The following is a 144,179-nucleotide window of genomic DNA, read 5'->3' on the forward strand; positions in this document are numbered from 1 at the left end:
ATGAAACACAGAATGTTTTGATAAAGGAGCTATTCTGACATTGTTACAAGCTTTCTGAATTTTCATGGTGAAAGCTGAAATGCATATTTGCGGGAGAGAGAGCTCTCTGAACAAGAATCTTCTTTTCTGCTGTTCAAAGTGTGTCCAGAAACTGTAGTAAATGTAGTGGTAATATTATCTGTTATAAAATAGTGTTTCAGTTTGTTTTACTTATCAAGATCCCATTTTATTGGGTTCCCCCAGACATAATAAAGTATTTTCGTAAATTAAGTAACTGCATCATCCAATACATTCCCCGTCTTCTTTTACTTCAATTAATCTATATCTCTCTTTTTAGCTCAGGAAGTTTCCTCAGAAAATTTGATTCTCAGGGGTGTCAGGAATCTGCATCTCCTCCCAGCTTCAGTGGGAGTGTACTTAACAGTGTTAGCAGTAGCTCTCAAGAAGGTAAGTTAAGATTTTCAAAATATGAGGCCTAAAGTTAGCATCTTGCATTTTGAAAATGCTAAAACAAATGTCACAGCAATTAGAAAGATAATTTTTTCATGCATAAGACTTTTCACAATTTTATCATAATTTTCATCTCAACAAATATGAGATACTAAAGACTCTCAAAATGCCAGAAAAAAGGTTTTTCAACTTCTTCCTCTGTGTTTTGCTATTAAAAAGAGGGAGGAAATAAAAGGAGAATAAGATAGAAAGAAAAAAAAAGCCAAACTCTATTTTTCATAAGTAAAAAGTAGAAACATTACAAAAATACTTTGTTGTTTTTTTTTTAAAATGAGTAAAACAAAAGCTTCTCAAACCAAAATTCCAACCAGCTCTACTAGTCACGAATTTCCTGTCCAGTGGTATTGGAACAGCTTAATTAAACCTGGGCTGGGTGGTGAGGGTTAGGCAGCGTACCAATCTGAGAAACTTTACAACACGGCTGCTCCACAATGGACCTGCTCATCTTTATCCTTCCTGAAAGTGACCAGATTCCTCTCTCTGTTTTCCTTGGATTTCACCTTTTGAGTTACTTTAACCAAATATCCAGTTCAAGTGAAGCCACCTTGTCCTACAAGAGGGTGTGCTCAATGAAGGTAAGAAGGATGCACATCTGTATTTTTCTTCAAAGACGCAAATGTTCCTGGAGACATCCTCAAAAGCATCTCTTCCTTTCTCTTGCCCTGGCTTTCTCTCACAGTTTCTTTCTCTGTTCTGTGGAATAACACAAATCAGAATATCATTATCTACTTTTTCCACCAACGTAGTATTGCCATAGCAACAGATAAAGGGAGTTTGGGTGGGTTTTTTTTACTCTAAATAAAAGAATGCACATGCACATCAGACACAATACAACGTATGAAATGCGTATTGGACAAACCGCATTCGGATTTCATAAATTCATATATCCATCTAGGATTTTCTGAAGAGGGAAATGGGAGTTTGACCTCCTGAAGATATCATTTCATCTGTTTAGACATAACATGTCATATGTATGTGATTCTTATCACTAGTGGCTGTTGCCTTATCTTTCAAATCTAAAGCCAATTATACTCGACTACTCTCAGGCATCCCTCAGCCACATTCTAGCAGTTAGTTGCTGCATGTTGGCTCACAGAATCTGGCTCACTGTAGATAAAAACCCACCCTTTAGTTTGAAACATCTGCTGGATGATGATGCATCTACAGACCAGATTTGGATCTGAGTTGTACAGCTGGAGTGATAAGCAACACATTACTTAACATATAACACACTCGTGCACATATGCGAGCTTGGTCTTCCTGTCCCTGAGATAGCTGGGAGAAGGGATAAATTAGTTCATCAGAATAGCTGTACGCAGGAACACGTGCAGTCAATTTACATACCAATTCACAAACTGAAAATTTGGATAGAGTGATTCTGGTCATATTTGTTCGATGATCTCCAGATTGCCTCAGCATGTCAGCGTTTCATATGCAAAGTTACAAAAGAATCAGTTGGTCCATTTGAAATGAGATAGTGCTCCCTATCAAGCCCATGGCTGCTACAGGGACGAGATATAAAACAGAGAAAGAACACTGATGAAAGTCTGTTTAATTCCCTTTTACATTTCTCAGACCATTTGCTTTATTACAGTAGATAGAATGTAAATCTCCCTTAAATCATATTAATAAATCTTATATTTTTCTGCCAAGAGTCTGCCTTGAAGCATTATACACTTCAGGGTGGTGTTTTACTGCTACTGTTCTACAGGAACTGCTATTTTCACCCCCAAAGACTCTTATATTTTCTATAATTTTGTACCATATGGTATTATCTTGTTGCTGTCTTGGAACCGGACCAATTTGTGTAGTAACAATTTGTCCCACTTTTTCTTTACTTATATTAAAACCCTTTGACCATGCTATCAAACTGTTGTCACAGGCTCATGATGAAGTATTATAGAAGTACCTTAGATATATCCTACTGAGGAGCTTCAGAAAGTGTTTTGGGAGAGCCTGTGGGGGCACCATTCCTTGTGACATAATGTCTCTGCAGTGTGCTTATTGCTGGATAATTTAGGAAGTTTTTACTTGTTTTCATTAATGGGCTTTTGTGTCTTCTGCTAAGACATTGCCTTCCACTGCTGTGCCATTGACATGTCATGCTGTAAAGAAGTGGTTATTTGAAATTAATCCTTTTGACTAACTTTTATTTGAGATTTTAATCCATATAAGCATGGGATTTAATAAAGTTCTGTGTGCCGTAAGATGGACTTTAGACTTACATTACCGTTTCCTGATTTCCAGGACGGGTCACAGATGACATCAGCGAGAAGAGAATAAGAAAAGATCAGAGATCCAGGGCATCAGTATTTAGTACCCACTAAATACAGAGGTAGCTAATAATGCAAAGAACACGGCAGTGCATATTAAAGCCTCAATTACTACACTTGTACTGCAGCAGTTAAAATACCCAGATGACATATATTATTAACCGAAATACAACATAAAGCGTGACCACAATGATTTTAAATATATTCGGGATTTGCCTTTTTTATTAAAGTAAATTCTAATAGAAGTTCTTTTTTTTTTTGTTCCTGGAAACCTGAACAGAGACTTTGTTAAAAAGCTTCCAGCTTTGGGATATGCAACTTCAGAGACTGGAGTATGAGGATTTTGATAAAAGGCAGATGTGGGACCCTTTACAGTTGAATGTTTTTTTGAAAAGCAAGGCAACTGCCCTACATATCTTGCCTGAAAAAGAAGATATGGATCTTCTTAAGGATTGAATGCATCCTCTTATGGTAGAGGCCTTTTGAAACATATATTATATATGGTGCAAATAACAACAAAAAAAAGCAGCTGTATTTTGTATACAGTGGATGTCAGGTTTCAGGGTTAGTATAGGCAAATGAACTTAATCTTTTGCTGTAAAAGAGATTTCTTGTAGTTTTGATGATTCATCTTTCCTTATGGTATACATTTATCTCAGCATAGAAAAAGCAGTGCTAAAGCATGACAGCTTCTGGAATTACAATCAGAGACGGTAAGGGATGTGGGAGAAGGACTGTGTGGGTTCTACCAGGTCTAATAAAAGTGCTGGGGATGACTTCTACAAGACACTTGTCATGATTATTACCCTTTTATCGTATTCTCTTGCTGTACGCAATGAAGTATATACATGCAAAGATATTTCAGGCTGAACATTTATTTCCATACCTCAAAGAAGAAGAAAAGAACAAGATACAGGGTAAAATTTTCAAAAGTGCTCCAGTGATTTAGGTTCATTTCCAAATGTAGCACAGCATGAGCAGCAGCAGGAGTCCACTTCCCTAATTCTACCTGCGTGAGAGTTACTTAAGCCTGTAACAATCATGTAGACTCTCTCCTTTTCTATGGGGTGAGACAGTCATAACCAGAGGTGAGTGAGTTCCCACTACCTTATGTACCTGTTTTGGGATGAAAAGAATTGTCACCTGAAAATGCGTTTTTCTCTCCAAATGCCATATAGAGAGTGTAGGCAATGGGCAGAGACATAACCGATCAAATATCTGCCATCTAACCTTGGGTGCGGCAAGTTCTGTGTTTAGTATCTAACTCCTCTTTCAGGCATTCACACTGAAATTAGACACCTAAACATCTTTTTCTCTCTGACTACTATGTAACTAAAAGCCAAAATTTGTAAATGGGACTAAACAATGTAGGTGCCTTGGTGAGTTCAGTGGGAGAAAACGAACCTGTTCCTAGTTTAGTCCTGTCTTGTTTGCAGAGAGGATAAAATCCAACTGGTAGGTTTGCTGATTTAGAAATAAGCAAAGATTTTCTGGGCAACACACAAAAATAGTCCAAATTGTCCAGTATCAGCCTAGTAGGCACAAATTCAATAAAGCGCAGATAAAAACAAAGACAACCCTCTCTTCCAACTCCACACACAGAGACACATATGCAAAATCCACAATATCATTGTAATTTGTAATACAAGTGGGTCTATGGGTTTGGTAGAATTTAAATTATAGTACAAAAAGTCTCCTTAATGATATTTAGGATGAAACTCCTCTACCCTTAGGGGATATGAAAATCTTACATTGTTCTTGACAACTCTGAAAAGCCCTCCAATACCAAAAGAATAGCTCTCAGGTTTTGTGGGGTTTTTGAAGAAAAAAAAAAGAGCGTAATACAAACCATATGTATTTTGGTTGCCAATGTGAATGGTATTATTTTTTTTTTTAAATCAAAAACAACCTTTATCAAACAGAACAAATAAAAACGGAGATCTGAGAAGTCATATTGTGTGTAGCATCTAAGCTGCAACTTAGCATGCAGATTCAGCCAAGATTAAGAGCTACCAAGACAAATTGTAGCATTGCGTTCGGTGCCTCTGACTCTACCATTGCGCCACTAATGCGCGGTTGTCCATCAAAGATCAGAAGGTTTGTAAATCCCTGTTCAAGTCCTGGAGCTTTACACACCTTTTATAGTGATGAACTCTTGAGGTCTGGGCTTTTCTTGTAGTTCTCCATATAGAGTTCTTCTCTGCTTAGGTCACTCTGTTGAACTTTTGCTGTATATATTTTCCAAAACAGTTTTCCCCATAGAAACCAGGAATAATAACTTTAAAAAAAGCTGTGGAAAATATTTCAAATAGTGCTAAGCTTCTACTGCTTCCCCCCTCCAAGCTTAATCACAGTGAATATTTAAAAGGGACAGAGAAGTTATCCAAAGACCAGGCTGCATTTTCCATTACATTAAAAAAAATAAAATAGAAAATGGAGTCTTTGCTACTTCATTAACATTTTCTTGGTAGATCCTTTTTTTTTTTTTAGATAAAATGAGCAATGTGTAATTAAAACAAATAGAGCGAACATTTATTTTTTTTTAAATAGGATTGTAAGCGTAAATAAAATCAGTCTTGAAGCTGTGTCAATCTGATCTTTTTATATCATGGTACGAGTTTTATGACACAGCACTGTGGGGATTCTGTCACTGTGACAACTTTTTAGAAGTAAAATAAAGACTTGATAGACCACAACATATGAGTTACTCCAAACATTTGCTGTATCTTGCTATATTAGCATAAAGCCCTGGTATAAATGATATATGTAGGTTTAAAGTAAGTCAAGGAATTTATCCCCACTTGCTCAGCAAAATATCCAAGAGAGATTTTCTCTGAAACATCTACTTTAAGTGTCAAGACCACACAGGGGTGAAATGATGGGTGATTTCAGCTCTTCACTTAAAAAATGGGAGAGACTAGGAGACTGCATGCAATTACCCGAGTTCAGCTAATGAGTGGTAGCGGCTAGTGTTAATTGTGACTTGATTGCTAGTGTTGGTGTGCCATAAATGTACACATAGAGGGAGACCTATGGACTGCTCTGCACTATGGAAAATGGCAGAGAGAGCTGTTGTCAGCTGAAAACCAGAGTAGCTTGTTATGCGAAGACTGCCCAGCGTACAGATACCCTTCCCTTCCCGTGTAGTGGGGTAAATAAACCAAGACAGTTTGAGTGGAGAGTGCTCAGCTGGGAGCTATGGCAAATGAGCCCATATCCACAGCGGCTGTTGGGTCATTTTCCTCACATTGGTGAGTCCTGATTTATTAAAACCTTTTTTTTTTTTTTTTTTTTTTTTCCCCGCTCCCCCTATTCCTCCACCATTTGGGTTCCTTTGGGTTTAGCCGGTCAAGCCGACAGAAGCCCACCCCAGCGTGGAAATCACTGCCAGCTGGGCCGTGGATTTCGACCTGCCTCGGAGCGAGGAGCCAAACCCCAGCGGGTTCCTTAAGATGCGCTTGGAATTTTTTGCACTCCCCCCCTTTCTCCCTCCCGCCCCCCCCGCCACAAGCCATGAGGTAAAGCAGCTTCTGTCCTTAAGCTGCCCATCCGCCACGCTCACGTACGCTCGCTCCCCTGTCCCCGGGGGGGGAGGGCAGGCGGACCGGTCGGTCCCCCCCCGCGGGGGTGCCCCCTCCGCGCCGCCCTGATCCTCCCGGGCCGCCGAGGGAGCCCCGCCGCCGCGCAGTGAGTGGGCGCCCGGCGGGGGGGGAGCGGCGGGGGCCGGGGCCGGAGCGGGCGGCGGGAGGGGGGGCGGCGCATCCCTCCCCTCGCCCCGCCGCCGGGAGGGCCGTGTGGCCGAGCGTCGCTTCCCGGTGCAGCCGCCTCCGCGCCGGGGTCGCCGCCCCGTTGCCGACGGCGGTGGTGGTGGTGGTGGCCGGTTCGGTTCCGCAGCGCTGGCGCCTCAACCTGCGCCCCCGGAGCGGCTGCGGCTTCGGGAGGTGGCGGTGGCAGAGCGCTCCTCTGCTGGAAACGGGGTGACATATTGTACGTGGGGCATACCTGAGAATCGGCCTGTGGTTTTTTTTCCCATTCGCTTTTTCCATTCACTTACAGGCCCAAACGGACCCTGAAACGTTTTGAATTCTCGTTATTGCTTTTTTTTTTTCTTTTTTTCCTCTCCCCCCTAGCAAATTGAAAAGCCCAGATTGAAAAAAAAAAAAAAAATCGTTTCAGAGCAGGGCAGAATGTGTTCTGGCATTATTTAAAAGCCTTTCGTTTTTCTTAATCCCTTTAAAAACGCATTTCAAAACATTTTAGCTTGTCATGTAGTGGAATGAAAGCACGTTTAGAAACAGCAAAATGAAACATGATGGTTGCTTCCACATTCATTTTACCTTCTTTTTTTCCTTCCCCATTCATTTTACCTTCTTTTTTTCCTTCCCGTTTAAACAGTTTGGTAGAAATGACAGAGCTGAACGACAATGAACAAATTCTCCTGCTTTGGTAAAAAAGAAATTGTGACCACAAATGCTACTCACTTCTGTCTGAAATCATACATATTTTCAGAAGCATCACATGACAGTGCTATTTTAGATGATGATTAGATGGGTTAAAGATTTCATTTTATCTTCTTTAATGAAACATAGATATATGGCAGAACGCAGAAGCTTTCAATCCACCATCTTTTTTCTAAAGCATTGAGCATTAATACATGAAAGGGAAGGGGGAAAAAAGCAAAAAAATGTAAATGCAAGTGAAAAATTTGAAGCGCCGTAGAGGGCTGTTGAGGACTGTCTCGGTTGCTCGGTGTAATGCGATGTTGATGTTTCAAGTCAATGGGAGATAACAGAAGGTGCTAATTTTCTCTAGATCTGAGGTTTCCACTTTTTTTGTCCCACAAGGTAAGAAATACCAGAGAAAAAGGAACGAGCCGGGTTTGCCAAGACCTTGATGAGTCCTGCCAGTGTTTGGCCTCAGCCATCCAACTACGTTCTCAGCTCAGAGCTCACTGTAATCCCTTTCGTGGCGTGAAAACATCTGTGACCGCAATCCATTGGAAGCTATTTGCTCGCCAGTGATCGAGGTGCAACCCCAGGATTCTGCAAGGTCTAAGCAAATTCTGTCCCAGGGGCCTCCAGCTCTGCTACCTAATGACTGAACAGCTGTGCTTAAAACCGCCCTGCGCTACCGTTTGTCCCGTGAAGCACCACCAAGTGTCGGATCTTTGCTATTTGTGGCTCAAGTGAAACTCTCCTGATGGAAAATCTGAACCTTGGTATATCTTGGTTCAATGGCACTGCAAGAAAATGAGCAAACCAACCAACTGACTCCATGTAGGCTCTCTCAGTACTTCTTTCTCTCTAAGTAAACATAGACAATATATTCTGCAGCTAAAAAATATTATCCCTTATAAATAAGGGCTATTCTATCGAAAACAATATTCCTGCTATGAGCATCAAATTAATTTTGAGTTTTATTTCAAGTTTTAAAAAGTCTGTTTCAAAAGAAGCAGATCTGTGAGATCAAAGAGTGGGATTTGGTCTGTATTTTGAGCAGAAGAGTCTGGAGGGATCTAGGGTGAAGTAAAATATCTGAGTAGACTTCTCTTTTCTCTTCTGCTCAAGATGATGGAAGACGTGCAAAATTATGTTGTCAAATTCAAATTATCCAAGATTAATATGGAAGAATTCAAAAGCTGAATCTCTGCAAGCCTGCCAAAAGTTAGACTACCTTGTCTAAATCAATTACTTCAGAATAACCATCTGCTAATAGTCTGTGCGCTGTAACTCAGCCTCTTGGCATCTTACTACTCCAGTGAGGGAAAAATGAAAATAAAAGCAAGCAGAAGAAATCCCAGGGGACTGTAGCTTCAGGAGGCGAAAAATTGGTGCTTTTTGCTTGCCTGTCTCTTCCCAGTTTCCTGCCCCCTTCAGCGTATGAGAAAGACAAGAAGAGTTTGTGCACTTTGGAAACTCGATAGGAGGCAGCAGCTGATCTTCCCATCACCAGCCTAAAAATAATCCACTCCAGGGTTTGGAGCGGCTTCACTAAGTGGAGGAAAATCCTGCCATCGGGATGATATTGATCACATAGCACAACCGAGTGACAATTTGGGTTGGTATTTTGTGTTTGTGTTTACAAAGGTAAGCTGCAGAGTTTGATCTAACATTCAGCAACCAAACGGGGCATGCGATGACCCTCCCCCATTATCTCCCACTAACCACCTCCTCCTCCTTCCCTTTATATCTGTGGGACAGGGCTGCTCCTTGTTCTTTCCTGGGATTACAACTCCAATCTCTTTTTTTCCTTTTCCTTTGCCATTCGCAGGCATTCTCAGCCTTTACCGTCCCCTCCTGCTGATGTTTTCTTTGCTGCTGTTCACAGGGTTACGTTTCTTTTTTTAAACTGTCCTGTCTTGGCATGTGAAGTCGAAGGTTTTACAGCAGGCAGTGTAGCACGCTGATGTTGGAAATCGCATTGTGTTAAGAAGCTTACCAAAAAGGAAAAAAGCAATGCATTAGATGCGTGTGAGACTGCTGCAGATGTTTGTGTGAAATGCTTTTCAGCGCCAGCAGCCTGTTTAGCACCACTGCCGTTGTGATTCTCTCGGTGTTCGGAGCCTGATCCAAAAACCTACCGAAGTCAATGGGATTCTTTGCATTGACTTCAGTAGCATTTGGATCAGGCTGCTGGTATATGCCAGTTAGTAGTGCGGATGCTGACAAGTCTCAGAGGTAGTTCATCACCTTAAGGCCCGAGGTAACTGGGACAGCCAGGAAGCAGGGGCTATCTAGAATAGGTGGTCACAGCTTAAATAGGAATAAAAAGGAAAGCGATTGTTTTGTACAGGATCATTTTTGATAAAATAGATTTTAAAGGGGCAGCACTTTTTGCCATTACCTTAGTGGAACTCTTTGCAAATAATGCATAGACTGTAGATCACATAGACTGTATGATGTCCAGGGCTTTTAGGAAGGTAAGAAGAACAAACTAGTGGGTTTATAGCTGGAAAGAAAAATGATTCAGAGCACTAACCTCAAATCTGTGGCAAAACTGAGTTAGGCCTTCCATTGTGCTTATCCGAACCTATAAATTCGTAATTTGACCTTCGTTAAAATTTTCTCTGTGAAATTCGAGGAAAGACAAATCCTTGCTTTTGTAATGACTTAATTATTCAGAAGATAAGAACTAAGTAGTTTTGTAAAACCATGTACTTTCTCCATTCTGCGTCTGTATGCATACACATGTCTATATATATGTGTATAGATATACATGTATATGTGCATATATGGGCATATAATGCACATTATATGTAAGACCCAAAAAAAAAAAAGAATCTGAACCGAGACCCAGGTATGCTTTATAAAATTATATATTTTAATTAGGAAGTGCAGCTATTGACTTTATTTTATTTTTTTTAAATATAGCAAGAGAACTACTGAAATAAATGTTTTTCAAAATGTCCTTATTTCCCCCAAACAAGGTCCACCTGAGGAGTGTATTTATACTCTTTTGTTTATAGTCATAAGTATCTTGCAGAGCATGCTGAACAGAATGATAATTCAGGTAAGATGAAACTCTTGAATATGAAGACTTTTAAGTGCACTTTAAAAGACCCTAAGGTAATTAAAATGTCTTTCATAAGAATTCTTACAGTTTTGCACTTGGGGAGGATGTTCTCATCGTTTTCATGGAAATTTAAATTATCTGCTATTTTCCCATTGTCTTCTTCACAACTGCTTATGGAAAATATATCTCAGGAACTGGCTTGGTGCCCTGAGAATCCCCATTTATGCTTGTTAAAATGAGATTTGTAAGTGTTGGGTTCAATGCTACATCATATTAATGTTTACAACTTTGGCCTTTTTTTTTTTCTTCCAAAAACCATTTTCTTATTCAGAGTGAATATTTTTTTCTGGAACCTCTTTTGTACTGATTTCTGTTTATTATATTATGACAATGTCAGTACACCTTAACCCAAAATCAGAAAGTCGCAACTTGCCAGTGATGGGGGTTTTAGGGTGAACATTTAAATGGTTAAAGGACGTAAGTTTTTTTAGCTGTTTCATTACAGGATGATATACTGTTCAGATAGTTCACATCCTCATTAAAGTAAGCCAACAGGGAATTGGATTCCCAAGTGATGTAAAGGACAACTGAAACTTGCCTTCCACTGGCACCATCATGGGCCCGTCCTCCTGATTGTTCTTTCCATTCCCCTCCTCTGTGAAGTTTTGCTTGTGCCTTTAGCCTGTAGCTGCCTGTTCAGCAAAGGCTATTTTCAAAGGGAGAAAGAAAAAATACGTCTGAAAATTTCTGTCCAGTTCTAGAGTTTGTAAAGACTGAAGTTAAAGTGAGAAATTTGTCAATAACTTTGAAGGACAAAGGCCTTCCAGCCTACAAGTGTTAAAATGAAAAACTACCTGGTATTTGGCAGCCCTGTTAGGGTGCTGAATGTGGCTGGTACCTTCCGATACCATGTCCTTTTTATTGGAAGATCTTGATCATGTCACTGCATTTGCTCTGACTGAAATGCTAGGTTAAACCTAGTATCCTTGGCAACCTTATTATAAAGTTTAAAATTCCTGCTGTAATAAGTAGTGACGCAAATATATTATGATGTACTCACTTTGGTGTAATCACCCCACTATAATTTCTTGTCCTACTATTCAACAGGAAGGGAAATTATCTCTGGGAAATACATTTTTTTGTAGTGACTACGAATGGCATTGTCTTCTTAAATGAGTGTATGACGATCTCAACACTTGTTCTGAAAGACTGCTACTACCTGCTGAGAAATAGTGGTCAATAACTTCAGATGACCAACAAATTTCAAAACAACTTGCTACCCTTTCATCTGTTCTCTCCTGAATATTCATGTTTAGGTTATGAATTTGTGGGGGCAGTCAGACTGCTCCCATTTTTTGCAGACATTGCTGTTCACTAGACAAAGCCATCTGCCTGTAAAGAAGCCTTCAGCTCCAGAGACTACAGCCTGAACATGAGCTTAGAGAAAGCGTCTTGGCAATCCATATGAGAAGAAGAAGCCTTTGCTTTCCAGTGAATATCCCTTTCACATAGATAAAGATTAGCTAAGAAGCTAGTGGGCATTTCTGAGCTGTTACACCCCATGGCTCATGGGTCCCGCATGAGCTAACTTTGAAATTGAAGTATGGCAGCTGCAACAACTCAGCACCTACCTCAAGCTTGCTGTGAGCAGGGCTTCTTATCTTGGGAACAGCACCCTGGTGATACAAGACCATTAACTCTAAGACTGAGCTAACTCTAAGACTGAGCCTACACGTGGCTCCCCATTAGCCAGTGTAGGCTATGGCAAAGCAGGCAGCTGCCTCCAGCAGGGGACTGCTGAAGATGATAAAACCACCTGGCTTTGCTGCTTAATTCGCCTATGTACAGTTTCAGGAAGCCCAGCTTTGTGCTGCTGCTGGTGTTACTGAGGAAGGGCCCTTGGCAGGTGTAAGAGGGCAACTGCTGCTAAGGAATGTGATAACCTCTCGGAGTCGCAGCAATCACTGCTTTTCTTCAGCCCTCGACAACAGAAGTCTCGTCAACTCCCCTTGTGTGGCTCTGCAGCCCAGTTTTTCCTCTTTGATCTCTCCTTGCGTACTTACTGTGGCCTAAAAAGTCTGCCTCCTCCTCTTTGGTAAAGAGAAAATCACCTTTGGCTACACTGTGGGAAACCTTGAGTCAGCTCTCGAGGTTTCCAGCTTGCTTGTATTCCAGCTTGCTTAAGGCTAATTCAAAGGTCTTCAGCACGGCTGTTCGCTATAGGGTTAGACTGTTGTCCAGTGTGGTCAGCATTCTGTCTTTGGCCATGATCAACAGCTGGTGCTCGGGAAAAACAGAAAAAGTCTTCAGCGTATTTAATTATGTACTTGTACAATGCTCAGTGCTGAGTGAAACAAACAGCATTTCCTCGCATAGGCAAGATACCTCTCTACAGACCTAGTTCTGACTGAAGCCCCAGACTGGCTTACTAGAAGAATTAAAGCAATGGAAGAAGAGTTTAGTTATTGCTAACGGAACCGAATTTGTTCAGTGATCAGTCATAAAAGTCTTCCATCTTCCTTTCTAAATCCAGTTGCAGTTTTGATGAGTTACAACAGTAAGCACAACTGCAATTCTTCATGGTTTCTCTAAATGTGTTGCTCTTCCATTTCATGTTTTCATGAAATGAAATCTTCTGGCTTTACAGAAGAAGAGGGAATAGTGCCTTTTCACTCTGCCTTTCATTGGTTATTTGCAGTCAAGATCTTTGCTAGCATGGGATCTGAGTGTGAGCGCCAGAAATTTTGCCGTTATATTGTCAAATTTTCCTTCGAAGAAGACTGAAAGTTACAGTTTCCGTGGATGAGAAATTTAATCTGGAAACCTGTCATGGTCCAACCCCTGTTAACTTTGGTGGAGGTGCGCAAGCATTGTTGTGAAACGCCCCATACTGTCTAGAGAAATCAAGGACTTGTTCTTCTGCCTTAGGGGCTTTTCTTTCTATCCTTCTTTGGAAATGAACGCAGCTTGTTAAACCTTGAGGCCAATGAAAATGAGCTGCTGGAGGCATGCCCTGATGCAGCAGAAAGTAATGGCTAATTTCAGCTTCGAACCAAGTGGGAGTCTCACTCTCATTGACTGTAAATGCAAAGCGTCCTCCCTTACATGTCACTAAAGTTTCATCCAATATATTTTCCCTATCTGTGAAAACTAGAGCAAAGAAGTAGAAAATACATGACATGCTTTACGCCTGAGGTCACGGGCCTGTGCATCAGTGCATCTCCAGAGCCTCCTATGTATGTAAGTTTTCTGAAAAACAGAGCGAGGTCCAGTGGTTTGATTCACATGGGCAGAACTGCGGATGGTCTATCGGATCTACCTTCTGCACCAGAAACGGATGGGAGGGGAATGATGAGGTGGTTTCTTGCTCCCTGTGAGGCACGCCGGAAATAAAATTATTTCTTAGAGCTCAAATGTACTGCAGTGTGTATTTTCATATGCCACTCTTGAAGATGCAGAGAACTACCAGCAGCCTGTCTGTCTAAACACCAGAAAGTGTCTATGAAAGTTGGCTTACATCAACAGGTGCAGAGCATGAGTCCTCCACTTCCAGTCACAGTTCATTTCTAGCACACCGGTGATGGACAAATGGATGGAAGAAAGGAAACAAGGGAGGAAGGAAGGATCACTGGACTATTAATGCTTCCACAGTTCTTACCTCTTCTATTCCCTATCGGTGCCATACTGCACTAGACGTGTGTCCTGAAGTGGGTGCTGCTAAAAAGGGAAGTTCTATCTGGTGAGCATTTTATGAGACCAAATCATAAGCTGCATTGGGTCAACACAGCATCATGACACTGATCAGAATGATAGATTTGAAGCCTGTGGAGGGTTAATGAAAATGGTCACCGGATGTGCTGATTAATGATGAATTGTTTTCTGGTTTAAAATCTTGGGAGTTTATTGTCAATTACCCTATCTTATTTCATTAGCAATGCAATCTTTTTTATTTTCTGGGTTTTTTTTTTTTTTACTAACTAACCAACCTAGGCTCATTGATTTTCTCTCTCATTTTAAGAGAAGACAATTAAATTCTACCTCTTTTTTGAAACTGACCTGTAACAAAAATATTGTGAATAGACTGCTTATACCTACACTTCGAAATTATCATCAGTATGATGGGCACTGCTCTTTACATCACTATTAACCAGATTCTTTCCTTGGCCCTGCCAACATGCTAAGGACAGTTGGTTTCAAGAGTGTGTTATTGGACATACTGCATCACAAAACTAGGCACAGCACAGATTCTTGTGAAGATTCAGATGTGATTCTTGAAAGATTCGTCTTTTTCGAGAGCTTTTAGAGACTATTGTTTGAAGCGCACTATGAAACCTCTGCAAACTGATGGCACGTCCTAGCTAGCGGATAGCACTCTCCATGCAGTTAATAATCCTTTCTTCCACAGGACCGTCTACTGCCTATATTCCATTTCCCTTCTGGAAAACTGGAAAAACAACAGTTCCCTTAGCTTCTCTTGGACATGATTTTAATCCTTTCTCCCAGATTTATTTTTGAGTAGAAGCCAAAAGCTACACTGGAAGTCAGTGGTTCAGTGTTCATTTGAACCCAGGATCCTCCTGCCTTTCGGTACCAATCCAACCACTAGACCACAACAGCATCTTACGCTGTCTCAGAAAAAAGTCCTCTTTGTGGGAAAGGGAGGAAAATTCCCAGCAGAACTCCCTTGGACTTCTGACCTTCGATAAAAATGAGGAAACAACAGTTTTGATTTTCAAGAGATTATCATTACTATTACGTTTCTCTTAAAGGAGACATGTCAAGCTTTTACGAACTAAAAACAAACATTCTCTGTGTAGTTTTTTGAAAAGTTCCATATTTGTTTTGCTAATAACTCCTCAGTCTATTCAGACAGAATTCATATTAACATAATGTTTCTTTTGTGTTACTAGTCATACGCATTCAGTAATATACTTTTACATAAATATAAAATGATAGAATGATAGTGGTCATATCACTCTATTCATTATAGAGAATGGGCCAAACTGTCCATCAAATTGTGTTCTACTGAAGATTGAGCGGGTTGCCTGTCAACTTTTTCACCCCAGTAAGTACACGCATGCATTTTTGCAGGGTGTGACCCACCGTATGACTCTGAGTTATGCTTAAATCCTGGCAAACCTCAGCCCATACATTGCTGATATGTTTGGAAAAGGGACTGGATTTATCGCATTCTTTTCAATGAAACTCTGTTACAAATGTCACCGATGTATTTCAGTATGGGTTGTGCTTTTCAGGTCCAGCAAAAAGTTAGTTAAAAGAAAAACGGGGGTTTAGCAGAGGTTCAAAGTGCCTCTTTGAACTCTGTATTCTTTTGAAGGTCTGTGTTTCTGCTCTGTGTAAGGGAGTACTTCAGTGGTTTATGCTTACCTTGTTACGCTTACCTTGTTTAAACAACTACGCTCATAGAACTCAGCTAAACTATTTGAGACAAGAAGGAAAGCCTTTTTATCCCCATTCAACTAACTTTTTTTAAACTCTCTTCATGCATTTTTTGCATGTCTATATTGTTCTGATTCTGCCAAAGTCATTAATGCCAATGTTGTTGCAGAAAGATGCATTCAGCAAAGTATACATATCCTTTGCTGAATCAAAGATGGTTTTTTTCCAGTTTAGTATGTAAAATTTAGAAAACATATGTGAGCAAATGAGTTTACACAACCTATTCTACAGCTCTATGTTGCTGTGTACAAGCCTTGGGCGAAGAAATCCACAAGGAAACATTTTGGTTGCAATCCTCTTTCATCTTCTTATAAAGACGAATGAATAAATAAACAATGTACAGGTTGATGAAAACCAGAAGCTGGCCATGACTCTGGGTCGTACTACGGCCCACACTCTGCAAGCACGAACGCATGAGCTTATCTTGGCACACAAAGATAATCTCATAAGAAATCATGGAGGTCAGAGAACTGCTTAGTTGAGGCTAAGCACGTGCATAAGGATTTGCAGGATCAAGCAAAAATGCTGATTTACTGCCTTCAATACAGCCTACTTAGAATGAGAGTTTGGCAATTATCTGTAATGACTATTGTATATGACCATTCTTCTATGGAACAATGAAGAAATATGAAATATCAGTGAATGTAAAGCTGGCAAATCACAAATATCAAAGGTTCAGAGATTGCACTGAGAATGTAGTGCAAAAAATCATATGAACGGGGATATTGGCTCATCAAAGAAGCAGTAATACACGGGAATCAGCTTATGTGCATTTGAGTTTTCTTCTGAGAAATGGAAATAATTTTTTTTCAAAACTTTCCAGTTCTTTCTCTATATTCTCATAGAGCATTTGCAGCATAACATCTGTGCACATAGTGAACACTGGAAGACATAGCATAGTGTAGTTAATAAATAGTATTTATAATAAATAGTAAATATAAATAAATAAAAATAATATTAACTAAATATAAATAATATTTATTTAATATAAACACAGCCTTCATTCTCATGTGCTTATATGTGACGGAGCCCAAAAGAATTTTCAGAATACAACTGAATTATTCTCTGTGGGTTGTTCAAAGAGGTCCTTCAGACCTCTCTCTGTATCTCTTTATTTAATTTGTTTTGTGTTTGGCTAAAAGGAACGCTAGCAGTCCTGGTCATCAACTGTGCTCTCTTTTTAGTCGTAGTCAGACCTTCTGGAGGCGATGAGGCTCGCATTTTGTGGTAACGACAATGCTTCAGCCTATAACATCAGTGCTGGTGTCCTAAGAAATGTCTGCTTTGTGGATGCCCTCAACTTGGTTCCCCATGTCTTCTTGCTATTTATCACCTTCCCAATTTTGTTCATCGGTGAGTTATTCAATGGAGCCGCGCAATCCTACAAACACTTAAGCATGTATTTATACTCAGTCATGTTTATATGTGCTTGGAGGCCTGTGGTGCAAACTACTGGATGCTTTGCATTTATTAATTTTTAAATAGCAGAGACAGAATGGCTTGACCCAGAGGACATGACGCCAACCCACTTGAAATGTTGGGTATTTTAGATATAAATCTGAACTAAACAGCATGAAAAATGGATGAGAACCAGAGAAATCATATCCAAATGCTTTGAAACTTCTCTCTGGAGAAGTTTTCTTCAGATTTGAAATTGGCAACTTGCAACCTTTGCTATAATTAGATATTAGAAGACTTAGGGCAGTGGGTCTGAATTCCCTTCAAGTCACGTGTATTTCAGAGAATGTCCAAAATGTGCAACATGGATCTAAGGCTAGGAGAAGACTACTTTCAAAACAGAATAATTACTTTTTTTGCCAAAAGAGCTGTCAAACTGTGGCATTCTAACTGGTCGTAGAAGATAAAGACACTGAAGAACCATCAAAAGGCAGTAAGTATTAATAAAAATAAATATTCTCCTGACAACAGCAGGAGAAATGGCATGCCAGTTCTTCCATGTTGCCTTCCTGGTGTCATGTGTATACATAGTAATACATTTCTTCCACGAGGAAGATTTGAATTTGGGACCACATCCGAACTGGAGTTTTAAGAACTTCCATTGTGCAAAAAAACTCTCAAGTGACTGACCAAGTAACAGGCTACAGGAAGCTGTAGGCTAAGACACCTCGGTACCTACAATCAAAGGTATAACAAGATCCAGTGACTGAAAACTAATTAAGCAAGGGAATAAAAAACAGGTTCTAACAAAAGAATAACTAAAGACTGGGAAAACCCCAAGGGTTATGGAGAACCCTCTCCAACAGCGCTGGATCTTTACATCAGTGCTGGCTCTTTCTTTGAGATGAGATGCAAGTCATCCGTGAACTAGAGGGCTTTCTGCAGAAGAGTTTGATGGAAACTCAATGCAAGGTCTGAGGGCAGAGAAAATATTTTACAACATTCTGTGTTATGCATCAAGTGGTAGCAGGCTGCTTTAATTTTTTTACAGGTATTAGCCGATTGATTTTGAAATAGTATTGCAGCCACTGAAAATTCCCTCTATTTTTTTAACAATGTTAGGAAAAAAACATAATAGCTGAAATTATATGGTATGTATATACGTATGTATGTATGTAATTCTTGTGTTTTCTATTTTCTACCTTGATTATCAGGACAAATAGTTTTTGAGCAGAGCATTAAAAGCCAACTGGAGTCCACAGTATTGACTGACTCCAGAAAACGAAAATTGATGATGAACCGTGTTTGTGCAGATGTGTGGGCAAAGAGGAAATAAAAAGGAAAAGCAGCTTGGGAGAGACAAAGATAGGAGCGAGGTCAAAGAAAGCCACATTAGATCAGGAAAATCTCAGGAAACTATAGAAAATGCTGGAGACAGATATGGGGAAGAGAGAATATTTTGTTCCTGCAGTACTTTGCATATTAAACAAGGATGAAATGGTGAAATCCTGACAGTTTCCAAGAAAGGATCAACCCGGACACTGGCTTATGTGTTTCTAAGTCACCTCTAGTCACGATGAGATGCTGCATCCTTTTGTGTCAAAAGCATATCCTGCATTTTAAACTCAGTTGGTTTTGTTTTCTTTTGTTTTGTTTCTTTACTTCCCTGAAATGCGCTGTTCTTGGGATTCTCTACGGGTCAGGAAGTCTGGTCAGGGAATTTCAGGTGTTGTCTTACAGTAAGAGGGACGCGTACAACCATTTGGGCTGACTGACTCAGGACAGCCCTGTACCGGGGTGGGAAGGGACAGAAGGCAAAGCAACACGCCAGGACAAGAGTCGCCATCCTGGTCAGTCCCCAGCTCCCCCCAGCACTCTCTCATCCCTCAGGTCCTTGGTGTCCCGCTTCTGGCCAGGTTGCTGGCCTCAGAGACAATCTTGCCTGAAAAGGATAGGAGCCATCTGAGGTGATGACATGGAAATAGGCTCCAAGATGAATTTGTTGATTAAATCAGCCGAGTCCTGGTGCTGTGCTGGAAGCTTTAATGTGCCAGGAATGTACAGGGCAAGGAGGCTGGGCTGTGCCTGCCTGAGGAGCGGAGACTGGGAAATTGTCGCTCAGTATCCCCTGAGACAGCGCTCCCCACTAGGCCTGAGACAGAGAAAATAAATTTTATTGGTTTGAAGTAAATATGTCTCTTTGAGGCCTCATTGGAGGATTTAACTTTTATATCAGTTGAAAACTTTGCCCACTCTTGTCTGTGACTGGGAAAGACACAACGATGCCATCACTTAAGATCTGTTAGTCTCTGTTGTGTGAGGGTGAGACTGAGATGTTTCGTTTGGTTTTGTCATCTTCATTCTTGGCCAGGGACCTCTTCTCTTTGTGATTGTGGGAAATCTGCTGTCCTGTTGTCTACAGGGTTAGATCAAAATTAGGGGGGGCCTACATGGCAGCTCAGATACTCCTGGGTCATTTTATTAGTAACAACAGCCCCCATAGTCTCGCGGGGGTTTTGTGTTGATTCTATATTATTAAGTGTGACATATGGATTAGAATAAGGAATTGATAATGAGATCATTCACTGGCTGGCTCTATGATAACCTTCCTCTTTCGTTACTATTATTTCCCAGGCTGGGGAAGCCAAAGCTCCAAAGTCCAAATTCACCACAATACCTGGCTGCACTTCCCTGGACACAACCTGCGGTGGATCCTGACATTCACCCTCCTGTTTGTACATGTGTGTGAAATAGCAGAGGGCATAGTTTCTGATACGTAAGTGATGGCGTTTGGTGGATAACCAAGCTAATTGCATTCGTCATTGTATAGTGTTAATGTGTGATGGGCTGGCTAGTAAGGAGTTTTTCCCCAAAAAAGGGGGGGAACTGTCTGCAGTTTTCACGAACTGTCTGCATTTTAATGGGATGAAGGTGAAATGCTCGTTCTTAGAACTTTGTTATTCTCCTCTCAAGCTATAACAGCAAGTAAATATTGACAAAAGTTAAAGCATTCACATAAGAAAAAATATTTTTCTGTCTCTAGGAAAGTCGTATTTGTCCTCTTAAGCAGATTTGCAGAACAGTTAGGAATGTAACAATGGTGAAATAAGACACCAAAGTCACTAATTTATACCTTACTGATTTTCAGACAAATGAAATCTCGCCATCTGCATCTCTTTCTACCAGCTATAATGGGATTTGTGGCTGCCACTGTATCCATAGTCTATTACCATAATATTGAAACATCTAACTTCCCAAAGTTACTGTTGGGTAAGTCTAAGTCTGATATTTATGTACTCTTACAAGACCCAGTAGTTTAGCCAAAGTCAGCTTGCGTAGATTGAAGAGGATGGTGAAATGTGTGAGAATATTAAAAGAGAGAGGAACGATTCTCTGCTTTTAGAACTAGCATTATTGTTGGAGTTATTGCGCCTTTTGTAAGGTACACACCGAAAAATACTTTTTTAAAATGATCACAAAATAAGTTGTATTTCTCGCATGAGCTTGCAGGTATTTTTTAACACTGCTCATTATCTTGAGGCAAAAACCTGTCTTCATTCAAAAGGGTTATTTTAAAAGGCCGCTTTTAATACTAATCAGATCACAAACTGTCCGTTGCAGTTGATTCTGAGATTACACAGCCTACTGTCTCAGTCAGGAAATGGTCAGAAGAATTTGACTAGACATTGCAGGATAATGTTTCATACAAGCATACTGTCCAACTTACCTATAACTCAACAACCTGAACGAGCTATTAATAGATACAAGCCAGGATGCATGATGTAATTAAACTGTGTGAACTCTTTTTCGAACTGAACACGTTTCCATATGCTCACCTGGGATGCACCCTGCTTTTTCAAAGAGGCAATATGATATTTGTCAAGTTAAGTGGCTTTTACTTCATTTTAGTAACAAAATTGGCCTGCAGATGACCTTCAGTGGACTTGTGTAATTCTGTGAAGACCCACCATTGTGGATCTCTTTGAAGGGTGATGGCCCAGGAAAGAAAACAGCGACTTTGGGAAAGGGAGTACAAAGCGATTCTCTTGAACCTGAGTTTCTGACTTTGCCTGACATCACGCATGACCAGCCTGCAGGCTGGTGATATAGAGGATCATCGTGCTGCATTGCACTGCATTGCCTGCACTGCCATCAAATATTTCTGTTTGAAAGAACTAAAACTTCTGCACCACTGGTGTGATTAATTTTTTTATATTTTTTATTTTTTTAATTATGCATGTGCACCTGTTTTACAGCTCTCTTTCTTTACTGGATAATGGCCTTTGTCACCAAAACGATCAAGCTTGTCAGATACTGCCAGGATGGTGTGCCTTTTTCTCAGCTGCGTTTCTGCATTACTGGAATTATGGTCATTCTCTATGGGCTGCTGATGGCTGTGGAGATCAACGTCATTCGAGTTAGGGTACGTGGTTTCTTTATCAGGATCTCTAAAAAATATGAACAGTATCTTGGGGATGAAGATGGGATTTTAGTCCCAGTAACTCTGGCTTGTGTCAAGTTCAGGCTCAAGTTTAGCGTAGCCGTAAATGCCTGGTTAATTCTATAGAAATCAGTGGGACCTGGCACCTCCTTAAAATGTATGTCCTTGATGGGTCCCCTGGACTTGGTGTGTATGTGCGCCTGCATATATGTATACACACAGAGGGCACATACGTATTTGTATAGATAGATATACATGCGTATTTGTGCATGTAAGGGTGTATGTGTGTGCATATGTAATCCATGCTGTATATGCTATGTTAATGCACATAAGCTATACGTGTAGTGAATGTAGAAGTTAGCATACATTCTTACCCATGATAATTTAAAATCTAATTATATCCTAAGAATTCTTTTTTGTTGGTGGTCAGGTAGAGGTAGGTGGTACTGATAGGCTATAGAGCTGTGTCCTTATCCTGTATTGCTCGATTTCTCACCAGTTACACTGTCAAAATGGAAATGCTCCTATTTCCATACAAATTTATATTTAAATTCAATGTATAATTACCTTTAAATGCAGATTTGACACTGTAGTTGTGTTATACATAACTTCTACTAAAAATTACCATTAATAAGATAATTCCTGAGCACATTCTATCTCTTTTCTCCTCTCCAGAGGTATGTATTTTTCATGAACCCTCAGAAAGTAAAGCCACCAGAGGATCTACAGGACCTGGGGGTGAGGTTCCTGCAGCCATTTGTGAATTTGCTCTCAAAGGCGACTTACTGGTGGATGAATACTCTTATTATATCTGCTCACAAGAAACCTGTGGACCTGAAGGCGATCGGAAAGCTCCCGATTGCAATGAGAGCACTGACAAATTACGTTTGTCTCAAGGAAGCATATGAGGAACAAAAGGTAACCAAAGATGCTCATGTCACTCTTTGGCCTTAGAAACTATAGCATCAGTTTGAATGGTTCCTGCTTATATGATATCCTAGTTTTATAAATTTTTAACTTAGGACTGTTTGTTCCAAGGTGAAACTTGGCTTAGAAAGTTCCAATCCAATGGTTATTGTTTGGTTTTAAGTGAATTTACAGCCGGGGAGAGTTGCCAGATTGAGAGCAACTGGAAACTAAAACCATAACAGACTGATCACTTGCTAGATTTCATTTTAAAAGTGAAAGCTTTGTTTAAGTCTTAGCTACTCATAACAGCATCTTAAATTAGAAGGCATTCTGTCCATAGTTTCAGCTGGAAACACTCATCTTCATTTTTTTTTCTCCAGAAAGAGAAATAGCCAAAAACACACGTCAAGAATAGCCAAAACACTGGTGTCTTGACAGTGTTTTACTCACCAATCCAAAACAGCAGCCCAAAACAGGCTGCTATGAAGAAAATTAACTTCATCCCAGCCAAACACACTACAAAAACCACGGTTAGGCAAACTCACTGGGTAGGGCAGGAGTTTCTGCATGCATTTAGGCAAAACTGTGATGTTTCATTTGTGCTTGAAGATGGCGATTTCTGACAAAAGAAGAAAGGTTCTGTTTTGCAGAAAGGAGGAAGGATTTGAGAGACTGCCTCCCTGGGTTGTACATACGTATCAAATCTCAAGTATAAGCAGAGAGAATACAGGCATTCAGAGGCCGCTTATGGAAAATGTAGCACGTAGTACAAAAATCATATAAATCCTGCTCCTGCACACACCAGGTAAACGTGTTGCCACACGGTGTATGGGTGAGAACTTCAACGCGAGGGGAAGCCGGGAGGAGCAGCGATCTGCTCCCAGCAGCTGCAGGAGCTGCAGGCTCCTTTCTGTGCCTTCTGAAATGAAACCATAATCCGTACAATTGTTTCTATTTGAATAGTTGCTTCTCTTTCCTTCTGTAGTCGATGCTTGCAGACACTAAGGGACCAAGACCCTTCTGCTGCTTTAAGCAGAAAACTACTGAGTCATTGGAACTGAGCTTTTCACAGCAAAGGAGAAGTGCATCCCCTAGGCCAGCTCCTTAAAGAAGCATTCAGAGCCTAAATCCTACTTAAAGAGACCAAAGAGTCTTAGGCACCTACATGCCCCAAGGGTCTGTGTCTCGGTGCCATTCTTAACGCCAGGCGTGATGACTGGGTGCAAGCATTTGTCTGTCTCTCATTTACATCTGCAGATACTGTGTGTGCCTGCACAAATATGCTGTTCAGATGCCAAAAGGCACGTTCAGAGTGCTGTTGCCCATGTGTGTGAATGCAAACTTTCAGCGGGTAGCTTCTCTCGGTGGGCATCATGCACGAATGAAGACTTGCATAATGTACCCATGCAGCTACACGCGCCTACGTTTATAAACCTGGCTTACACCAGATATTTCGGTTTCCGTAGCTGTTTAAAGCCTTGAGATTACCACAGCCTCTAGTGCGCTTGTGCTAATATTCGAAAACAGGCTGTAACCCTAAAGTAAACTGATACTTTGTAGATAAAGTTAAAGTAAACCAAAGGGCTAAAGCCAGTCCAAAGAGCCAGGCAGTGGAACTTTTCTGCGGTTCACTCCCACGGAAAAATGCATTGCCTTGTGCGTGGTTGGGCCAGAAAACAGAATTAGGAAAATTCTTCAGGCTGGAGCGTGGTCTGCGATCTGGGAGAGATGATATGTCACTGTCTCTGCTACCAGGGTGTCTTTGACGCTAATCTTGCGCAGCTGGTGAGGGGAGACCCCCCAGCATCCTCTGAATTAAGTGGGGTTACCCCTGCCTGTGCCTGGAGATAGCTGATCTCAGCTGTGCTCCATGGCCCTGCAGAAAGCAAGTTTCTCTTCCTTTCCAAACCCTTCTTATTGCTCCTTGATGAAAGATGCTGAACATGACCGTGAATATTCTGTATTGTAAAATTCCATTGAGACAGCTCATGTGACGTTGTCTTGCTATCCCTTCTACGTGCTATGAACATTTAAATCAGCTGAGGTTCTCTACCAGATAATAGCATGCGGGAATTGAGTCACGTTAAATTTTGATGACTGTTTTCTCAGAATGACTGTTTTCCACACGTGTGTCCCAAGCATACAGGAGTGTAAACTAGAGGGTCTGAGATTAACTTTTTATGGCTGCTATGTTCTGCTAAAATAGCATATTGCCAGTTGTGTAACTATGAAGTCTGTGAACATGGGGTTCAACCTTTTCTTGTTTTCTTTGATGTCAGCGGACAACTCCTGAAATCCATATTCAGCTATGTAGACAGAATTCTTCTGGCTCCTAGCATATAAAGGTTTGCTCACTGACACATGAGACCTAAGCTAACACTTCTCAGTGACAAATCTGAATTCGCTGTTCTGTTCTAGGTAATTTTACATTTTCAAATGTTCACCAAGCCGTTCTTAGCATTATGAATACATTCGCTACTCGAAATTCTGTAGTTATAAGTAATTTTTTCAAAGCATCAAGTAATTTAATTTTCATTTCACTTTCATGCTACGTGTTATTTTACAGAATTTTGAAGCCAGTTACCAATAATTCTATTACAATATCAAGTAATATAAACCAACACGATACAAGGCTAAACAACTGGTGATCGACATTCTAATTGGCTATTAGTCTGGTCGTCGTTACTGCAAAAGACATTCCAACTCTTACAGTAAGACATAGGTCACTTGTTACTGGTTTTATAGGTTGTTTGTGTTTGGCAACACAGCGTAACACAGCATAGCATAAGAAAACAACACAGCATATGTTCTTTCAAATTAGAATACACTATAAAACTACACGTAAAACAAGCTTTTTTGATAATTAAGCTTACTTATATATGCTGTTTGATTTTTCTTCCGAAACAAAGTATTGCCAAAACCCCATATTCCAATTGGCTTTCCTCATCTCATTGTTTCCTGCCATCAGTAAATATTCTAAAAGATAGGACATGCTATATTTGCTTGCTTTTCTGAACAGTCTCCTATAGAAACAGAAATACCTCATCTTACAGTATTTTTATTGTACCTTTCTAAGAATCCTGAGGAAATTCTAACTGTGGATAGGAAGGTTGCTTCTGCAGAATAACCAGTGATGCACATCATGCACATAGGGTTAGACCCATGACCTTAAATTCAGATATTCTCTTTAATATACATTCACAGTTCCTACTATATTAATGGACATTTTGGCTGAAGATAAAGAATTCTCTAATAAGTTTAAGAAGATAAAGAAGTCCTTAATGATATGCAATGAAGCTCTCACAGCCAAATTTTTGGACCAATGTACTATGTGTGGGTAGTAATTGTCATATAATCCCCCCTGCCCTCCAAATTTGATCCTTTTTCTGTTATTGCTTGGCTTTTGTTTTGGTTTCTACACAAGGAGTCTAGATGTTTTAAACACATACTAATGCATTATACATCTTGTATCCCAAAATAGATTTAGCACATTGATACTACATTTGGTTTACCCCATCAATCAAAATCTGGTGTAATTTGCCCTAACAGTAATAGAAAGTTTTACTTTTTGGATGGTGCAACAGAAAATGCAATTTTTAAAGTCAAGGACCATCAGAATTTCCTATACCTGCTATTCATGTGCCACTGTGGCTCTTACCTGTTATGGAAAAAAAGAAATGGAAAGAAAGTATGTTAGATAGCTAGAAATTACAGGGACAGAGCATTGCCCTTCAGCATCAGGCTGACACTATAAGTTACAGCACTAAGGGAACAGTCAGTTTTCCGTATTGGCTGAGGAGTACCCTACAGGTGGCTTGATTTATCAGCAAGTGCTGTCTCACTGCCCTTATTTCAACCGTTGAGTGCACAAGGTAGAGAAAACTACAGTGATTTAAAAGGGAGATGGCAAAGACAAGGAAAACCTAAGCAAGTGCCAGAGATGAGAACAGCAGTCCAGCCTGCTAATTCACACAACAAGAAATACTGCCAACCATGCCAACAAAAATGATCCTTGCAAATTTAAATAAGGTACTGAGGTGCATGGATGTGTGCATCTCCAGTTAAGCTGACATTTGTGCTGCTGCAACTCTTCCCTGTCTTTAGTACTGTGCCCAGACAGAGTTTTGTATTTAATTCTTATGACGTTGGCCACACTTTCAACTGTGCAGTTACTGAAACATGCCAGTGGTCTTCAGTAATGAGTGGTGATTGACAGATCATCCTTCAGCACCTAAATATAGGGTAGGGTTGGCACATACAACATACTACACTGCAAGCCCATAACATTCTGTAATAGAGTTTAAGATTAGAAAAAAATCCACTCTTCTTTCTCCCCCCTCCCCATTAGATGCTTAAGCTAATTTGAAGTCTTGATTAAAAAAGAAGGAACAGCAATAAAGGTTATTAGATAGTTTAATTTAATTAGCATTTTTTCCAATGAAAAGTAAATAGATTTCTTGTCGTGATGACAATTATGTGAATTGTGTAGCAGTAGTGAAAATGACTATCGAAATAGCAAAATCTTATTAAAGAAATAAGGATTTACCATTGCCATTTGCCAAATTTACCATTAACTGAATGCCCAGAACAGCATGTACATTTTTTGCCAAAAGACGGCAGATGTGTTTTCCTAATAAGTTAGCTTAGCTCCTATCAAGCTGTTAAAGTGCGGATGGTTTATTTAAGGAGGATGACAGTAGCCCCTGTAGAGCAGTTTAGCCCCTTTTGGCTGGGAGACTCACACGAGGCCCTTGTGCTCTTTCCCTCATCAGAAGAAGCAGTTTCATTCTTACCACTTCCTGAAATGTTAGCTCTTATTTGTCCCCGTGCTGCTCATTTCTCTGTACTAAGCTCCTTGGCATTGGGTATGACCAGCCTGGTGTAATCTCTAGAAGCCAGTAAGCACCTACCTGGCCCTTCTGTACACTCGTACATTTTTGGCACCGTGGACATATTCTATCTCACCGTTGAAGTGGCGTAAAAGGAAAAACAGAGAAAAGCGGAAAAAAAGACATGAGGCAGCCAGGCGGGGTACAGACATAACTTGCTTTTCTTTGGTTAATTTGCTGGGGCAGGGGGTTGTTATTACAGGGCTATACTTAAAATGTCTCTGTGAACACTCAAGAGGGCTTGGCTTGCGTTACAACTTGCAGGCATCTGCGCTACTTGAAAAATGACAGATGTTTTTTTCAAGTGTCAAAAGCTGTTGCCTGAAGCGCAAGGAAGCACTCTGCAGACCATGGATCTGTTAAGTAAAGCACCGCCTCTTCTTCCGATTCAAAGGACCTCAGAAATATCAGAACTCCTTTGACTAGATAGAGAGAGATCTGCTGGTTGGTGCTTTAGGGCAAGAGTTGTGATACTGCATAGATTCACAGAACTGAAAGTCAGAAAGGACCCTTAGTTGATTTAATCTTACCTCCCAACATAGCCTCTTACTTTCACCTTTTTGCGCCCAGTAATTAGTGATCGACTGAAGTGTGTCTTCCTGGAAGGCATCCAAGACGGAAAAAAATCCAGATACATTAAAGTAAACTATATTGGTTTTGGTGTCTGTCCACATTTTTCCCTTCAATCCCTTTCTCACATCAGAAGCCTTTACTGGATCAAGTGGTTTCACAGCTACTGTGAAAGCCAAGATTACCCAAATGAGTAAGGGCTTGAAAGGTCAGACCTTTTCCTAAGTCCACATGCGACAAGGAGCAATGGCTGCATGCCAGTACGGTTGATCTGTGTTTGCATTCCTGTGTTCACACGTTCGGAAAAGTGGTAGGATTTAGAGGCGAGGAACCACAGTTACCAAGAGGAGGCAGAATTTGGATTTTGTGTGAAGAACGTCTGAAGTCTGTTGATACATGTACATGTTTGCTCCCTCACCCTTCAGGAACCTTTTGGGCATCCAGACAGGACCAAAATGGAAGTTGCTCTGTACAGCCAGGAGACGTCTTCTTGGTGCATTGATACTTGTTTCTCTGTTTTCCAGAAAAAGGTAGCAGACCAGCCCAATCGGAGTCCCTCCATATGGTTAGCCATGTATAGTGCTTTTGGACGACCAATTCTTCTCAGCAGCACGTTCCGTTACTTGGCTGACTTGCTGGGTTTTGCTGGGCCATTATGCATTTCTGGCATTGTCCAGGGCTTCCAGAATACAACCAATAATACAAACACAACAGAAAAGGTAACCTGACAGCACGGATTGAAAAGCTTTATTTGGTATTAGTTTTAGGTTCATATCAAGTATTTAATACATCCGGCTGCACGCTTTTATATGGCTATGATCATCATTGTATTATTTCTTTGTTTCTTTCAAGCAAATTGTGTATTTTTTTTTTTGGTGAGAGACTGTCAAATTATAAACCTGAGCAGTTGAAACCTTTGGTGTAAAAGCAACACAGGTAGTGGACGCTTCCCCCAGTTGCCCAGCTTTCTGCTCCTTGGTGGAGTCATCCCTGCAGTTCTGGGGTGAAGGAACAGCTTTTCTGCTCCTCTTCAACTGTGCCTCCTCGTTTCAGGCAGGGCACTCGCTGGTGGTGCCTCAGTGATGCATCCAGCAAGGATGAGTCTGGGAATTTTGCTTAATTTCTGTCCATCTGTCCGTTTGTAGTTCATTGGCAGGTTTGAGCTCTCTGAAATCTGTTTTCCACTGGGAAGCTGAGCGTAGTCACTCCCTGTTTGCGACTAATTATGCTGCTTGTTGGTGTGATGAAATGCATTGGCACATGTGAGAAGTTGAAAAGCATCCACTTTGCTCAGTGGCATCCTTGATACTAGAGATGCACAAAAGATGCTAGTTCACAGCTGATTTCCATTTTTACGGAGACTGAACTTTTCAGAGATCACCTCTAAGCACCGAGCAAGTCTCTGATACAGAATATTTTCTATCATATGAAAAAGAATTTATTAGTAACTAGTGAAAAGATACAGGTAAAATTATTTTACTAGCTGACAGCAGAGACAATACGATGAAGAAATTTTCCTATATCTTTCTTCTGATATGGAAACATCTCCATAAACTTTATGCAGTGACTATTTTGTATTTGAATGAGCAGATAGGTATGTAATGGAATAACGTTTTCCCCTCCAGATAAAGCACTTGACTGTCATCACTATCCAAACATCTTCTCTTTGGCTGCCCACTCCTGACATTAATTTTCTTGATTGATGGTCTGAATTTGGCTTTAGACTCTCATTCAACCATTGCACTGAAGGAGAGTTTAATTGTGCAGCTTATCAAATAAAGTCCTTTATCATCCTTGAACCTCCATGTGTTGGATTTGAGCCACAGAGTTAAAAGGAAAAATGCATATTTTGCCTTCAGAAATGCAGGGGGGGTGGGGTGTGTTTGCATGTTGTACAAATAAGATGTTTTATCTTTAAAATGATCATTTCTGGATCTCAGATTTAGGAATCTGTACCTTGTCTGCTTCCTTTATCTTTTGTATTCTTCAGTGTAGTGGTTTTAATTGTGGGTTTTTTTAAGTTTTAATCAACACTGGCTAAAGGGAAGATTAAAATAATTGGAGAACTTGAAACCACTCCAAGGGCCTGGCCTGGTGACAGTCACTATTTCTCTTGGATACATTTCAGAATACATTTGCTTTTGATTTATGGATTTTGATAAACTTTCTCTTGGTTCTTCATGCTGTTACGTATTTCTCCTTTAAATTTTTTCTAGTTTCAATGAATATGTACTGATTGAATTTTATGCTTATTCCCCCTTAATTCCTGAGAACTTTATATCCATTTGTAAAGGTATCACAAAGTTATTTTATTATTGATATCCGCACTAAACATGGTGAAATTAGATGCATCAGAACATTAAGAGAAGAGCTTTCAAATATATTTATCTAACCAATTGTACATTTAAGCAACCCTTGTTTCAAGGAGTCTCGGGACGGTTGAGCCACCTAGTCCTATTATTTCAGTGGGATTTGGGTGTCTTACAGACACTGGACCTTTTGAAAACACTGCTAGGTGCTTATTGGGTGCCTTTTGGGTGTCAGCTGCCTGTGGCAGAGGGTGGAGTGTGTGGTGCGGAGAGCCTGGGGTCACTGCAGTGAGGTGAACCTGGACGGCTCGGGGCACCTCTCTCCTGCCTGCAGTCTCATGGTGGATGACAGTACTCCACAGCAATGAAGGAATTATCAAGAGGGTAGGTGTGTGGCTTACTTTCCAATATTTCCAAAAACTTTAATCTCAGAACCAGGCTGGGTATTCCAGTTGAACACGCATTTTCCTTCTTCTTTTTCTTTTTTTTTTTTTTTTTTTTGGTGTGTGTGTGTGTGTAAGAATTCCAGTACATCCTGCTTCCAGCTGGATCGGAAATACCAAAGGAACAGCCTTCCTTGCAGTATTTTTGTACATTTGTTTCCCTTTCTGCCTGAAACAGAGCATCACTGTGAACATAAAAACTAGAAAATGAAAACAAATAAAGTGATTTAAATAAGATTTTTTTTTCCGCTGGTGAGGCATTTAAACCTCTTTTGGTGGGGCATACTGGCATATATATTCTTATTTTATTCGGAACTCACAGGTATTGTAGACTATATTTCTAGAAGGAATTGTTTCCATAATATGCAAATGCAACAGAAGTAGCTAATGCCATAAAATAAAAAATATTTTCTTGCAACTTCTTTGTGATGCGTATGGAATTAGCTTTATTTTCTATTGAGTAGCATTCTATCCTACCAATCACTGGAATCCAATGGAAAAACTAAAGATAAGGCAGACATGGTGATCTCATTGTCCCTTTCCCGCTAAAACCAATTCATTTTAGAACTGCTGAAAGTTAAGATCCTAAGTCTTTGGAACATGAGCAGAGCATCCAATTTGTATCCAAATTATTTTGATTCATAGGACAATAAGAAATCTGATTTCCATAACTTTCCTATAATACCACCAGTATTTTTTATTCTAATGCAATGACTGAATTTCCTTGTTTCCAGTGTCTCAAGAATACGCAATCCCTCCTACGCCACTTTCATTATTTTTTCCTTTCTTTTCAGGTGAAGGATCCATCAAACTCATATCTTTCCTCAGAGGAATTCCTCAGGAATGTTTATGTTTTGGCAGTTCTTCTCTTCCTGGCCCTTATCTTACAGAGGACATTCCTGCAGGCATCCTACTATGTGACTACAGAAACTGGCATCAACCTACGAGGTGCTTTACTGGTGAGCAAAGATGTTCCCATGATCTGCCAAGAAATTCACTAATAACAGCTCCAGCCTTGTACTTTCATTTGCCTTGTTCTTTATCTGAAGACTCAGTTAACAATTGTTTGAGGGAAGATATGCACTGTATTTTCATCCAGAAAACTGGAAAAAGTAATATCACTGACATAGCCAAATTCCTTTTGCCAAAATCTAAACCCATCATACTAACATGTAGAAGTTTAACACTTACTCCCTGCATGTAAGAACGCATCTTTCCAGATGACGTTAGGTATATGAAGAGAAGCAGTGTTGTTCTGGCTCTGCATCTGCTTCGTTCATTTGCTTATGAGGTTACTTCTGCTGACTGTGAACGGAGTCATCTGCAGAGTACCTTTGGCTGAGCCGTGATGGGAACATTGTCCATGTGTCATGAGTGGTGGTTCTGAATATTTATGCCCCTTTGCACAGCGCCCCGTGGGATGGGACAGGAGTGATTCATCTGCAAAACTGTGTCTCTAAAACCGGCATCCATTAACCCCCTGCGAAAGTCATGTTTATGAACTGGGGCCAGCAGTCCAGCTGAGCACGTGGGTGGGTTGTAGCAGGGATCTCCACAGACCAGACTCCATGGACAACAGTAGCAGTGTGTGCAAAACAGAAGCTGGAACTGATGTTTCGCCTGATGTAACTCATCATAGGAATATCATCTCAGCGTGGAAGCTCCTTTTTTTTGTGCACACTGTGATTGTGGTTTCAAACATTGCCTGCCTTCTCCCATGATAGGCCGTATAAACTTGGTGAAGAAAGAGTACCTGATTATTTCCTTGTGCTTTTGTGACTCCCACTTGACAAAATAGGGACTTTTAGGACCATATGCAGCTGCTGTAATTCACCATGGTCTGTAGGCATTTCTGATTAATTCATAGAATCATAAAATTGCCTAGGTTGGAAGGGACCTTGCAGATCATCGAGTCCAACCATCAACCTAACTCTGACAAAACCATCACTAAACCATATCTCTGAGCACTATGTCTACCCATCTTTTAAAAACCTCCAGGTTTTTAAACCTCAATTCTACAGGATCTACCTTGCTCATGGACAAAACAGGGCAAAGAGCACAAATTATTTAAAGAAATTCCTTGAAGCTGCAGTGTTTGATATTTGGTCATAACTGTGAACTGGACTCACAATATTTGTCTTTAAAATTCTGGTAGATATAAGCCCTGGTTAATTTTAAACCCTCTTAAGCTGCTACAGATGTTATGAAAATAGATGGCCAGGTAAAGGAGAGAAACCCAAAGAAACACATACCCACCCTGACCAAAACTTCATAACATGAGCTTGACTATCTTACCAGAAACAAGGATCTCTCTGACAAACAGTGTCATAGAAAAGCAGGCTCGCCAAGTGTTTGTTAAAAAAGATCTTCGCCCAGTCTCCTAAATTTTGATGTTTTGTTGTCATTTTGTTCTATTTTAGGTCTGCGTTAAGCAACAAACCTTTAAAGAGGAATTGGAGTTTTTTTAAGTCAGTTCTTTCTCTTGTGCTTTCTCTCACTCTGTCTCCACCTCTCTCTCTGTCTCAGGTGAGAGACTGGGAGAAGGGCTGTCTTAGGTAAAGACTGATACCGCAGTTTGAAACGTCCTGCTGCTACTGTTGTTTTATAATTATATCATTTTCTTACCTTCCGTTTTATTCCTTTCCCACAGGCAATGATATATAATAAGATCCTGAGGCTTTCCACATCCAACCTGTCCATGGGAGAGATGACGCTGGGACAAATCAATAACTTGGTTGCCATAGAAACAAATCAATTAATGTGGTTCCTGTTCCTGTGCCCCAATCTGTGGGCAATGCCTGTTCAGGTAGAGCATCAAAGTAAGGGCCTGATTTCAGAGATCCTCCAACCTGGTTGACAAGAGTATATGTCTGTGAGGCTACTACAAAATCCAGAGGGGAACCTGGACTTCACACTCATTTGCCAGGAGGACTAACAAGCAGAAACGTGGCCCATCATCTCCTTCAAAGGCTGGGAGGCTGTCTCTCCACGGGGCGGTAAAGAGAGAGGATTACTTTGGAGTAGGGTTTCCATGTCATGGCTGTGATCTGTGACTTTAGAAATGATGACCTGTCATCCTTTCCCTGCTCATATTTCTTCTACTACTGACACAAATCATTGCTCTCATTTCTGCCACTTGGCAGCAGCACAAGCGTCTGACCAGCGCTAAGTATTGCATTTGCAGTTTCCACTTGTAACTACGTTTTGTGGCAGGAGCGAAAATCAATTGAATCCTGTTTAGCGACAGACAGCAGCACCGACAGTGCGCTGCACGAAATGCTCAGAGAAGCTCTCATCTAAACAAGCTTAGTTCCTGTAAACATCTGGTTCTTAACAAGACTGAGAAAGTTCTGTAGGCAGATCTGTAGGAAGTAAAGGTAAAAATGATTAGCCTGAAAGGAATCTTCAAAAGTGCAAGATGACTTAATGACCCAAGCCATGCTGATTTTCCATAAAGCTTGGCCTCCCGTAGCACCTTCAGAATTTTAGCTTGAGATGGGATTGTCATGATCCTTACCTGTAGGTGATCCCACTGACATTAAACAAGTTTAAAAAGGAACAGAAGCCACTCTTATAGTGAATCTGTTTTGCTGAGATTCCTGGAACTATATCGGTAATCAATTATATTAGTCAGCAATATTACTACTACTAATGGAAACAAGTATTGGGTTTATGTGTCTATTTTGGGATCGAGTAGGGTTTAGAGACTCACAAAATAATTTATGGAGAAAAAGACAAAAAAGTTTGCATGGTAACTGAACTTAGAAATAACACAGAGGGTTTCAATTTTAAGTCACTAGTTCGTATCCTGGTTTATTTGGAAGTGTTGCTGTTAATACTTTGAATGTTATTAAATTAACAGGTAGTCTGATTCCTGTGGCTAGTGAATAATAATATGTAGCCTAAATTCACCACTCATTTGTCTCTTTAATAAAGTCTCTGTCTCAGCCACTGTGGAAATGTAACGGCCTTCCTCACCGCTACTGTAAAAGGCTGGTTTGAGGAAGTTGTGTTGATTTTGCTGGTTCCTATAGTTCACCTTCAAGCATTCAGGAGGCAGGGAAGACAGGGTAGCTTGACCGTAGATTTTTCCAGGAACGAGCATAGCATCACGCATGAATTTGCACATTCTGAAGAACTCGGTGAGTTAGCATCTGTGGCCTAGACTATAGAAGGCTCTTTCTGCTCTTAAGCTCTATCAATCACAGTGATTACCTTACACTTTGGCTTCAACGATAAAACTGAAAGGGAATACTTACTTGGGAATACTTACTTAATATTTCATTCTCAAAGTATTATGCAGCTGACACTAATGACACTGGCGGTGCAGTAATATGTCTTTCTGCTTGATTAGCTCAATTGGCTGCCTTTTGGAAAAAAGAGGGAAGAAACCAACTATTGGTAACCATAGACTGGATTGTAACAATACCACTCTGGAAAAGGTGGTGGGACTATCCTGTCTTGCCTTGTGCAAAGGGCTTGAGCTTCAAGGGATGTCCCAAGAAACAGCAATTGTCACGGCTGCTCCCTCCTCAGTAGAAGAGCTTGTAGCAAATACTGAACTGACATCCTTCCAGTGTGAGCCAATATAGCCATAGCGTGCCGAAGATTGTGGTGAATCTTAGAAAATACATGGTATATCTACCAATTATGGCCTGTTACCAAGAACAAAAACTCATTGCAATACCAGGCCCCCAGGAAGCACTTCAGTTTACCCCAAGTACAAATTGCTACCTGCAACCTTGTATTATTCTGCTAAGAAAATGGCGTGTAGGTATGCTAATTGACATTACAGAAGCCTGAAAAGCTAAATAACGCTTTCAAAACATTGAACTCCGCTGATTCTTATTGCTGATACTGTATAATAAAGAAGGCAAATTTAAGGACAGAAGTGACTCGCTGAAGAGGTAGCAAAAATACAAACTAGGGAACTAGTCCTGTATGTCCTGTTACTGAGGACATCTCTGTACCATAAAGTGGAGCTTTTAATAAAAATATTTATTTAGTAGAGCTTGTATTTACACGGGAACCGGAATCACGGTATTTGTATCAGAGCCATTCCCAGGTAAACCTCTGTGGGAAGCGTTCCCAAACTCTTTGTAAAGCTAAGGTAGCGTCTTGGTATTTTCCTATAGAGACACATGGTATTGATGCACAAGCTCAGGAAGCTCAGGTTTGTGTCACTCCCAGCACATCTGCATCCTGCTTCAGTGCCTGCCTTAGATGTGCCTCTGTCTGCAGTTGCAAGAGGACCACTACAACAGAATGCAACTGTGATTCATGACCATCCTAAGACCTTTGAATACTTCCAGGGTGATGTAAGGAGCTCTAGCGTAAATAAGACTTGAGGCCAGTGATTCTGTAAAATGCCTCAGGGCAAGCACCATAATTTTAGTGCTCCTTTATTTCTGGGGAAATCTGGTCTGGAATTAGGACTACCAGGCAGGAACACAAACTATGCAGTTAATGTCAAAAATAAAGGCTTCTGGGTTCATTTCCCACACTTTCTAAACGTGACCTTCTGAAGTATGGGCTCAGTCGGTTCCTACGAACCATTTAACTGTTTATTAGAAAAACAAATATTTTTTTTATTGCTATCATTCTGGCATATTGAAATGTACTTTTTTTTTATGTGTTGCTTTTTTCTTCGTAGATAATAATGGGGGTGATCCTACTCTATAATTTACTTGGAGTGAGTGCCTTGGTTGGTGCCGCTGTCATTGTACTGTTAGCTCCAATACAGTACTTCATAGCTACGAAGTTGGCTGAGGCTCAGAAGAGCACTCTTGTAAGTAAATTATTTCAGTGCTTTTGTGATCCAGAAATGAGAACAGGGAACCAGGCATTCTGGATTCTCTTCTTGCTATTCGTGAACATTCATGGCGGAGGTTTGGGCAAGCCAGCACTTAATTCCATGTTCCCTCCCTTTCTGTTTTCTGTGGCTCAGTATCTCCTCCTTCCTAACGTTTGTCAGAGAAGAATCTGATAAAAGTACGTGGGCCTTGACCTGCCTTCTCCACGGAGAGTATTTTTAACCCAACGAGCACAGTTTCATGTGAATTCAGTTACATGAAAGGGTGTTATTCTTACATTCAGATTTTGTATTTCATGGGATGTTAGCAAACAGTACAAATGAGTGATAAATTATAAGGGGACAGTATTAAAGAACGTGTACAACCCCCCTCTGAAATGGCTAGAGACTTTATGCTCTCACCCCAAGCTTTGATATTCTCAAAAAATCAGCTGACATTGCTGGATAATAATCCTAAATTCTTCAGTGCTATAAATTTATTTTGCTGTTTAATTTAGTTCACCAATTAGAAATGTTTTCTGATACTTTGTTTAATTTTTAACTTTATTCTCATGATCCTTGATGATCCTTGAACTTTTCTAATCCACCTTTGATGTTTGAGACGTCAAATATTTAAAGATCTTTGTTATCTTGCTGTTCAGTAAGCAAGTTATACATACATGGATCTAATTTGCCGCACACTTCAATCCCGTTGAATTGTGCTAATTTATACCAACAGAGGATCTATCTTTGCATAATTTCAGAAATAGTCTGAATCTTTCTTTTTGATCTTTTCTGAATTCTTCTGACTCATAACATCTTTTGGGGTTATGATTTTACCAAAATGATTATTACTGCTTTCTGGTGGGGGGCAATTGGCTAAATATATCAATAAACATGTCATGAATTTTCATGACCAGTCTGTATAAATCCCAGAATGAATCTTGTATCAGCGATTACACACCCGTAGTCTTCTGTCTATTGTCACAGACACCATTGACCTACTAATCCACCTCACTGGGTTTCACCTTCTGTTTGAAGGATTTGGATGTTTTGGTTTATTTTTCTTCTCAGAACAGGATCGCTTAATTTCCCCTCATGGTTGTAAGCATTTTAATATCTTCAAAGAATATGGAATTTTATATTGTTTTACTCAGTATGGCAACTGAAAGCCTGTACAAAATCACAGACAAACAAAATTAGAAATCTTTAATGAATTTTGCAACAGAAGTGAAGGGAAAAGAGCATTCTCATTAAAACTACAAACCGATGTCAATTTCTTATCCTTGCTGTTTTTTTTTTTTAAATGAAGGACTATTCTACTGAGAGATTAAAGAAAACCAATGAGATACTAAAAGGCATTAAGTTATTAAAGCTGTATGCCTGGGAGCACATATTTTGTACTAGTGTGGAAGAAACGAGAATGAAGGAACTCACCAGTCTCAAAACCTTTGCGCTTCATACATCTCTTTCCAGTAAGTCACTATGTTTTTAGTGCTCGGAAATGGATCCTGTTCTTCATGTCAACATTCCCTCTGACTTCAAGTAAAGCAAGATACAGCTGTGCCTATGACACTTTTTTTCTGTGTGCATGTGGTATGTGATTAAAATACAAAGGCATAACAAATATATAACACAAAATCTTGAAAATATAGAGCATATCTTGTTGATCTTCTTTTTATGCAGTAAGTTTTCTGTCACCTTCATTATGACATGACATTTATGAATTGTTTTACAGTAAGGAAGTTCCAGATAATATTAGCAGCTCTGATAACACCAAAGATAAATTTGTGTCTGAAAGAAATAGTATTTTCTGTAATATAGAAGAGCCAAGAGGGTAATGTTTTCATTGTGTTGCATAATAATTGTGCACATAAACCTTTTTATCCTCTTCACTAAAGTATACAAAGGAGATAATTTCTTGGCTTATTTGTTTGTGCGTTTAAGAATTCTCTCTGTCCTGGAAAGAAATTTATTCCTGCAGAGGAATTTTCCTTTGGGAGTTTTAATTACTTGCATTGGAAATAACTGGAGTCTTCTAGTGCCGTGCAACTACTTGTAAAATTGTTTTTTCTTATTTCGTATAATCCGATGCCTATTTTATTTCTCTTTCACAGTTTTTATGAACGCGGCCATACCAATAGCAGCTGTTCTTGCAGTAAGATACCTTTTTTTCCACTTTTTCATATAAAAGGGGAGAGAAAAAAAGAGGGGGAGAAAGAAAGATAGGACACCATTGTTAGTATAGGAAATACTCCTCATAAAACCAGTAGATGAATGAATGTGCCCCTGCTAACTGTAGGATAGCATGACACTGGAAGTGCCTGTTGCCAGAGCTGGTATTTCAACAGCTGTTGTTTGTATTGGTAAAAAAAAAAAAGAAATATAAATTTTTACTGTAAGAAAGAAAGAAAAAAATCACTACAACTTGAAAGAAGATGCATTTTGAGAGGCTTTCATTTTGAAGGGGTTTTGGGTGGCTTTGCTTCTATTGTCTAGCAGCAAAAATCGTCCCTGTTTCAAAATGCATTATAAGCCACCATTTCAGTTTTCAAGAAAGAGTACTCTGCAGTTTAACGAGAAATAAATTTTGCACATCCTCTGGACAGGTTTAAATCTCAACCTAATTAACTAGAGGAACTATGGCATGCCGGTCAGTAAGGAGTCTTCATAGACCAAATTCTGATGTCATTACTCAGAGTATGCTGAGAGTTTGTACCAGAATTGGATTAAATAGGACCATAGTTCTGCATCTGTGAAAAAAACCATAAGGTTCATTAGATTCTTACTGATTTTTCTGGGTTGTGTGTTTCTTCTAAACCCTGAACTAGATTACAGAACTTTACAAAACTAAATGCTTTGATTTTACAAAGATTTTTTTTTTTCATTCTTAAATATGTATGTGTCTTGAAATCACTGGCAAGTTTTAAAAATCTTTTTCACTTTAATAGAAGACAACTTTCTCTTCAGTTTGCTAGGATTCCCAGTAAATTGAGGTATATAGTTATTGACCTTAGTTGAGAAAAATATTTTGCTTGCTGTCCTTGTCCATCTTTTTCAAGAGTCCCTATCCTGACATGTTCTTTTCCTGATGTGACAGACCTTTGTGACTTACGCATATACCAATGAGAAGCCCCTGCAGCCTGCCCAGGCTTTTGCATCACTGTCCCTATTTCACATCCTGGTCACACCACTGTTCCTGCTCTCCACTGTGGTTCGTTTTGCAGTCAAGGCTATCATAAGGTAAGTGGCCCTTCTAGTTTCTCCAACTCTTGAACACCTACATTCAATAATACAACAGGGAAGGTGCTGGAGAAAAAGGTTGTTTCTCCCTGCTCATCTAGAAGGGGATTTAGAGGTGGGAGTCCGATGTTCAGAAATGGGAGAGAAATCAGAGTAACCCTTTCTTTTTACTGCATGATACAGAGAAAAATAAGTGTTCTGCTTTTTTTTTTATAATTTCACCAAGTTTGGCAGTCTGTATTTAGAGCCAGATTGTCCTTCCTTGGGATATGCTTCTCTTCTCACAGTGTGGCCGCCCACCATAGCTTTCACCCACTGCTTTTCTGGGCTCTTGTCAACACAGAGGGAGATGAGAGCGGTGTGAAGCTATCTAGCAAGACAGGCCCTGCTGATGCAAGGAAAAGCAACTGGCTTAACTCTGTCTCCACAGAGGGTGTATTTGGCTTTAAGTGAAAATTCAGTATTGTCCTGCCTCTCATTGTCTAGCACTAGCATGTACTGTCTTAGGAAAGAGAGTGGATGGAGGAACACTGGACACTGAAGGACTAGTTGCACAAGGGAAACTGAGCCCTACGGGACTCCTCTTATAGAGGAAATTCTGTTCCCCTAAATGGCAGTGAAGAGACGCACGAGAGGAAGCGTGGCAAAGCAGACATGTGGGATTTTAGTCTGTGAGGGTTAGGGATCTGCGTGGCAGGACAGCGAGGAAGTTGGCATGAAGTCGAAAAGATTGTTTTAAAAAAAGAAAAGGAACTCAGAAAATGTGTTGCTTCATCAGTAACTTATATGTTCCAGGCATTTATTTCTGCAAATAGCCCAGCAAAACAACTTCCTTTGTCCTGTGCTATAGAGCACTTAATCTCAAGGGAGCTGGTTGGTAGTAAGTCAAATTTCAGGCTTTTGGCTGTTGCATCAGTGGTCTGTGTGGAAAGACTCATGGTCATGGGTTAGTTATGTAGACATACACACTGCCAAGATGTCCCAAGAGGCACAAACTGACACCTGACTGGCAGTAACATGTCATATGCCAAGTTCTAGCAGGATGTGAAGACCGGACTAACCTTCCCCCCCAGAAACATAGTTATTTCTTGCCAAGACTGAGGCACATTGGCAAGGTATTGCATTGCTGCTGCCACTGCCTCTTTATGGTGGGTAACGATAACAACAAATAGCAGTCAAGGGGACTTCAGGCTCCACAGCTGTCATTTGCCAGTACCACACTCACCTTAAAAAAAAAAAATATCATTTAATAGGATTTATTTTTACCAAAACAGCAGCAGGGCCACATGAAAGATTTTCCCGAGGTTGAAAATGATTTCTGACTAGTGGAAAATCTCAAGTCTCCTGTATAAATCATCCCAGCCTCTACATCTCTGCACTATGTTTAGCATAGCCCTAATATCAAAATGGTGTGCACATTTTCCTTAGCACTGCTGGCCACCCCTCAGGACATTATTTAAAGACCATATTTGCCAAAACAAACTTTACCCTTTGGCAAACTTATTTCCTAACATCTTTCTCCCATGAACATCATGTCCCCCAAGTGAAGAATGAAGAATGTGTTCTTGGCCGTTTCACAGCTCTGTCATCAATCAAATACATGTATATGAGTATGCACTCGTTTGTGTTATGTTTAAGTGCTTATACTTTGGTCAGAATCTCCATTTTATTGTAAAGAGCAATTCTAGTACCATGAAAGCTTTTTGAGGGTACCTGTCCTCATTCAAATGCAAGGTAATCGTTGATGTCTTCTTAGGCAGACAATCAGAAACGAGGTCTCTTTTTTTCTACAAGAAGATAAATTCTTCTTATGATGCACTTACGTAAGACTGAAATTCTGATATGGGATTTAGACATGTGAATTTTCCTTTAAAAATAAGATAGGAACAGGTATACTGGCAGGAGGAAATAATGACAATTGCAGTGCTTTCTTGCTAACTCTGGCTTGAACGTGTCTTGATAATTTCATACAAAATGCTCAGACAGGCCTTGAAACAGGACTACATTCCCATTTGCATATTAATATTCAAATCACTGATCTGAAGTCATATGTCTTTCTGCTGTCTCAGTCTCTGGCACAATGCACCTTGATTTTAGTTTTTGCAAAATAACATAGCTTCACCATGATCGGTGGGTGCTTTTTTTTGTTCATCCCTTCCCCAGAACGATAAAGAGACAGGTGCTTACGGCACTCTGAAAGGAAGTGGGGAAGAAAGAGCATCAAATCCTTCTGCGATGAAGAATGAATTCAACCTGGGTGCTGTATTTCCCAGGGGACAGTTTTAAGAAGTAGGGAAAGAGAACTCTTGCTGTATTTCTCCACGGGTGGCTATGGCTGTGCTCATTTGTGGAGTATTCAGTCCTGTTTGCATGCAGCGTATGCAAAAGCTGTGTTCAAGATGCACCTAGTGCATTGGCATTTTCAGAGAATGTAGACGGGTCAATGACTCGTTTATGCATCCTGACAGTGTGTAGGCATGAGAAAGCCAGCAACAAGAAAAGCCTGCTGAGATTGAAAGCATTCCTTCTCACATGACTAGCTCTTCTCTTCGTTCCCTGCTACCAATGTCCTCTTCCACATAATTTTTCACTTGCCATTGGGGGGACAGGCAGTCCAATAGGAAACCAAAAGTATGCCATGAACTTCTTTTGGAACACTTCTGATACATCCTGCTGGCTGGACTGCACAAAAATGGAAATGTATACACGGAAACTTGGGTTTATTGAACTCACTGTTCTGTTTTCTTTCAAGTGTACAGAAGCTGAATGAGTTTCTCCTGAGTGATGAGATTGGAGATGACAGCTGGAGAGGTGGGGACAGCTCTGTAGCTTATGAATCCTGTAAGAAGCACACGGGACTTGTAAGTTCTGTTTTATGACACTGAATTTCAAAGCAGAGAGGCCAGAGCGGAGAGGCCCCATACAAGGCCAACGGCCTAGCTGATAGGCCTTGGGAGTTTTGGCTTCTAGCCTGACTCTAACATTAACCAGTTTTGCCTCTTCTGTGTGGGGATTTCTGTGTTTCTGTGACATTAAAGGTTCCCAAACACATTTAAGCATTGCTGAAGTGCCAGTAGCAATAAAAACCCTGGAACGCACCAGCACATTTACACAGGGTTCAAATTCAGCCTTCAGTTTTTATAAAAGGCCCAGGTGCATTTACTGTGGTTATGGGGTTTGTACTGTATATTAGCAGTACAACCCATCATATATCGGGCATCTTTAGGTAGGACCGATTCCTGCTCTGGGAAATTCAAAATTGGAGGTGGGAAAAACAACACGAAACTTTGTGAAGTAAGAATTAATTCCAAAATGCTGTTTCTGGAGCGCTAAGCATATAGTGAATTTGAGTAAAATTTAAAGCGAAAAAAACCCAAGGGAGGGTCTTTGCCCACAAGCTAGCGGGAGTCACTGACAGAGCTTTAAACCAGGCTTGAGGAGGGAGGGGGACAATATCAGGCTTGCCCATGACAAGCTGTGGGACAACAGGCAATGGTTAGAGGGACAGTGTGCTAGTGAGGGCTTGCAACCTGTTCCTCTGAGACGTGCTGGCTACACTGCAGCACACTTGAAGTCTTATGGAGATGAGACAGGGGCATCTGAGGTAATAGGAGGGATATAGCAGTGAAATACCCCAAAGGAATTAAGGGATGTTCCTCTAAGAATGTGACATGGCTGACAGTCCAGCTGAAGTGCCTCTACACCAATGCAGGCAGCACGGGCAACAAACAGGAGGAGCTGGAAGCCACCGTGCTGCTAGAAAGCTACAGCCTAGTTGCCATTATTGAAACCTGTTGGGATGAATCCCATGACTGGAATGAGGCTATCGATGGCTGCAGGCTGTTCAGAATGGCCAGGGTGAGGAAGGAGGGGTGGAGGTGTTGCCCTCTAATCAAGAAATGGACTGAGTGTGAAGAGCTGTCCCTGAAGAATAGCCATAAGCAGGTTGAAAGTCTATGGATAAGAAAAAGAGATCGAGGCAACAAAGGGAACCTTGTGGTTGGTGTCTACTACAGGCCACCTGATCAAGGGGAGCCTATTAATGAAGCCTTGTTACTCCAGCTACAGGCGGCATCACACTTGCAGGCTTTTGTCCAGCTGGGGGACTTCAACCACCCCGACATCTGCTGGAAAAGTAGCACAGTGAGCTGTAGCAATCCAGGAGACTCCTGGAGTGCATTGAAGATAACTTCTTAAGCCAGGTAATTGACAGCTCCCCCAGAGGAGATGTGATACTGGACCTCATGGTCACCATCACAAGTGAGCTAATTGGTGATATCAAGATTGAGGGTAGGCAGCCTGGCCTACAGCGATCATGCACTGGTGGAGTTCACAGTCCTGAGGGGTACGGATCAGGGGAAGAGTAAAGTCAGAACCCTGAATTTTAGGAAAGCAAACTTCCAGCTCTTCAAGGAGTTAATCAATAGGACCCCCTGAGAAACTGCCTTCAGGGGCAAGGGAGCAGAACAGAGCTGTCAGATCTTTAAGGACGCTTTCCGTAGAGCCCAAGAACTCTTGATCCCCAGGTGTAAGAAATCAGGAAAGGAGGGCAAGAGACTGGCATGGCTGAGTTGAGACCTGCTGGTCAAACTAAGGTTAGAGAAAGAGATACACAGGCAGTGAAAGTAGGGACAGGTGTTCTGGAAAGAGTATAGTGACGCCGCCCTGTTGTGTAGGGATGGGGTCAGGATGGCCAAGGTGTGGATGGAGCTGAACTTGGCAAGGGACGCAAAGAATAATAAGGGCTTCTGTAATTATGTCAACCAGAAAAGGAAGGTCAAAGAAAGCGCACCCACCTTGATGAGCAAGACTGGCAAACAGGTAACAACAGATGAGGAGAAAGTTGATGTACTCAACCATTTTTTTGCCTCAGTCTTCACTGGCAACCTCTCTCCCCTCACCTCTTGAGTGAATGGAGCGCAAGGCAGGGATGGGGGGAGCAAAGTCCTTCCCACTGTAAGAGAAGATGAGGAACCTGAATATACATAAGTCTGTGGGACCTGATGAGATGCACCCCAGAGTCCTAAGGGAATTGGCTGATGTAGTTGCCAAGCCACTCTCCATGGCATTTGAAAAGTCATGGCAGTCAGGTGAAGTCCCTGGCGACTGGAAAAAGGGAAACATTGCACCTATTTTTAAAAAGGGTAGAAATGAGGACCCTGGGAACTACCTGTCAGCCTCACCTCTGTGACTGGGCTGATCACGGAACAGATCCTTCTTGAAGCTATACTAAGGCACATGGAGGACAGGGAGGTGATATGAGACAGCTAGCATGGCTTCACAAAGGGCAAGTCCTGCCTTACCAACCTGGCGGCCTTCTATGATGGAGTGACTACATCAGTGGACAAGGGAAGAGCTATGGATGTCTTCCATCTGGATTTCTGTAAGGCCTTTGTCACAATCTCCCACAACATCCTTCTCTCTGAATTGGAGAGATATAGTTTTGATAGGTGGACTGTTCGGTGGATAAGGAATTGGTTGGATGGTCACATCCAGAGGGTAGTTGTCAACATCTCAATGTCCAGATGGAGATTGGTGACAAGTGGTGTCCCTCAGGGGTCTGTATTGGGACCAGTACTGTTGAATATCTTCATCAATTACATAGACAGTGGGATTGAGTGCACCCTCAGCAAGTTTGTGGATGACACCGAGCTGAGTGGTGTGGTTGACACACCTGAGGGATGGGATGCCATCCAGAGGGACATGTACAGGCTTGAGAAGTGGCCCTGTGCAAACCTCATGAGGTTCAACAAGGCCAAAAGCAGGGTCCTGCACCTGGGTCATGGCAACCCCCAGTATCAAACTAGGCTGGAGGATGAAGGTATTGAGGGCAGCCCTGCCAAGGACTTGGGGGTACTGGTGTATGAAAAGCTGGACATGAGCTGGCAATGTGCATTTGCAGCCCAGAAAGCCAACCATATCCTGGGCTGCATCAAAAGAAGCGTGGCCAGCAGGTCAAGGGAGGTCATGCTGTCCCTCTACTCCACTCTGGTGAGACTCCACCTGCAGTACTGCATCCAGCTCCAGAGCCTTCAGCACAGGAAAGACATGGACCTGTTGGAGTGGCCACAAAATGATCAGAAGGATGGAACACCTCTCCTGTGAGGACAGGCTGAGAGAGTTGGGGTTGTTCAGTCTGGAGAAGAGAAGGCTCCGGGGAGACCTTATAGTGGCCTTCCAGTACCTGAAGGGGGCCTACAGGAAAGATGAGGACAAACTTTTTAGCAGGGCCTGTTGTGACAGAACAAGAGGTAATGATTTTAAACTAAAAGAGTGAAGATTTAAACTAGATATAAGGAAGATTTTTTTTTACAACGAGGGTGGCAAAACACTGGAACAGGTTACCCAGAGAGGTGGTGGATGCCCCAACCCTGGAAACATTCAAGGTCAGGTTGCTCTGAGCAACCTGATCTAGTTGGAGATGTTCCTGCACATTGCAGGGGGATTGGACTACATCACTTTTAAAGGTCCTTTCCAACCCAAACTATTCTATAATTCTATGATTCTATGATTTAGGAAAAGATATTTTTCTTTCATGTTGACATTTTTCTGAAGCTAGATATTTCAACTGTTTCAAATTGATTACATCATTTGAAATGTGAGTGAAATTTGAAGACGGCAACAGAAAGAAAGGATTAGCGCAAAAAAAGTTTTATTTTGAGATGAATTAAATTAGTTTGCCAAGCAGAAACATTTTTCTCGTTTTTCTGGGTTAAAAATTGTAATAAAGAAAACAAAAATTAAATTGTTTCAGCATTTATTTTGTTCTCTTGTCCACCTTTTGCCCAGTCCTACAGACAGAGACAGACAAAGTCTAGAGGGGAAAAATAAAGGTAATATCTGTAAAGATTAAATCAATCACTGTATAGCCCAGCTATAAGGAATCACTGAGATTATGCCCATTGAGCTCAATACAGTGGTGCTTACAAATACACGGGTAGCTCTGAATGAGCTAGCTCCACAACCACTATTATGCATTAGCGAGGTACTCTGCACACGCTAGTTTGATCTGCTTCTCACTCCTGCAGCTTTTCTGCTTCCAAGACCCAAACTGGTAACTCTGCATGCCATTACACTTTTACTGACGCAGCTTTGTTAGGAGCCACCTCAGGTAAGGCAGACTTTACCTAGTGGTTTGAGGAGGAGGACAGAGCTGAAATTTGGGATGGTTATGCATGGGAAACCAAAAATCAGATATTTCCTGTGCTGTGTTAAGGGTGTTTAAAACATTGCACTACGTGCATCACAGTAGCGTGTCTTTATTATCACATATATTGAAAAACACTGGTTTCTTCTTGTGACCTAGAATGGTGGTAAGAAAGGGAGTGGATTGTTTGTTTTATAGGGAACCAAATGCTGTCCTCTCTTGATGATTCCAACTTTTCTCCTTTCTTCATTTCACTATGCAGCACACCAAGGCCATCAACAGAAGGCAGCCCTTGAGGTACCAGCTTGAAAGCTATGAACAGACAACGAGGAAGCAAACACGTCCTGTGGAGATAGATGATATTGCAATCAAGGTGGTTTGAAAACATCATCTCATTCTTTACGAGGAGCAGGTCCTCCCGCAACAGTACCATTTGCTGCTGTTCTTCCAAAGGCAAATTGTCTGTTGAAAGAACAAGCACTTTAGCCAAAAATAAAGGGAGGAGAATTCACTTCAGATCAGCTCTTTATAGCAATCACCCGTCTTCTCATGAAACAGAGGCACGAGTCTAAAGGAACAAAAGACGGATAGATAGATATGCAGATAATTTGATATGCAGAAATTAATATAGGTTTTTCAGACTTTCCCTTCATGAGTTTATCTTTCACTCAAAACCAAGATCAAAACTTCTGACATTTATTGTGACACGTCATTTATAATGACATTAGTTTAAGTCATGTTGGCCAACTTTTCCCCGTAACGTGTGCTCTGTGCAAAGAATGTTTCCTGGCCCTGACAACTCCAAAGGAAGTATGCACAAAAAGGCTAGGGCGCGCTGGGGCACATTTTTCTTATGTCCAGCATAAACGTTGTGAATCTTCAATTTCCACGTTGGGAATACATTCACAAGGGGCCATATATCCCAATATGCAGAATAATTCATTCATTGATAAACTGTGCTATTCAGATTGTCACCTGTGAGGTCTTGTGATTGTTATTCTTAGTCTTTAATCTTATACTTGACAGCATGGAAGTATTTGGTAAATACAGTTCGATTTAAGATCATCCCTTTATTGCATTTCATATAGTGTACCTATTTGTGTACATAACTCTTCTTAATGACAAAATATTCTGAGTTTGGCAATCTTAACCAACCTAATCTGCTTTTTTTTTGTTTATGAGCATACCTCACTATGTCTATTAATCACTGATTTCTTTTAGTAACGTATTTAAAATCTAAACTAGGCATTCTATTTTTATTTTTTTTACCTCATGTGTTTATATATCTGACATGTGGTAATTGTTTTGTAGGTGACCAATGGATACTTTTCGTGGGGAAGTGGTTTAGCTACGTTGTCCAACATAAACATCAGAATCCCAACAGGTAGGATAAATGCACACCTTAAACATGAAATATGTAATATCGAATTGCTACTAATTCCATTTCTTGATGTTGTGAAAAGCACAAAGTCACACATTTAGGTTTTTGTAAGAAAAAATGAAGATTAAAAATGTATACAAGGTCATGAACTGTATTGGTCATATAGCTATATCATTAACCTAATGTACTATACATAAACAAAAAATTACATGGTTTTTATATATTTATATAGTTTATATAGTTTTTATAACAGCAGGAACAAAGTCGAGAGTAAGAAAAAATATGAAAAAGAGGGTTTAAAAAAGTTCCATTACTATTATTTTTAATAGGCAAATTAAAAAAAGGAAGAGGGAGAACTCCAGACTTGTTCAAATCAAGTGTCCATCTAACTCAGTATTTTATTTCCAGCAGTGGCTACCAGTGGATGCACAGGGACACAGCAGTCATATACTTCTCCTACCACTCTTCAACATTACGTTATCCCGGTTCACAGCTATTTTCATCTCAGATAATTCCTTGAGCCTCATGCAGTTTTTCTGTAAAGAAATTATCAATGAATTTATTTTTGAATTAATTTCTCTTTTTCTAGCTGAGCTCCTGTCATTTCTTGCATCCTTGATGTCTTTTTTCTATGAGTTTCAGGGGTTTACAAACCATTGATTTGTTTTGGAAGACTTACATACATAGCAAGTGCGACAAGGAGCAACTTTTTCCTCCATCATTATTATTATTATTATTATTATTATTATTATTATTATTGATATTATTATTATTGTTGTTATTATTATTATTATTATTACTACTACTACTACTATTATTGTTGTAAAATTCCTAACACTGTTGGTGTTTCATGTTATTGAATAGTCTTGTATTTTATTTCTACATCCTATCAAGTGCTTAGTTTTAAAATAGCTTAATACGTTAGGCGGACACATCTTAGACATCACATAGTTATTAAGTAATTCCAAAGTACTGTATGTAATCCCAAAGTCTATATAATTTATTTCACCATAGCATTAGGCATCCTATACATGGATGAACACTTCTTTGTGCCAGCCCAGTGCAACATACAACATCAGCAGAAGGTCTCTGCTCCAAGGAGTTTACAATTTAAGGCCATGGGTTTACAAGCTGGATGAACCAGTCTAAGAGTTTACTTCCTTTAGAAGGAATGAGACCATTAACTCCCCATCTGGCAAGAAGCTTACCTGGCAAATGCACTAGCTAGTGCAGTTAGTGAGTTCAATTAGTTTATGGGGAGATCTGAGAAGCACCATTGCCACTACAGAGTGGGACCGAAGGTAGGAAAGTGGTGGGGGGGGAAGGAGTACCGCAAAGGAGAAAAGAGTAATGGATCTTCTTTTGGTTGCAGTCACTTTATTAGCTTGGCCCAAATTTTCATGGAACCACCGCCTAAATAGTCACTCCCCACTTTATATCATTTGACCCTAAAAAACTTCAATAAAGTAACACTCTCCTATACAATGTATGATAATATATGTCAAAGCAGTAATCTCATTCCTTTGGAGATTAATGTGTACTTGTACTGTCCATTAATGCGTATTTCCATTGATGAATACATGCAATATTGCCCATTTACATAGTGGATGCTAAAAAATTTAACCAACTATTTCAGGTGGCTTAGAATTGGATCTCGTTGGTCCTTGTGGACTTGAGTAGAACTGGTCTTTCTCTTTTTTTGAAAATGTTTTTGTTATTATTATTACCATAGGTCAGATGACAATGATTGTGGGTCAGGTTGGCTGTGGCAAGTCATCACTTCTCCTTGCTATATTGGGAGAGATGCAGACGCTGGAGGGAAAAGTTCACTGGAGCAAGTATGTTTTATATAGCTGTTAATTGCTGTATTCATTTAAGAAGGAGGGAGTTGGGTTTTGCTTTGAGAAATGTAAACTTCATGTCTCAGAACTGTATGTTAAATGTGGAGGGCATCACCTGCAAACCTATGAGGGATTTTCATAGCTGTTTTGTTCATGGTTCAGATCAGACTGCCTCAGGAAGGGAAAAAGACTAGTCTGGTGATTAATAAATTATAATATCTAATATATTAGCCCTATCAAGTGACCTGAATAGAAAGCATATACTATCCTGTAGTCTTCAGTGCTGGGAGTTGGCTCTGGATTTACAGTACTCACTATAATTGAAGGCACTCTTACAGCAAATAACACCCATTATCATGCTGTCTCCAAAGCCCTTTTTGGCAAGAACAATGTGAGGTGCAATTTACTTTTGTTGTGTTTCATCAGAGGTGTTTGTAGTCTAGTAACATTTCAGACAGTAGTTGCAACTCAGGTCGCGCGAATAATGAAATTCTTCAAGAAGCATTGAAGGGGTGAGATAGTTAACATGTCAAAGGCAAAGCAGGGCTCCGGTTTAAATTCCTACCTAGATTATTAAGTCAGCATTGTTACCGTGTTACCGTACACACCTATGAAAACACGACAGGCTGGAGCTTCTTCAGTAGTGGGGTACCAGCGGTACAGGAAAGGCTATCTTTCTCACCCAGTGATGATGCTGCTAGCAGAAAAAAAAAAAAAAGGTGATATAATAACACGTGAGCCATGCTTTTCCCCTTCCCTGGTATCTGCCCAAGCCTTGCCTATGGAAGTTAGTGTTACTCTTCACAATCGTACGTGCAGAAGGCAGCCTGAGGACACCCAATACCCAAGGACTAAAGGCTCTGAAGAAGGTCTTGCTGAAGAGGGAACTGCCAGCGAGGCCGGGCCTCAGATCCACATGAATTCAGACCCAGTGAATGAGAACTTTCTACAGAAGCTAAGTGGGGCAGCAACCACACTTCCAGCCTAGGCGTGGCAAAGGCTGTGGAAGGGGTGTGCTGTAACCCCTTGTTCTTTGGTTTTTTGTTCTTTGATTTTAAAGATCAGTTCTGTTTCCTTAAAACTTCCTAGCCAAACTCTTCTTAATTAACTTTTTGAGGGGAAAGGGTGAATTTTGTCACAGAGACTAGTATTTTGTTGCCCCATCGCTTGACTAGTGATCTCCTTTGTCATCTTTTTCTTACAGAAATGTTGCAGTCTGGATATTTTTGCTTTTCATGTGCTAGTATGCATGGCATTTTTTGTTCCCCAGCCATATTTCACTGTCCGCTATTCTAAATGTATGATCTCACTGGAGTAGCAGGTACAGTTGGAGCCAAGGCAAGACTAGCTTTAGTTTAATTATATGTGAGTTTAAGCTTTGAAGGAGGAAGAATGTGTGACTTACCAATTTATTTCTTTGAGACATATAATGCAGATTTTGACTTCACAGTCAGGCATTTTTTTTCCTGAGTAGTTTAAGAAAATACAAGGAGTAGAGTGTACCTTAAAATTATTCGCACAGATGTTTTGAAAGGTATATTTGAGAAAGAATCAACTTTGTCCTAGAGAGAGAGAGGGAATATTAGGAAGATGAGACAAAAAGAGAAATCTTAGAAAGATACTAGAGACAGATTATGAAATACTATTTGTTTCACATTGTTCAAGAGAGATTAAGACCATATTGCCAGTTGATTAGCTGTCTGTACGTAACCGACCAGGTAACTCAGGTTTTAACCAGCATTTCAGGCGTTATTGAGTGACTTTTTTCATTGCAAACTGTAATTTGGTACTGTGATATAGCTGATGCAAACGTGGTTCTGTTTTGCTGGTAATTTCAGACTGCCTGACAGACAGATGAATACAGAAGGATACGTCAGGTATTAACTAAGTGGATCCCATTCTTTACAAAACCATGATGAAGGTCCTACTTACTGTCTTAAATCCCTTTCCATGTCATTCCACGTGCATGACTAACGCAGCTACTGATCCAGGGGTGAAATGCAGGCTAGGTGAATTCTCCAACAAATTCAGGTATAACAACACAGTAATAGTAATGATGGATCTGATTTCAGCGGCAGTTATATTGGGGTAATCCTGCAATGCATCATTGCGAAAGCTCATCGTGGGGCTTGAATACCCTGTTGCTGTTGTGGCTGTCTGCAGTGAGAGCTGCATGTCCTGCTGCCAGGGTTGTCACTGGTTTGGGATCTGAGGAGAGAAAGTGTATTAGTGTACCTTTCTGTAAGAGATCTTGGCCAGGACAAATCTTATGGGCCAGATCTCAGTTCTTCCCACTTATATGAGACATGCCTCAGATACATTACAAACCAGAGACAAGGAGCTGGCTTTTTGTCTTCCCAGTGAGCAATCAGCTAGAGCGACTTCTTAAACACTGAAGCATGAGGCTATCCAGATGCAGTGATTCAGCTGACACTCTTTCAGATCTGAGTTATTAAGTCTATACAGTGACAGATGTGGGGAATATGCAGAGACCTCATCCACACCAGGCCCAACAGTCAGAACCACCAGAGTGGCTAAGTGGAACCCCTTCACTTAGTATAGATTTTCTGTACATTGAACTGGTTTCTGTGCAAACAGGTTGTTGTGTACTAAGTGAAAAGCATGGGAAACACAAGAATTATGAAATAGATCCTCCCAAATGGCCTGTCCTGCCCTCAAGCCATGGAAGGCTTCAAGAAAAAATAGAAGTCAGTGCTCGCTTCAGAAGGGTTACCAAGTACAACTGCTTACCAAAAGGTTGCAACCACATGAGCTACTCATAGCAAACACTGAAGGGCATTATCCACAGATGGATAAATGCTCAGCCACATAAATGTCAGTAGCCAAAGTCAGCATACCTACTAGTGCTGCTGTGCTGCAGGCTTGCAGGGACAGGAATGAATTCCTCCAAACTGCTGGATAGAGTTTGTGTAGATTCTCAGTCCTTGTCTTGCCTCAAATTTCTTGCCTGTATTAGCAGAGGAAATGGTTCATTCTGCTGTTACAGTGACATCCTAGAGATTTTGTATCCCTTTTTTCTCCTCCATTTTTCATTTTGTAGGCTGAGGGAATCTGGTCCTGGTTAGAGGTGCATTAGTCTATTTTAAAATATACAGAGTTAGCATAAAAGTTGTCCAAACTTCAACAAGGTTTCTTTTTTAATTTTCCTTAAAACTTTGAGTTAAATACGTTCCTGATAGATCAGTTTATATATTCAAAATCTTATAAAAATATCAAATAAACCTAATCAGTTGGGTTTTCCTACCATTTCAGACTTGAACTCACCATGCTCCATTTAGAGAAATATGTATATTTTATAGTACAGAATAAAAATTAATATAAATAGCCATATTTCAATAAATAAAGGAATTAGACCAAAGATTACTTATCCCAGTGGGCAAATAAAATACTCTTTTTAGAAATCTCAGGAGCTTCAGTTTCAGCTCACTCCCATGCCCTCCAGTTGCATCACTCTTTCAGATTCAGTACAGTAATGAAGTACAAGACCAAATACTTAATCCCCTTATTAGTGAAGACCCCAGATCAGCAAAGGTTTTGTATGTGTTTAATCATACACACTTATTAATGAGTGTGGGTTCTCACAGAAATCTCACTCAGAATTTGAAAGAATTAAAGTGCATTTGTCAAGCTAAGCATGGAATGAAATTTCTATCTAAGGAAGAAGAGTTTGAGAAATGGAGATCCTAAAATTAGTCCTTGTTAATTCAGATAATATATTTGATTATAATGGCAAGCACATTAAATCTGGTATGGAATTGCAAGGAGTCTTGCAAGGCTTGTGCCCGTTTTTTGTTAAACTGTACTTCAGAGGGCACTCCGAAATGTATACATGAAAGCATTATCCCTTTCTCTATCATTGCAATGCTCTGCTCATAAAAGTTTGGGGGGATTTTAAAAGAGGAAATGTAGGTTTTCTTCTTTTTTGTTTGGCTTGACCTGATTTCCAACCTCTTTTTAATCTCTCATTAGGCTCCATCTTTTGCTTTCTTGTAACTTTTTTTCCAGAGAAGACTGGAAGCTTCTGCTGAATAAAGGACCAACTCTGGTGAAGCAATGTCTGTTTTGAGCCTCAATTTATGGCTCTCTGACCCTTCTGAGATAACCAACAGGGCTTATTCACTTCTGATGTAACATCTTCTCTGGCGATAGGTGAACGAAGGAAACACACTGATTGTGCACTTTAGGACGCATGAATTATCAAAGTTCTTAGAGAGCTGTGCAGCACAGAAGGCAACATGTCTCAGTTCTGGCATTTTGGGAAGATGCTTAATATGTGAGTCTGGCATTACAAGGGCGCTGCTATTCGAATTTTTATGCCCTTTGCCAGACTTGGATCGTCTGCTTATGAGTGCAGCTGCGGTTACTGGTATCCCAGCAGGCAAGCAGACATTTCTGTCTCGGCAGTAAAATACTTCTTCTGGAGGATTCGTAGGCTATGGAGGGGAGGATTTGTTGATTTGGGCTTTTTTATTAAGTCAGGCAAATAACACATTAATATCCTTTTTCTAGGCCCTTCTAATGCCTGTTTGCATTTACCTGGCATCAACTTACTCTTTTAGGTTTTGCACTTTGCAGTGATGTGTCGCCATGCCTGGACACGAGCATCATTGCTGGTCCAGAACTGCTTTGATTGCCATTCCATGCCCTTGACATTGAAGAAGGCAATTAACAAATAGAGGGAGCTGCAAAACCATTCATGTCATTACTGCCGTTGCATGTTCTTCAAAATGTAATTACATGGATATGATCCTTAAGAAGTGGAGGTTGACAAGAAAAGCCTACGTTTTGTTGTGCCATGCATGGCTTGATGCAGCGTTATTGCTATAAACAGGTTCAAAAGGTGTTCTGATTCAAAACTGTGTTTGCACCTTGCAAAATCATATCTGCAAAGCTTATCTTTGCTCCAGGAGAAATTTGATGTAAGAGTAGTTGCCAACTTTTGCAGGTCTTTGACAGAACTGTGTGGAGAAGCTAAATTATTGCTTGTCAACCTCTTATATGCCCAGGCAATATTAATAACTTAATTTTTAATAGTTTTTACAACAGAGTTTCTAACAAAATAGCTTGCCTTTTTAGCCACTAAACACTACAGATACAAAACTGTTGTATTTAGAAAAGTTATATACTTTTAATTAGACCTTGTTTATTTTCCCTTTAAGAACAAAAAAGTCCAAAGTGAGGTTGAGTTCTTAAAATACGTACTTAACTCCAGTTTCCCTGTATATGAAACTTGCACAAAATGTTATTGTCTCTATTGCCTGCTTACTAAATGTCATTTACCATAACTTACAGTGTAAATGAAACTGAACCTTCTTTTGAAGCATCCAGAAGGTATAATTTCTGTTTTTAGTGTACCATAATACACTCATTCATTTCTTCAGAATTTCCTCAAACCTTCATCTTTGTACCCTTCAGCCATCTCTGTGTTTTCTTACCATGTCGATTATCATTTACCGCAGGATTAACTGAGAGATTGTGTTAAATCCGGTGGATCCCAATCTTCTCCAGCCATTGTACCACTACCTCCGTCTTGTCTGAAAGATGTTGAGTGCTCCCAGGTCCCGTTTGACATCACTGGGAGTTTAGTGTGCTGCATACCTTGCAAGACAGGGCCTCTAGATATAAGACATCATTACGTGTACCCTCCCACGTGTTTCCATGTTTTCTGATCAGCACTGGGTTTTGCGTTACTTATAACCCAGCTTGACGGCTGTGTGAAGGAGCAGGGCACACAGAACGCAAAGGGAGCCAGCTGTGCTCCAGCTGAAGTGAAGCAGTGTCTCCACTGCTGGCTTCAGGGAAAGGGCCTGCAGGTTTAAAAGAAAGGCAAGCTAAACTAAAAACATGTCATAAATTATAGAGAAGTAGTGGCACACATAGCTGTAGTTGGGAGCCACACCATGATTTGCTACCTGATAATCCTGAGGACATATTTCATACTAGTGTGTACTGAACTGCTAAAACTCCTAAAATTTTTGGGATACTACTGACTGCTTCTAACCAGCTATTTCTCATACCCTAGCACCCTCTCTCTCAATAGCAAATCCTAGATGCTTACATGCAAAGCTATATCAAATGCGTGGTTTGAAGCAATATCATCAAAGAGACTGAGAAGGAGGAGAGGTGTGTTCAGATCCACAAGCCGGTACCAGTTCACACCTCCTTCCTCACACATCTTGGGCACCTCAGAAAAATGTCTGAAATGACATGACCTTTTTTGCCATACATAGGCAAAACAGCCAGAAGCAAAGAACAGTCATACCCCTACTGTACACATTTTGATAGGTATTTAGTCATGTTTAAAGTATGTCTAATAAATACTTGGGAGACTGTAGTGATTGCTTCCCAATCTGTATTGAACTTCCTTTTCCAATATCATGTCAGTCCACTGAGGATCTAATAGACTTAAAGGAAAAAAGCATTCACTGAGAAAAATGTATTTCCTGTGCACACCATGTAAAATAATCTAAAACTTCAGAAAGCAGCAAGTCAAGTGTCCTAATGCCATTTGAACAGTGCCTTTTCACTACTTGTTTTGGCGTTAAAGAAAAAAATACCAAATAACTATTCTTGTGAGAATTTAGTAATTTTGGTTATTTATAATTTGCCCTTGGTTTGAAATTGCAGTTACTAAATTGAGGTAGGTACCAGCTATTTATAGGAGAAGAGAATACAACCTACAGTGCAGAATTTGCCATCAGGGGAGAGAGTGGGTGCTGTTCTAACAAAAGCATCTAATTTAAAATTCTTCACTTTTGTAACAGTTGCTTTGCCTATGTGTTTCCTTGTATTTTTATGAATGAACATTCCTAAATTTATTTTTTTTAAAACCTGACATTTCTTAATACGGGTACTTTGCTTTTTACTAATACTCTTATCTATCTACAGTAGAAACAGATACTCAGTGGCTTACGCAGCTCAGAAGCCGTGGCTGCTGAATGCAACTGTGGAGGAGAACATTATCTTTGGGAGCCCATTTAATAAACAGAGGTAAATATCAACCTCCTTGCAAAAACACCTGGCAGCTTCTTTTAAAGAGGTTTTTGGCTTCTCCTTCTGGAGGGAATTTGTAGATTCTGAAAAATATCAATGCATATTAACCCTGAGGTGGAATGAACTAACTTGACGGTAGCCATCTCAGTGGAAGGTTTCTGTTTTAAATTAGTCTTTCAAGGCTCCCCTTCTAAGCAGAGTGCATGTCTAAGATGTTTGTGAGAAATCACAAAGCGGCAGCGGCTCCCCATGGAATACAGCAGAAGCCATATGTGTTTTTTTTTATTTATAACCAGCTAAAGTTAGGTGAGATGAATCTCGTCTTTGGAGTCTACTGACATATTTTTGTTTTGTTTAAGAGAGCCTGAGGTTGCCAGAGGACTCTGGAAATTGGGATTCTAGGCATGTTTCCACTGAGTTTATGTGCTAATCCTGCTGTGATCAAATTATTGGAGCAGCCACTTTACAAAAACACTGTATGCATGAAGATGGGGTGCCTCAAGGAAATAAACTTAATTCTTCCCTTAGAAATACAGGGGAAGGGAGTGTGAAAGATGAGGTGCACAGCTTCTGTTGTACCTATCCAGCACTTGCTTCTTGTGTCCTTCTAAAAGGTCAGCTAACAAATGCAGTGGAAAAAGTGACTTGAGTTAAGGAAAACAAATTCCTGATGTTTTCAAAGGCAACACTCTCTGTTTTAAGTTATTAAAAATACATCCCATTCCTCTCAGTGTGTGCTTTGTTAAGATGTATGACTCCACTCCCACTTAAAAAAACATAGCAATGACCAAATATCGCAAAATCCAGCATCTAAAATTTCAGGGACCAGATTCTTCAGCTACTGCATCCATCAGCCTAACTTCACTCTTATCAAAGGGGCAAGGCTGAATTACACCACTCAGGTAGTCTGATCCCAGATGCTTATTAGCAGATCAGCTGTGATACCCCACAGACCTAGAAGTCTCACAACAAATTTCAAGTTTCTGCAAGTGATTTCCTGGTTCTGGCAAGATCAGAAGCACCGTAAGGATCCTTTGTCCTGTAATATCATACTGAAGTAAATTAAGAGGCACCTAAAGGGGAAGAATTATAACTCATTGGAAAATGGCTTCAAATACTCCAGAGTCCAGCAAAAGATCTCTGTGATAGGGAGGAATGTACTCAATAATTTATGTAATTGAATCTTTAAAAAGTAGGCTTGCCAATAAAGACATCTAATAAATATGCCATTTCTTACAATGCTTAGTTTACACTCCTCCGTGATTAGTTGCGGAATAATCATTTTGCCCTACTTATTTTTGCAATTATCCAACCATGACAGAGTCATAATAACTTGGCAGTGAATTTGAGCGGGAGGTTTTTGTGTTAGCAAAGTAAGTGGCTGGTTAAATAATTGCGACGACCATGTTGTTTTTACAGGTACAAAGCTGTTACAGATGCGTGCTCTCTGCAGCCTGACATTGACTTACTACCGTTCGGTGATCAGACAGAAATTGGAGAAAGGGTAAATAATATGAATGCTTTTATGTCTGCTTAGCCTATGTATTAAGATGTCACTCAGACAGATTTAGTCTCAATATCTACTCAGACAGTCTAGTCTGTATTGGGCTGCCAGCCTGCTAAGTAATTGTAATTCACTAGGGGTTACTGCAAAAAACAATTGTAAACTTTTCCTTCTTCAGCTGTTTCTTAAATTGGATTTTTTGATCAAAGTCTCCTGTATTTTGCTTTCATAATTTGATGCTAGTATTGGTTACATTTTTCAATCTAAGAAGCCCACTGTGCTAAGAGAAGCTCCTCATAATTTACACTTACCCGTGATCAGTTGCTATATAATCATTTTTCTTCTGATATTATATGAGGATTATGTTTGTTTATCAACTGGATTAGCATTTTAACGAAGCTTTTTATTTTTATTGGAACTCTGTATAATTGTAAAAGATCACATTTCCAAAGTCCTATCATAATGTTTATTCAAAGATGCATATTTCTGATCCATTATATTCATTAGGGGATTAATTTAAGTGGTGGACAACGACAGAGAATCTGTGTAGCTCGCGCACTCTATCAGAACACGAACATTGTCTTCTTGGTAAGATTTTTCTGTTTCACATGGAGCATGGAAAGTTAGTAATGAAACTGTCATTCCTTTTGTTTAGCTTTAGTAAAATTTATGTTAGATTTAGAAAGCTACAGGGACTTGTGTTCAACTCCACATCCCAGTTATAGAGATAGAAAATAAACGTCCGCCAGAGGCAGCATCAAAACATACTGGGAGACTGATGAAGGTGGGATTTCCTACAGAGATTAACAGTGGAAGAGTAGAACAGATCGTCTAACTTCTGCTTGCTCTCAGTGGTGACCTAGTGTCAACATAGTCCCACTGAAATCAGCAGGACTTCTGACAAGGAAAAGCACCATAACGCAACTACATGGGAGCAATGGACAGATTGAGGGTTCAGTAGTCTCCTGCAGAATACTGTGGATTCAGACAAACTTTCCCTAATATTAATAGTAATACTAATTTCAAGGCATGTCAGAAATTTCTGGAGGCTACTGCTCATGAAGAGGCTGTTTGAGCCTCCTCAAAATTAACCAGGGACTTCTGTTCTTAGAGAAAAAGTGTTTGCATATCAATATCCTGACCTGAATGTTGTCTTATTGCTAGCCACACTCACTCAAAGTGAAGACCAAGCACATCTGCAGTCTAGTTGGAGGGAATTAGAACAGTTCTTAACTCTATTTTTCCTGTGCCAGTTTCCTATCAAAATTAGGCCCAGACTTGGCTCTGGATCCTAGCGTTTTCAAATTTGGATGGGAAATTTCAGTTCAGGTGTTCCTGAGAAGGATTACCCCACAGTGTCATGGTGGCACCAGCACTGCACACATCTAAACGCAAAAAGTTAACTGAGTCCATTGCTATGAACTGAAGAGCAATGGATTCTAGCTCACTGTTCTGTAGTGCAGCCCTCTGACTAGGTGTTAGTCATTAGAGAGAGATGAAATATTAGTAAGGGCAGATGCTTTTCTAATTTTAAAAGACCCTTGTATCTTTTTATAATTTCTTTTTTGTTTGATTTGATTGCAGGATGACCCGTTCTCTGCACTGGACATTCACTTAAGTGATCATTTAATGCAGGAAGGGATTTTGAAGTTTCTCCAAGAAGATAAGAGGACTCTTGTTCTGGTGACACACAAGTTACAATATCTACCACATGCTGACTGGGTAAGAGAAGAGATACCATGATGCAAATTTGCTAATGATGAACATACACTTGAAGTTAGCACCATAACACTTCACGAGATCACTATTTTTCTCTGTAATAGAATCCCTCCTTAATTCCATATGTCATGTGGCTATCTGCAACTCTACAAAATATGGATTTCATAGTAGAAGGAACAATTTTATTTTTACTTTATTTGTGTAGTTTTTTTGATTGGAAGCCGCTGGAGAATTGTGACTTAATTGCAAATATGACTACTACTTACGTCTTGTCCATGTTTTTCACAAGTACAGATAAGCATGGCTTATAGAAGTTGCAGTTTATGAGATGTGTCAACAAACGTAAAAAGTGATTAATCAAAGACTGAATACGGTGAACACAGAAATTTGCATAATGGTAATCTCACCAGTACTGAGATCCAGTCTCTTGTGTTTATGGTATATTGCCAAGTTGACCTATTGGGTGCTTTCTCCCCTAGATCATAGCAATGAAGGATGGAATGGTCCTTCGAGAAGGGACACTAAAGGATATCCAAACCAAGGATACTGAGCTATATGAACACTGGAAAACCTTGATGAATCGCCAAGATCAAGAGCTGGAAAAGGTAAATAGGAGCATTTGGGTGAGGATGACCTTTCTGAAAGGAAATAGTTTTCAGTTAGTTTCTAAAAAAATAAACCATGTCAGGACACAAGTTTTAAAGTAGGCATTAAGGAAAAAGCCACATGAACTGTAAGGAACTTTAAGGACTGGAATAGGTAGTGTGTGGTATATCCATCATGGGTGGTGTGTAAGGACACGTTAGAAAAACATCCTTTTGAAATGCTGTGCACAACTGAACCTCTGCTGGGGCAAAGGGTGGACTAAGCAACATCCTAAGTATCTCTTAGCCTTTTATTGTGCTATTGCCATGAGCATTTAGGATTGTCTAAAAACTATTTTTGAAGCTTTTATCATTCCAGAAGAGAGGGAATGAAAGAATGGAAGAAAGAGAGAGGGAAAGAAATGGACAAAGCAGGATTTGTTGAAAGATAAATCCTAAAATACTGTGCTTTTCCATTCTGTGAGCTAAATGTTCCAAATAAAGTCTCTTTGAGGTTACTGTTGGTGCTACCACAGTGGCAGACAGCTAAGCTCTCAAATCAAAAAATAAGTTTCCTTGTTGCAGGATATGGAAGCTGACCAGACTACTCTTGAGAGAAAAACCCTTAGAAGGGCCATGTACCCCAGAGAATCTAAATCACAGCTGGAAGATGAAGATGAAGGTATATTTTATCATTTCACTTTACTTACTCTATTACCACGTTTCATTGCCTTTCCATTTGAATAGCTGGCAGTTCTTAGCAATGAAGTATGAAGATGTTAATGACACTTGGTAATAGTAGTGGAAAATCTAATACTTTGACCTGTTTACAATATGACTTGTTTAAAGGATTCTCCATAGATTTCTCCAAACGTTGTGCGGAGATAAAGTGTGTACCAAAACAAGTTTATTTCCTTGCTAACTCACCCTGCCTGGAAGTATTGAGGGGTGAGATAGAAGTAAAACAGTAAGAATGGTAATTAAGCAAATTGAGATAGCTCTGCCTAGTCATTGGCATAATAATGTTAGATCAGCTGTAGCCCTGTCCCTCATGAGATATCTGTTAATGGTCTGTTTTGGGCTTTTGAAATACCACCATGTGATCAAACTTGTAGCTATTTTCAGTTCCTTTTTGGATATGGAGTTAACCTGCTATTTTTCTAGCTGAGACTATTTATGGAAGACGCTTTAGGCTTTGTTCTCAAGCTTAGCTTCTTGTTCCCCCCAAGTCCTGTTGCTTTTAGAGATGCAGATTCAGATTCACATTACTTTTAAAGTGGGTTGGGGGCAGAATGGTTGGATACTGGAAGCTGGCAACAAGACCCATCAAGAACATGCCTTACTAATTCATTTTTAGTGTTCAAAATCAGAAATGAATGAAAATGCTGTCAGTTCAGGGTTGTCAAGACAAGGTCAACGTTTCTCTTCCCCAAGTGCAGCCTGCAAGGCTGTGAGGTGTTTATTCTTATTACCTGTGGGGAAAAAAAAGAAGAATTTAAATGTCATGTTTATGCACCTATGAAATACTTATTTCCCACAGCAGAAGTCTTTCACGAATTGTATTTCAGTATAATGTGAACAATTAGCACTTGATCATAGACAAAACTAGTATTCTTGAATGAAGGGAAAATTGAACTCTCTCATGCAACAGATGACAGAGCCTCTGGACAGAAAGCTTTGGAGAGCTTTCTAGAATCTTCCATGTGACCCAAAGTGCTCTGCTGTAGCTGAATGGGTTGGGAAAGGCCTAGTCTCTTACTATAAAGAGTCAGTACTGAAGGTCTGACTTACAAAAATATTTTATTAACAAAACTGTAACAAGTCAAAGACTGACAATCTATAGAGTGGCTCAAAGAGCACAGGGAAGTCTTATGAATATATGTCTGAAGCGTTTGCTGGTTTGAAATGGCAAATTGAATTTTGCCATTAAAATTCAAAACAAAAAAAAAAAGTCAACCAAATCCAGTAAAACCAGGTATAATTCTTAGTATTGCATCCAAGCTAATGTGATCAAATTTCTGAGTCACAGAGGAAGAAGAGGAAGAAGATGAAGATGATAATATGTCTACTGTCTTGAGGCTCAGGACAAAGATGCCGTGGAAAACCTGCTGGAGATATCTAACCTCTGGAGGATTTTTCTTGCTCTTTCTGATGATTTTCTCAAAGTTGTTGAAACACTCAGTTATAGTAGCCATAGATTATTGGCTTGCTACATGGACATCCATGGACAATGCAAATGAAGTCAGGAACATTGATGATGTTAAGAGCACAAATAAGGTGGGCCATACCTTGGAGCTTGACAGGGGAAAAAAAACCCAGAAAAATGTTCTAAAGTAATTTTTGCTGTTCATCTAGAAGCCAGCAAGATTGGAAAGACAGATAGATATAGTAAGATTGATTATTATATGGGACGGATGAATTGTTTACGCTAAAACATAAGACAATTAAAATTTTATTTTAATTAAAATAAATTTAATTAAAATCTTTTCAAACATGAAAAACTGAAACAGAAGCATGCTTGAGCTTAGAAAAATTATTGACTTTTCGACGGAAGGAGTATCATACTAAACCTTTCCATGTGGCTTTTTTAACACCTAAGTCAATAACTCGATTTTCCGAAGTACTGGCTGTCCAGTGATGTCCTGCAGGAAAAAAAAAAAAACAAAAACTCTTCAAAGGTACTACTTAAATACAGTCTGCTTATAGCTGTAAATTTGGTTCATATACAAATATCTTACTGGAATCCACTTAGTAAACTTTCAGAAGGCTTAAACATATTATAGCCCCGGCAGATTAGTTTAGGATTTGCTCTGGGAGTTTCAGTCGTGCTTTAACTTAATAAAGTAGAACTTTCCAACATCTCTCAAATGCCTTAATTCTTGAGAGGTTCTACTTCGGTTGTCTGAGTTTCTTGGCTAAAAATTTGCATACTTTTGTATTTGTTCAGTTAATCTATCTTCACAGTTGTAAGTACTATCACTTCAAGGTCATGAAGGGTACTGATCAGTAGGTTGAGGGACCTTAGACCTGCTAGGTCTGCTAATTTTGTGAAGTTAATGAATTGCAGTTCCATCATAATTTTTTTATTTCCCAAAGATTATATTAATATAATTATGTAATATAAGTGATGTGACATAATAGCTGATTGGTACCAGGTACCTTGGGAACTTCCTAGTAGGAAAGAGAGAAATATGTTTTTATTTCTAGGATTGATGTATTTGTCATTTTATTAGACTTATCATGTAGCTGTCTTCAGTATCCTCTCTGGAGCTGGGATTGTCCTTTGCCTCATCACATCCCTGACTGTGGAGTGGATGGGCCTCACAGCAGCCAAGAACCTACACCATAATCTCCTCAACAAGATCATCCTTGGACCAATCAGGTACAGCAAAAATAATGTTCCTCCTGAAAAGCTACATAGTCAAAGCATGTCCTCTTTGTAACCGGGAGGGTACTGCTGTGAAAAGCTCTAGTATTTGCCCAGTTTCCTTCAAGCCCTCAAAAAGTGTAAATAACTAGTAGGGTAATCAGGGGAAAAAAAAAAATCTATGTCGGAATACGTGAAATTCTGCTCCCTTTTTTATCTGGCTGAAACGTGTCAGATCGCTGATACGAGGCTGAGGTGTCAAAGAAGGCTTCGAGCGTGGTTCTAGCTCCAGGGCACCCAGCTCCAGCTCTGAGCAATGGGCATGGTGTCAAACGATGTGGCTTCTTCTGATGGCTGGGGACAGGTTCTGTGCACGATAACCACAGTCTCTCACAGGCAGAAGGTTGGCCAAAAGGATGCCTGCATATCAAATACAGTTATCACGGTGCTTTCATGAAACAACTGAGTCCTGGTGCAGGGGGTTGAGTAGCAGCCAGGGACAGCTGTGATCTTTGGAAGGGATCATCAATCTTGAGGGACCGTGGATGAAAGAGCAGGAGGCAAGACAGTAGGTTTTTGGAAGAGGAGATTTAAAAGTCTGGGGGGGGATGGGAATGCCAAGAGAAGCATTTAGATAGTCAGGTTGCAGACATTATGATCTGTTACGTTATTCATATTTACTTCTTGGTTTTAGAAAATGGCTGGACACAGCTCTGTGTTCTGTCTGACCAGGATTTTTATCCAAAACTGGAATTCCTTTTCAGGTAACTTTTTGTTTTTAATTTTTTCAACAGGTTCTTTGATATGACTCCGTTGGGGCTAATTCTAAATCGCTTCTCTGCTGATACAAATATCATTGATCAGGTATCAGATGTATCAATACATTCTGTTTTAGTACATCTTGGCTTTGTAAATTTTCACTTAGCTACTGAATAAGATATATTAAAATATTCAGTAGAGAAAGGCATAGGAAAAACAGGCTCTGGGAATAATAGATGATATTAAATGATAAAATATAAAGTACATGTATTTGTAGTAATGAGAGCAGGTAAACATTAGAATAAACATGGTGAGAGATGGTGGCTATCAATTTCTTCATACACAGAGTGGTTGCTTCTGTTAGAAGATCTGGATTAGCAAAACACCAGATTTGGGGCTCAAAAGAGGAAATAGGGTAGAAGATAATAACTTTAACGATATGAGACACGCATGACAAATAGACGTTCCATCCTGGCTGTAGCACATTTGAATTTAGAGCATTCAGGGAGAGGAAAGGCTGCTTTCACTATGGCTGTGAATTAAAATGTTTGGATGAGCAATAATCCTGAATGTAAGAGTGATGGGGAACATGGAAGGAAAATTAAAAGGCTCGGAGAAAGAGCATGCTCTTTCTCTAAATATTTGGAATATCGAGAACAATTTTCTCTCTTGCCTGTTATATAAATGAGGTGGAAATGGCTCCTATTTTCCCATGATCTTTGAAACACTGACCTTTAGAAAAAAACCTACTGACTCATTTTTTAACCTCTGCACATTTGAGTAGTAGACCCACAGAAACATAAAGGCTCCTGATATAAAGAGCTCAACAAGTGCAGTGGTATCATTCCACTTTTCCTAGGGTCCTTTATAGCAAAAGGCACATAGTGGAACTACCTGTGACTTTTGCCATATGTTTTTTGTTTTGCTCTAGCACATTCCTCCTACCCTGGAGTCTCTTACCCGGTCCACCTTACTCTGCCTGTCAGCCATTGGAATGATTTCCTATGCCACTCCGTGGTTCCTTGTCGCCCTTGTGCCTCTCGGGATAGCATTTTATTTCATCCAGAAGTACTTCAGAGTTGCTTCCAAGTACGTATTAAAAAATGGTCCTGAAAATTTCTTCTAACAAAATTGTACATAAGAATTGTGATGGAATGTGAGGTTGCAGGAGCTAGTATAAGGGGGAAATGGCCATGGCGTCCTACTTTTGATCCTGAGGTTATGAGTTTAAGACATACATTGGAGGATGGTTCCAGCTGACCTGACTACAAATGGGGTATTTGGGGAAGTAACACTAGTTGCATCACTTTTGTACGCTGTTGGCTATAGAGTCAGATGAGCATGAAGTTTGTTAATCAACTCAGCCAGCTCGCATCTGGTCAAAGCTGCTCTTTGACCTTTTGAGGGTTAGTAGAGAATGGAAAATAACTGCCTGGATTAACGTCAGTCACGGCTTATTCTTCGTATTGGGAAAAAAGTCTCCACAGAAAGTTACGTCCATTGTACAGCAACATTTCATATTCAGAATGGTTTGCTGGCCATAAAGAGTACAGTTTTTCAGAAAAAAGAGTGTCATGATTTCTTAGAGTCATGCTTCTAGTGCTAAATCCATTATATAATTTAGTACAATATCTTAAGCAAGCCATTTGGAGTTTTTTCTTAAATTCAATCAGTCACGCTTTTTTTTTTTTTTTTAATCAGCTAGATTTCTGGCCAGATTCAATCCACTTTCTGATACTTGAAAACACCTGTCAAGGTGCCTGCTGAGCTGCAGGGAGGCCAAAATAACCTACCGTCATTAGCAACTGTCACTTCTGGCCCTGTCTTTGCAGTATGCACATGGCAAAGCTTTAACTGCCGTTTGCTAGCACCCAGTTAAGAGACACAGTGATTTTCAACTGAACGTTCCAGTACAGTTGGCTTCACAGACAATACTCTTATTTAGGTAGCCTGAGAAAGAATTTTGTCAGTTTTTCCCCTTAAATCAATGGAGCAGGAGATGCACAGAGCAACTTATCGATAATTTAGCTTTGCTTTAGCCTACTTTTCACCAGATTTCCTCAGAATTTCTAAGGAGATTTATTCATAAGAAAGCTCTATAATCAGAATTCACAAAACAAAAATGTTTAATTCTGAAATAATTTGCTCAAATTCTCTGAGATTTTTGAGAAATCTTGTTCTTTCCCCACCAGGTTTCCAAACTAATGCTGTACGTGGCAGTACACCAGGTCTCGAGGTGGCTAAGGAATCAGGAGACCTGGTTTTCATTCTTAAAATGCATTATGGTCTTCTAAGTGTCCCCCTGTACTGCTACACATAGCAGTTCACACTGTTTAAACTTCTTACTTAAAATACACAAGAGTAGGGAAAATCTGATATATTAGACCCCGGGGAAATGCTACCGTTTCTCTCTGTGATTTTACATGTGAGAGTAGTCTCCATCTGTCTCCAAACTTGTTTTTTCCGCATGCTGTACCAATAGCCATACCATGCAAGCTAGCGAGAAGTTGATCACCCCTGTAGGTCAGCACACACATACACATGCACCCATTGGCTCTGCAATTGCTGATCTTCTGCAAGTCCCTAACTATCTATCATCTCATTCGTTTTATTCCCTTCCATTTTGCTGGGAAAATATGTATCAGCAAGTGCTTTTTTTAAAAAAAAAGAAAAAAATCCATTCGAATTAAACTCTCTTAAATCACTTGTGAAGCATCCAGTGTTGATTTGTGTTCTTTCAATACACAATAGAAATTAATAAATCCAATTTATTTCTCGAAAAATAGTCTTGGGAAATGTAGGATAAAGGAATAGCTTCAGCCTGTATTTATAAGGTACTTGCAACTAACATGTACTTTCCAGGCATATAAGCTTCACTAATTTTTAGAAATGCAAATATTTACAGTATTTCTTGCAGCACTTTGACTCTTTGTTGTATTTTCCATTACATCTCTCAAAAACTTCTATGTATTTTCCATAATAAATTTGGAAAAGCATATTTATCATCAAAACGTAAGCAGCAAATTCAGTTGTGTAGACTGTAACATTCAGCATCATGGAGCAGTTATTTCTCCTGGCCTGTCTAATACAGTGTGCAAACATAGTAGGATTTTAATAAAAAGTTTAAATATCTAATGATCTGGCCACTCTTCTGTTTATACAACTGGCTGCTATGCCAATGGCAGAGTGTTACAGAAAGATGTATTTGTCTCTGTGGTTTGGAAAACATTCCTGTTTCAGGAGACTGGAACTTTTTAGACTGAAATACCACTGCTCCATGCAGGTCTTGAAAATACCATTGCTGAATAATGAGGAAATGTCTCATTCACATTATTTCTCTGTCAGTGCTGTTTCTATTTCAACTGCTGTAATAATGTTAACGTTACAAATAGAAGTTCTGCCGTAGTCTGTTATATTTTACATTCAGCATGTTGTGGTACTTACAGATACCCCAAATGAGGCAAAGTTTATTCGGAAAGGCCCCCTTTTTGTTAGACTAGCTGATACAGGCGCAATAAAATAAACTTGCAGATACACAAACTCTCTTTTATACCTGATGTAAGAGCCGCAAATAACACGCTATAAAGTTTGAAATCAACTGTTCTGAGTTTAATTTGTTGTATTAATAAATCAGAGTGCTTGAGAATCAAAAGTAATAATAATCTGGCTAAAATGGACAGGAGGTTTTTATCCAGGAGAGACGTGATAATGTCATTATCGCTGTGGGAGAAGGAGAAGCTCAGCCGTGACCAAAAGCTAGATTGCGGAGGTGGCCGGGAGATGATTCAAAGGCTCCTATAGCAAAAGAGAAACATGATAGCCCCATGTCAGTGTCTTTCTATACTATAGAAATGCTGTTCTGTCTGATCCTGGAAAGAATATGTGCAATACATAAACTGTCTATTCTTGTCTGTTACGCAGTAAAATTGCTACAGAGAGAGATGTTTATATTGTAATGGCTGCTGTTGTTTTTCATACTCCCAGGGACCTCCAGGAACTTGACGACAGCACCCAGCTACCTTTACTCTGTCACTTCTCCGAGACAGCGGAAGGCCTTACCACCATTAGAGCATTCAGGTCTGTACAAAAAATGATTAGAGGCAGGCTTGGGTTTTGGTCTGGCCCATACAGCTTGCTTGGAGAGTGTCTGAGGGCAAATTGTTGGATTTGGTGGACATTAATTAAGCCATCTCAAAAAGGGAAGAGGGTTTGTTTTCCCATTGCTTTGCCGTGCCTCTAAACACTTGTGCGTATTTTCAGTAGCACACTAATTGATCCGTATTGGTTTTCCGCTGAATTAAAGATGATGATTTCTTTAGGATACAGTATTTAAACTTCTAAGGTATCTAGTTTAACCACGCCTTGCTTGGACAGCAGGGAGCTTTCCTTTGCCGGGAACGGGCACTGCTCCTTCAGAGCCCCCACTGTATCCTACAAGCTGTGCTATCCAAGCGCCCTGGAATCACTTCTGTATTTAACCCGCTCCTCAGGCAGGGAAACATCATTACAGTGCTCGCCAAATGAAAGTCAGTATGCAACGAGGGAGGCTTTCCAAGAAAACTGTGGCAGAACAGAACTTGATCTTAATAGTCTAAAACTTAGCCTTGTCAATCAAAATCAAAAAATAAATTCCTGATGATTCAGAGAATTTTTCCAAGTTTCTGTGCATATATTTTTTTATTCTACTTACTACATGAAATACAGACCAAATTCTCCCTGTATATTCACTACATCATAGCTGGCATGACGGTCAAAGTGCCAGCTTGATGTTGCTCCCCAGTAAGTGTAACTTGTGCTAATTCTGTACACTGTAGAATTTCGGACAGGTGCAGATCTCACTGGAATGCTATTTACACACCTATTTGATCAGCTTAAGTGCTTCATCACTTCATGCTACCTTTAGGACCTAGGCTATTAGTTCAGAGTGGCGCACTAAGGACCGTCCTGTGGCAGGACAAGCAAAAACGTTGCTGTGTTGAAGAGATGTCAGAAAGCGGTCAACATGAAATGTAACAAGCTTTATCAACCAGAACGGTGTATTGAAACAGTAAATCATAATTAAGGCTGCATGCTGGTGCATGCTGAGGGCTTCTTGAAACGTTCAGAGTGGCCTTTAATCACACTGTCTCCTGAGAAAGATGAAGGAGCTTAGCACTTCTTGGGAGTCATTCAACTTTTTTCTACCTTACAAAACAGCAGTGTGGGCTTGGATGGCAGATAGCAGAAGGCAGCACTGTGAAAGGACTAGGCATCGTAACCATCACTTGGTTTTTCCAGGAACGCTGGTGCTAACCTAAGCCATTTCATTTCCCTGCCTGTGCTCCGCTGTCAACCAAACTTGAAGTCTCCGGTGGTTTTTGTCAGCAAGCTCATATTTACTAATAGTCCTGTTAGTCATCCTCTGCAGTCTGAGTTCAGTATGTTCCAGGGTAAAGTAGAGCAGGTCCTCACATAACTTACCACAAAGTAGCACAGTTGGATCAGAACGCAATTTCAGTGACCTTTGCTGTTTGTCATCTGACAGGATAAAAGTCTAAAACTGCCCAGAAGATGAGCTGGACGTGGATGAAAAGATACAGATTGAGCACGTCAGATTTTCCATTAGGGAAACAGGAGTTTTGCTGCCAGAAAGGCAGACGAGCAGGATATTCAGTGCATCTTTGCTCCTCCCCACGTCATTACTGTTACCAGTTGTTGTTTTGGGGAGGTTGCTTGCCATGTTTACAAGCTGTGCAGAGGGAAATAAAGTATCAGTGGGAAAAGGAGTGGGGTGGGGGGGACGGTAATACCTAAAGTACGGCAAGGTGCCATGAATTTAATACACTTACACCAACAGAGATTTCCCTCTTCCCTCCGAAAGCGTACCTCCGCTCTTAGGTGCTTTGACATCCTTGCATTGTTTTTTTTTAAACATGAAGGACATTACATGGGAAGAGAGAGAAACAAGTGATAGTGGAGGTAAGACCACTCATTTTTGTAATTCAGAAACGCTCGATGGCTCTCCCTCGCCGTAGCTGTCCGAGTTGCTTAGGCAATGTGTGACTGGCCGAGGAACCAACTGAGCTGAGTAGCTGAAAGGTATTGATCTACTGATCAATCTATAGTCTACATTAGTTGAAGGCTCCTGAAGCTGGCCAGGTAACTCCTGAAATTAGCTTTTAAGCTGACAGGTGAGCCCTCTGCTCTTGCATGCGAGGAAGAAGTGAAGGGCCACAGTGGTGCTCACCTGTGAGAGGCCCGGAAGGCTGCAGCAGCCAAGAATCTGCAGCTGTAACAGTGGATACGCTGTGGGAAGTAAAACCTGTCTCTAGCACGCTGGCATTGCAGTCGCCTTTAGGGGACAGGCTCTGATCCAACATCCAGTGCAATATAATTGCTTGTTGAAGAAATTCCTCCCCGCTGTACGTGTCACTAGGAGGGCCCTGGCAGCAGGTATGCGTCCTTAGGGAAGAGTTTCTAACGCAAAGTTTGGCAAAAAGTTTTGGTCTGGGGGGAGGGGAGGGAGAGAAGGGTTTAATGCTTCATCCTTTTGTGTATGAGTGTGTAATGTGTTGTAATATAACAACTTTGCTCTTGGCAGGCATGAAGCCAGATTTAAACAACGTATGCTGGAACTAACGGACACGAACAACATTGCCTACTTATTTCTATCGGCTGCCAACAGATGGCTGGAGGTCAGGACGGTACGTTCAGTTTAGTTCCAGCCATGGTTTTGAAACCTTGGAAGCAAACAGAGACTTTGCCTGATGCAGAGAAGATAATAACGAGAATTAATCTCGCGATGAGATTATACACACTGTTCCTTAAAATAGATCAGGATTGTTTATGTTAAACCCATAGGGTTTTTTCAGCTTTCTTGGCCAGAAAATACAAGTCTCCCTCATCCTTTACTGTTGTGATGTCTAGCGTCTGAAGAGAGTGCAAGAACAAACATTTACATAACTCGAAATAAGGCTTTCTCTACTACTGTGCAGCATCTGCAGACCTGCTGCAGCAGGAACTGCTTTCAAAGCAGAGCATGGCCTTTTAGTAGCTCTGTGAACTGTGCCATCATTGTGCCAGGGCTGTTTTAGGCACCACTGAGCTTCCAGGTCCTGAGGTATCTCTCCAGCACTGGGTTTAATCCCACAGCTGTAATTTAAACCCCTCCTTTGCAGCGCCCTTACTGCAGCTGTGAGGCCATACTGTTTGTGATTTTAGTGTTTAATATCACAAAAGTTGGCAGAACTAGACTCCGATTGAAAACCAAATGATAGTAGGGCACAATGCAGCCACTGCCGGTGAGACAGGCTCCTGGCTTTTTGGGGGGCTCTCCAGGGGCAGCACATGAGGAACTTTCCTCGTCTGCAAAGCAAGAAGAGGCAAGAAAAGTCACTGTGATTTCCTTATTCATCTGACACTAAAAAAGCACTGAATAAGCAGAGCAGTGACCTGATTCTGCTAGATGCTAATAGTAACAGGCATGATTAATCCTCACATCAAGGGCTGCGGTCTCACCTTCACTTCCCAGTACACTGGTGGAGCAACGAAGTTGTGCTCCATTTCTTATGATGGCAAAGCTTTCCCTTGTGCACGAAGCTCTCAGCTTCCTACAGCATCCAAGATCGAGCTGAACTTGCTTCCAAATCAAAGACAGATAAATAGCAGAGCAACAGCCAATCCTGGAATAAGCTGTGGCAATGCCTGTTAATGTCTCACAGTCTTAGACTTGCTTACGCGCGGAATGAATTTGATCCACGACTATGCATCACTTCATCATAGCATTGGAAATGATGTGATCTTGCCAAGGAATAGTTCATTTAGCTCTGCCTAATGGCACAGTGGTACTAAGATCACTCAAATGTCTGTAGGATTTAATAGCAATTGTGAAGTCCTGTCCCAACTGCTGATGAAGACTCAAGGCCATTGGGCTTCTACTTCCCTGTAGATGTTAAGTTCAAGTTTGTCATCTGCTCATCAACACTTTTTATGGAGAGCTGAACTAGGCAGTCCTCGTTTCAAATCTCAGAGGGAAAGATTCCCGGCAGGGTATTATCAGACAGGAGGAAAAAAATGGATGGAAAATGCTAACCCTGTAATCCAAAGTAAACACAATGCAGAGAGCAGTGGGAGAGTGGGAATCTCAGCAGTCTCATGAATCAGGCACCTTGACAACTACATGAGATCACATGTGGCATTCATTTCAAAACTGAGGTACACATCAAGAAGATGGGTCGGAGCTCCTGCAAAGCTTGTGAGAAGTCAGATATTTCTCATACAGCCTACACAGCAATTTCTGTAAAGCAAGTCATCACCATGCAACAGAGCTGAGATCCTTCAGGTATCTACCATGGAGTCACTCCAAAACTCAAAGCGCTGTGGCAGTAGCAAGGTTTAGTAGCTTGTTTGCAGCACCACAACTACACAGCTGCACTGCCTTCAGAGTCCACACTACCATATGGTGTTCCGCTGCAGGCCGTGAGTGTATAGCAGGCTTGGGGATGCCTTCACCATTGCATGATGTAGGCACTTTAAGTCAGTCTGCCCACTTGTGCCCATAAAACATGTGCATTACCTTTACAAATTCTTCATGGACTTTGTGAAGTCATCGATACTTCTCTTTTCTGGGGAGGCAAACCCATGTTTGAGAAGACCTGAAGGGGAGTGTAGAGAGTGGACCTGATTTGTTTTAGTGGTAGGAATTAGGGGTGTCACTATGATGCTATTCTTATGGTTTTTTAATATTTTTTTTATGTGCTCATTAGATTTTTTGATACCTGCTCTTTTTGGGGTGGCTGCAATGAGATACCCTAGCCCAGCTGGATTTACAGAAAATGCTGGCCTGTTTCAGTTGTGTTCAGCAAGTTCTATTAGAGTCTTTCAAGTTGGGCACCAAAACCCTGGACCTTTTCCAAGAAAAACAACCCAGGATTAAGGACTAGGTGTCATTATAGAAATAATCCTTAGTAAAGCAAATGTGGTCTGTATCTGAAGAAATTTTCTTGTTGTTGTGTTTTAATGTTGTCTAGAATCTTTCTTTCCCTCTATCTCATTCCAGGATTACCTCGGTGCTTGTATAGTTCTGACTGCAGCTGTCACTTCCATCACCGAAGGGCCTAACTCGGGGTTTGTGGGACTGGGTCTCCTGTACGCTCTGACGGTATGTACCAAGGCAAGGCATAAGAACTTTCAGACCAACATATTAATTTTTTGATATTTTTAAAAATGCATATACATGGTTATCTTCCAGTTTTCTTAATCTTGAAAAAAACAATCTTGCAAATAATGGATTTGAGCCAAAGTTGAAAGAGTTCAGGGCAACTTGGACTTGCTTCAGGTTTTATGAGCCAATTAAAAAAACACAACCATTCCCAGGCCCTGCGTGCTCCCAAGCAAAGCAGGAAAATTAAAAATGCGTAAGAGGACCTGCTGTGCACTCTGTTTTGCACAACACAGTGTTGGTTCTGCCTGCATGTGTCAAAACCTGCCAGAAAATACTATCCCACAGACTGTCATAACCTGACTAATGTTTAACCAAAGACCAAATAAAATAATTGCTGAAGAACCAGAAATGCCATTTCTACCTTTGGAAGGAAACTACTCAGATGCCCAATATTGTCCATGAAATTCTGAACGGATTGGGGATTGGGACCTTTCGGGCTGGTAGGCATGGTTCATCATGACAGGCAGCAGTAAGAAAGCAGTGCATCATAAGCATAGAGTGAGTATGATCACCATAGAGAGTAGAAATATCACTGACTTAACCACGAGAGTGGGGACAAAAGTAGGATGAGGATAACGGCAGGAAGAATTTCCGAAATAATGGCTGGCACAGCAGAAAACTGGCTGCTTTAAGGTGCTGTTATGAAGGAGGGATATGGCTATGGGTCTAGCGCTGAGATTTGGCTTTGCACGTAAATGCTGGCAAGCCCATGGTTACAACAGAAAATTCTCGGCAGCTGCCTAAGGGTGGCCTGAGATCCCCTTTGTGCCGCTGTTGCAGCACTGTGAGAGTCTGCCAGCAACTGAGAATCAGTCCCAGTGCTTCAGCTTCACTCTGAAAACATTCCTGGTAATCCTGCTTCATTAGCAGGGATCTGGAAGCTCCAAGATATCTGCATCATCTTTGGATACTTTGTATTTAGTCTGTATTTGCAAACAGATCATTAGCGCAAATTAGCCATTTGCTGAAGTCTGGCATAGCAGAGGAAGAAATTCTGCAGTCACCACGTGATCACCTGTCTCTGTCCTGCCCCACAATAACACTGATGAAACTTTGAATGCAGTCGGATCATTACCTGTGTCCCCTAACAGGTTTTTGTATCGTTTCTCTTTGGAGCTAAGAGAGGCCTGATGTTTGGACGTGGATGAGAGCAAACTGCTTGAGCCAACATTGTGTTTACAGTAGACGTCCATAAGCTTATTCTTTCCCCTTGTATAAACACTGCCAACTCCCTTGCACAACTGCGGCGAAGGTTGAAATAATGGGTAGAGCCTTTCAGATGCCAGGCTCTGCTATCAGATCTGTGATTGCAGCCTGCTACTCCGCCACAGCAGTTCTGCAGAGTGTTTAGCTTCTCCGCAAGCGTACCCATTTCCATAATTTCCCGACTCAAAAACTGGACTCAGAATGAGTGAGCTTCCGAACAACAAAGAAAATAATACCCCCTAGAATAACTCTATCCTAAGGATAAAGCAAGCAATTAAATCCTCTAAATTGACAACAAATGTTGTTGCTGAATCCCAGTGAAAATTATTTACTGTACGCCTATTGCATGAGTATTAGGTTAGTGGAAAAGAAGTGGGGCTGGGTGATTTATTCATAATAAACTTCTCATTTGGCAGATTCAGCAATCTCCCACAAATAAATGACAAAACCCTTCTCTCAGTGTGTTTTTGTGTAGGATGTTTTCACTGTCTTAAGTTGAGTTTCTAAATCTTTATTCAGGCACGTAAAGTATCTCAATTTTTAAAGGTGCTTGGCAACCAACTGTTCATAATAAGATCACTTTCTCTTTTTTACGTGAGCACCTAAATACAGACTTAGGAACATCTAGGAAATGTTTAGGACATTGCTTTACAATTTGCAGACTTAAATAGTCAGTCCTGACTAGGGATCAGTTCCTCTAAGCTACTGGCTATTGTTGGTCAACTAATTATCAACTGTTACCTGCTACAAGTAATACCTTTACTATTGATCAACAAAAGGGAATAAAAACCAAGAAGGAAATAGCGTTGATCTGATAATACATTTTTTTCTCCTATATTTCTATGCTAAAATACCTCACATTTTCCACACAGAGAAATGAATTATCTAAATGTGCACAGAAGGAAATAGAAGTGAAATGCCCATCGAATCTCTTCAATATATTTGCAAATCTTTAGTTGCAGTCTTTGAAAGACTAGAAAATGCAGTTATTTCCAAATGGCACTTCCAATTTTGATTTTTTGTATGTTTAAAGAAGATGCCTTTCAGTTCTGATTACGAGATGCTGAGAACAAGAGATTCCCGTAATCAGTCACATCGTCAGACGATAGATACAACCTTTCCATATTTCTCCTTCAAAAAACAAGGATGAGTATACCGAGCACTAAATTACTATGTCATGGTTGTTTCTGTTGGAGTACGACTGGCTTATTATGTATTTGATGCTGTTGCAGTGAGTCTTGAACTGTTGTAACATCAGTAAGAGACCCACTGTGCTGAGTCAGGGCAAAGACTTTTAGAAATTTGTCCAACTTTTATTGGCAAACAGGTAGATGAACAGACAGAAGGCTGAACCTTGTCCTTGTTTTCATTTTGTGATGCAGATAACCAACTATTTGAACTGGGTGGTGAGGAATCTGGCTGATCTCGAGGTGCAGATGGGTGCAGTAAAAAAAGTACACAGCTTCCTGAACATGGAGTCGGAGAACTATGATGGCTACTTGGGTACCGCATTCTAATCTTTTTGGTTTTTAATGTGGTAAAGCGAGAGCATGGTAGGCTTGGTCATGTAAAATGTATATGCCTCTTTGGCCAAAATCTGTTCTCCTTGACACGTAGGAACTCCACCGATCTGAGTGACAAGGATAGCCAAAGGCAGCTATGAGATATGTAGCCCATGCTACTCAACATTAAAAAACCCTACCAAATGCCAGGGAGACAGAGCATGGTCCTGCAGTACAATCAGAATGTACCAAGGCACAGTTATGGATGGGATGAACAAAACATCCATGTAGCTATTCAGAAAACAAAAATATGGATACAAATTAGAAATGCACTAACAGTCACATGCTTTGCAACAAATGGGGTCTACAGGACAGGGACGTGTCGGCAATAAGACCTTGGCAACTCTTCCCTGAACTGCATGTTGCTGTTTGTACTCCACATATTTCAAAGTGGCTTTGACTGGTATTTTGGAAGTGCTTGAAGGGCAAGGCCAAAATGCTCGCAGGTCAGCAAGCTTCCCTGGAAAGCCAAGCCCCTTAGTCTGGAGACAAAACCTGCCTGCGTATTTGCAAATCGGGATGAAATATGAGCTGCGATAATGTCAACAGCTCATGTTGTACCGCAGTAACAACATCCTTCATTGCACTGCCCTTCCTGTGCCGGTTACTGACCGAAGAACATGTTACAGAACACTGCGCTGACACCACATTCTTCTCTGCTCATTCAGCTTCTCCCCGTTTCATTGCCAAGAGCCACTTTGGCATCTGCCCTCTTGTCTTATGTGTCGGGATCTGGAAGCTAAGTGCTAACGTGCCCACCAGGCCGTTCCCAACTTCCCCCTGGCAGGGAACTGGGACTCCATTTCTTGAGTGGCTTCAGGAAGGTGCCCAGGCAGAAGAGAGGGAGAAAGGGGAATGTCATAAAAGGTGACCTTCTGATAGCATTTGTTTTGTTTTGTTTTGCTTTGCTTTGCTTTGTTGTTAATTATTTCAGATCCCTCTCAAGTCCCAAAAGACTGGCCCCAAGAAGGGGAAATCAAGATTGAAAATTTGTGCGTTCGATATGAGAACAACCTGAAGCCTGTTCTTAAGCATGTTAAGGCATATATCAAACCAGGACAAAAGGTACTGTGTCAAGCAATGGCCTATCATTCTCCAGATTCTTCCTTATGTGTTCCCTTCCCTAAGGTGACAGAGAGAAAGAATGACAACAATTTGCAGTGACACCTATATATGTTGATGGTCCTTTCTGAGGCCTCTGGGCATGGGTCAAGAAACTTACACTGATGACATCTTATTCTTGGTTGGGATCAGTTTTCCTTCTGAGAGTCTCACTTCTTTCCAAGTCCACTGCCTTTGCATAGAGTGAGCCTAGGTGGCCAAATGAGATTAGATGAACACCAGGCCGGAATTGAGTAAAAATGCAAGTATATTTCACATTTCAGCATATAGTGTCATTGGAGTCCGGGTCAAAATGCAGAAGCTTCAAAAATGTTCCTGGAACAAGTCCTCATGATGCTGAGAGGCAGAAAAGTGCTTGCCATGCTCTTTTGTTTCTTCCCTGGGGTCTGCCACCGGCCTGTCTTCTCACCAGTAGGCCAGTCCAGTCCAGCTTTCCCAGACGGGCTGCAAGTCTGATTTGCAGCTTCCCTCTATAAGTAACATCTTGTTTTCTTTTGCAGGTTGGGATCTGCGGTCGTACTGGCAGTGGCAAGTCATCCCTGTCTTTGGCATTCTTCAGAATGGTGGACATATTTGATGGTTAGTTTTCACTGGACTATGCTGCCACTCCTAACCTGGTCCCCCTTTATTTCTTCAGAAGAAGCAAGGAGGCTTTTTGATAGTTTATTATCCTGGCTTTCTGGCTCAGAAGATACTTGATTAGAATGGAGCTTGTTATGCCTGATCCTTCAAAGTACAAAGTGTCCTACTGTGAGGAGTGCTTGGTTCTTCCAGGAAATGTTGCACACAGATTATAGTTCTTTTTTTTTTTTTTTTTTTTTTTGCATGTGCTCTGACAAAACAATATGCCATTTTTGAGATAGGAGGAAAAAATATGCAACTCTCTGGAGCCTCTAAATTTCTCCCTAAAGAATAACTGCATTAACTTATGATAGCTGTCAAAATGTTAGCAGAATAGAAACTAGCATTTAACAAGTCCATTCCCTTGATATTTATTTTTTATTTTATTGTGGTTTCCCACAACTACAGCAGAAACTGACTTAAGGTTTTGGAAACATTTTGCTATATTTTCACTCCTGCAGCATTTCACTCTCCCAGATAATTGGATTCGCAGCAATATGTACCCTGGCATTTATAATACATATACTTGTGTACTGTTGCAGGAATATGGAAACATAATGAAAAGTTGTTTGGGTTTTTTTTTCAAAGATTTCCATGTTTCTAATTTAGCCATTGCACGTGGAACATTTGGTAGGGAAGCCCCTGTAGGATGTGGGAGGATAAGTAACGCAGCTAATACTCGCTTTTGTTGTGGTTCTGTGCCTATATGTATCTATGGTAATAGGTTTCTGATTAATGACCGGGGTTCCTGGATATATAAATAGTGCAAAAAATAATAGTTATATTTATGGCCAACTTTAAGTTTCCTTCTACTTCAATCTTCTTTCTGTATCTTTTCTTTGTCTGTTCCTTCTGTATCCCTGATTTTTCCCAGTGGGAATGCCTAAGTCTTTTCTAATCGAGCTCTGTTTATCCTTTGTGCATATTCCTCTCTCTCTCTCAGCTAGACCCATATTTGGCCTCTATGCTGGTCCACTTCTGGGTGGAGACCTGGCTCTAATAAAAGTTACATAACAAGATTTCGAGTAACGTTACTGGAGCCAGATTTCATTCATGTTGTCCATCTTGGTTCCTTATGGTTCTGTTATTTCTTTGAATTTGTATGTGTTCCGTGTTATTCCTCTTGTCTCACTTCTTTCTTTATTCTTTAGTGTTTCCCTTTTCTTGCCTTCTGTCCAAACCAACCCTCTTTTCTGTCTTGCTTGGCTGCCCCTCATTACCTTCCTGGTTTCCCAGCTCCTCTCTAATTTACTTTTTCCCTTTGGTCTCCTCATCTGCTCTTCTCTTTTCCTTGAACACCCTGGCTTCTATGAAAAATACATTCCCCTATTCCCAATGCATGCCATATTAATTTTTCTCTTGTTAGTCCACCTCATCTTCTGCTATCCTTCTCTCATGTCCTCATTCGTGAAGAAAAGGAATTGCTTAAGTTTATGCAACCACTGATGTCTCATGCTGAAGTCTTATGACCTGATTCAGACTTTATGAAAGTCTGAAAACAATCGGACATTGCGCCCTACAAAGGAAATCTTGGTTCCTCTGAACTAATAAAAGCATAAGACTAATGCTAGTCCAGCTAGGTGGAGATTAAGTCTTTCATCGGAATAGGGCCACATAGAGTAACCTACAAAATGCAGTATCATGATAATTGGGAATGACAGAAGAGGCACACCTGCACAGCTTTGAATATCCATGTGTTTGCCAGTTCTTGGTTAGGTTCTCACTGTTGGGAGAGAGAACTGATTAACTTAACATGAGGTATTTCCCAGTTCTGAGTGCAGCTGCCCGGTGAAGTAATCCAGAGAAACTGCAGACGTGAGCCTGATTAAAATACCCCTTACCATATCCTCATTCAGTTTTCCCTGGCCCATCCCGTTCCCATAACCTGGAGGAAATTTCTGTGTCCAGGGAAAGTCAGTGGGGTCAGTAGTGCCTGGCTTTTGTTTGAGGATTCAAGGCATGAGATTCCTTCTGCCTTTCTCCCCCTCTTCTACTTACAGAGCAGCCAACCAGTTTCTCTTGTACGTTTCCTCTGTCTCCCTTGCCTGAATATCAGCAGTTGCCACACCCAGCACATCATAAATCAGATTTTTCTGATGAGATCCATATGCTCATTGACCTGAAGTAGTGACTAGTAAAGGAAAAATCCTCTTATTTTACCAAGTATCCCAGCTGTTGCAGCAACTTCTTGTCGGGGAATGAACTACTAGGTTAAGGAGTGATTAATGTGACGGCTTCCAGTAATCTTATGCTAGCAGAACAGTATGTGGCTAATTCACAACCAAACACTCAAATGAAACCGAGCTGTAGGAACCAGCATGAATGGTATTACAATGCCTTGGAGTAGGACATCCTTTTTGTTTTTCTGATCTTCCTCTTGTTAAAAAGTTAATGCTACCCCATTCCTTCTAGAGTTTGAAGGATAGTTTTGGCTCCTGGTTTATGGGTTGCAGATACATGCATAGATTATGCAAAAAGAAATCGTGCACAATCTCAAATTAAATATCTTCTGCTACTGTTAAAGTCAAGGGGAACAGAGAAAGGCACAGGACGAGGCTAATTACATTAAGTTGCTCTTGTTCTCGTTCTGTTTGGCTGTAAAGCTCAGGTTGCTCCATAATGAACTATCTTTCTTGTGCTATCATTAATCACATAGCACGGAAGCCACTTATTTCCTTTAAGGGAAGGTGGCGGGGGCGGGGGGGGAGAAAAGAAAGAGAGCAAGGCAGCAGTGTCACTAATAAGCTGGGTTCCCTCTGGCTTGCGTTACTCCGTACATTCATTCACCTTCCCCATGTTTATATAAAGGTGGTGAGAGATCGCAGGGGCATGCTGCCTCGTCATCTGGAGTCCAGCCCAAACTAGCTGTTTTCTCTTTCTGTCTACCTGCAGCTCACATACTTTGTGCAATTCCCTCACATGTCTTCTGCACGTTGTTTTAAACAGGGAGGATAGTGATTGACGGAATAGACATCAGCAAATTACCTCTTCATACTCTTCGTTCCCGACTCTCTATCATTCTTCAGGATCCAATATTGTTCAGTGGCTCTATCCGGTAGGTGTATGCCATCAGGGGGTGAGGACAAGCATTGCATGGCGTATTTGTGATGGGCACTGTGGAACAGGAAGGGATGTAAATGGGAAGGAACCTTCCTAGCTCAGTCCAGTCTGTCTACACAGTCTGTCCGAGCGAAGACAAGTGGCTCACACAGTGCCAAAATATTCCTTTGCAGAAGACCTGAATGAACTGTAATTGCAGTAACAAGAATCCTGTTATGGTTTTCTTTGCAGCTTTAATTTGGACCCAGAATGCAAGTGCACCGATGATAGACTCTGGGAAGCTTTGGAGATTGCTCAGTTGAAGAACATGGTCAAATCATTGCCAGGAGGCCTTGGTATGTCTGAGCCAAGTCTCCGGGAACATAGACCAATAATGAAATTATGCATGTATAAGCATGCACACATCTAAACAGATACATGGGATCTTACACTCTGAATCATCACGTAGGAGTTGGTAGGCACCTAATGAATATTCTGTCTATGCTAGAGAGAATATTCTTACTAAAAAGCTGAAGAGTAATCTGGTTTGCCACTCATTGCAGAAAAATCCTGCAGCACCTCAGCATCATAGTGGGGCAACTAGTCAGCAAAGAGTTAAAAAAAGCATTTTACCTCTACTTCTTCAGCAGAATCTGTCTCTGCCAGGAGAGCTGTAGCTCTTGTCTAGAACACTGACAGAGGATTTTCCTTTTCATCTGGGATCTGGTTCACAAAAGGAAACTCACATACTTCCTTCCATATTAAGTGTATTTCATATTACTAAGATATTATCCTGCAGCCTACTAGATTTGCTAACTATTTGTGCCAACTATTTGCTTAATGATATATTGCTCCTTTCCCAAGAAGCTGTGCTTGCTTTTCTGAGTATTGCCCTGTTACAGCGCTCAGTCAAGATTCCGCTTATTGGCTTTTACAGGGATTTTGCTTGGCCCTGGAATAGTGCACAACCAGAGCTTTCACAGTGCCCACGTAAAATTACTGAGTCCTGACTGTATGAACGTAAAGCATTTCAGTGGTGCAACATTCAAAGTAACTGATTTTGTTACAGATGCAATGGTAACAGAAGGTGGAGAGAATTTCAGTGTAGGGCAAAGGCAGCTCTTCTGTCTGGCCCGAGCTTTTGTCCGCAAGAGTAGCATTCTCATCATGGATGAAGCCACCGCATCTATTGACATGGCCACAGTGAGTATAGCAATTAGCGCCATCGATGCATGGATCTGCTAGAAGAGGAGGCATCATGTTCCCTAACTGTCAGCCATGAGACCCCTTTAGCAGAAAAAACTGACAGCTTTTTTGCCTTTCTCTTGTGTTTTGTTTCAGCCATAGCTGTTGATATGGTTTGGGGATGAAATGTTTTAGAATATCCCCTGTGTGGCATTTCATTACTGAGAATCTGGGGCACAGATCAGAGATAGTATGGAATATGATCCTCTCTCTTATGTGCTTGAATACACGTGAATTAAAATGTAAAAGGATGGAGTAACTGTAGTAAGCCTTTTCCTTTGATAGGAAAACATTTTGCAGAAGGTTGTGATGACTGCCTTTGCAGACCGCACGGTTGTAACAATAGCGGTAAGTATCTATGCCAGCAAATGCTCTCTTTCCTCATTCCTCGGGCAGTTAATCTTGCCTTTCACCAGTTAAACACCACTATTTAAAACTAAAACCATCAAAAAGTAAAACTAAAACACAAGGTCAGAATATTCCCAGATACCAGAACAAGTCAAGACACATGCTATCAACCTGAAATTTTCCAGTAGATGCTATCTTGCAAGCGGGCCAAACTAAAACATTTAGATATAAAGAAGGACTTTACAGGGAACTTCAGCATCTACACTGTCTCCAAGAAAGTTTGAAGGCATTCTCACTAAAAAATTGAAACTAAGCCCATGAGTTAAACCGTTATTCAAAGTTGCACCAAGATCTAGATTTGAATTTTACCTCTGAAGTCTATGCATGTATAGCGTCTACAATCATGGCGCGAATTTTTAAAAGGAGCTGAGATTTCAAAAGCTTGTTAGTGTGGTTTCTCAAGTTGGTTTATCTTTTCTTTCAGAATAAAAAGTTGGTGTTGTGGTAAAGGTTTTAAAAGTTGGAATCGATGGGAATTGCTCAAAAATCACTATCTGTTCAACTAAGGGTTTATGATAATCGTTCCTGTTTTCCTGCCATTTCTAGTGCCCCAAAGTTCCATATATCTGTGCAGAGAGGTACATGTATGTGCATACATATACATGCATATGCACATACACACATACACAGTGTTCCACCTTGTGACGGCAGACTTAGTCAACAGATGTTTTATCCATGAGATAAATACGTGTTTCAACAGCTGCTTCATTTGCTTTGTCTGGAATCCAGTCCTGCGGTTAGAGATTAGAGTTATGGTTCCTGGACTCTGGTTTCAAGCCTGTCAGTGACTAGTTTGTGTCAAGCAAACCACTTAACCTAGCTCATTTACAATAGGCTCTAAGGTTCTGGGGTGAGTAAAGGCGGAAGATGCTAGCAGTAAGCATGTTCTCCTTCAGTTACATGCCATTCAAATTTTCAGTATTGTCCTTCTGACTGAAATCTCACTTTTCTTTTGCTTTGCCTTTCCAAAGTTGGTGTATCAAGCAAAATGTCACACCTTAATATTTAGCTTTGCTCACAGAATTGGCTTCATTTCCTTCCTTCTCTTCATTCATGGCTGATCCTTCCTTCACCCACCTGTTTTTCTTTTCTTTTTTCCAGCATCGTGTATCTCACATCTTGGATGCCAATATTGTCCTAGTCCTTTCTGAAGGCTTTCTAGTTGAATGTGACACTGCCTCAAACTTACTCCTCAAAGAGGATGGCCTGTTCACCACCTTGGTGAAGACTCACAAGTAGACTCTCTCAGTCCACACTATTCACGAGACTTCTAGCTCTTTGGTAGTAATTTTTACCTCTTTAGTTTCCTTTCACTCTGCTTCCTTTCTACTGCACAGTTTCTGAGATGACAGCGTAAGAAGGTGTTTATTGCTGGATGTTGTTGCTGGGTTTGTTTAATTACATGACTATTTACGCTAATCGTAATCTATAATGTTAGAGGAATCCACTCCATAGAGTTATCCCTGACCTTCAGCCTTTTAGTGAAATATCGTATTTTTAGAGTTCACCTGACTGGCTGTATTCATACAGCATTCAAATCAAACTCCGCCTGGTTTCATTCCTGTTACCTATGGGGCTAAAACATTGCCTGTAGCAACCACAATTTTAATTTTAGAGGGAGGTAATTGACTTACAGAAGGAGAACAGCCCAGGAGTGCCCTAAGATACATGCAGAGCAGACAGTCAGGGTGCAGAGACCAAGGAGCTGAGCGGGACGCTAAGCTACCCGACAGCGCAGGCATACCCAGGATGTTTCTCGCCCGTATTTCCTAAAGGGGAAGATGCTCGTTAGTGATGCCGTAGGATTTATTCCAACAGCTGTGCTGTCCATAATGGCAATTAGCAGACCGAAAGTGAAGTGCGTGCTTAAGTATTTTCAGGCTCAGTGCCAGAGGCTGTAAAGTAATTGGAGATCTCTTCAGATTAAAGATATAGTACAAGGACCTACTACAAATACTACGAGGACAGCCTTTCGCCAACTTGGTATGCCTTGCATTAGACCCGTTAATGAACTGCAGTGAGAGTTATCATAATGAAAACTTCTGTACGCTTTTCTTTATGGCAGCATCGTGTTCACACCATCCTAACGGCGGACCTGGTCATCGTCATGAAGCGAGGGAACATTTTAGAATATGATACACCTGAGAACCTACTTTCTCAAGAAGACGGCGTCTTTGCTTCATTTGTCCGGGCTGACATGTGAACAATTGCATGATGCATTTTAACAGCTTATTTTTAAACAAATGAAATGCAAATATTTTCTATTCAATGTAACATCACTTTTATCTTTTTTTTTTTAGAGCGTCTTTCTTCACACTTCCATCTTCCAAAATAATAAAACCTATTGCAATATATGTATGCCTCAAAGCAATAAAAATGTCACTTAATTCAAAAGCTATTAAACTACACACACACACACACACACCCCAAGAGGCAGAAGTTTTTATTTCCTGGGAAGCTGACATTTTCCTTAGACTTTTTAGAGACTTTCTTTTCTTTTATAGAAAGCAAAAGAATGCACTGCTCTTATAAACTGCATATGTTATTCTGGAACCGGCAAACGAGTCGTGCAGTTTGTCAAGGAAACGAGAGATCCCCAGAAGCATTCTGTCCCCAGAGAGGAAAAATTAAAAAAAAAAAAAAACAACAAACGAAACAAATCCAAGCCCATAACACTTGGGGCAATCTGCTGCATTCCAAAGGCATCAACTTTGCTCTTCAAGTTGTAATGGAGAAACAGTGAATAAGGGAAAGGAATTTCATCAGAAATAAGGAACTTCTTCCTGTCCTTCCCTTCAGTTTGCACTCTGTAGTTGGCACAGTACTGTTCTCCTGTGCTTATCCCTACAGCCAGTTCCTAAAACCATATTTGTTCTGCAGACTTTCTTCAATCGAAGATGCAAATCATCCTATAATTAAGCATGCTTTGATAAGCTTATAGAGGAATTTTGTACAGTATCTTAAGGCTTTGTATTAAAAATAATCTGAATTTATAAACTTGATATTAGCCAATCTTTTAAACATGTCCACTAAAATATTCTACTTAAAATGGCATGTAATTGGACAACCACTAATTGCTTTATATGTCTTTAGTCCTTGACATTATTTTTTATCCTGGGACAACATTTTTTTTCCTTTATAGATTTCTGGCATCTCTCTAAATCAGATCTAGTCCAAGAAGGTATGATTTTCAAATTATTTCTGTATCGTCAAGAATTTAGGTGAATTTAGAGTCATATTTACATCATACAGCTTTGAAAAGGTCAGCTGCACTTGACTAATGCATATGGCTACATTCTGGCCATTCTGACAACTGCAGAATGGTCACTAAACCTCTGGAAGGAGTTTCACAGACACTTTCACAGGCTGAGCTTGAGATATCAGCTTCACTAGTAGTATTCAATTACATCTTATTCATCTATTGTTTTAAGATTTAGGAAGAACTTGAGGTGTGCTTAAGCCTATTTCTAGTGTAATGAAAAGAACATAAGGCACAGTACTTGGCAAAAAAAAAAAAGAAAAAAGGCTGTGAATTTTAGAGAAGTTGTAGGACTTAAAACTGGGATTCCATTTAGTCTACTAGTGTAAAAATGATACAGTGGTTTATCCTTTCTTTTTTTTTTTCCTCATCTTAACATTGGAAATAAAAGCTGTGCGACACGACTAAACAAAAAAACTCAGTCTTGAACATTTTATGAGGGGAAGTACTTCTGTGATTTCCCTGTCTACTGCTGTGAAAAGTTTTTTCTCTTTTCTGGATTAATCCCCTGTGTTGAACTTTGTCATACAAAGAAAATAAAAAAATAAAGCAGATGTTTACAGCGGAAGAGCATGTTGTTACACAGATTTCAGAGCCAAAAGGCCAAAATCATTCTTGATTTAATTTCATTGTCTTCAGTGAAAAGCTAATTGGATTCATTGCTGTCAGACTCAGTCCGAATGAAGATGAAGTACACATAACTTCGTTTATCTCTGTGTCTTTGATCCTGATTCATTTTAAGTGGTGCCAACTAGTTCAGTGAGATCCTGCTTCCCGCTACATTAAATGGCTGCTGTGGGCCTGGCATTGTGTTAGGGAACTTTTAGTACTTAAGAGGGTCCAATAATTAGTACCTCTTTCCTCTTACTTTTGTCCCAGAGCCATTACAGGAGTAAGAAGCACCTTCTTTGCTCAGTCATCCCTACAGAGCTATAGAACTTAACACTGCTGTTGAAACATGTAGAAAAAAAAATATCTTAGGGGCTGAGAAAAACGTGCGAAAAATGCTTTTATTCATTTTGATGGTGGTATGCAGAAATATTGGCCCTAGCACCGCGTCAAAATTGCTTGGTCAAAGTGCTTGATGATCATTGTAGTGTATCCCACAGCTGCCTAGCAGGTTTAAAAGCACTATTTGATTCCTGAAGCAATTAATCTTATTCAACATACACAATCCCATGACAGAAAGCAAACATAAACCAACTGCTGTCGACATACCAGATCTCCTTGCACTATAACCACTGTGCATATGGTGGTGTATACTCACCTGAAGGCTGAACTTTGCTTTTTCGTGTTTTTCTTCTAATGGAGGAGGGTGTTCCCAACAGCCGCACAGCTGTTTTGTTACTAAGCAGGGTGAGAAAGGGAAAAAGTCTACGAAGCAAATTTCACTTAATTTCATGTAGAGTTTCTTAAATGCGTTCCCTTTAGGAGCAGTCTCCTTAGGCTGTGGTGCATACACGGTAAAGAAAACATCAGCCTGGAGACTTTGCTTCTTTGACTCTTGTCACACTGCCTCTTCTGCTGGTCAGCCCTTACTCTCTTGCCACATTCTCTTACCCTCCTGCTTGTATCCCTGAATGCTCCTAATTCTGCCTGTGGCCTCCCACTCCTTCCTTATTTAGCTCCATACCCTCTGCTCCATTTCCTCTCTGGCACAGCTCTGCACTCAGAAAAAAAAATGGTTTTCCCCTGGCTTTCTCTAGCTTTCTATCATAACACCCCTCTTCAGGGGGACACTTACTCTAGTGTTATCATTTTGGATTTTTGTTTGGGTTTTGTTTTTTTTTTTTTCCCAAGCATTAAACTAAGCAAGCTTTCATCATTGTGATATTACGCTCTAGAACTTCCTTTTACTTAGTTTTTAATGCAAACACTGGCCACACGTACATTTCTTTTAACTATGGACGGAGGAAAATCATCTCTGTGAAAGATCCTAAATTATGTTTCTCATCTCACATGCATTTCTTTTCCTGTTAAGTGTTTCTGTGACAGAAGAAGCAAAACAGGAGTAAGATCCCTTGTTGCCAGTCATAGGAGCATAGAATCATAGACTGGTTAGAGCTGGAAGGGACCTTAAAGGTCATCTAGTTCCAGCCCCCCTGCCCTGGGCAGGGACACCTCCCACTAGACCAGGCTGCTCAAAGCCCCATCCAGCCTGGCCTTGAACACTTCCAGGGATGGGGCATCCACAACTTCCTTGGGCAACCTGTTCCAGGGTCTCACTACTCCCACAGTAAAGAATTTCTTCCTAGTATCTAACCTAAATCTCCCCTCTTTCAGTTTAAAACCGTTACCCCTTGTTCTGTCACTACACTCCCTGATAAAGGGTCCCTCCCCATCTTTCCTGTAGGCCCCCTTTAAGTTCTGAAACTGCTTGTGCAGCTGTTTATGGAGCCACAACAGTGTTTCTCAACCTTTGATTTTTCAACCAGTGGGTTATCTTTCCCACTCCTTGAGCTGAGTCTAATGGCTGGCATAGATGAGACTGCTCCCTTCATGGACGTGGCCTTTCATCAAACTAAAACAGCTAGCGGCTCATTACTGCTTTTTCTAAACTAGCAATATCCCATACAACCTTTGCATTTATTACTGAGCCAAAGCTGACTTGTGTTGGGAAACACACTGTCGGGGTTTTACGTAGTTCTTAAAGCAGCTCCACGAGCCTCTGCCATAAAGCAACGCTGCTGACAGGTAGCAAGGGGAAGCTCTTCCCTCCTCAAGATCCAGTGCTTAAAACAGATCTCTCCATCTATTCATTTTGCTGGCGATCTACATCAGCACAGTGGACGCTGGGATTCATCTAAGGTGAATCATTTTGATGATGTTTTCCAGGCAATCGCAGCTTGAAAGATGATGAGAATCTCCTTAAGAATAGCTTTGCCTGAACCACTTGTGTTCTGCTAATTGTTATTTATGCTTCAGGGATTTTGGGAGCATGACAATTGTTTGGACTTGACATTTCAAACAATACAGTTACCAAATAGGAAAGTTGCACTTTTTTGGGGTTTTTTTTTTTTTTTTTGAAAGGAAATAAATCAAGTCAGTGGCTGTGAAGACTCCTAATTCTGAGCTGAGTTGCTGATTTTTTTTATAACTTCAAACTTGTTTAATATTATAGGTTATTTCAAAGAGTCCCTTATAACTAACTATTCACATTCCTTTCACTTTGTTGTGAAGACCTCTTAAAACCACCTGGGTAAGTTTGCCATTTAATGTCAGTATGTGTTTTCTCTGTGTGTGTGCGCTTATATACAAAAACACACACGTGATCTTTTGTTCTGAAGAAGAAAACGGTACAAGTAACGCAAGGTTATTTTCCTCTCTGTTCAGAAGAAAGGTTTTCAGGAACAAAAGTATGCTTTTTCCAACGCCAGGCACAGATCCAGGTCAGTCAGTCAGTGGGATGATGCGCTCACTGGAGGTGCCCGTCTTTCACCCACGTCTGCAGGAGTCTAGGCAATGAGCTTGAACTAGACGTCTGCCTTTTCAATCGCTAACTTTATAGCCTCAGGGAGCCTCTGAGAGGGCCGAGATCGACAATCAGTGGGATTTTTAGCCATGTGTAAACCGAAAAAGATGCACTGATCCACCAACAGTTCCTGCAAGGCAGACATCCCTATAGAAGTTTGGGATAGGTCTGATAAGCCAGGGGCATAAGCGAGGCAAAGTCTGCAGGGAGAGGTCATTGCTTTGTTAGGCCAAATCGATATGCAAAAGAGGTATCATCTCAAGTGTTTATAAGTTCTAGTTTCATTGCAGACCTGAAAAAGCTCTTTATTTGTGAGAGCGTGCCTCCTTCTTCCAACTGCATCATTCAGTGCTTGGATGGGCCCCTTTTCGGCTAGTGTAAACTAGCAGAACACCTCTGCTATAAATTAATGCCCTGAATTCAATCAGTACCAACATGAATATGGCCTAAAGGATTTGGCATCTCATTATACGTAAAACCTCTGTCAGCAAAAAGTAATTGTAGTGAATTATGTTTTCTTAAAATACACATGACATCCATTTTGAACGTGGTCAAGCAAGTCTCTTCAAACTTCTTACACAATAAATTGTTTGATTTACGCAATTGTGTTCTTTTTGCTTCCCTAAAGCAACGGGCTTTTGTGCTTTGTTGTGAACAGATGCCCATACGTTCACATACCATTCTGCTAACGTGTCATGAGAAGCTGAGGGAAACGTCACACACACATTTTACACAAGCTATGTCGGCATTTTATCACAAATGGAGATATAATGTATTTGAGGCAAAGAGTTAACTTTACTGAAAAGCTGTGGACAAGGGCCACACTTTCATTATGTTTCCGTTATCCAGTGGCAAAAGTTGGAGTGTGTTTCCCTTGCAATCACTATGGCCCGGTGTCCCCAGTGTGATACTGCCAATAGAAAACAGTTCTAAAATATCTAGCGAAACCACACTGCTACTTGTTAAAATCTCTTTGGAGCAATGATTCTCCCATAAAATGTGTTTAAAAGCAAAAATTAGTTCAGCATATTTGCTATTTTATATCCTCAAGCAGTACCTTTTGAAAGCCTAATTTAAAATCAAAATACGTTATGTAAATTCTCTGATATGAATTCAGTGATGGCACATAAAGAGCTCTTCAGTATCTTTGGAAATAAATCCTTTTGAAGGCAAAACTAAGAGCACTAAAAAAAGTCCGAAAACAAAACTGTAAATCAAATTCTTCATTGCCATGCAAACATCCCAATCATTTCCACACTGGCTTTTTTACTGCTCTGTTTTTTCTCCACCAGAACTGACCTCTGTGTGGAATCGTGGGGAAAGATTATCAGGTTTTCAAATTATCAAAAAAACTGTTGTGAGGCAGAAGTTCTCTGACTTTTACAAATTAGCAATGTGCTGATGCTGTTTTGGCAGGACGGCTTCGAGTATTGGCTTGTACGAAGCCATGGAGTTCAGAGAAGCTTCCAAATGTAATCCTTCAAGAGAGTAGAGATTTTTAGAAAAGCCTTAATCTATTTACTATACAGTTATTATTAATTATTCACTATTGATAGCATCTGTCTGCTGCTAGGCACTACCCATGCAAACATAACAGACGTTCCTGGCAGGAGCTGTTTATTTCTCTAATGTAACAAGCCACACTCTGAAGAGACTATAAACAAGCAGTCATTTAAAAATATATATATATATTGAAAAAAAATTAGTTTCTATTTGGTGTAAATGACATTCATCATGTGCAAGATGCCTTCTTTCATTTTCATCGAACACAGAGATTTTCACCCTATGAATTACTATTTAATAATGCAGCATTCAGCTCACGTGTTACCATGTTGCCCATTTCATTGCATTCATTCCCATGTATGTATACTAGTTGTTTTTATATCTAAATACATTACATGGCTATACATCCTTTGGATAAAAGGTATAAATAAGTAATGAACAGTGCCAGTTAGCTCTGCCCGTAAGAGTGTCTCATAGCTATTCCCATGACATTTCTTAGCTCTCCCTTGAATTTACTTCAGGGTTTTCTGGCTGTACCAGCTTACATCCATAAATATCACTTAAACGTCCAGTAAAATATTTAACCATGTAACTAAGGAACTAATGCAGCTTAGTGTAAATGACATGGTCCAGAACCACCACCCTTCAGTCTCACAGTTACAGATGCCCCAAAGCAGCGTATTCTTTGAAAAGCAGAAAATTACAGATTCATGTTGAACTGTTATATGTGTTTTTATCGTACCAGCTAGACGAGGCCCCTACTCTTTCAGCAATACCAACTATGACCATTAGACCTCTCCATCAGAGGCAGGAACCTGAGGTTCTAAGAGGCTCTGTGTACTGCAGATTTTCATGGCTGAACCTTTTGGGTTTGGGGCCATCTGTCTCTCCAGGTCCCACCACAGTATCCGATATCAGAGTGTCTTGGAACTGCCAGTCATTCTGTGATATGATCTGAAGACGAGAGATGGCATCTATCTTCCATCAATGGCATCATCTTAATTTAACCCTCACTCTGCAGCCAGCAGAGATATCAGTCACTTGTAGGCAAGGGGACCTGTAAGCACAAAGATGGAAATTAAAAAAAAGTTCCATTTCACAAATCAGAAGAAAAATCTCCTTCAGCTGGTGGTATGGCCCACTGAGCCAGCTCCGGACTTCTCGAGGAGATGAAATTGTATTATGCCATTCTGAGGCTGAAGCCAGCCAGATGCCTTCTGACTCCTGCTACAGAAGAGCAATAAGCACAGTCTGGACAAGGAGATGGAATGAAAAATCCTTGATACCTGGCTCTGCTGCTCCAGGTACCACCAGAGGAAAAGAAGACAAGAAATGGCAGCTATCATTTGTCCCAGCAGTTGGAGCACATACCCTCTCTTAGTTTCTGGGGTTTTGCTGCCTCCAGCACTTTGCCTCCTGTTCCTAGAGCCTTACCCATTCCCAGAGCCAACTCAGGGTCTACCTCCACTGCTAAATAAAATGGGAAAAGTGGCACTGCCCACCTGTTACACCATCTGTGTGTCTAAAAGCACAGCTATCCCAAAACAAGGTTGCCTTGTCCATCCTATGCATTTAGAACAGTCTCTGGACCGTTCTTGGGGCATTTCACACCCCAGCCATACCTGGATACTGGGTGGGAGGGTGCCACTTGACACAAGCCAAAACTTTGCCATGAAGAACTGGAGAAACAATACTGCAGTGGAAGACGCTTTAAAAAATTCAGGTATTGGACACTTTGAGATATCATTTAGTGAGGAAATCCCTGTCCCGAAAGACTTAAAAACCAAATGTTGTATGGAAATCTGGGATGAGACTGAGCAGAGGGAAGAGGGCAATGACACCAAAGTAAGTACAGAGCTGTGCCTGGTTGCTGAGGAGCGGGTTAGCAGACGTTGATCTGAGACTTTCTTGAGTTTGGAAACAGCTCAGATGCCAGGAGAGCTCTGCTGTTTTGCGTGTAGTCTGCTATGGGCAGACCTATGGGGAAAAGGGGAGAAGTGCAAGAGGAAGACGTTAAGGAGGCCAAACCCTCATTTACCTTTTCCCCAATGCCCTGGTGATATGAAGTACAGCACCGAAGCTTCCCACCAGCTCTCACACCCCAGCTGCTGGGAGGCACTTTGGCACTGGTCAGCCGGTTAGGAGCTTGTACGAAGTTCTCCTTCGCTGTGGTTTGACCTGTGAATGAACTTAAAACATTTGATGCCTCCATCCGATGACTGATCATAGGAGTTTGGCAGAGCGGGAAGAGAAGCATTCACACCTCCACCAGCTAGAGGAGGCAAAGAGTTCACACCTCTGCTCAGCCTATGCGGATGTTGGTCTGGCCTATAAACTCAGAAACGCAAATCGTCATAGACAGATGGATCAGCAGCCCGTTTTTCCATAAACAAAAAGTCAGGGAAAAAGCCAGTGAGCCAGATGGAAGAAGCACCTAAGGGAAAGAACACTCCAATGAATTAGCAACACAGCTAGACACTTATTCTAACCATGTTCAACCTACCCAGAAACTGATTTACAGCCTTTCCATAAGTTACAGCACAGGGAGACAGACAAAAAAAAATCCCAAACTGGTCTCTTCCCAAAGCATTAGAAGAAACCCCTGTTGCGGGAATGGGCATGTAATGAGACAGATGCACTTCAGGGCATCAGCTATCAGAAAAAGGCTGTACCACTGTGACAATTGCCATCTCATCCTGTAGCAGAGACTTGGTAAGTCCCTCATGTGACAGTACAGTATTTCTGTGCTTTGAGATAAGGGCTTGAATTGAAGTATGTGGGAGTTAATATCTGCTGTGAACTGAAAAATGAGTGGATTACCTAGCTTTGCCGGTTAGGGATCATAGAATCATAGGGTTGGAAGGGACCTCTGGAGATCATCTAGTCCAACCCCCAATACCATGGTCATGGACACCATGACCTAAAAGGTGGACTGGGTAAAAGTAGTGCCAGTGCTCCTGATTCGGAGATGATGCGACAGGCTGAGTCTCTGTAGCACTGAGGCTCAGCAAAGTGCAGCCTTCAGTTTTCAGCCTGCACTAGAAACAAGAGATCTGTGAAGAAACGAACACGCAGCTAAAATTAAAGACAAAGATAGGGAGACCGATAAACAGTGTGGGGCTGCAAGAAATCTTGCTGGGTTTTGCACAAGGATTTAGGATGACGTGGTCATCTCTAGAGGGAAATGAGGCTAGGGCTTATGGCAGAGAGTGAGTATAAGGTATATCCTGGAGCACAAGACATCTCTTTCAACTACCCCTTTCTTGGCTCATGCACGTCCCTGGAGCAGAGGTGGAGTTAGGGAAACAGAGGCTAAAAGATGTTGGATTTCATAAATCAGACGACTGAAGGAACCATCTGATTTGGGTGTGATAATCCTTCCTCTCCTCTCCCCGCTCCTCCACCCACACTGCTGACCGTGCAGGGGACCAGGGGCAGCAGCCCCAAAACGGTTCCCTGCCGGCTCTCTCACGCTATGGGGCTGAATGCGTTTCTCTAAGATCATGCCCCCTCTCCTCGACACATGCTGGTGGCCCATGTGCTGACCCTCTGCAGAACCAGGCGAGCCCTCAAAAGACAGCAGCACTTCTTAGAAGAGGCCACGGGAGCCAGCGGGGCCAGAGGCGCGTGTGTCGCACTGCAAGCGGCATTAGGGACCAAGCTCTGGGCAGGTTTGGCTGGAGTACCACTGCGCACCAAGCCCACGGAGCCCCCTGCGAGCAAAGGTAGGCTGAAGTCAGCCTAATTCTGTTCAATCTATAGCAAGCTCAGACCTGCTTGAGGAGCTAAGGACATGCTCTGGGGGGATATAGCTGCTGCCAGTTAAGACAGTTCACCCAAGATGGTGTGGCTCTCTCTTCCTTCCCCATGCTATACAGGGAGCAGATACAAAGGGAGGGGATACCTTTCCCATGGCCAGCAGTGCTGTATAAGCCAAGCCAGCCCGTCAGCTGATGGAACTGCAGAACCTAAACCATAACCTGTCACCCCATCTGCTGCCTGGTGACCACATGCAGGGAGCTGGAAAATACTAAACTCTCGGTGACAAATGCACCAGACCCTGTTTGTCGGCACTGCAAGTACCATAACAGAGATTTACAGAACTGCCAACATATTGCTAGCTTTGTGGAGGGTCGACAGCCTGCACCCTGTAGCCTGACACACACAGAGGAGTCAGAGTACCAGATTTTGTCAAACAAGGCAGATGTATCACTTCCAAACCAGATAGTTTTAATGGGAAACGATCCCTCTGCCAGCAAATGCACAGAACATCTACAAACTTCACTGCGTGGCTTAGTAATACTGGACGAGGGGCACCAGTTACATGTATTTTGATGATAAAGACTATTTTTGTCCTGCTGCTCTTGCATGAAACAGAAAAAAAAAAAAAGCTGGTTCAGGGTAACAGATGCCCTTAGTTTGCAGTTTCTGCTCTTTCATGTTTGATGGATCTGCTGCCAGTTCAGCTGGGGAAGAGTTCATCCATGCTATCCGAATATGGCTTATCAGCTTTGCGTCTTTGTAGAAGCCTCGTGCTGAGTGCATGACATCTCTGGACGCCTGCAAAGTCATCCTATCTCTAAGCTAAGATTAGAATTTCAAACAAAACTTATTACGAAGCAGGGTTTTCTGAAAGGGCTGGACACAGTTATAATGTGGAAATTTCAGATTCATGTCTAAGCACATTATTTAATCCTTTTTTAGATAGGCATAATTGCAAAGTGATATTTACCATAATATCAGTAACTCTGGTGGGTGGAGGGGAAAGGAGCAAGATGCGAGAGGCATGATAGGCCACAATAAAACTGGACCCAAATCTGCCATCAATTCTGATCATTTTTTGCCTGAAAAGGCTGTGTTCACAGCACTCAGACACTATGTTCCTTACAAAAAGGGTTAGGAGACATTTCGGGAGATTTTCCCAGCTATTACTTAAACCTCAGACTTAAATGTGCCTGTGGCAACCAAACAAGTATTTAAAAGGGCAAAGGGGAACATTTTTCGTAGCTGTCACTCTCCAGAGCATATTCAGACACTGTAACTTGGGGAAGTGGATGCGGTTCTCAAAATCATGTCTCATAATGTTTAACCAGGAGGAGAGAATAGTCCCGGCGCTCCTGATCATCACACCCCGGACGTCGGGGCCCAGGCAGGCTACCTCGAAGCTAATCTTAAGTGTAAGAGAGGAGGAAGGCATCCCCCCTCGTGAGGGGGGAAGCTCTTTCGGTATCAAACAGGCAGAGATGGAAAGAGACGATTTTATGAGCACTTTTCTTCCAATGTATGGTGACGGAGAAAACGATCGATAGCTTCGGTTTAGTCACGCTGGAGTTGTGCCAAGGCTATTTGTGTGCGTTTGGTGGGACCCCTTTCTATCTCAGCTGCAAAAAATCCACCCTCTGAATGGTGCCCAACTAAGGGGGAGGAAACCTCCAGCAAGTTAGCGGGGCACGAGGGGGGCTGAGAGGCCGTAGGGGTCTGACAGTACCAGCGCTGCCAGCACTTTCTGTTCCACCTGACCAGCTTGAGGAAGGTCCCTCCGTGCTCCCACCTGCCCTCAAAGATGACTTCGGACCATTTTGCCAAACTAGCTGCTAATCCACACGCTAACTTGGTGTCGCACAGCCCCAGTCGCTGCCAGCAGAGACGGGGTGAGGAGCACCCCGGCAGCAGCTCCTCTTGCCTCGCAGCCTAGCACGGCTGAGGGGCCTCGGCAGAGTGAGAAGGGGCTGAGGCTGCATACAGCCTCAAGGCGGCAAGTAAGTAAAAGTGACATTTCTTGGTGTTTCTGTGTCCCGGTTTATAAAGCTGTGGATTTTGACAGCTTCAGAGGAAACTGGGCGATTGGGCACGTGACACGAGTGAATCTGTGTCAGAAGCAAAATAGTACGATTCAAGGACCTTATGAAAAAAGGAGGGGGAGTTCCATGCAGTTCCCAGATAGTTCTTCATTTTTTGAAATGCAGCTAGCATCCATACTGGGCAACATCAATCTTGTTTCTAGACCTAGCACAGAACAAATACTTCATAGGAGCTAAAGGGGAGAAAGGAGGACGAAAAGGATAAGGAGAAGGAAAAAAGGAAAAGAGAACAGGTATATTTTTTTAATGTGTATTAAATCAATATAAATTTTATACCGAATTACAGGTAATTCGAATGATACACAGAACAGTTTAGAAACCTCCCTAATGTCCACACACACATCCCTTAGACACGGGGGAGTTAATCTGACACAACAAACTCTCTGCACTTTGCTTCATTAAAATCTAAATTTAGATCTTTTCATAAAGTTGATGCACTGTTTATTCTTCCTACTACAAACCCTAAGACCTCGGGGAAAAAAAAAAAAAAGCTGCAATTTCCAAGAATGCAAGTTTCCATTCAACGCAAGAGCCAAAACTGTAAACCTCGACCTGTGGGAAAAAGAATGAACTTGTGCGATTTCAGTGCTTGGTTTTTTGCCATTGTGCGTAGTTTCTCCTATACCCATCCCATATACAAATATTCATCTGCCAGTGCCCCTTACACCAGCTGAACATTGTAACGGACCTGACTCTGTGCCCAACACGAGCTGTGAACTATAAAAAGGAAAAAAAGGAATGCTTTCTTTTTTTTTTTTTTTCCTTTCCCCTTGCAGAAACAGGTAATTAAGTTTGTCAAAAGCAGCAAAGGCCGTGAGATTCTGGCTACGGTCCTCCAAACACTTACGCACATGCTTCGCTTTCTGCCTGCCAGCTGCCTCGCCGAGATTGGAGGTACGATAAAAGTTAAAAAGGCGCAACCGGCGCCGCTGCCCTGCCGCAGCCGGGGGCTTGCCTTTGCCCGCCCACGCAGAGCCACTTCCCCACCGAAAAGGCGCAAGCAGCCAGCGTTAAGCACCTGGCCCTTCCGCTACCTTGGCTGGACCCAGCCTAAAATGCCCCCAACCCTCCCAATCTGCCGCGCAGGCACCGCTGGGCGCAAGGAAGCGTCTGCCCGTGTGTCCGAGCCCCGCACCGCAACCGGGGGCTGCGCTCCCCGCCCACTCCCGTTCATTCCCCGCCCGCTCAGAGCAGCCCCGGCCCGGCGCTGCGGGGCTGAACCGGCCGGTCCCCGGCTCCGCTCCGCTCCGCTCCGCCCGCCCCGCTCCGCCCCGGCCCGGCCGCGTCCCGCCCCGCGGCCGCTGAAGGGGGCCGGCCGAGCCCCGCGGTTGTGGCGGGGGGTCCCTGGGAAGCGGCGGGGGGTCAGGCAGCCCCGGCCCTCCCCTCCCCCGGTGGGACGGGCCAGGCGGCGGGGAGCCGCGGGGAGCCGGGCTTTCCGTAGGTTCGTTCTGTCACCCGTTTGGGGACAAAGTTTGGGAATAAAGGGAGGGTTCCCCCGCCTAATCCCGGAAAGGAAGGAGAGCTGCGAAGGGGAAATGCGACCGCCTGCTCCGCGGAGTCCCGTTTCCTGCCTCCCGCACTTCCAGCTCAGCTCCTTCTTGTGATGCTTGCGGGGGACGGGACGGGAGCTCTCGGCAGGGCTCCTGCCTGCGCTGCGGGGCCGGAGCCATAAGAAATGAGTCTCCACGGTCCCTCCGCACACTAGCCTTGGGTAACACCGGAGAAGTCTGATTCTTCACGTCCTGAAGGATGCGAATCACTTAGTGCTCCACGTTGCGGTACCCACCCGGGCATGGCTACCTCCTGGAGATAATCCTGAGGAACCGACCTGTCGTACGTCGTGTTACTTTACACCATTTGCAAGACTGTTCCGCAGCCTCCCTTCCTGTAAAGAGTGTCAAAATAGCATCTTCTGTTTCTGTTGCGAGCTGATACCACTTGCTCATTTAAAAATGATGGTCTGAAAGAGGGAGGGCACTGTAGAATAAGTAGTCACACAGTGACATTTAATGTAATGGTACAGGGGTACCTACTCGGGGCTTCTTGCTGTAGTGCCTAAGTGACAAATCTGACCAGGTTCTCTCTTTTTGCAGGGTAGAGTGAGCCCTGCGGAGGCGCACTAGAGGGGACCACCCCCCATTTCGCATCTTGCTAAGTGGACTATGGTGGCAGGAAGATGTTGGCTCGGAAAAGTATTATCCCTGAAGAGTATGTGTTGGCACGGATCGCTGCCGAGAACCTGCGCAAGCCGCGCATCCGAGACCGGCCACGCAAAGCCCGCTTCATCGCCAAGAATGGGGCATGCAACCTGGCACACAAGAACATCCGCGAGCAGGGGCGATTCCTCCAAGACATTTTCACCACCTTGGTGGACCTGAAGTGGCGTCACACGCTGGTCATCTTTACTATGTCCTTCCTGTGCAGCTGGCTGCTCTTCGCCATGATGTGGTGGCTGGTGGCTTTTGCCCACGGTGACATGGATCCAAGCACAGAAAGCGCTACGAACAGCACAAAGTGGACGCCGTGCGTGACGTGTGTCAGGTAAAGTACTGTCAGTGGGATGACAAAAGGGGGGGAACAGAGCTGCCTGCTGTCCTGCCAATGCCTAACATGCAGCTTTTGGCTTACGTGAACCGTTGTGTTCGGTTGAGACAATTGAAAAGTGCGGTGTTTTCCTCTAGATTACGTAAATTCAGCAAGCCTTCTGGGCTTGGAAAATACTGTACTGTAGATGTCTTTGATTCCTTACAGGATCTGAAAGAGGGAGACCTGCTGCTTTTCATGTGTCTCCACACTCTGTGGGTAACATACCTTGCCTGTCGAGATAAGAGCCTGCTACAAGAGTGGGTATGTGTTATATGTATTGTAACGTTGTCTTCGGCAGCGGGAGCATCCCCAGTGTGGTGCGAGCCGCTTGCCGTGCCGGCGAAAGGTGGCCACCCCAAAAGCGGTGTCTGAGAGGCAGGGCACTGGCCACGCGTGTCAGGCAGGGCTAGCAAGATAAGTGCTGCTTAGGGCAAAACTAGATGTCTTTCAAGATGGGGTGCTTCAAAATACCTTGGTGAAGCTTTAGGCCAGCAGTTTGACAGAGGAGCAGTTTCCATGGCATGCACGAAGTGTCAGACAGTGAAAACTTAAGGGACTACTAGATTAAATGTCACCCATTGAAGTATTTCACTCCCCATCCCCAAAGCCACGATGATTTTCAAGGCACTGATAAACTGACACATACACACATGGAATTAGAAGTGTGTTTGTTGACTGGAGGTGGGGGTAAGCAACAAGATTGCTTTGTCATCGCATCAATAAGATCTCTTTTTCCAGCATGAGGTTTTTCGGCAGAAAAATCCTGATTCGTTACAGCCCCGCTGCCCCAGATCAGCCGCCGTTACACATTGTAGTGCTGTGAGGGACTGGGGGTGGGGGGGGGAGGTGCTGCAGGGTCCGCTGAGACATCAGGGTATCCGCTCCCCTCTTCTCCTTTCTCCTGCACATAGGTTTGAGGCACCTCACCAAGTGTGAAGGGACATTGTATCTGGCTCACGAAGGAGCGGAGATTTCATTCTCCCTTTGTTTTGACGCTTTTTTGCTAAATGTGTGTTTTCCAAGCTAAAGGAAATGGGGATTTTTGCAAGCTAATCTTCATTAGGGTGGGAGGTTGGGGCAGGGGAGTGGGAGGTTGGGGCAGGGGAGTGGGAGGGGGGGGTTTCTGTCTTGTTTCTTTTCCAATAAGTGGCCCCAGGCAGTCGCCTCTGAAACAAGACATCACAACCCAGCTTGCACCCGCCGGGGTGTCAACCCCGGTGTGTCTGGGGTGTGTGGGATTTGTCCAACCCGAATTGAGTAGCTACACCCCGCCGGTTCTTCAGGGTCAGGCGGGGGGACATCCCTCCACTTGGTTGGTGGTCCCCTCGGCTCAGCCCACCCCGTGGGGCTCCTCCTGGGGCTCCTGGGCCACCCTGCAGAGCCTGAGCCGGCTGCTGAGGGCTTCGTGTGGCTGGGACGGGGCAGCCCCACAGCCATGGCTCTTCCAGGAAAGCCGGTAACCTCTGCTGCAAGGACAGTCCGGAGGGGTATGAGAAAGCAGAGCAAATAAATAGGTGTAATTTTCTGGTTTAGCCCACGACAAAGAACACACGTCGCTCCCTCGTGCGAGTACCTGGGGTGGTTCAGCCAACAGCTGCTCAAGTGTCCACGTCCAAGCCATGGAAAAAATCTTTTCCCTTCATAGTGAAATACTTTATCTTGTTAAATCTGGCTACCGCTTTGGACAAAGCCATGAAATCGCAATATGACATTTTTAAGAATGGTGAGCTGTTAAATGTAAAATATATTTAACATTGCAATGATATGTATGCCAAAATAATGGCAAATATTTTTTAACCTACTTTCCTGAGATTTAGGCTCACAGGTATTTCAGGAGAGCTTTCCTGGGGAAGCGCCATTACAGATTTACAGGACACCTGGTTTGGGAAATTTTAACCAGTGCCTAAAACTTGCACGGTGCTTTAATTTTTCAAAGTACTGCAGAAATTTCTAAATCTCACAGTTCTTTCCCTGGAAAGCAAATATTTTCCAAAGAGGAAAACACTTACACAGCTCTAAGGGGAAGGACCTGGGAATTGGTGTGATTTTGAGTTTCTGGCTCCCTCTTCACGTGGTCAAAATGCTGTACGAACTTGCGGCTTCAGTTACTTCCACTGTAAAAAGGTGGATTCTCTTTTCTTAATTTTTTTTTTTTTTTTGAGAAGGAGTACTGTTAAGGGAATCAGAATATTTACTCCACAGGTAAAAAAAGAAAAATTTACTTAAAAGCAAATTAATTGAAAAGCAAACCAAAGCCAATGAATGGTTTAGAACCGTCTTCATGGGCAGAACGTATTTTCCATAGGTAAAGCCACGCTGAATGTGGTGATGCTTCAGATGTTGGTGGATTGCGCTGTGTTACAAGGGTGACTATGACATTAGTTCATATGAGACCCAGTGTGCTGCAAGTCTACCGGATAAACCCCAAGGTACCGATTTTAGACAGTAAGAGACTTTGGTGAAGGAGGTACCTGGTTATAAAAGGAAACTCAAGGCCCTGGTATATACAGGGGATATGATATTGTGGACTACTGTAAATAATGTATTTTGGAAAGTTTGTGGATGGCATCCTCTGATGTCAAGCACTATAGCATATTCGGGACGTTTAACTCAACTCACACTTCTACAACCCACTTCTGTGTTGAAAATTTCCACCTAGTCTTGCCATGGCAAGTGAGCTAAACCCAAAGCCCGGGTCACAGTGTTGTCCTCCTGCCGGGATGTGCAGAGGGGACTGTGGAGGCCACTGGCCCCTCTCTGCAGCTTGATCTTGCAGCCTCAGTCAGAGGGTGAGCAAGGGTGAGCAAATTTCCTCCAGGAAATTTTTCTCCAGGAAATCCTGCTAAAGGGGGTCACGACTCAGGTAGTAGGAGTGAGATGCTGCAATTTTCCCCTTTTCCTTTCCCTGCAAAGGCTGGTGGAAGAATCTCAGCGTGCCAGCCAATTGCTTGCTATTGCCAAAACCACTGCTGTCTACCAAACGCTTCACGGGGTGGAGAAGGTGGAAAGCCCAGGTGTTACAGCACTGTCAACCAACACAATGGGTAGTATGTGTTCCTGAACAGGGGATCTAGTGAGCTTCTCAAGGTTACTTAGTGTTACAGACGGTCTTTTAGGAGCTCAGGCTCTGAGGTCTTCCCCGTCACCATCAGATACTGCATCAATCATACACAAACAGAGTCACTGAGCACGCAATGCTTTTGCTGGCGTTAACAGAAGGCTTAAATGTACCAGGACTGTACAAATAGGTCCTTAAGTTTGTTTCTAGAAAGTATTTGTTAACAGCTTCTCAATTTGTGTTCAGTGTCCTTAGAGTTAACTTTGTGCAATCTTCTTCTCCAGGTCTTTCACCTCCGCTTTCCTCTTCTCCATTGAAGTTCAGGTGACCATTGGTTTTGGGGGCAGGATGATGACAGAGGAATGTCCCTTGGCCATCACAGTCTTGATCCTGCAGAACATTGTGGGTCTGATCATCAACGCTGTCATGCTGGGCTGCATATTCATGAAAACCGCACAAGCTCACAGGCGGGCTGAGACCTTGATTTTCAGCCGGCAGGCGGTCATTGCAGTTCGAAACGGCAAACTTTGCTTCATGTTTCGAGTGGGAGACCTGAGGAAGAGCATGATCATTAGTGCCTCAGTGAGGATCCAGGTGGTGAGGAAGACTACGACCCCTGAAGGAGAAGTCATACCCATTCACCAAGTAGATATCCCTGTGGATAACCCCCTTGAAAGCAACAATATTTTCCTCGTGGCTCCCTTAATCATTTGTCATGTTATAGACAAGCAAAGTCCTCTTTACGATATCTCTGCTGCCGACCTGGCGCTCCAGGACCTGGAGCTCATCGTGATACTTGAAGGAGTCGTAGAAACGACCGGCATCACGACGCAGGCAAGAACCTCCTACATAGCAGAGGAGATCCTGTGGGGTCACCGCTTTGTGCCCATCGTCACCGAAGAGGAAGGCGTGTATGCAGTCGACTACTCCAAGTTTGGTAACACCGTCAAAGTGGCGGCACCGCGCTGCAGCGCTCGAGAGCTTGATGAGAAGCCGTCCATTCTCATCCAGACCCTGCAGAAGAGCGAGCTGTCCCACCAAAACTCCCTGCGGAAACGCAACTCCATGAGGAGAAACAACTCCATTCGGAGGAGCAACTCCATGCGGAGAACCAACCCCTCCCTCATCGTGCCCAAGGTGCAGTTTATCACACCTGAGGGGAGCCAGAGTGCCTCAGAAACGTGATACACAGCTCCGTGTGAGGACAGTGGGCTTCGGAAGGAGGCGGCACCCGTGGTGTTTTGTTTAAATTTTCTTTTACTTAAGGGAAAAGAACACAATGCAGGAAAGAACCATGCAGGAACTATTTATTCTATTACTTACTGAAAGCACCACCTAATGGCATTAGGAAACACTTTAGCACTTAGTGTATGAATTAATAAAAAATGGCACGTACACTCAAGAAAACACAGTTCACTCATGTAATATAATGTGTATTTATACTTGTTTTAATGGCATGCTAACTTTTTTAATCGTGGTTTTCCTATCAAGGGTCTCTTTCTTATCTTTTTCTGCTGGCTGTCACAAAATGTGCTTTTTTCTATGGAAGTGGGTCACCCACCTGCAGGCAGAATTGAGTGCTTTTTTAAACCTACTGCATACAGCAGCTCCCACAGATTTTGTGCGAGATAGTTGGATATCGATCTTTTGGGGATTAATTCCTTGTACTCTTGAAAGGAGTCGCTAAATTCCTCAGCGGTTTCCCTGGAGAAGAGCCAGGATTTTACCTTCAGTTTTCCAGATCTTTTCTTTCCATTGGTTTATGGCAAAGGCATTTTGAGAGCAAATTCAGGTCAGCTGAAGTGACCTGACCATCCCACAGGAAAACTGGTGCCACTCTGGGCAGCACTGGCAGAAGAAGCAGCGGAACAGCACGACCTCTTGCAGAGCACTCCTCTTCTTCTCAGGGTGCCATACTCTGCTGCGGGACACCATGCGTCTGTAACGTAGCCGTAGCCCAAGCTGAGAAACTCAAGTCCTCCCAGCTGCCTCCTGAGCATCCATTTCACTGAAATTATTCAAGCTGAAAAAAAGCACACGCCTCCTTTAACATCCTCTTCATAGCGGTGGAAGACCAAATCCTGGTTTGTTTTCTCTTATAGGTGCATACACTGAAAGCAACGAGCGTACTTCCTTCACTTCCAGTATTTTTTGTAGGATTAAGTCTGTTTGCTTCAGCAGAAGGTTACTTTTTGCCAGTGGTAATTCACAAAGGGGAATGAGAGGGAACCGTGCCAGTAATATTAAAGACAGTTTTTTCAAAACGATCTGAATAATTTTCAGGGGAACTTGGGCGCTGCTGTTGAATTACTGTTTTTCAGCAGTGTCTCACCTGTGTTTTTGTATGACATAGCATTGAGAATTGGTGGTAAGCAGCTTTTCTTCAAATTAAAATGGGCGTCTGGTATCTAGATACTTCCCCAGAATGTCATCACAAGTTCTTGTAAAAGAATAAATATGTGTATGGCAACTAATTGTATCGTATTTGGTAATGCTAGAATGATGAAGGCTTTTTTCCTCTGTGAATTTGAAGTCTAATTATGGACAAATTCACGTTCAAATTTCTGACAGGAGTTGCCTTATGTCTGTGGCTCAAGAGACATACTAGCCCTGTGCTGGCCCTCCGAGCCACTCAACCACTTAAATACTTTTATAATTTTAAGTATTTTCTTATTCCTATCAGGTAAAATAGTCAAAAGCAATGCTGGTTTCTCTTTCTCTTTGGAAGTCAGTTCATCAGCACTCGTAGGGAGGGTTTGCAGGCTTCGTGCGGTGTTGGGTGGTGGCACGGAGGGGTATTGCTCCGTAGTGTAGGCTCCCTGCATTTGGAGCAGGTGCCCTCCAGAAAATAAACACTGACAACATACTTCATCTGAAGCAGTAGCGGAAACTGAAGTTTCTGCTAAAAGCATTCATTCCTTGGCCTGCCCGTTAATGTTCTGGGAGGATGGATGGTGAACATCTGGAGACGTTAATCTGTCTATTGTGTGCCCAAACAATGAACATCTGTAGCTTCCAAGAAGAGTCAGAGGGAAGCATATACAGTTTGTCTCTGGCCTCTGTTTCCAGGGCTGTGAATTTCTTTGAGGCTGTCTGTTTGATCAATGGTTAAGTCAGATGCTGTACAAAAGCAAATTTTCTACAAAATAAAAAAGTGACAATAATGATTTCTTCTGTCTCGGATTTTTCCCTATTTCTTTCCCTTTTTTTCTTTGTATTCTCCATTGATTCTTCTATACTCTTAGTCCTTCTTGTATCCCAGCCTTTTCCATGGTCCTTTTGAGTAGTAGTTTGATATTATCTCAGTACTCTCTCAGTACTTCAGCTGAAATTTTTTTTTTTACCTGCAATCATTTTCTCGTTTTCTCCTTAAGTACATTCTTCCTTCCAATTTTTATTTCGCCTTCATGTCTCTCTCTGCTTTACACCTACTGTACTCTCTTTCCTGTAAGGCTATTATAGGGATATTGGTATTTTGAGATAACACTAAGGCACTTCATGTGCAAGGATGCTGAATCATAGAATGGCTCGGGTTGGAAGGGACCTTAAAGATCATCTAGTTCCAACCCCCCTGCCCTGGGCAGGGACACCTCCCACTAGACCAGGCTGCTCAAAGCCCCATCCAGCCTGGCCTTGAACACCTCCAGGGATGGGGCATCCACAGCTTCCCTGGGCAACCTGTTCCAGTGTCTCACCACCCTCACAGTAAAGAATTTCTTCCTAATGTCTAATCTAAATCTCCCCTTTTTCAGTTTAAAACGGTTACCCCTCATCTTATAGCAGATACACAAGGCTGAATCATGACAAGGCATGTCGTGAATGTCACGTTCATATGTGGTGTGCCGCTGCTCCTTGCAGAAAATCCCTTAGAGCAAAGCCCCTTCCTTGAGCAAGTTTGGAGCCCTGGAAGAGGTCCGTGGCAGAAGCAGTCAGGGTACAGAGAGCGGCGGGCAGGTTTTGGGGCTGGGAGCTGCGTTCCTCACTGAACGACAGGTTTCAGACCTGGCTTTGCAGCGTCATGCCTGCTGAGAGGGAGTGAACTGGCAGCACCACGGTTCAATATGTTTCATTACTTATCCTCCCTGGCAACTTTGTCAGATGAAAGAGGCTTTATTTTAAATTTGAAGTTTTCTGTTTGACGTGTTTGAAGTACGCTGACAAGTTAAGGATGACAGTTGAGATTTCTACCAAATACCACCGGCAGTTCATGCCGGCATTTAACTCTCCGTCTCTCTCATTGTTAATAATTTAGAAAATTAGAAGCAATAATGTATAAGCATCGTCTCACTGTTCTCCCTTCACACTTATTTGTGTCCCTGCCATTCCCATCCCCCAGTAACATGGTGTAACTGGAACTGCATTATTTGACATCGCTCATTCCGTGCATTTAATATGCTTTGGGTCTTTGAACCGCCCTCCAGGCAGATGTCGCTGTCACTGGTGTAGCCTTCTGTAGGGAACAAAACTATTTACTAAGAGCAGAAAAGTGATTTTTAAAGTCCTTCCAGGACAGGTGTAATATCTAGGACTGCACTTTATTTTCTCTTTCTAGTCTTATCTTAAAGAACTTCTCTATTTTAAACAGAAAAATGGCAGCGAGACCCTTTGTCCTCTCTGTGGACACTCAGGAGATTTAGGGTTACCGTGGTGAGGACGTAGAGAGCAAACAAACACAGACAGCACTTACAGGGGATATAAAGCTTAATGCTCCAAGGTCGAAGCCAGCCTCTGAGTAATAGGATTTGGAGGAAAATTTCCCTGATGGCAGGTTATTCTGTAGCTGTCACCTTCAGGATTTCTTGTGCTCTCTTTCTGGTGTGAGCCAAGGAGAGAGGCAGGACCCTGGCGCAGGCGCACCCTGGGCCAGGCGGGTCCGTCAGGTCTCTGCAGGAGGGCTGGCACACCGCAAACACGAGGGCTCTTCCTTTCCTCCTGCCCGGAATGATGCTATCAAACCCCGCAGCGAACCTAGCTGCCAGACAGCCCCACCTGCAGCCAAGTCTTGCCAAGATGGTCATTGAGCGCTGCCCAGACCCCAAAAAGTCTGGCTTCAGGGAGGAGCCCTCAGCACCTGTGGCGTAGAGGAGAATGCTGCCAAACCAGAACAGGGCTCGATGTGGGGTTTGGGGCTGCCCACTGGAGGGGGTAACCTGGCTGAGTGGGACTCCCAGTGAGTCTGTGCCACAGGCAAGGCAAGGGGGTTGCCCTTCAAGCCTAGGCTGGACCAGGGCTGCTGAAGACAGAGGCAGGATAGGCACGTAAACCTTCAAAGATGATGAAAAATGAGATTGTGACTCAATGAGTGACAACTGGGTGTATTTCAGGTGCCGTGGGGCATCCTGTCTGGTCCCCAAAGCTGCTTGTATGGCCACTGGTCTCCCATCAGGACCATGACACTCCTGCCCACTGAAAGCACCCCTCCTGGGCACCCTCCAGTGCACCCAGCCACATCCCGCTCTGCGTACCAAACCCCCCTAGAGCCTGCTGAAGGCCACACTTTGAACCTCTCTGTAACACTTGGCGTCACTGTGGCCTTGTAGAACGATCTCCCTGCTGACCATCGCTTCATGGGCACATGTTGCACCACAGCAGCTTGCCCTTGCGAATGCTTGGCTCCATCCACAGAAGGGTTATCCCCAGCTTTCTGGGATATTCAAGACATCATACAGCAAGAGAGCAAGAACTATATTCAGATTTAGTTAATACCTCATGTATGTAAGAGGCCTTTATCCTAACGCCATGTCTTACCGTAGTCCATGAGATCGTTTCAGAAGCACGGGACTCAACTTACCTCACCGCCGTCTTGAATGTATTTCACAAAAATACAGACCTTTTTCAATACTGCATGAAGTTCAGGTGAGGATTTATGCTTTTGCTTCTCCATCTGGAAAGCAGTATGCACACACCATTCTTGCTGACTGCAAAAACATGGCTAACGTTGCATATCTCTTCTTCTTTCACCAACTAAGATTGAGGTCATTTTGTGAAACCAATTTCCAAGCTGTCCAATTATTATTATTAGCAAATGCTTATTGCTGCAAGCTGACAAAGTAGCTAGTGCAAGACCAGAAAGGAACTTCAGAGAAAAAAACATTAGATATTAGATGATGAAAGAAACATAGCTTTCATTATTTTTGACAAATTATATTCTCTGCGGAGCCTGATATTTTCAAAACACTGGTGGGGGTTTGGAAGAGACCATCAAGCAATAAATCCTGTCCTGCTAGACTATGTTTTTGTGCTGTGCTACTACTCACAACAGAGTTTTGTCACCCCAGCACGGCATCCTACAAGTGTGCATCAGCCTGGTCTTTAGATGCTTGCAGTCACCAAACATGATGCTGGGGACTCATGGTGAGCTGCTAGCTGTGGTCAACCAGAGTCTATGGGGAGTGATGCTGGAGTTCGTGGATGCCGGGATGGGGCTGTAGGCAGCAAAGACCCTGGTGTCAGTGCCCTGGGTTGGTGACTTGTCCCCAGGAGCAGACTGGGAACCAGTGTGGCTCCCCAGCTGATTTACACAGTGTTCTTCACAGGAAGGTATCATTCTTCATGTCAAGCTGGTGGGGGACACTCGTGCTGTGTGTGACAGATGGCAGTGAAATACAACATGATGGAGCAAATCCCCACTTCTCTAAACCTGATTTCCTGGTCTGGGTTGCTTGCATAGCCAGGTGAGAGTTAACTTTTTGGCCCCCAAATGCTTATGTTAAAATATATTTTCCATATATGTGTGTTTACATCACATCCAGACTAATCTAAGCTGATAGGCAAGAATTTCTAATACCCCTAGCATATTAATAATGCTTCTCGGCCCTATCTCTCTGAATTATGTTTCCTACTTCCCTTTAAGAATTCTTTGAACTTGAAAAAAAAAAAGATTTCTCATGTGATAACTGGACAGTAAAGATAAGAAAGATAAAATACGTTCCCACATTCTCTTATTGGACGGCATAGAGAGATTTAGCCCGCAGAGACAAGATCAGTGCTGTCCAAGAGAAACAGCCACTGAGATTGAGGCACTCACAGTTAGGACACATCACCAAGGGGCTTGGATTAAAAGAAATATTTAAAAATACTAAGTATTCAGCAGGTTTTTGGCTGAGAACTCTCCTTTCAGACCATTGAGTTGGTGGTCTTTCAGAGACTGCTGAGTTATCAGTTAAGAGTGAAGGAAATATGCTAGGATGATCAAGACATACTACAACGTAGAAAAAAGACAAAAAACATGCATTCAAGGAAAATATTGTCCATATTTTAGTTATTGCAACCAATAATTTTAACATTTAGGTTGTTAAAAATTCAGAGAGGCAGACAAAGAAGTGATGGATTCTCTCTTCACCTTTAACAAAGGTTTAACAGCTTCTTTTTTTTTTCCTCTACTCTAAAAAAGAATTGATCCAACTGAAGACATTACTTCTACCCTCGAACATGGTGTAGTTTTCCAGAGGATACGTGTTAGCCTGAACAGACTTTTCTGGGCTCAGTGCAGGAGTAGCTGTGTTTGATGTCGTGGCCTGTGCTGCTCAGGAGGTCAGACAGGGTGATCTAATGGTCCCTTCTGCACTCCAAATTTATGAGAATAGGGAGGGTTAATGAGTTTTGGTCAAGAGAAAGGCTTCTTCTGATTCAAAAGTCTTAAATTAAGCTCCCACTGAGGAAATAAACAAACATGAAAGAACCCCAAGGGTTAGGTATCACCAAATGGTTGATTTGTTTTGACAAATGCATTTCAGTGCTAATTACTGATCCTTCAAACAGTACTGACAAATGTCCCTGGGAATAATTTGTAAAAATTAGGATATCTTATCATTACAGGAGTTTACTTTGTTTCTACTGTTGTTAAATTTTGGCTTAGTAGCAAGGATGAAAAAGCCAGCTTCTGTGTGGGCCAAAGTGAAATTGTATTTCTTGGCTTTATGGTCGAGGTCTACTGCAAAGATCATTAAATTGAAGAATGGCACTGGAGTGACTGCAAAGAGCTGACGCGGTTTGGGGCTCAGTGTCTTCCCCACCCAGGCAACATCAATGCTCTCCTCAAGTGCTATTTTTGTAACCACATTAGCCACGAAAATTAATTGCATCCTTCCATGGCCCAGCCTCGTTATTCTTCAGGGTATATTTTTTGATGTTAGGTCTTTGATTCTGGGTGATCCGGGTTGGTCTGTCAAAAAGGGGTTGCTTCTGCTGACTGTGACAGTTTCCAGATTCAGCGAAGGCCAGGATTTAAAGCAAAACCGAAGGGTTGCAACACCCAGAAAATGAAACTCCACTGAATGTGAGGGAGAGCAAGTGATAATTGTTAGCCCCTTGGGTGGTCAGCTTTGCATCTCATAGCATTTTAAAAATATATCAAATAATAAAAGATGTTCTGTGCTTAGCCTTAGCCAGTGTTTCTAAATTGTGTTATAAACAGACACTATTCCTGGCTGATCAGTTTAAATTGTTTATGATGTGCTATTTTTTCCATATACAAAATCTCACCACATTCTCTCAATCTTTTGTGTTAAATTAAGTGAGTAATAAGATTTCTGAAGCTCTCCTTACAGTCAGCCTCTTTGTACTGCCTATACATCAGGGTGAAAAATGGAATACAAGTCTGAATGGGCTTTTTGAAATATTTAATTTAACCTAATTTTAAAGACACGAGTATCCTTCCGTTTATATCGGTATTAATTATGTCATTATCAGTCATGGGTTTTTTTCTGTCAAGGACAATAATCTGTTCAAATACCAATTCTGATATTCTGGTTAAAGATAAAGAGTAACAGGCAATGAGCAAAGAGTAAGTTTACATTTTGATCAACTGCTCAAATACAAAAAAATTGCTTATGATATTGCATCATGTTTCTGTGAAAGTTTGTAGTAAACTGTGTGACTGAGGCCAAGTTTTTCAGTGTGTCATTTTTCAGGGATTAAAAAAAAAAAAAGCCTTCCACAATCCATTTTATTGTGGTACATCTTGAGGAATGACCCCAAGAAAATATACAGTTGGGCACGAGTACATTTATTACTGAGGTCCAGCTCAGTACTACAATTTGCCCTTGATTTTGAAGGACAGCTGTCCCATCACTAAGCGCATAAGGCTATGCCCAGTATTAAAACTGGGTGTATTTTTTGCTTGAATAAAAAAAGTTTCACCGGTTTCACCTGAGGCCAGACAATCCCTGAAAAAGCGTTAATGTGGAGTAAGAGGTTGCCATCCTTCCCTTAGGGGCATGGACACAACATTAACTTCACTGCATGTTGTGTGTCTGCTGTAGGCCAGGGTTGACTGGCGCAGGACGTCAAGTTTACGCGCAAGTCGTCATTCAGTCACAGCCTAAGTCAGGAACGCCAGCCTGGTTGATAGAGAAAACCTATGTATGTCACCTACAAGACGTAAGACACAGAATTAAACCAGGAGTAGTAAGATGACCACGTAAGGCCACAAAGCGGCTGCCAGCAGCCGAGCCACATGACCTTTAGTTCTGCCCCTTCTGTCAATGAAAGCTCCGGGCAAAATGGGACATCTTCTGGGGTTTGTCTTTCCTTGCTTCAGTCCTAACAAATGTTTCACCCCCGTTTATTTAAACTTGGAAACAGTGCAACCCAAATGATACACAAAGCCCTGAAACATTTTGTCACAATAGTTTAGAACTTCTTACATTTATAAGTAATGGAAAATCACACATTTAAATGCAAAGGGATATGCTTTACATTGTTTTCAGGGGGAGCTGGAGACAGTCCAGGGCTAATATACTTCAGTCGTATCAAATAGTAGAGTAAAGGCAGGAAACCAGAGTAATGAGAAGTTAAGATGACTAAAATAAACATTTCCTGACCACGCACTGAATGGTAAGTTCAAAGCAGAGGTGGCACAAACTTTACTGATGGAGATGTTTAAAGTGAGACCATACACAGACGTGTACAAGCACAATAATGTAGCAGGGAAACCTGCGGATTAAATCAACCGTATCTTTCTCTTTTCACTTGTTGACATCCGGACAATTCACTGAGAGGCTGCTAGCGATGTCCACAAAATAGAAAGACCGTCTTAAGTAGGTAGCCACACCTTCCACACTGCTTGCAATTCACTGCAAATCTCACAGCTAGCAACTACTGATAACTCCTTATGTCCTTCCGACATAATACAGCTATGTAGATTAATACATTCTTTCCTATTCCACCTCAAGCACAGGACTATTAATTAGTCAGCAAATTCCTTAAACTTAAATTCTCCTTGTGTACATTATCAAATCAAAGGAGAAAAGCTTGTTTAATTTGGTATTTATATAAATAGTTATTTATATAAAGAGGTAAGAGTTTGCACTGCCAGATTTGGCAGTAGGGATTCTCCAGGTTATTGTAACTTCGGCTTTCCAGCCCATAGATTCCACTTAAAGCTTGGTCTCTGGCCACACAAATTTTTTTTATATGTGTATGTGTTTATATATAGGTACGTATGTGTGTATCTCACAAATCCTTATGTCTCAGAGACCCCCTCGTGTGCTTTAAAGAGGAAAAGACCATCACTGTAACGGACTTCTCTCCCATCCAGGGCTTCGACTACCCACATTGACCTTTGAGCAAAGCTACCAGCTCCATCTGTTCTGGCAGACGTTAATGAAGGTCCAACACAGCAGAAGATGCATTGTTTGTTTGGGAGAACATGCCGTGAGGGGGGAATTTTCATCCTTATTAGGGCAACCTAGCAGTGATTAATGTGACATGATGTCACAGGAGAAACACTGGTTTTGAGACTGATTTTTGTTTGTAACTCTTAGCAGTGTGTTGGTTTAGATTTCTGTCAAGTGCCTCAGAGAGCTTCACATGACCGCTTTCCTCTTTGAAGTTTTCAACTTGACTTACGAATGTATGCAGTGGCGGAGAAAGGCCGGTATGTGCCAGTGTGCCATCTGGACAGAAAATGGGGCAGGATAGTTACAAAGCAAAGATTATTTTTCCTCCCCGGTTCGGATTTCCAGGCATTTCGTATGGATACTTCAGAAATGTCATTTGGAATATTACACAGGGCAAATAAACAGTAATGGAATAATGTGTGCATGTGCAAGTGTGTGTGTGCAAACACTCATGTAAAGACCATTTATGTTTTGTTCATGAACTTTTTTTGTGAAAAAGGAAGGGTTGTTTTAGTAAAAACAGATTTCAGACCTCCCTTTGAAAAACTTGCCCGTAGTAATTTGGTACAGGAAATCGTCAAGAGGCTGTGGCAGTTCAACTCAGTGAACTTGCCTTACGTAGGGACCCATCTTCTGCCAAACAGCATCAGTCATGGCGTGCACACAAATGAGGGTACGAATGGACCTTCCAAGGGGTGAAACATTTATTAGCAAAGGCATGGCAGGCATGCCAAATGGTTGCATTGAAAAGATCTGAGTTTTTAAAGGCTAATGTTTACTCTCAGTGGCCCCAGGGAGCTCCGTGAGCGCTCTCAGCCACAGGCAATGCCATGTGGGGAGCTGCACACACCGTGCAGGACACGCACATTCGGCCACAAAAAGCGGTAGCAACCACACAGCTACGTGCCTCCCTGTTCACATCAGGCAGGGACTCACTGCCAGCTGGGTCGCATGCCGTGGCCATGCGGATTTCACAGAAACAGTGAGGATCAGCCCCAGATCTTCTTGCTCTCAAAAACACATGTGCCTATAATGTCCCCCCGGGGAAGGCTCGCTCGGAGCTGCCAGAAGCACAGTTCAAAGGACTGTGAAAGACAAACCAGATTCCCGATTCCCTTCCGCAGCTTTTGCTTTGCTAAACAATTGATGATTACATGTAAAGGTCTTGCACACGCTCTGAACTGGAATAGTCCCTTGTGCCCTCTCACTGAGCAGTAACCACCTGGATTCCCTGTAATAAATAGCAGATAGTGAACACTGAAACAGTTCCTACAGCATCAGCTGTGCCACTATGGTGCATCAGCTCAACAAAGGATGGCTGGGCAAAAGAAAGAGAAAAACAAAAATGGTAGGGCAGCCGTCTTCAGCACATGTGGAGTATTGTAAAGAAACAATGACAGGGCAAGGAGGAATCCAGGGATACTGGAGACCAAACTACTCCAGCAGACTTGAAGGAGCACATCATCCAAGGGAGGAGAAGACAGCGCCTCCAGGGAACCAGGCTAATGTGGGAATGCACTGAAGAAGTCAAGGGACGGATGGCTTTTAAAGAAAGCAGAAGTGAATATCAGCTGTTCACAGTTTTATAAATATTTCTTACTAAATGTACTATTCTTTCTGGTAAAGTGAATGTGATTTTGGTTATTTCAGATCAAAGACTGCTGAAAGGGAGATCTGCAAGTACTGGATTCCGGTTGCTGTGCTGGGTAGGACACGATAGGACATTGGTACCTAACTAAAGTGTGAGCTATAGACTACTGTCTGCTGAAATGAATAGATGTGACCATAGATACAACACTGAGGATGCTGTTACCCAGTGAGATGGAGAGAAACACCTGAGCACCTCTGAAATCCTAAAGAGTTCATCAATCTCTGGAGACTTGCTTTAAGTCCCTTCCAAATTAGAAGGGTTCTCAAGGAGGCCTCTGAAGTTAAGTACATGCTTAAGAGAACAGAGTGCAGGCAGGAAGAGCACTCAAAGTGAAAAGTGGCAGGAATCTCCAGAGCATAAATCTGTCTAGCAGAGGAGTTTTCCTAACGCTGAAGCAGCCCTTCCCGGGCAGCGTGGGTGTGTGCCTTCCATCCCCAGAGAGTTTTTTAACCCTAAACTTGCATACAAACACTAGCATCTTTGTTTAGACTTTTCAATGCAACCTCTGCTGGAAAGGAAAACAGCAGTAAGGTTTTAGCTGCCCTTTCCGTATGACAGCAGTGTACTTTTGTTTCATAGATTTCTGGTAAGAAAAAGAAGACAGGAGCTCAGTTAATAACGAAAAAAAAAATATACATCAGTAATCAATCAGCAACAAGATTTATCTTTCCCTATTTTATACCTGATGGTTCAGTACTGGTTTTGAAAGCGTTGTGTCCTTTTTGATAGAGACAGAACTACAGACACTTCAGGGTAGACTGGTGCTGTTTGAAATGGCAGATGTGAAGGCTGAACAATGAAAATAAAATTAGGTACGCTGTTTGGATCACCTGTGTGAATTTATTAGATCTGTCCTTCCTGTGAGCCTGCAAAGCGCCTTCCAAATGCTGTGATTGCAAGAAGCCCATAGCAGAAAACAGTATCAGGTAGAAAGTGGAGGTCCAGGTTAGCTAAAATTTGTGATCAGTTCTGACATAATCTGAACATAATATGAATCTTTCTAATCCTAGCTCCTAACTGGCACAGTGTGGTCTTCTGTGGAGGACTTCAGGTTTTCCGGATGCAATTCCAACGTATGTTACAAGCATTATTCACGCTAACTATGCTGTACTTCCAGAAGATAGAACAAATATGTGTTTTAATTTTATAAATGAAGCAAAGTTTGTTTCTGGTTCAATGATGTAATAAGTACACCGTAGTTGCAGCAGGCATAAATCATCACTGGCCCCTTATGCCATAGATGCTGCCCTGGTTTGCGCTCAAGTTTGTTGTCTCTGGCCCCCAAATTCCCCGCGGGGGAATGTATGAAAGCGGGGATATGCGATGGCTCAGTACTGAATGAGGATTTGCAGAGCTCGCCGAGCTACCTGCCACCAAAATGCAGCCAAAGTAGCCCAGCCCAGCTCAGTCTTGCTCAAACAGGCACTGGGAGGACAAACTCCTGTATATCCGCTGTCATAAGCCAATTTAGCCTTAAGCGTAAAGGAAAGAGCCTTACCATTCCATAATTACATGTACTACTTGAAAGCAGGGAAAGAAAAATGACTTCTCTCATCCGAGCACAGGCACAGGAATCACTGGAGAAACTAAATGTCAAACAAGAAGCATCTCCAGGGTACTGAGAATTCCCAGAGGAAGCAAGAGACACATTTCTCCTTGCGAAATTTTCCCACCGGCAGTAAGCATGACCATCACGCAGTTTATATAACAAAAAATTTAACAGATCCCAGTAGTAATAGATCAACTGAGCTTTTTGGGGGTGCGATTATTTTGTTTTCTTTGTTGTTTTTTTTTTATCTATTTCATAAACCTGAAATTAAATATCTACAAACAATATTTATATTATTTTCCTGTTGATATGGCTTTCTCTTTGCCATTTAAAACAGAAGAGCGAGGCCATTTAAAACAGAAGAGCGAGGATTGCAATGCAAAATCGCATCAATAGCAAAACAAGACCACACTGCACTCATCACTTTCGAACATACATTCTTATATTATATGAAAGGAATTGGAAAGCATGATAAGGTTGTAATAACTTAAATCACAGGAGCCGGTTTACTGCTGAATTCTCCTCTAGAATGTGTCCCAGAGTACAGGAGAGGGAGGCTCTCTCTAGTCCTTCGTGCACCAACCAAACTTGGATTCATCACAAAAAATGGAGAAACACCCTGACACCCAAAATAAACGCTGTCTTTTGATATAAACTTTCCTTACTGAGTGCTAAACCCCAACATGCTGAGGAGAAGGATAAGTCTTCTTTCCCTTGCATAATAAAATGAAGTCCTGGAAAATGACTACTCTCTGAAGTACTCCCCTTTTCTTTCCTCAGTCTAGCCCTAGGCTTTGGTTACCTCCACATACCCATGCACACCCCCTCTTTTCCTCTGACTATAGTCAGCCCTGTCCTTTCCCGCTTCTTGTTCCCATATGGGCAACTCAGTGTCTCAGCACGGAGCTGCCGGTCTGGGGCTGCAGCCTGGCTCGCACCACCCTTCTGGAGGCAACGTGACCATGGTGCCACATGGTGACCCAGCACTGGCGGTCTTCTCTGGTGATCAGCCTGGCAAAAAAAGAAATTATCAGAAATGTAACTGAATTCCAAGAAACGTTAAAAATAAATTTCTACTGAAAAGCCATAGACTGTGAGAAGATAGGAGAGGTAAGGTTTAAATTCCATGCCTTATCTCTTTCACTGTTCAGGTTTCCAGGGTCAGGGCTTTTGGGGTTTATTTCTCTTTGGGATGGGAATCTCTGATCACTTGCAGAATACTATTAATTTTTAAATATTTGTAGCCTGAAATTTGACTGAAGATGCTAGACTTCTTTTCATTTTAAATCGGAAGACAACACAGATTTTAATGTCATGGTAAGGCACTACTATGACATTTTTCACACTTCTGTTTTGATCTGAACTCAAGGAATCACAGGAGTGGAGACAGAGATATTTCCCATTTGCCTTTCTCTTAATAGCCTCTTTCATTGGATTCATGACAAATCTTGCTGGAAATATGTTTATCACACCAACTGAAACAGCCAAACTATTTCTGACAAACTATAGGGTAGGATGAAATTATAGACATAGGAATCAATTCTTACTAGTGATCAAGCCTGGAGGCTGTTTATCAGGCTGGCTTTACAAGAAACCAAACCATAGAAATCCCCAGACATCCATTCCTTTCCACAAAATACAAAGCTTTGGGAGAGTGGAAAATCAGAATAAACATTGTTTACTCTGTGTGTCTATATCTATATAAATGCATGCGTATATGTAGCTAAAGGAAGATTTAAGCAGTGAAGATTAACAGATATACTACATTAGTCCTTCATGTTGATTTTCTAAAAACTGCAATGGATTTCTTCTGAATGCCTTCAAAGGATGGATCCTGATCTCTGCTGTAGTATTGACTGGATGGAAGAGGATGCAGAGCAGATCAAGACTCCTGTAAGAAATACAACATTGTCTCGGACAGACCAGTATTAGGAAATAAGCCCCTGAGACTGTATGTCATCCTTCAGTGATAAGGAATTATTAGGTCATGCCTCACTCAGAAGAGAAGGCATATTGCAGCATATTTCTTGTGTGATCATCAGTAAGAAGGGCCGATCATTCACCAAATATTTTTGCAATCCATTCTCTGCATTTCCCAGCAGACGTATTGTTCCGTAACTTAGCAATGTCCTACATCAGCGGTTATTTCTCTTACTGAAAGACATGGGATAGGAGTTGAATGAAACTCACTTGCTTTCCTCATGCTTTTGTCCCTGTTTTGGCGGAGGCAGACAGAGCTAGACAGGGACAAACAGAGATATTCAATAAACACACCCATCATTTTGTTCGATGAAGAGAAAAATGGTGGATGGATGAACAAACTTTCTTGACTATTAAGGGTAGCTGGGAGCATTGCATTCTGCAGTATCACTGGCCTGTCACCTTGGGGAGTTCATTTCCACATAAATCAAATGTTAACCAGACAGGGTAAAACTGTTCTCGCTGTCACAAAGGAGGCAGCTGGCCAGCTCAAAAGGACTAGATCTCTATTCCTCTGGGACATACGGAAATGGTCATTACGAGACAATATTTATTTATAAACACACTTGGCCCCGTCAATTGGGCTTGAATATATAGAGGAATGGAGCTTATTAGTAAGATAAAGCTTTCCCATGACCTATAGAGGACACTGCATAGGGACCACAGATGTTCCGTATTAGAAAAGCTGGAAACTTTAAGTCAATGGCCATGAAAAGCCTAGTTTGAAAATAAGTAAATAAATAAATAAGGAGGTCACCAACAAAGACAAGGTTAAGGACACTGGAAAATGGATCTTCCAGGATATTTAACCTTTATTTATTTAATTAAGTGGAACAGATCCTGGCCTCGACTGCATGTGTCTCTCCTGAGGAATTTTGCTAAAGTTACCAGAATTATTCTGGATTTGCACCGGTGCAGAGGCAGGCATACAGCAGCCTCTGTGGTAGCTGGTCTGTCATGCAGGGGAACGCACACACACAGAGGTTTGCCTTTGCAATGAGATTCAAGTAGTGCCAGGAAAGGGCCAGGGAAGAACCGTACTTCTGAAGTTAATCCGTACCACTTTCCATACGCAGGTGTGGAAAAAAATCTGTCCCCAACAGACAAACTCATAAGGACTCAGCTTCGGCTGCATAACTTAAACCATGGAGCTTCTTAACACAGAATTTGTAGCCTATTTTAAGATGGAAAGCCAGAGAAAGCTACACAAAAACATCAGAAGACCCGATTCAATTTTTATTTAGTGGGGCCTGTTTCTTCAGATGGCGCAAGCTGGCCCATCTAAGCCCAAGGATCATTTCTGCTCACACCAGCTCTCAATCTGTCCCTGACCAAATGCAAACCGTATCACATCCTGGCTGGCCCGAAGCCTTGAATCAAGGTTCTGTGTATCTGTGCAGGCTGTGCTCATGAACGTCTGCTCATGAAAGGCTGATATTGTTTGTACAGCTGTAGGCTCACAGTACACCTGTTGTCTGGCTCACAGCCTCCTTCCGCACCTCAGCTGCTTCTTCCTCCAGCATGACATGGAGCGATCAGACCAGCATCTCCTCACCTATCTGTACAGCAAGGGACTTTTCTGTCACACAATAGCTCCTTGGGCAGTCTTGGTCCTCCCATCTGCCAGAGGGTGCTGGCTAGTTACATTCCAGTAGAGCATTCTGAGAGACATCCAGCATGGACTACTGTTTTTTCCAACCATTAAAATGGCCTTCTAATGTTCAAGTGTGCCAGGCCACTCACTGATGCAGCAGGAACTAGAAAAAAATCTCTGTTTTTTCCAGCTAGGGCTGAAAGAAGCCCCACTAACCTACAGGAACAGGAACAAGGCCACAGAACACGTGAGGTGGTGAGACATCTTCCCTACCACAGTTCTGCAATGAAAATGCAACAGCTGTCTCATGGCTGAGAGCACCACAGATGTGTGAGTGACTGACTGACCACCATCAGGCAACCGAAGCCTAAGTTCTTTTAAACCCTTACGGTGCTGCAGGAGACTTCCAGCTTTTCCTGAAGGCCAGACAAGCATTTACACAACTACAAAATAGGGGTGCACCTCTGCTCGCAGTTTGCCTGACTTTCTGTTTTTCCCTAAGCACCTGGTCTCGCAGATATCCCCACCTTTCAACCCACTATAGTCCAGAGTTACCCAGCTTTCTCCCAGGCATGGAGAAGGCAGTATGTCCTCAGCCAGCTGCCTACAGAAGCATGGGCCCAGGACGACGTGCTCCCATTCTCCTAGGACCCACTGGTGTGGACCTTCCTGGTAGCACCGTTTGCACCGTGGTGGATTTCCTGCTGGGCAAGAGCTGGAAAATGCCAAAATGAGGGCACTTGTCTTGCCCCTCCCAGGGCAGTGCCTTGTGAGGCGATGGAGGGGCAGAGGAATGTGAGCACCCCAAAACTGGAGCAGGTGGACACCTACTAAAGATCAGAACTTGTTGTGTTAAAAACCAAACAAACCACACTGGAGTTCAACATTTTTTAGTATTGCTTCCCATGATACAATACATATAAAATATCAGTCTGCAGCTCAGGCTGGGTTTACTGCAAGGGCAATTACTGAAGAATTTTTTTCTTTTCCTGTGAGCTTGGTATAGTTTACACTGAGAGAAAAATCCCACAGTCCTGTTTTGCAGACTCATTTTCTTTATGTTTGTTCTGTTTCAACTTTTTTAGGGTTTTTTTTTCCAAGTAGTTAAGAAGAAACAAAACACTTGAAGTACATATAGCCCTCTGGCTTATGAGAATTCAAGCAATTCCCACTAGCTTTCAATGCTGAGGGGAAAATTTTCATCTGGAGCGTAATAGTATCATCTGCAATACGGATTTTGTTCGATATGGTATGTTCAGTTCAGTCTTTGATCCATTGAATCTTCATGGGGACTTTTGCAATTGGATATAAAACAGGATCCATGATCATTTATTATTTCCAATAAAAATACAAGACAGAAACAAAATTATCATCATTTTTATAGCACATCACCCTTGAGGATTACCAGATGTATCACAAACAGGAACTGCAAGCATTTCTTTAGACAAGTGATACTTTCGTCAGTTCTTTGACTCTCCTTTGCCATCATTCGTCCCCTCAAACTTGGAATTTTTTCACTTGTCAGTGAAAAACAAAACACTTGCATGGCCCTCTCAAAATCCTACAGTATAAGACAATATACAGAATCACTGAAGGGCTGAGGTTGGAAGTCACCTCTGGAGATCACCTAGTCTAAACTCTTTGCTTAAAGCAGGATGAACTGCAGCAGGTTGCCCAGGACCATGTCCAGTTGGGTTTTGAACATCTCCAAGAATGCAGGCTCCACAACCTCTCTAGGCAACCCATTTTAGTATTGGGTCACCATCACAGTAAAAAAAGTTTTTTCGTATGCTTAAGTGGAATTTCTTGTGTTTCAATTTGTGCCCAGTGCTTCTTGTCCCATCACAGGGCATCACTGAAAAGAGTCTGGCTCCCTCTTCTTCATCCCCTCCCATCAGGCATTTATACACATAAGTAAGATCCCCCAGGCCTTCTCTTCAGCAGGCTGAACAGTCCTAGCTCTCTCAGCCTTTCCTCATATGAAAGATGCTCCAGTCTGTTAACTGCTTTCATGGCCCTTCACTGGACTTGCTCCAGTATGCCCATGACTCTCTCGTACTGGCAAGCACAGACCTCGACCCAGCACTCAAGATGTGCCTCACCAGGGCTGAGTAGAGGGGAAGGGTCACCTCCCTCAACCTGCTGGCAATGATCTGCCTAATGCAGCCCAGGATGCCCTGGGCCTTCTCTGCCACAAGGGCACATGGCTGGCTCCTGGTCATCTTGTCCACCACCCCCTTCAGCTCCTTTTCTACAGAGCTACTTTCCAGCCAGTCAGTCTCCAGAGTGTACTGGTGCCTGGGGTTAATCCTCTCCAGGGGCAGGACTTTGCATCTCCCTTTGTTGAGCTTCATGTGATTCCTCTCAGCCCAGTTCTCCAGCCTGTTGAGGTCCCTCTGAAAGGCAGCACAACTATCTGGTCTATCAACCTCCATTTCTGCAAACTCACTGAGGGTGACCGCACTGTGCCCCATCATCCAGATCATTAACAGAAGTTTTAAACGGCCTTGTCCCCAGTATCAGTTCCTGAGGTATACCACTAGTGACTGGCCTCCACTGGACTTCATGTCACTGATCACAACTGTTTGATCCTGGCAGGTCAGCCAGTTTTCAGTTCACCTCACTGTCCACCTATCTAAACCTTACTTTATCAGTTTGTCTATGAGGATGTTCCAGGAGACAGTGTCAAATCCTTTGCTGAAGTCAAGATAAACAAGATCCACTGATCTTTCCCATCTACCAAACTGGTCATTTCTTCACAAAGGCTGACAAGGTTGGTCAGGCATGATTTCCCCTTTGTAAATCTGTGCTGACTACTCTTAATCACCTTCTTGTCGTTAATATGTTTGGAAATCATTTCCAGGATTAGTTGCTCCACCACCTGCAGGGATGAAGGTGAGGTTGGCTGGCTTGTAGTTCCCCAGATGGTGCTTCTTGCCCTTCCTGAAGATAGAGGTGATATTTGCTTTCTTCCAGTCCACAGGAACATTCCTCGATTGCCACAACTTTTCAAAGATAATCAAGAATAGCCTCACAATGACATTGGCCAGCGTTTGTGGGAGGAACCCATCAGGCCCCATGGACTTGTGTCTGTTTAGCTTGTTAAATACAAGTATTTCTCCTTAGGGAAGGAAAATACTGACAGTTACTCATTTGTTTTCATTGGGTTTAGGCTCATTTACCTGTTTTACTTCTAGAAACACTGGTGCTGAACTTACCATCTCACAGTTTGCAAATTTTTAAATCCATCTGTCATCCCATCCAATAGAGTCAGAAGTTAGAGACTTCACTTTTTCACCACTGCAGTCTTCACTCTCTGCTTCATCCCTGAAGGTATTCCAGTTTCTAAAACACGAAGAACAGGGGATAAAACCATTTTAATGCTGTTCTTCGTGCTTTTAGTTGCAACGAGAGCCCAGAACCTGTCTGTTGGTGTGCGTTATTTACCCTCGCTCCCCTTGAAACAACCAGCTATGTTTCTAACACCAGCACTCCCTGTTTTGGCACTAACCTCTCCAGTTCTCACAGAGGCTATTCTATGTGGAATTAGAAACACTGATTCATCCCAATTAGTCTATGGTTAGAGCCATTCCTCATCTTCCCATGCGAGATTCTGAGCAACCCACAAAGGGAAAAATACTATCACAGTGCAACCTTTCTTTCCAAATCCTCTGCTGTCCCTGGATACCACAGGAGCCCATTTCAGCCACAGCAGGGACAAAGATATTTATTTTGATTTGTGCTTTCCTATCTGCTCCCCCTTAGCCACGAGAAGCTGATCTCCAAGCAGACGCATCATCTCTGCGTGTATCTGCTCCCCAACCAGACAGTGACCTATTTCAGAAGTCAAACTGAGATCAAATGTTACTCTCTGGTTCATGGGTAAAAAAACTTTGAATCGCAAGAGGAACTAGAGGAAGAAGATATCCATCCTGCACACTGCTGTGTTCACAGTGAGTACGGTTGGTTCCTTTCCCACACATCTTTGCTGTTTATTTGGTTTTTTGATTAAGCTAACATGCATTTCAACAGCTGGATCCTTGAGACTTTTAAAACAGATCAAGAGTAGGCTAACCCATTAACAAGAAAATAGGACTGGGAGAAAGAAAAATTCTAACCTGGCAGATGCTGAAGCTTGTTTTTTTTCTAGTGGCTCCATGTACTCAAGGAAGCGGTGAGGTAAATGCATGTGGGAAGATTTCACAAAGCACATAAACGACAATTCAATGTGTGCTGATCGGCTTAAAATTTTGTTACATCTAGAAGGAAAAGGAGACAGAGAGGCAGATGGAGAAGGAAAGGGAGATGGAAAGGAAGATAGAAAAGGAAAAGGAAAAGGGGACAGGAAAGGAAAAGGAGATGGAAAAGGAGATGGAAAAGGAAAAAAGGAAAAGGAAAAGGAAAAGGAAAAAAGAAAAGGAAAAGGAAAAAAGGAAAAGGAAAGGGAAAGGGAAAGGAAAAAAGGAAAAGGAAAAGGAAAAGGAAAAGGAAAAGGAAAAGGAAAAGGAAAAGGAAAAGGAAAAGGAAACGGAAAAGGAAAAGGAAAAGGAAAAGGAAAAGGGAAGGAGAGGGGGAGGAGAAAAGGAAGGGAAAGAAAGAAGAGATAAAAGGGCCCAGCCAAGCCTCCTTATTTCAGCAAATTAAAGCTGGAGCCATTGACCATAAATAAGCCACTTGTAAGATTGGTTCTGAGTCCCAGAGTTCATATGCATGAACTGGTAGCTCATGGTAAGGCTGAGGCTCTTAAATCAAGGTACTGAAATAACATAGCAATAGAGCCTCCTTATATTTAAGAGTATTTCGACTTGAACTCTATACCCTCAGCTTCTGGCCACTTCTCCCTTTCCACTTCTGTTGCACCACTAAAGCTTCACTTTTTTTATGGGTTTTGCTGTGTACAACATGCATGAAGAAAAATGATTCTCTGCACTCCAAAGCCACTGGCTGAAGTGACCAAGCCATAAATTTTGTCTTTGTTCAATATGTCATCAAAATATCAATTAAATAAACTTTCTGTTTCTTTTTATGTTCCTTATATAAATAATGCAGAACTTTGCCTTAACAAGGACAGATTAAATGCAACACGCCTATAGTTTGTTGTTTGGATTGCTTGTCTTTCTTTCTAAACCAGGTCCACCAGTTATTTGTCTCAGATAGAAACCAGTGAACATTTAAAAAATGGGTGAAAAAAAGGAAGGATTTGTCTGAGAATTAAGGAACTTCCTGGTACCTGCCCTAAGCTTGATCAGTCCAAATCTGTGTTATTTTTTACGGCTACTCATATTCCCGGTACTGGTGGTATGAAGTCACTTGGTAATGGGGGCTCAATCTGATTTCAACAGAAATAAAAGGAAAGGAGTGATTTCTCACATGTGTTGCCCTAGAAATAGCCAACACCATGTGAAAGGCTCTACTTTGTTATGAAACACTGCACCAGCACAATGGTTTGCCCACAGTTTGTTTAAAGAGCAGTGGAGACAGGGAGAACGTAAAAGAAAACACAGTTTTACATCTATTCAGGATAGAGGCACAATTATTTCCAAACAACAAAAAGATAACGTTGCTAAGTGCTGTTTCAAAGTTGACTTGCCTGTTAAACACATCGAGGTTTAAAAAAATAGAAAGCAAGAAAGAAAGCAAGAAAGAAAGCAAGCAAGCAAGAAAGAAAGAAGGAAGGAAGGAAGGAAGGAAGGAAGGAAGGAAGGAAGGAAGGAAGGAAGGAAGGAAGGAAGCAGGCAAGCTAGCTTTAAAGTTTTAAAAAGCAATAGTAATCACAAGCTAATGTTTCAAAAGCAATTTATGTGCCAACTTTAACTAACTCATAATACACACACAATTATTTTCTTCCAGGATGTACCGTGCTAAAGGAGTGTCTGAAAATGGGCTCTGCAGTAGGCATGACGGATGGGGCTGAGGGAGTGGGCTTTCTGGGGCTGTCCTGGCCAGTCCTGAGGGACCAGCTCTTCCGTGTTCTATAACCCCAGGAAAACAGAGATTGGAGGGGGTAAACCACTAGATCAAAACCAGTGACACTTCTTGGACAGAAATTGGTGAGCAGTCTGCTGTGGAGCAGCCCACAGAAGGAGAGATACTCATTTAAAAAATGATCATTCAACCCGATACAGAGAATTTCTGTGGTATGTTTCAACCGCCTCATTCAGCTCCTATAAAAAAAGGGTTAAGACTGCGCAGCCTTACCCACTTCTTTGATCTTGTAAGTGCAGATTTCCCTTGCTAAGAAAAGGGAAATCTTTTTTCAGATTAGCCTAAACTATGCATGGGCTTAGTAGCTGACCCTCTCATAGACACCAGGCCCTGAGCTGGTTCAACTGGCAAACAACACATGCTGATAAGAGCCTGCTCCCCTTGTCTCCTGCGCCAAATAAAACCCAGTGCAGGTGGTTCAGGGACTCTGAGGATACTTTTGGATTGCTTGAGTCCTTTGCCACAAAGAAAGGGGACTAGATTCTTCTGGCTGGGAAGCAGAAAGCATTGCAGAAAACCTGCTTATAAAGGCATAGAGTTTAGAATAAAGTGTGTAAAAACTCACACTTAATCAGAAAGCCATGCTCTCTACCACTTTACAGAAGAGCTATTTTTATATATACATCAAATATGAATGAGTACATAGAAGACTTCTTGACCAGACCACAGATTGTAACAATAATCTAGATTATTGCCATTTTTGAGAGAAAGGATTTCAAAGAGAAACAAGCAATTCCTTGAGCAGCCAAACTAACGACAACTCCTTTCATAAGGTTTTTACGGTTTTAGTTACTTCACTTTGGTGTCCAAGGATGTAAGATTTCCAGGTGATATTGGGTATAATTGGGCATTTGTTTATAAAGGCACTCTCTTATGCAGGTTCTCTACTGACTACAAAGATGTAGGCTTACACTACAACCCTTCCCCAGTAACAATGCTAATAAAGTCTCTCTCTTCTACTTGGATACTTATTTTTACAAAACTTAGAGCATCTTAATTAGCCTTGAAACCTCTGCCCTTTGGGGTTGATTGTTGCCAAAGGATCTGCAAAAATTCTGTAACGTAGTTTCGGGGCACGAAAAACAGTAAGTTTTATACCTTCTTTTTTTTTTTTCATATGGGGAGAAAAGTGGTAGGAAGGATAAAAATTAGCTTCATCTTTGGGAAGACCCAGTTATCTTAGACTAAGGTAACACAAACAAAAATATGAGTTACAAGTAACAGAAACAATATACCTGGGAAGAGGTGAATGTGGCAGACCTTAGCAAGACTGAAGATATCTCTAGCCTGCTTTCCCAAGCCTCTGAGGAAGGAGTACAAGGTGTCTTGCAGTGACAAAGTGGAGGAATGCCTGGGCCAAATCTCCCTGCTGGGACCTGTAGTCAACGGGCTGTTGAGGGAGTTTGCTGCTGCGGGTAATCACTGTCATTATCAGGCATCCTGGTTCTGTTTCTCACTTGGACGTGTGCTTCTTTAATCCTAGCTGCCAGCTTTTGTTCTGACTTTGTCAGATTAAGGGGCACTTTAATGTAATCTTTGACTGTTTTTCTCTCAGCCTTTTAAAGTCACACCTCAATAAACTGAACAGATTTAAATTTTCCTTAGTCTCCCCATTTTCTTTAGCACTGCGTCAGTTTTTGTGACACTCCTTCAATGACCCCAGATTTTCAGCCTTCTTTTTAAAGAGCAAACACTATAAATCTCTTACTTATTCCCATGTTGGTCTCATGACTGTCACATACCAATACAACTGTAGCTCCTTGCCGCTCCTTACTGCACCCCTATTCCTCTATCTGTGGATCATTTTTGTCCTATCATAGTGTCAGATGGCATTTGGGTTTTGTCCCTACTGATCTCAGCATTTGGTACGGCTTGCAGTGTTTCCTCAGTCTGCTTTTCTGTTTATCCTGTCCTGCTGTGAATTTGGACATAGCTTGGGCACCCAGAAGCTTTGAGTAACAAAACATAAGGACACCGTATAAGAACAAAAGGGCATATGTACTCAATCAGACCAAACGTTCCTCTAACTCAGTAAGTTAGAGGAGGTTTACTTATGATCAAATGTGATATCTCTTCTTAATGGCTTAATGCAAGAGATGCTTGCTGTGAGGACTTGCCATTAAAAGGTTTTGTTGAGCTGGGAGACAGATCCATACTCTTCCTGTTTATTACCCAGTAGCACAGCGGCCCTTTTCCACAGAAAAATGTCCTGAAGTGACCGATAAAGAGTGTGCAGGGAGCAGGTAACAGTATGCGCCCCCAGGAAGCTCTACCAGCATTTACATTTTGCTGTCCAAAGGCCTTCTGAGGCACAGGTGTGGTCTCACAACCCCAATCTTTTATGGATTTTTGTTCTCTGAATTTGTTAAATCACTTTTTGAATATGTGTACATTGATAGCATCCACCAGATGGTGCAGCGAGGAATGACAGCTTAAGTATATTTTGTGTGATGGATCATATAGTCACAGAATGATTGAGGTTGGAAGTGACCTCGGGAAGTCATCTTGTCCAACCCCACTGCTCAAACAGGACCACCTAGAGCCAGTTGCCCAGGGTTGTGTCTGGATGGCTTTTGAATATCCCCAAGGATGGAAGCTCCACAGCCTCCCTGGGCAACCTCTTCTAGTGCTTGGTCACCCTCACAGTGAAAAAGTGTTTCCTGATGTTCAGACAGAACCTCCTGCATTTTAGTTTGGGTGCATTGCCCCTGATCCTTCACTGGTCACCACTGAAAAGAGCTGGCTTCATCCTCTTTGCGCCCTCCCTTCAGGTATTTATATACATTGATAAGATCCCCCCCACCAAGCCTTCTCTTCTCTAGGCTGAACAGTCCCAGCTCTCTCATCCTTTCTCACATCTGTTTGCTTGTTCTGAACCTCCTCTGACAGTTTGAAGTGATGCCCACTAGCTTGCATTAGATAGAGTGAGAAGCCAACACACATCTTAGAATCATAGAATTGTTAGGGTTGGAAGGGACCTTAAAGATCATCTAGTTCCAACCCCCCTGCCATGGGCAGGGACACCTCCCACTAGATCTGGTTGCTCAGAGCCCCATCCAGCCTGGCCTTGAACACTTCCAGGGATGGGGCTTCCACCACCTCTCTGGGCAACCTGTTCCAGTGTCTCACCACCCTCATGGTGTAGAACTTCTTCCTAATGTCCAGTCTGAATCGTCCCATCTCTAGTTTTAATCCATTCCCTCTAGTCCTACCATTACCCGACCTCCTAAAAAGTCCCTCACCAGCTTTCTTGTGGGCCCCCTTATCTTCTAAACATCTGTCACGTGCTCCTTCAGATACCGCTTTTCCAGGCTCGGGGATCCTACCTCATTTACTCCTTCCACTTTACTGATCACCCTTGTTGTGTTTCTTTCAGTTCTACCATGCCTTTTCTGAACTAGGAGGACCAGAACTGAATACAGTATTCAAGGTACACCATGGACCCATAGAGGGAGACCATGATGCTCTCTGTTTTCCCTAGTTTTCCTTTCCTAATGATTCCCAACATCCAGGTGCCATGGGGCATCTGAAGCAGAGGTCTCCAGGAAGGATGCTGCGGTTTGTGCTCCTGAAATGCCAGAAACAAGGAGTGAGGATTTTGCAAGTAATAACTATCCTTTTCCACCAATGGTTTCAGCAGCAGCCGTGTGAACTGATTAACAGGAAATTCAAACCCTCTCTTTTATCTTTGACAACCTGAGTTCAGGCTCAGATTCACTCATGAAGCAGCGAGGCAGATTTGGGGTTTTTAAACGCTCGCTACTTGCCTACCAACATCATTAGGTGCCCAAAGAGTTAAAGCCTGGATCTGAGGGTTTTGAATAAAATCTACAGAGAGACAAGGTAATTAAACCCATGCTTTCTACTTCCCATGCTAGTCAGAGTCAGGGCAAAATGACACACAGTGGCTTGAGCTGAATGAATCGCTTTCTGCATCAGCTCATCCAGCAGCGCAGTGAGCTAAATAGAAAGGGGGACTTTCTCTAAAAGGGCAGGAGAGAGGGGGACTTCTCTGCCCGGTTTATCAGCCTGAGCAGCTCCAGGATGGGTGCGACAGAGCAGGATCGGCACAAGCCAGCGGGCACCGGCCTGGCTGCGCCGCCCTACTTCTTCGCCAAAGGGGTGCAGGGACCCTGCTGAGGGCTCCCGCGCTGCCCACCCATACCCGGGTGCTATGCCCCCACAACCTCGTATCTCCCACAGGGATGGGCCCTCCCTCCATGGTTGTCAAACCTGCAAACTCTCTGTCAGCTTGTAGAGCCGCTGTTGTTGAGCAAAACCCTAATTTACCTGACAAATGCAATGACAAATGATAAAACTTCAGTGTACTCTGGCTTATTTGTTACTAGCTGTGGTGCAAATGTTCTAGGAAAACAATGTTTAATACCGCTGTCAGCTAATAAAATGGCTTTTTCGGTGGTATTTACAGGAAGGGCTCATTTCCTTTGAGTAAGTTTGCTTTGACGTTATTGGGAGATGTTTTGTGGCAGATATTTACACTCGACTGAATTCCAGTGGCATCCTCCAAGCGCGTTGGACACAGGCTTGGGACCCAGGCTGCCAGAAGACGAAAGAGCACTTTGCTGAGCACCTTATCAATTTGTTGTGCTGACTGAGTGGCGTGATTACTTTTCCATGGCCGGGAAGGCTGGCTAACCCTCCCTGAACCATTAATCTCAGGACAGTTTGAACTAAGAGAGATCTCTGTAAAAATAGACCACAAAGAATGCATCAGAGAGGGGAGGCTTTGCGTCTTTTGCAGCTTCTTGACCTCTTCTGGGTGGATTTTTTTACTAATGGGAAGGATTAAACGGAATATCCTGGTGCCTCAGCGCAACGCAGTGACCGATTTGCACAGCTGTTCTTAGTCACGCCTGCAAACAGCATGGCTGCTTGGGCTTTGCTACCGAGCACACAAAATAAGGGCCTGACTCATCGCTGCTTCAGCTCAGTTTCTGACGAGTAGCTCGGATTTTTCAGGTCTCAAACTCAACCCCGACGTACGCTCACTTTTTTGAAGCTTGGTTTCACTGGAACCAGGCTGGAGAAAAAAATGGAGGAAAAGGGCAAAAAAGGCACACGTGAGAAGACTGCTATTTTCCTAGCATATAACTTTTGGCTAGTTGGTGATTAGTTGTGGTGGCAGGCCACCCGGGTCCAGTAAATCACAACATTGAGGAACCATTGCACACCCAGTAATGTAAGATTCATGACAATAAAACAATTGAACGCTAATGCAACGTATCCCACAATTACAAAACTATGAAGTGCATGGGGTAGGGAACGATTTGCCTCAAACTGGGAAAAAAAAGCCTCCTACTGTTTAAAACTGTATTTGTTGTATATGGTTATTTCTGTAGTCATGTATTTTATCTGATACCATAAAATAGAATATAGCTTTTATATTGTGGGAGAAATGCACTCACCTTACCAAGTGAGTCTTGGAAGGCTTCATAAATTTAAGAACTGGAGTAGTAAAGATTGCAGAATATGGAAGTGGTTCTTTTCCAGGGTTCATTTTGCAAGTGCAATAATCAAGTAAGTCTTCAACACAGATTACCATTGGGCATATATCAGCGTAGCTCCCTTTATTTTCATATGCTTTTAGCTAAAACATCGAATTCACTGCTAAGTGGAATGAACACATAAGTAGTTACACCAGCTGAAGTGCTTATACCGGCAGATATATATGCTAATTTAGACACACACGGAGGGTGTTCAAATTTTACATCCCACTGTGATTTTTTTGTGTCTGTAAAGCCCGGTTGCGCTATGGTTGTTGGCGTGCTGCCCGGGCAAGGACGTGGCTGCAAAGGTGAAGAAAGTACTTGTGCAGTACAATGACTGGACGTTGCTCCAATGAACACAGATTCATTTTCTTGATTCGGTGAGTTTTCTGTATGAAAAACCTTAACTATTGGGGAATGCAAGACCAGGGGATTGGTCAAGATACATTTGAGCCTACATTAGCTTCAATTTTGTTCCTTTGGAACTGAGCCAATGCCTAGCAGCAGTCTTATGGCCCAAAGCTGCAGACAAAAACCCACTCAAGCAAACAGTAAGAGAGATCCTTATCTTATCCTCTATAATATATTTTATTTAATTTCATTTTTTTTTTTAAAAAAGTAGTTCGGTTGGGCTTTCAGGTTTTAAACTTTACACCAGCTGAAGCTGCTGCAGCATGAACCTTACAACGCCTGGGTGCCGACGTGAATATGGGTACCAGTGCAAAAGTGGGAATTTAACAATGAATCTAAACCTTCAGCCTTTAAATACAGAAGGCATTTAAAAAGTAAATCTGTAACAAGCAAGTAAACAGTCAGCTTTACAGTCAGCTGCTCTGTAATTAGCAATATCTACTCTATCTCTAGTTTCTTTAACTGAGCTGTTTGTGGCTTTTTCTGGGGGAGCCACATTCTTTCCCACTGCTGAACTGTGAGCCTGTGGTTTCCGATTCACATCTGAAGCCTGGTGGGTGTTTCATCACCATTTAACAAACTGTTCACGCGGTGCCATGAACACATAAAATCGTCAAATCTTTCCTCAAAGAAAAAGAAGAAAAGAGAAAGAAAATAAAAGAAAACAAAACAAAAAAACCCACAAAGAACAAACAGACAATAACAACAACAAAAACCCAAACAAAACAAAAAATCACCAAGAAATTGCGTTGTTACCACCATCTAGTGGTGCTCTTGGTAGACTTGCAGCAAGCACTTTAATTGCATAAAAACTACTTCAGAAAAATACGATGTGCACATGATTTATATGACCTTTCTTTCGATTCCTGGGTCTTTGGTGTGAGTACAAAGGGCCCGCTAACTTTTCCACTTATGCTTCTCTTAACTTGCTTTTAACGATTCAGGAGGCTGACAAGTTTTCAGTAAATTACTTACAAGCATCTTTTGATCAATTTGAAGTTGAAGCTGTTCAGAAGCCAGCTGATAACGTTTCTAGAACGAACTTCCAGAGTCATTACCACACACTTTAATGTCTGTCCCTTCATGGTGTTTTTCAGTAGCCAGCACATCCTCGATGAAAATGAATGGAGTCTCAAAGACCTAGAGACAACTCGTTTGTAAACCCCAGCAAACAGAAATCGTTTTCTCCATATGGAGACAGTCATGGCTCTCCTAGAAACTGTCCTGACCTCACTTATTATCACCATTCTTCCAGCACTCCTGGTAACTTCTAGGAAAGGGAGTACAGCACGGCCTGTCCACCAGGCTGGGTTGCAGCGGGACTCCAGAATAGGAGTTAGGAGTAAAGAGCATGCATTAGGCAGCAAAGAATAGGTTTGTAGGATATGTTTCTTTTTCGGTTTTCCAGCAGACTCCTCAGATTCCCTCCAGGTAGGTGTTAAGACAACACTGTGTTTAAGAATGTTGCACAGCTTCAAACACAGGGCAAGGAATACGGGCAGGTAAAGCCTGAAAACAGTTCCCTGTGGATTACAGGGAACTTTGAGAATAAGGTATAACAAATAATGAAGTCCATTAAATAAGCATGATCAGTGGTCATAATACCACGGCCGGCTTTCACCAGCACAGAAACTGGCAGCCTGTGGAAGAGCAGGCTCTGATCATCGACTGAAGTGGACCTGGACCTAGCGGGAGTGCTGCTGCACAAGCTCCACACCTGCACCCAGGAAGTGAGGGGCTGCTGTCACCAACTGCTAAAATCCGGTCACGTTCATTCCCCAGACCAGAGGTGGGATAGAGAGCCCACCTGTCTCTGGTTTAGACTGTCTGTTTACTCTGACCTCTCCCTGTGGGCTCGGCTCCTCCAGAGACTTGGGGAAGTGGGCAGGGGTTGCTGTGCTGCTCCCTGTGTCTGTCTGCCACAGCAGCTCGGAGCAAAGGGAGATGAGGGGTGCGCTGCCCCTGCACCCTGCCCTCTCCCAGCACAGCCCCCAGCACAGACCGGCTCCTCTGACTGGAAACCGGGTACCAAGAAATCCCAGGGGAAGTGCTCTCGTCTCTCCTGTTCCATGAACTTGCCTCGGGCCTCAATTTCTTTATAATATTAAATGTTACATTATTAATTTTTACAATAAATTAATTGATGAAATGATATCATTTAAATATAATCTGTATACACATACATACAAGCAAATAAAAATTCAGATGTGGACACCTGAAGTCAGGTTCACGCTGACCAAGACCAGGACCCTACGGCCAGCAGGACAGAGGATGCGCACCAGGGGGTGAGCCCTGGCACAGAGCACAAGATTAAGGTGTCGACAACTCGTGTCCTTGAAAACCTGGTTCCTTCACATGCTGTTGCGCTGTGTCATATCAGACACCGACAGAGCCACGGCTGAGAGCAACCTCTCTGTGAAAGACGTTAGGTTGCTCCTTTATTCCTTCACCTCAAAATGTGTCGCAGTCAAGCTGTTGGCAGGAAAAATGTCAATGAATCGGCAGTCGCTTCTGACGCCGATGAGGGCATTGACCAAGAGCTCTTGTAATTCAATATCTCCAATAACTACATCCGAAGTTGTATTTTATTGTAGGTGGCATCGTTACAATCCACTACTATCACTATATAGACAAACAAAATAAAGGTTTAGTAGGGGAATTAATACATCCAGAACTGCTCATTGTATTTTTCTTCATAGTGGCTGGACAGCTTTCCACAAACAAATTATCAGGTCCACTTTTTAGGGATTTTTTGGGGCAGAAATTTCTGTCCAGCCCTCTGCTCTCTAGTTTGCCATCACCTCTCTGTAAGGGAAAAGCTCAGGTTTCTAACCTGTAGTGAAATATATGTAGGAGTTGGGGGGGGGGGGTTTGCCACTAGAGGTCAGCGTACACCTCATTAAGTGGCAGCCATTCCTAGCTACTATAATCTGAATTAAAGGGGAAAATCCTGGGCATCCAGGACCCCGAAGGGCCATCCTCTAAGGACGCAAATTAGTCACGGTGAGTACAGATGGGGCTGAAATCCTTTTACATGGGGGGAGAAGATTTTCTGTGCGACCCAATCAGGTCAGCCAGGGGTTGGAATGACTCATCACTGTGTAAGAAGCTCTCCCTTTCCCACCTGTAGAACGACATGGAGAATTCAAACCATGCCTTTATTGTGCAAATGAAATGAGAAACCCAGGTCTGGAGTTTAAGATTGCTCTGCGATATCCGCAGAAGCATGGCACAATCGATCCGGACTTCATTGACAAGGGGGTTTCTCATCCCTGCCTGGAGCCATTTTCCCAAGTACGGTGCTTTCCTTCCTCATTTCTGAAAGCCGTGTTTAAAATGTTCGATCCTTTCTCCTGCCTTACCCAAGAACACCCCAAACCCAACCTCAAAGCACTGTGCAATAACAGCCATAAAATGCAAACTGAATTGTACTGCTTATACAGATTGTGTCTAGAAAGAGTTTTGAAAATATGATGCCTCATAACGGCACAAACTTTTTCCTCATTCTTTACGGATGTTTGTGCTCTGATGATCTTACCTCTAAATATTAAAAGGGGCCAAAGACTCATGTGAGTTATTGGGGTTGTTGCTGAGGTAGTCTGACAGCGTAGCATGAAGCATTTACTCTTTAACCTAAACTTGTTCATTTCAGAATAGGTATATAGGCATAGAGTAGATATTCTACATCGGAGAATGTCTCCCTTACTCAGCTCCAGGAAACTCAGGGCCCGAGGTCTGGGTTTTTTTGTGCGTGTTCCTTTTGGCCTGACCAACGCCAGGCTCGTGCCTCAAGCTGCAAAAGCTGCTGCAGCTCTGCACCTCCGCACCAACAGAGAAAACCCACAGCAAACAGGACCTGGCTCTTCTGCGCTGCGTACCTAGGGATGGGTCTTTATCGCTTGCAGTCTTTGTGCTTTGGAAAGTGCTTTGGCTGAGCCTGGCCATAAACACATCTGCCCATTGGTTTTAGCAATGACTGGAATTTATGTATTTATTTATTTATTTGTGGCTCCAGGACTTGCCTTAAAGGAAATAGATATAATAAATGAATGGCAGGCATTACAAATAGAGAGAAGCCTGGCCGACTCTTGACAGAAGGAGGAATCAGAGGATTCAAGCTATTCAAATCAATAGATGATACAGCAAAGGCAGGTTGGGTGCTTGTTTTTCTTGTTTCTTGTAACACAATGAAGTGACAAGCAGGAGACTTAAAATTATTTCAAAAAGATGTTCCTACAGGTGTCTAACACCTTGTTTATTTATCTGCTCAACAGATAATTAAACAAGGTATTAGGGACCTGTAGGAACTTTCACAACTTCCAGAAAGACTTTGAAAGAAAAAACTTAAACATTTGTGCTTTGGAATGGGTGAAACCCATTAACAGATAGGCACGTGACAGGCCCACTGGTTTCCTACATGCTCTCTTAACTCTTCTTCCGAAACGTTTGGTACGCTCTTCAGACAGAGAAGGATTAATGGGCTTCGATGACCAATCGTGTGATATTATTGACTTTCACATGTCTTTAACGAGGGAGCCTGGAAGACAGTTTTGCTGCCTGCTTATCCAGCTTCCTCCGCAATCTATTTATTTACAACACACAAGAATGAGACTTGTTTGTGACTAAAAGTAGATCAGATATTTATCCTGCTGATACCAGCTCATGCAAGTTTTTCTCATGCAAGCTCTGCCAGTGCAGCCTTGGGACTGAATTTCCTCCCAGGTCATGCCTGCTGCCGTAGGGACACAGCCTGGCTTTCCATGCTGTCCCTGGCATGAACTCGCACCCCTTAAGTAAGCACAGCTCGTCTACAGGGACCTGTAGCCTCAAAGGTCTGGAAAATGTAGTACAGATATACTGGGATGAACACGGTGAACGAGGCAGTGATGCCTGGGTGATGCCGGCAGTGGAGTTTCTGCTTGGCTTTCTCTGGAGAAATGCCCTAACACCACGCCACGGATCTGGATTCAGGATTGCTGAGCAAGAGGAAGATCCAAATTTTGCTATCAGCTGTTGCTTTTAGCATTAAAAGACACAACTGAACACAGCTCCCGCCTGACAAGGCCATGTTTCTTAACTCGGCCGACAGATGTCGGCGATACACATGCACACTTGCACGGGGACAAATTTTGAAACCAAAAGGCTTCAAGAAAAAGAGGGCACCCTTTTTTTTTCTCCCTGGCGTCAACATGCAGCATCTGGAAAAGGGTAGAAATGAATGTCATTCAGAGAGAAAATGTTCCTGAGAAACATTTGAGATCCTTGTGTCCCACTTGCGAATACGATGAAAAACTGGGCAGTGACAATTTCAGGAGTGACATATAATTTCAGTCTGAATTCTGGAAAGCTTTCATTCATTCTTTGTGAAAACATGCATTCTCACCTCCCTTTTTTCAGACTAGTGCCTCCCGCACAGCTGTACGGTTAAAAACTGTATTATGTTTAAGTTGTTAGGCGAATCCTAAACATTTCTCTACTGAAAACTAGTTAAGGACTGACTCATTACATTTCAGCGCAGTTTATAGTACAGTTTATTAATAGCACGGTTTATTTTGCCAGCATAGTAAATCAGGCAGGCGAAACTGGACATCTCATTCAAGAATAAATACGATGTGGCTTTTTAAACCTCCAGAAGCTTCATAGCTTCCCAGCTTGCTGAATTGCTACACAGTGCTGCAAAACTTTCCAAAAATCAGCAGCTCAGCCCAGAGGGTCCTAGACGAATCATTTGTCATCCCCTTTTGCGCCAAGTGAAGCACCAGATTCCAATGAATGTGCCAAATGGTAAAGCGTGACACCATAGCAAATCTCCCAGAGCCCTTTCATCCCCGATGACCACAGCTGCAAGTCCATCAGCTCTGAATCGAGTCTCCCCTGCACCCAAAAATGCTCCTCCCTTGCGCTTCCAAGAAATGGAGGTAGAAGCATTTTGGGCTAATGCTGGGAGAGACCCAGGCCCAAGACTGGGCGAAGGTTTCCAGCAAATGGAGATAATAAGGGGGAAATTATGCATCATGAATAAAAGTATAATGCATATAGATCAAAGAGGGAATTATTAGAGCGTTGTTGATGGTTTTTTTTGTTTTTAATTTGGTCAATGCAAAGGAAGTCTGTGACATAATCACTATTTAAACTGTCTTTGACCTAAAACTCAATTGTAGGTCCCACCCCAAGTTTAGATGGGGACATGAATGCTACACCTCTAACCGCAACTTCCTCATGCAATATGCATAGCAGAGGCAGAAATTAAAATCAGTTTAGATCTTGTGAGTGCCCTGGTGTGACCACACAGGTTTAGCAGGGCTGTCTGAACACTGCCAGCTGAGTACAGCAGCTGGAACACCTCAAATGAGGGCACTCACAACATTTGCAGGGAGGTTAATCCTCTCCTGATTACAAAGCTTCATACACCTGCTCTGGATGATCGAGATCTGTGTCCAGGTTTGCACTCATTCTGTTTGACAGAAATGGATTGACAAGCCATTGACCAACTGGCTAGAGACAAATGGAGGCGACACCAAGATGGATAGGGGCCTGGAGTGTAACGTGTATGAGGAGAGCCTGAAGGCGCTGAGTTTGTTCAGCCTGTAGACATCTCTGGGGAGATCACAGAACCATAGAATGGTTTGAGTTGGAAGGGACCTTAAGGATCATCTAGTTCCAACCCGCCTGCTATGGGCAGGGACACCTCCCACTAGACCAGGCTGCTCAAAGCCCCATCCAGCCTGGCCTTGAACACTTCCAGGGATGGGGCATCCACAACTTCTCTGGGCAACCTGTTCCAGTGTCTCACCACCTCAGAGTAAAGAATTTCTTACTAATATCTAATCTAAATCTATCATCTTCCAGTTTGAAACTGTTACCCCTCGTCCTATCACTACACTCCCTGATAGAGTCCCTCCCTACCTTTTCTCTAGGCCCCCTTTAAGTACTGAAAGGGCACCATAAGGTTTCTTTAAAGCCTCTCTTCTCCAGGCTGAACAACCCCAACTCTCTCAGCCTGTCTTCAGAGAAGAGGTACAGATGAAGACAGAGGAGACCCGTCTGTACCCTCCACTACTTCATGGGTGAGAAGGCAGAGTCAGGCTCTCAGAGGTGCACGGTGAGGCTGTGAAATCTCTGGCCTTTGAACTGCTCAGAATTTGACTGGACACGGCCGTAAGCATCCCGCTCTAACTGCAGAAGTCACCCTGGGTTAGGCAGGAGGCTGGACTAAAGGAGTTCCAGACATCCCTTCCACCTACACAAATTACACTTTGATTCTGTTCTTCACACAAACATTTGGGGAATGGCTGTTCTTTCTGAAAACACAGGCATTCGCACACAGCTATAGCTGTATAAAGCAGGGGAAACTAGTATTGCTTGGTTATTACTTTTTACTTGCTTTTGTTATTTATACTCTCCTTGGGCAAAGAGAGCACATCAAAGAGGGGAAATGCTCCTGGTAACACCAGCTACCATTCATCTGCCAGGAATACTAAGTGGTGGAAGTGAGTATTTTATTATGATCCGCTTAGGAATCGTTTCACATCTTTTCTATATGACTACCTTGGCCACCTGCGTTTCAGGTACCTCTGTCTGTTAATTACATAAAGCCCACAAACCCCAAAGAGAGAGTTCTTAACATGCATTTAACCCAGCAATCGTCGTTGAAGCCCTTGTGCCTGAAAACTTTTCTTTTTTACCCTGGTAATTTAATAAAATAAAGTACCACTCACTGCAAGCTTTGTGAGCTTGTGAAGCAGTGCTCCTCAGAGTATTTCTGGTGTAAGCATTAAACTATACAACAGGCCTCCCATGCTATGCCGGGTATTACTATCCATTCGTTTGCACTGCTTTTGTGTTGAATGCTTCCAAGCTATGAATACACTAATCAAGAGGAAAGAAAAAGTTGATGCAAGCTTGCTATGTAAGTGCAATACTCATTTTTTTGTTTTATCTTTGCCTTCCATATACGACTCACTCTCTTCCTGAAGCTCCTCAACAGCCTGAGTACCCCTCACGGGAAGCATGTGCGCTTACGGATTGGCACCAAAGGAGAAACTGGCATCAGAGGACAAAACATGATTATGAATTGTCCCTGTGCAGACCTCAAGATGCCTGGCTAGGAATAAAAGCTACTTTAAAAAACCTTGAGCTCAGCACTGAACATCTGATGGGCAGAATACAAAGCCACTATGCTGCCAGCTGTCTATGTACATCTCCATCACCTCTTCCTGCTCTGGCTTTATTCCTAGGGGACCTTTCCACAAATGAATTGTCTTACCAATTATTTTTTTTTTCTAAAATCCTGGCCCACCTGGGAACACTAAAGGAAGATCAGATTGGCTTAGAGTCCTTGCAGCTTCCAAAATTTTTCAATACGCAAACAAGTAAAAAGAGTCAGTGACAGTATTAACCCTTTTCCATGAATAAGCCAAAAAAAGAGCCTTTATGTGCTTGCTTCTTTTAGTTGTTGACACACCCACATACATATGTGCACATCCAGACACAGAGCTACAGATCCCCGTTTGAAAACCAATTTTCCCGAAGGCTTTCTCTGAAGGCAGTCATTGACAAACTTTTCAAGTACAAAAAAAGGTGGCTTTGAAGACACATGTCAATCGAGGAAGCTTCTTACTAATCTGAGATAGTTGGAAAATGACTCATTCTTATGAATAAGGACATACATTTCTCATAACCGTTTATCTGGTATAGTGTAAAAGTAGATATCAGTCAAGGATGCCAAGTCCTTTTCAACCTCCTCTTGCATCCTGACCTTGTTTAAACACTGTAATATCAAAAAGCAGACCCCATAGGCGGACTGCATGGGCTCCATTCCGTGAGTTTTCGTTTGCCTGCTTCTTCGTTTGTGCACCACACTTGGAAACACCTCGGAAATACTTTCTTTAGAAGTTAGAGTCTGTTAAACTGTGAAAGGAATAAAGAAAGACGGGGAATAAGGGGCAGCACTCATGCTGCAAGCTCTCTGCAGAGCTGGGCTGTCAGACAATGTTCAAGCCTACACCCCTGGCTATTTTTAAGAGCTGGCCTCTCTAAAACCTGCTATCTTCCTTTCTAACTATAGCATAGACCAATAAGGTGAAGCACTTATGAGTCAAACTTTTATACAGCTGCCTTTTTTCTAACCACTTGCTTTATGGGGATGTTTCCTTTTTAAAGGGATTTCTCCTCATGGCACCCACATCTAAGCAGCAGTCTTGCAGAACTGCGGGCAGCTGAGTCACCCCGGAGGATATGCAGGCTTGGTATAAAAGGACTTTTTGTTTTTAAGGAAAATAAGGTTGGGGAGTGTTTTCAGTAGGGTTATGGAACAATTGGTATATGAGCAGGGAAGGTGCTGTAAGTTGGGGTGTAGCAACCCAGCAGGACCTTTTAATCTTCTTGGTAGTGTGATCAGCTCCTGGTGTTTGAAGTCATTATGCACTCTGCTGTTCTTGAAATAGTGCAATTTTGTTAAGGCTGTTTTCTGTTGTCTCCCTTGGTTTGGCTCTCCGTGAGCTTTATCTGGGCAATTGTTAGTTTTTTTTCCTTTCCCCTTGCAGAGGGAGGGAGCGACTCTGGGGCTGGAAACTGCCCCTTCAAAATGAAAGCTGGGGCTGTCTCGTGTCTTTGGATAATTCAAAAGAAAGGGAAAAAAAAAAAGGGGGATTCTACAAAAATCTTTATCCCCTTGCGTGGATTGGCAACGGCTTCATCATAAGTGGATTCCCCTTTTCTCTTCCTTCTCTGTCATTTTATAACTCCAGAACAGTAACCTGACTTTCATGTCAGTCATATATTTTTGCTTAGCCCACGCAGGTGTTGGGAGGGGACCAAGACGAGATGATTGCGTAGTGTTGGGTGTTTAAAATACGGGACTGAATTAGTGCTGCACTTCCCCCTCGGTGTATTACATGATCATTTGAAGTGTTCAGAGAGCATTTTCTTGTCGTTGTTTCTGAGTAACTCTTACGCAACTGAGGGTGCAGAAAAGAGGACAAAACAGGAAAGCAAACAAACAAACAAAAAAAACAAACTAGAAACCTTTTCTGGAAACTACTTATTTTACTACTATTTTACTTTTTTGCCTCTCTTGAGTATTTTTTGCAGATATTCCATATCAGTTGTATACTGCCAAATAGAAGTCCCATAAAGGATTAGGATCTTTGCCGTTAGCAAAACAGACCCATCAAAAGTGAAAGGCACAGCTTTTTTTTCCCCAAAAAGTATGGGGCTCCTGCAGCGTTTTACCTTTACGATTAATGTTGCATTTGCCTGATGCAGCTAATTGGTGCAGCAATTAATGCAAACCTTTTGTCCTTTAACTCCGTTTGTAAGCTAACTAACTTTGGAAGCATTTCTCTGCTGACAGTACCACACCAATGGTGTGTATACTTCAGCATTTTTTTATATAACATTTGTCCTTTGCTATTTATGCTGTGCAATCAGCAATGGGGGCTTTTGTTTTCTTTCTGCACATGGGCGACTGAATTGTTATAAAGCGTGTGTGTTCCTCAGATCTGCTAAATTTGCTGGGAGTGCCCCACTCCATTTGTGACTACGGTATTCAGACCCAGCAGAGCCGTTCCCCACGTTCATGGGAACCCTTACCCGCTTGTGTGAAGGACTGAGGGACTGAACAGAGGCCAACTCAAAGCAGTTTAGAAATATTATGTTATCTTCTGTGGGTTTTTTTCGGTTCCTCCCCTCCCCGCAAAAAAAAAAAAAATGCAGGATGAGCAGACAGAGGGAAAAAATCTGCAGCATACCTCTGTTTAGTAGGTAAATATCCTGTCATCTGGGAGATGGATAGATTGTGACAGGGAGAAGAATGATGCTTTGCCAAATCCTCGTCTGAATATCGCATTGCAAAGCTGTCATGGTTTAACCCCAGACAGCAACTAAGCACCACGCAGCCGCTCGCTCGCTGCCCCCATGGCGGGATGGGGAGAGAATCCAAAGAGTAAAATGAGAAAACTCATGGGTTGAGATAAGGACAGTTTATTAGGTAAGCAAAAGCCACGCACGCAAGCAAAGCAAAATAAGGAATTAATTCACCGCTTCCCATCAGGCAGGTGTTCAGCCATCTCCAGGAAAGCACGGCTCCATCACGCATAATGTTTACTTGGGAAGACAAATGCCATCACTCCGAATGTCCACCCCTTCCTTCTCCTTCCCCCAGTTTCTATACTGAGCATGACATCACATGGTATGGAATAGCCCTGTGGTCAGCTGGGGTCAGCTGCCCTGGTTGTGTCCCCTCCCAACTTTTTGTGCACCCCCAGCCTACTCACTGGCGGAGTGGTGTGAGGAGCAGAAAAGGCCTTGACTCTGTGTAAGCACTGCTCAACAATAATGAAAACATTTCCATATTATCAACACTGTTTCCAGCACAAATCCAAAACATAGCCCTATACTAGCTACTACAAAGAAAATTAACTCTATCGCAGCCAAAACCAGCACAAAAGCCTTAGGACATCTCCCAAAATTGCCACCTTTGAAGTCAGAGTTAGTAGCAATCGATTCCAACTGATGGCTGCCTCTCGGCTAGATTTTTCTAGTGTTCGCTACAAAGGAGACGGGGCTGCAAACAGTTGGACTCGTGCTTATCCAATACATCTCTCCACGCTCCAGGGTACAGTGGGACATCTCCAGACACTGCAGTTGTAAGCTCTAAGCCTCTAGGATGC

At 42.1% G+C, this 144,179-nt stretch overlaps 2 protein-coding genes across 12 annotated transcripts; both read left to right on the forward strand.

Moving 5' to 3' along the window:
- Positions 1-8,693: 8,693 nt before the first annotated feature.
- On the forward strand, positions 8,694-85,893 carry ABCC9 (ATP binding cassette subfamily C member 9). Of its 10 annotated transcripts, none has more exons than XM_074586838.1 (42): positions 8,694-8,869; positions 15,286-15,360; positions 16,940-17,108; positions 19,788-19,929; positions 20,302-20,423; positions 21,410-21,576; positions 22,270-22,512; positions 28,487-28,681; positions 31,509-31,673; positions 33,365-33,520; positions 36,368-36,502; positions 37,818-37,980; positions 38,623-38,663; positions 39,606-39,748; positions 42,501-42,609; positions 47,158-47,268; positions 48,207-48,279; positions 50,009-50,114; positions 51,956-51,994; positions 55,431-55,469; positions 57,027-57,128; positions 58,551-58,635; positions 59,143-59,223; positions 60,220-60,357; positions 60,834-60,959; positions 61,524-61,620; positions 62,968-63,215; positions 64,172-64,320; positions 65,100-65,169; positions 65,996-66,153; positions 69,049-69,141; positions 71,645-71,747; positions 74,102-74,203; positions 76,855-76,975; positions 77,969-78,099; positions 78,657-78,735; positions 81,724-81,832; positions 82,069-82,172; positions 82,886-83,019; positions 83,347-83,409; positions 84,571-84,750; positions 85,535-85,893. In XM_074586838.1, exons 3-41 carry the CDS (start codon positions 16,964-16,966, stop codon positions 84,706-84,708), a joined length of 4,725 nt encoding a protein of 1,574 aa, XP_074442939.1. In that variant the 5' UTR covers positions 8,694-8,869; positions 15,286-15,360; positions 16,940-16,963; the 3' UTR covers positions 84,709-84,750; positions 85,535-85,893. The 10 variants fall into 10 exon arrangements, with proteins under 10 accessions (XP_074442939.1, XP_074442934.1, XP_074442960.1 ...); XM_074586846.1 differs by having other exon boundaries at positions 8,820-8,840; XM_074586833.1 differs by lacking the exon at positions 15,286-15,360 and having other exon boundaries at positions 8,702-8,869.
- A 12,978-nt stretch (positions 85,894-98,871) lies between these two features.
- Positions 98,872-106,372, forward strand: KCNJ8 (potassium inwardly rectifying channel subfamily J member 8). 2 transcript variants are annotated; one of them, XM_074586912.1, is made up of 3 exons: positions 98,872-99,005; positions 99,658-100,105; positions 103,493-106,372. In XM_074586912.1, exons 2-3 carry the CDS (start codon positions 99,741-99,743, stop codon positions 104,391-104,393), a joined length of 1,266 nt encoding a protein of 421 aa, XP_074443013.1. In that variant the 5' UTR covers positions 98,872-99,005; positions 99,658-99,740; the 3' UTR covers positions 104,394-106,372. The 2 variants fall into 2 exon arrangements, with proteins under 2 accessions (XP_074443013.1, XP_074443005.1); XM_074586904.1 differs by having other exon boundaries at positions 98,895-99,397.
- The last annotated feature ends 37,807 nt before the right edge of the window (positions 106,373-144,179 follow it).

Source organism: Larus michahellis, chromosome 1 (assembly GCF_964199755.1).
Source record: "Larus michahellis chromosome 1, bLarMic1.1, whole genome shotgun sequence".
In the NCBI taxonomy this organism is placed as follows: Eukaryota; Metazoa; Chordata; class Aves; order Charadriiformes; family Laridae; genus Larus; species Larus michahellis.

What these genes read in the sequence shown, in the direction of transcription:
- KCNJ8 (XM_074586912.1), top strand. Translation starts at nt 99,741, where the DNA reads ATGTTGGCTCGGAAAAGTATTATCCCTGAAGAGTATGTGTTGGCACGG. An exon ending in CCGTGCGTGACGTGTGTCAG is followed by an intron (nt 100,106 to 103,492) that starts GTAAAGTACTGT and finishes CTTCTTCTCCAG; the next exon opens with GTCTTTCACCTCCGCTTTCC.
- ABCC9 (XM_074586838.1), top strand. Translation starts at nt 16,964, where the DNA reads ATGAGGCTCGCATTTTGTGGTAACGACAATGCTTCAGCCTATAACATC. An exon ending in ATACAAACACAACAGAAAAG is followed by an intron (nt 28,682 to 31,508) that starts GTAACCTGACAG and finishes CTTTCTTTTCAG; the next exon opens with GTGAAGGATCCATCAAACTC. An exon ending in AAGATCAAGAGCTGGAAAAG is followed by an intron (nt 60,960 to 61,523) that starts GTAAATAGGAGC and finishes TCCTTGTTGCAG; the next exon opens with GATATGGAAGCTGACCAGAC.